Below are 144,179 nucleotides of genomic sequence, written 5' to 3' on the forward strand. Positions count from 1 at the left end.
TATCCTCGATATCTGTTTATTCACTATCATTCACGAGAAAGGGGTGGGTAATTGGAATGCCCAGTTCCATGCTCAAATTGAAAAGATAATTGCAAACAAAACTCCCCCTGGATTGTTGTTGGTATGGACGGCATCCGAATATTCGGCTAGTTGTGGAGTGTGATTGATTGGTGGTGGGGGAGTCAAAACTTTACTTTTTTGTTTGGGAACCGGCTATAGAATGTGTAGCGTGGAAGATGGTGAAAACTCTTGGTCATTGCGTTGACAATGAAAGCATGGCACCCAAAATTATTATCTCTCTTTTCAAAGCTTGAGCTCTGGCACCTCTGCAAATCAATGCTTCCCTCTGCGAAGGGCCAGTCTATTTATGTTCTTGTTGAGTCATCCTCTTCTTATAAAAAAGCACCAATTAGAGAGCACCTCTGTCATTTTTATGCTTTGATTTTGACTAATATTGAGTATGACTGTGACTGGATCTTCTTTGCCATTAACTACAATGTTTTGTCAGCCCTTGGTCTTTGAAGGTGCTCTGCATTTATGTTTTGCTGTCTCAGAAAGAGCTAGCGAGATACCATTTGTTCGTACTGCTTCATGATTGTTTTGATTGAAGTGTTGACGTTTGAAACTTATTATTATTGCTCACTAGTTGATTATGCCACTGATATGAGTTTAAAGTGAGACTTAAATGTCATTTGCTTATGTGGTTTGCTTGTGATCTTGCTGAAATTCTGGATATGAGTTAGACATAGTTGCAACAACAAGATCAAACATAGTTCGTAAAAGTTTTTCTTTTGTCTCTTTCAGTTTGTCAACTGAATTGCCTGAGGACAAGCAAGGTTTTAAGCTTGGGGGAGTTGATACGTCTCCATCGTATCTAGGTTTCAAAACTCTTTTGCCCTTGTTTTGGACTCTAATTTGGATGATTTGAATGGAACTAACATGGACAAACGTTGTTTTCAGCAGAATTGCCATGGTGTTGTTTTTGCCCAGAAGTAAAAGTTCTCGGAATGACCTGGAAATTTATGGGGATTTTTTGTGGAATATATAAAAACTACTGGCGCAAGAATCAACCGGAGGGGTGGAGCTGAGAGCCCACAAGCCCACCAGGCACGCCCCCCTTTGCCGCGCCTGGTAGGCTTGTGGGGCCCATGTTGCTCCACCGCCTCCAATCTCAACACTATTTAGTCCCTTTCTTCCAAAAAAATCAAGGAGAAGTATCGTCACCATCGTCATCACCAACCTTCCTTCATCGCCAATTCCTTGATGATCTTCACCGTTCGTGAGTAATCTCATCGTAGGCTTGCTGGACGGTGATGGGTTGGATGAGATCTATCATGTAATCGAGTTAGTTTTGACGGGGATTGATCCCTAGTATCCACTATGTTCCGAGATTGATGTTGTTACTACTTTGCCATGCTTAATTCTTGTCACTAGGTCCCGAGTGCCATGATTTCAGATCTGAACCTATTATGTTGTCGCCAATATATGTGTGTTCTTGATCCTATCTTGCAAGTTGTACTCACCTACTATGTGTTATGACCCGGCAACCCCGGAGTGAAAATAGCCGGAACCACTCCCGGAGATGACCATAGTATGAGGAGTTCATGTATTCACTAAATGTTAATGCGTTGGTCCAGTTCTTTATTAAAAGGAGAACCTTAATATCCCTTAGTGTCCATTAGGACCCCGCTGCCACGGGAGGGATGGACAATAGATGTCGTGCAAGTTCTTTTCCCTAAGCACGTATGACTGCATACGGAATACATGCCTAAATTACATTGACGAACTGGAGCTAGTTACATATCTCTCCGTGTTATAACTGTTGCATGATGAATAGCATCCGGCATAATCATCCGTCACCGATCCAATGCCTATGAGTCTTTTACAACTCGTCCTTGCTACGTTACTTTGCTGCTCCTGCTGTCACTATTGCTACTGGTTAGTGTTGCTACTGTTGCTATCACACTACCTTGCTACTTATACTTTTCTGCAGATACTAAGTCTTTCAGGTGTGGTTGAATTAACAACTCAACTGCTAATACTTGAGAATATTCTTTGGCTTCCCCTTGTGTCGAATCAATAAATTTGGGTTGAATACTCTACCCTCGAAAAATGTTGCAATCCCCTATACTTGTGGGTTATCATACGTGGATATAAGGACTGAATGTCAATACCATTTCTATTATATTTCTCGACATTCTATATGGTACTTATCTCCCCCTAATGCCGGAAATGTCCTTATTGCTGATGCAATCAATATACGGGCTATTAATAATTTTGATTGACACATAAATTGTTATTCCTCACGTAGATCCCTAATTTTGTGTGAGGGCCCATTAATGTATGCTGGAGTGGTGATATCGATATGTAATTGAATTATCGCAGATAGGAAATACTTCGTTGATTTCCACGTAATTACTACAAGGGGGAAAGTAGTATGCTATGCAATTGGTATGATTTATATCATACTTACGGTGTGCAATGCCGTATTTGTCTAGCAAGAGGCTTGTAAATTACAATTCTATAAGGTTTCTCATGTTATTTATTTTAGTATTTTTGATAAAACCATTCTAGGTATGTACATAAAGTAATATTTAATAATCAGAAATTGCTCGTGAAATAAGTTCAACGAAGTTATACATTCGAATGGATTTATCCCTTGTTTAGGATAACTTGCTCTAACTTTCATAAGTTGAGCGATTAATTTATTTATATCATTCATGGTTTTATCTGACAAGAGACACACTTGAAATCATCTTTTCTTAAATGTTTCTTTGAGTACCATGAAATATCTTTATAATACCACATAATGGCTAAGTAATCCACAAATATCTTCTGAATGTGTTCAAGGAAGAATGTTTGGCTCATTTAGAATTGTAAGGTGAGAGTGTTGTAAATTAATTTCCGCTATGACACATGTGGTGCACATAAAATCTAATGATTTGGGAAATTTCCCAACTTGTTAAGTTGTGACCAATAGAATTGTGAATAATTTTATAATCATCCCCAAACCAGGATGGCTAAGGCTATTAAGCCTAATATTTAATTTATTAATACTTAGAAAATCACTGTGTACGCAACAATATTGAGTATGAATTCAAACATACATTCAAATTTATCAAATATTCTATCCGAGGGATATGATATTGGACATCTTGCTACATGCATTAGTGCAAGTATAGGCTAATAATATGTTGGATAATTAGGGGATTACCTGAGGTCTACGATATTATTGAGTGCAAATGACTTCATCCTCCATTTACTGCACTAGATTTTGGTTCTCCTTCTCATGAAGATCATGAGAACAATCATCCACCATAATATTTTTAATTGTTATTTTTAAGTTCTCAAAATTTGCCCCATTTGAGTTATTTGCCCTTTTAATAAATTTGTGGTGTGGTTTGACCATAGGTTTGAGGTTTTCGTAATCATATGTACGATTTTTGTGTAACCACACATTTGAAAAACTTGAGAGTTCTCATTGTGACTGCTACTGCGACACCAGACTTTCCCTGTTACGCCGCCCGGAATCCTGCTGCTACAGCTACGCCTTTAGGGACTTCCTTGGCAAATATGCAAAGGATTTTCCCGTGGCCTTGGAGCCTTGCGTTGGTGCTCCCTTGAAGAAGAAAGGGTGATGTAGCACAGCGGCGGTAAGTATTTCCCTCGGTTTTGAGAACCAAGGTATCGAACCAGTGGAAGATCTCGTCAAGTCACAAGTACCTGCACAAACACAAAGAGCTTGCACCCAACGCTATGAAGGGGTTGTTAATCCCTTATAGATTGTTTGCAAAGTGAGAACTGAAAGCAAAAAGTAAACAGAGCAAAGTAAAAGTGAAAGTGGAAACAATAGTTGTGAATAGACCCGGGGGCCGTAGTGTTCACTAGTGACTTCTCTCATGAAAGCAAGTAGACGGTGGGTGAACGAATTACTGTCGAGAAATTGATATAACTGCACAAAGGCATGACGTTATCTAAGGCAATGATTATATCTATAGGCATCACGTCCAAAACAAGTAGACCGATACTTTCTGCATCTACTACTATTACTCCACACGTCGACCGCTATCCAGCATGCGTCTAGTGTATTACGTCCAAACGAACAGAGTAACGCCTTAAGCAAGATGACATGATGTAGATGGACAATCTCATATCTATGATAAAAGCCCATCTTGTTACCCTTGATGGCAACAACACGATGCGTGCCTTGCTGCCCCTTCTGTCACTTAGAAAGGTCACCACACGGTATGAACCCAAAACCAAGCACTTCTCCCATTGCAAGAATCATAGATCTAGTTGGCCAAACAAAACCCAAGACTCAGAGAGACTTACAAGGATATCAAATCATGCATATGAGAAATCAAGAAAGACTCAAATATAATTCTTAGATAATCTGATCACAAATCCACAATTCATCGGATCTCGACAAACACACCGCCAAAGAGGATTATATCGGATAGATCTCCATGAAGATCATGGAGAACCTTGTATTGAAGATCCAAGAGAGAGAAGAAGCCATCTAGCTACTAACTACGGACCCGTAGGTCTGAAGTGGACTACTCACGAGTCATTGGAGAGGCGATGATGTTGATGTAGAAGCCCCCAACTCCAAAGTCCCCTCTGGCAGGGCACCGGGAAGGGTCTCCAGATGAGATCTCGCGGAAACGGAAGCTTGCTGCGACGGAAAAGTGTTTTCGTGGATGCCCTGATTTTTCTAGATTTTAGGGAGTTTATAAGCCAAAGACCTAGGGCAGGGGAGCGCCAGGGGGGCCACAAGCTTGGTTGTCGCGGCCTCCCACCTGGCCATGGCAACAGGGCTTGTGGGCTCCCTGTGGGCCCACTGCCTTGGCCCTCAAGCCTACCGATCTTCTTCCGTTCTGGAAAAATTTATTCCGGGGATTTTATTCCGTTTGGACTCCGTTCCAAAATTAGATCTGAAAAGAGTCAAAAACACAGAAAAAACAGGAACTGGCACTTGGCACTAGATTAATAGGTTAGTCCCAAAAAAGATATAAAAGGTAAACAAAACATCCAAAGTTGACAAGATAACAACATGAAACCATCAAAAATTATAGATACGTTTGAGACTTATCAAGCATCCCCAAGCTTAACTCCTCCTCGTCCTCGAGTAGGGAAGTGATAAATAATGATTTTTTTATGCTTTCATGCTACCTAGCATAGATGTCCTTTGTAACTCCTCTTATGTGACATGAATGTTCAGATCCATTAGATTCAAAACAATAGTTTGCTATTGACGTGGAGACAATAATAATTCAAGCAAACTAGCGAGGTAATCATTAACTTTCAAAATAACAAGGCTAAAATAAAGTTATCCCTACAAAATCATATAGTATGGCTATGCTCTGTCATCATTGAACAACGAATTTAAATCGTGCACAACCCCGATATTGTACAAGTAATTGTTTTCACACCTTTACTTTCTCAAACTTTTTCGACTCTCACGCAATACATGAGTGTCAGCCATGGTTTTAGCACTATAAGTGGTGTGGAGTGTGGTGGAGGTTTTAAGGAAAACAAGGAGAAGATGGTCACATTGACTAGGCGTATCAATGAGCTATGGAGATGCTCATCAATAGATATCAACGTGAATGAGTAGGGATTGCCATACAAATGATGCACTAGAGCTAAGAGTATGTGAATGCTCTTAAAGAAAACTAGTGGGTGTGCATCCAACTTGCTTGTTCACGAAGACCTAAGGAAATTTTAAGGAAGCCTATCATTGGAATATATAAGCCAAGTTATATAATTATAATTTCCCACTAGCTATATGGTGGTGACAAAACAAGAGACCCTCAATCATGAAGATCATGGTGCTTAATATGCACAAGTGTGGAAAGGTGGTAGCATTGTTCCTTCTCTCTTTTTCTCTCATTTTTTTGGTGGGCTCTTTGGCCTCTTTTTTTTGGTGGGCATCTTTGGCCTCTTTTATTTCCTCACATGGGACAATGCTCCATCAATGATGATCATCACACTTACAACTCAAAACTTAGAGCAATGATGACTCTATATGGAATGCCTTCGGTAGTGTACTGTGACAATGATCTAGCATGGCATAGACATCAATGGAAACATCAGGCTAGCTATCTTATGATCATGCAATGGCAATGTAGAAGTGGTGGCACATGTCATCGTGGTAGACGTATGGCAATATATCTTGGAATAGCTTTGAAAAAGACATAGTAGGTAGGTATGGTGGCTGTTTTGAGGGAGGCTGTATGGGTGGTTTTGTGCACCGACGAAAGTTGCACGGCACTAAAGAAGATAGTGATGGTGGAAGGTGAAAAGTGCATCTAAACCATGGACTCAACATTAGTCATGAAGAACTCATATACTTGTTGCAAAAATTTTAGTAGTAATCGAAACAAAGCATTCAACGCATACTCCTAGGGGAAGGGTTGGTACGTATATACCATCGCGCGATTCCGACCGCCACCCAAAGGATGACAATCAATTGACTAATCATGCTCAGACTTCATCACATAGTGGTTCACCATACGTGCATGCTACAGGAATCACTAACTTCAACACAAGTATTTCTAGATCAACAACACCTTACTAATATAACTTCAATATTACCACAAGCACAACTCAGAACTAATTGAGATGGATCAAACTTCTCTAACTATTCAATCCACATGAAGGTGGAAGTTTTCATATCCCTTTAGATAACTACTCCTTTTGAGACTACTTTCAAAGCATAGATCAACTACCAAGCCACACACCGCCGTGCTCTAAAAGATATAAGTGAAGCAGATAGAGCAAAAGCAACTAGCTCAAAAGATATAAGTGAAGCACATTTGAGCTGAATTGTCTAACCAAAGGATATAAGTGAAGCTCGACAAAATCACGGGGAGTGCATGTCTCTCTCTCTAGGTGTGCAACAAGGATGATTATGATACAACAAAAATAAAAGATTCCTACGATACAAGACGCTCCAAGCAAAACACATAACATGTGGTGAATAAAAATATAGCCCCAAGTAACGTTACCGATGGATTGAAGACGAAAGAGGGGATGCCTTCCTGGGGCATCCCCAAGCTTTGGCTTTTACGGCATCCTTGAATCAACTTGGGGTGCCTTGGGCATCCCCAAGCTTGAGATATTGCCACTCTTTATCTTTTTGTCCATAAGAACTTCACCCAAAACTTGAAAACTTCACAACACGAAACATAAACAGAAACTCGTGATAACATTAGTATAAGAAAGCAAACCACCACTTCCTTAGGTACTGTAGGAAACTTAAATTCTACTTATGTTGATGTTGTGTTACTGTATTTTCAATCTTCCATGTCTAATACCCCCCAATACTATCCATAGTTTCATCAAAATAAGCAACCAACTCAACAAAAATATAATCTGTTAACAGCAGACCAGTCTGTAGCAATCTGTATACTTCGTATACTTCTGGTACTTCAAAAATTCTGAAAAATTACGACAGTCTGAAGAATTTGCGTAGGAATCAGCTGCAAAAATAATATACTCAAAAGCTCTTACAGAAAAAAAATGAAAATTCTTTTTGTGAGAAGAAAGTTTCTGTCTTTTCCAGCATGACCAAACAATCATCCCCAAGACTAATCATAACGGTTTTGCTTGGGACAAACGCAAAAAGAAACACAAAAAACACAATTATAACAGAATTATGAAAGTGTGGAAAACACAAAACAGAAAGAAAAAGATAGATTCGTTGGGTTGCCTCCCAACAAGCGCTATTGTTTAACGCCCTTAGCTAGGCAAAAGGTGATGGAATCACGTATAGTCATCTTTTGTGCTCAAGCCATCAGTAGCCCTCATCATAGATTCATAAGGCAATCTTATTTTCTTTCCAGGAAAATGCTCCATGCCCTTCTTTACGGGGAAATTGAAATCTAATATTCCCTTCCTTCATATCGATGATAGCACCAATAGTCCTTAGGAAAGGTATACCAAGAATATTGGGCACTACTGAAATTCAGAAATTTGCCATCTGCCATGGCAGACGGCAAAGGGGGGAACCACGGATAGCAAAAACTTTGTCGTCAGTCAGTAGACGGCAAAGTAGATGGTAAAGAAAAATTCGGTGAAGAGGTTCTTTGCCGTCTGCTTTTTCAAAACAGACGTCAAAGAATCTTTACCATGAGTGGGCAGACGGCAAACTAAATGGGACGGCACAGACTGCAACGGCCCCATTAAGTTTTAACGGCATGCCTCCTCTCTTTGTCGTCTGCCATCCCCCTTTGCCATGTGGGGCTGACGGCAAAGGGGGGAACCAGCCCCCCCTCTCTCCCCTCTTTGTCGTCTGCCATAACCCCTTTGCCATGTGGGGGCAGACGGCAAAGGGTGGCACCAGCCCCTTTTTAATTTATTTTTTATTATATCCAGCATTTTTAACAATAATAAGGATATATATATATATATATATATTTGACATAAATAAATTTCTTTCCATACTCATAACCATATTAAAATAACTCTCATCCATAGTGCATACATATTATGCAAGTTGCATCCGTACCAAACCATATATTACACCAGTTTCATCCAAATGCATACAAAGTTTCATATATATCCATATACTACAAGTTTCAATACAAGCCATGGTACAAGAAATCATCTTCAAGCATTCCATCAATATAATCCATGCTTCCCATGAAGTGAATGTAATCTGCAAAATGACAAATAAGAAAGTTAGAAGAATAATACTAGATGAAGAAGTGTATATAGGTTATTTCGGAGAGAAATTAGCTAAGTATAGGCAATTTAGAAGCTAACTAAGCTAATTATGTCATTTGGGTGGAACCCTAGCTAACTATAGGTCGTTTTGGAGCTAACTTGGGTAAAATAGGTCATTCCAGAGCAAACTATGCTTATTAAGCCATTTTGGATCTAGCTAGGCTAATTATAGGCCATTTAATACCAAAGTTAGGGGGAATAGGTCATCTCGCAGCTACGTAAGCCTTATTATGTCATTTAGGAGAGAACTTAGCTAACTATAGGTCATTTCTTATTAAATAGGTCATTTTGGAGCTAACTAACCTAATTATGTCATTTCGTAGGATAATTAGCCAATTTAGCCTTTCTTGGATGAGTCTAAGCTACGTAGAAGAAGAGAAAGAGAAGAAGAAGTAAAAGAAGGAGGATGAGGAGGAGGAGGACAAGGAGAAGGAAGAGGAGAAGAAGAAGAAAAGAAGGAGAAGGAGAAGGAGGAAGAAGAAGGAGAAGGAGGAGCTCCTTCTCCTTCTTCACCTCCTTCTTCTCCTTCTTCTTATCCTCCTCCTTCTCCTTCTTCTTCTTCTCTTCTTCTTCTTCTTCCTTCCTTTCATTTTTCCTCTTTCTTCTCCTCTTCTCCCCTTCTTCGGGCTAAATTGGCTAAGAATGCCTTTTTGGAGCTAATTATGTCATTTCGAGGATAATTAACTAAGTACAGGTCATGTTTTATTAAATAGACCATTTAGGAGCTAACTAAGCTAATTATGTCATTCGGGTGGAACCCTAGCTAACTATACGTCGTTCCGAGCTAACTTGGGTAAAATAGGTCATTCCGGAGCAAACTATGCTTATTAAGCCATTTCGGATCTAGCTAGGCTCATTATAGGCCATTTAATACCTTAGTTAGGGGGAATAGGTCATCTTGCAGGTACGTAAGCCTTATTATGTCATTTAGGAGAGAACTTAGCTAACTATAGGTCATTTTTTATTAAATAGGTCATTTTGGAGCTAACTAAGCTAATTATGTCATTTCGGAGGATAATTAGCCAATTTAGCCTTTCTTGGATGAGTCTAAGGTACGTAGAAGAAAGAAAGAGAAGAAGAAGTAAAAGAAGGAGGAGGAGGAGGAGGAGAAGGAGAAGGAAGAGGAGAAGAAGAAGAAAAGAAGAAGGAGAAGGAGAAGGAGGAAGAAGGAGGAAGAAGGCGGAGAAGGAGGAGCTCCTTCTCCTTCTTCTCCTCCTTCTTCTCCTTCTTCTTATCCTCCTCCTTCTCCTTCTTCTCTTCTTCTTCTTCCTTCCTTTGATTTTTCCTCTTTCTTCTCCTGTTGTCCCCTTCTTCGGGCTAAATTGGCTAAGAATGCCTTTTTGGAGCTAATTATGTCATTTCTAGGATAATTAGCTAAGTATAGGGCATGTTTTATTAAATAGACCATTTAGGAGCTAACTAAGCTAATTATGTCATTCGGGTTGAACCCTAGCTAACTATACGTCGTTTCAGAGCTAACTTGGGTAAAATAGGTCATTCCGGAGCAAACTATGCTTATTTAGCCATTTTGGATCTAACTAGGCTAATTATAGGCCATTTAATACCTTAGTTAGGGGGAATAGGTCATCTTGCAGCTATGTGAGCCTTATTATGTCATTTAGGAGAGAACTTAGCTAACTATAGGTCATTTTTTATTAAATAGGTCATTTTGGAGCTAACTAAGCTAATTATGTCATTTCGTAGGATAATTAGCCAATTTAGCCTTTCTTGGATGAGTCTAAGCTACGTAGAAGAAGAGAAAGAGAAGAAGAAGTAAAACAAGGAGGAGGAGGAGTAGGAGAAGGAAGAGGAGAAGAAGAAGAAAAGAAGAAGGAGAAGGAGAAGGAGGAAGAAGGAGGAAGAAGAAGGAGAAGGAGGAGCTCCTTCTCCTTCTTCTCCTCCTTCTTCTCCTTCTTCTTATCCTCCTCCTTCTTCTTCTTGTTCTTCTTCTCTTCTTCTTCTTCTTCCTTCCTTTCATTTTTCCTCTTTCTTCTCCTCTTGAACCCTTCTTCGGGCTAAATTTGCTAAGAACGCCTTTTTGGAGCTAATTATGTCATTTCGAGGATAATTAGCGAACTATAGGTCATGTGTTATTAAATAGACCATTTAGGAGCTAACTAAGCTAATTATGTCATTTGGGTGGAACCCTAGCTAACTATACGTCGTTTCAGAGCTCACTTGGGTAAAATAGGTCATTGCGTAGCAAACTATGCTTATTAAGCCATTTTGGATCTAGCTAGGCTCATTATAGGCCATTTAATACCTTAGTTAGGGGGAATAGGTCATCTTGCAGCTACGTAAGCCTTATTATGTCATTTAGGAGAGAACTTAGCTAACTATAGGTCATTTTCTATTAAATAGGTCATTTTGGAGATAACTAAGTTAATTATGTCATTTGGGTGGAACCCTAGCTAACTATACGTCGTTTCGGAGCTAACTTGGGTAAAATAGGTCATTCCGGAGCAAACTATGCTTATTATGCCATTTTGGATCTAGTAGGATAATTATAGGCCATTTAATGCCTTAGTTAGGGGGAATAAGTCATCTTGCAGCTACGTAAGCCTTATTATGTCATTTAGGAGAGAACTTAGCTAACTATAGGTCATTTTTTATTAAATAGGTCATTTTGAAGCTAACTAAGTTAATTATGTCATTTCGTAGGATAATTAGCAAATTTAACCTTTCTTGGATGAGTCTAAGCTACGTAGAAGAAGAGAAAGATAAGAAGAAGTAAAAGAAGGAGGAGGAGGAGGAGGAGAAGGAGAAGGAAGAGGAGAAGAAGAAGAAAAGAAGAAGGAGAAGGAGAAGGAGGAAGAAGGAGGAAGAAGAAGGAGAAGGAGGAGCTCCTTCTCCTTCTTCTCCTCCTTCTTCTCCTTCTTCTTATCCTCCTCCTTCTCCTTCTTATTCTTCTCTTCTTCTTCTTCTTCCTTCCTTTCATTTTTCCTCTTTCTTCTCCTGTTGTCCCCTTCTTCGGGCTAAATTGGCTAAGAATGCCTTTTTGGAGCTAATTATGTCATTTCGAGGATAATTATCTAAGTATAGGTCATGTTTTATTAAATAGACCATTTAGGAGCTAACTAAGCTAATTATGTCATTTGGGTGGAACCCTAGCTAACTATACGTCGTTTCGGAGCTAACTTGGGTAAAATAGGTCATTCCGGAGCAAACTATGCTTATTAAGCCATTTTGGATCTTGCTAGGCTAATTATAGGACATTTAATACCTTAGTTAGGGGGAATAGGTCATATTGCCGCTACGTAAGGCTTATTATGTCATTTAGGAGAGAACTTAGCTAACTATAGGTCATTATTTATTAAATAGGTCATTTTGGAGCTAACTAAGGTAATTATGTCATTTCGTAGGATAATTAGCTAATTTAGACTTTCTTGGATGAGTCTAAGCTACGTAGAAGAAGAGAAAGAGAATAAGAAGTAAAATAAGGAGGAGGAGGAGGAGGAGAAGGACAAGGAAGAGGATAAGAAGAAGAAAAGAAGAAGGAGAAGGACAAGGAGGAAGAAGGAGGAAGAAGAAGGAGAAGGAGGAGCTCCTTCTCCTTCTTCTCCTCCTTCTTCTCCTTCTTATTATCCTCCTCCTTCTCCTTCTTCTTCTTCTCTTCTTCTTCTTCTTCTTCTTCTTCTTCTTCCTTCCTTTCATTTTTCCTCTTTCTTCTCCTCTTGTCCCCTTCTTCGGGCTAAATTGGCTAAGAATGCCTTTTTAGAGCTAATTATGTCATTTCTAGGATAATTAGCTAAGTGTAGGTCATGTTTTATTAAATAGACCATTTAGGAGCTAATTAAGCTAATTATGTCATTTGGGTGGAACCCTAGCTAACTATGCATCGTTTCGGAGCTAACTTGGGTAAAATAGGTCATTCCGGAGCAAACTATGCTTATTAAGCCATTTTGGATCTAGCTAGGCTAATTATAGGCCATTTAATACCTTAGTTAGGGGGAATAGGTCATCTTGCAGCTACGTAAGACTTATTATGTAATTTAGGAGAGAACTTCGCTAACTATAGGTCATTTTTTATTAAATAGGTCATTTTGGAGCTAACTAAGCTAATTATGTCATTTCGTAGGACAATTAGCCAATTTAGCCTTTCTTGGATGAGTCTAAGCTACGTAGAAGAAGAGAAAGAGAAAAAGAAGTAAAAGAAGGAGGAGGAGGAGGAGAAGGAGAAGGAAGAGGAGAAGAAGAAGAAAATCTTAAGGAGAAGGAGAAGGAGTAGCTCCTTCTCCTTTTCTCCTCCTTCTTCTCCTTCTTCTTATCATCCTCTTTCTCCTTCTTCTTCTTCTCTTCTTCGTCTTCTTACTTCCTTTCATTTTTCCTCTTTCTTCTCTTCTTGTCCCCTTCTTTGGGCTAAATTGGCTAAGAATGCCTTTTTGGAGCTAACTATGTCATTTCGAGGATAATTAGCTAAGTAGAGGTTATGTTTTATTATATAGACCATTTAGGAGCTAACTAAGCTAATTCTGTCATTTGGGTGGAACCCTAGCTAACTATACGTCATTTCGGAGCTAACTTGGGTAAAATAGGTCATTCCGGAGCAAACTATGCTTATTAAGCCATTTTGGATCTAGCTAGGCTAATTATAGGCCATTTAATGCCTTAGTCAGGGGGAATAGGTCATCTTGGAGCTACGTAAGCCTTATTATGTCATTTAGGAGAGAAGTTAGCTAAGTATAGGTCATTGTTTATTAAATAGGTCATTTTGGAGCTAACTAAGCTAATTATGTCATTTCGTAGGATAATTAGCCAATTTAGCCTTTCTTGGAGCTAACTAAGCTAACTATGTCATTTAGATGGAAGTCTAGCTATTTTTTAGTAAAACACTAGAAATAACATACCATTATCGTCATCACAGCGGTGAAGCACGATGGCTCTGGCTTGTTTCACCTGGAGAAGGCTCGACTGTAGAAGGGTCGTGCGATGTGTTTCGGGAGATATTCTGCACCGAACATGTGTTGCGGAGGAGAAGTCATTTGTGCTCACCAACAAACGCAAGGACGGAGCTCGTCCAACGCACGTGGAGGTCGTCGAACAACTGCACATTGAAATTCACACGATCAACACAAATATGATGTTTTTATAATTAACATAATCGGAAAATATGTGACCTAACTCATAATTTACAAAACTATGACCCCGTGGGACTCTAGAAGGCCGAAAAGCACCTTCTCGTTCAACAGAAGGCAGAAGAGGTGTCGGGGTCGGGGCTTAGTGGCGTCGCGAGTCAGTGCCGTCGAGGGTCGGTGGTGTCGGTTGTCGGTGGTCGGGAGTCGGGTTAAATGCGTCGATGGTCGGGGGTCAGTGTCATCGGGGGTCGAGGGTCACTAGCGTCGGGGGTTGGGGTCTTTTCGATCTACAAGAGGCCAAAGAGGTGTCGGGGGCGTCGGGGGTCGGGGTAGGGGGTCGGTTGTCGGGGGTCGAGGGTCAGTGGCGTCGGGGGTCGGGGGTCGGGGGTCAGTGGTGTCGTGCGTCGGCGGTCGGGAGTCGGGGGTCGGGGGTCGGGGTCAGTGGTGTCGGGCGTCGGGAGTTGGGGGTCGGGGGTCAGTGGTATCGGGCGTCGGGGGTCGGGGGCCGGGAGTCGGGTGTTAGTGGCGTCGGGGGTCGGGGGTCGAGGGTCAGGGGTTGGTGGCGTCGGGCGTCGAGGGTTGGTGGCGTCGGGCGTCGGGGGTCGGGAGTCGGGTGTCGGGGGTCAGTGGTCTCGGGTGTCGGGGGTCGGGAGTCGGGTGTGAGTGGCGTCGGGGGTCGGCGGTCGAGGGTCGCGGGTTGGTGGCGTCGGGCCTCGGGGGTTGGTGGCATCGGGCGTCGGGGGTCGTGGGCGGGGGGTCGGGGTCCTTTTCTTTCTTCTTCTCCTCTCTCCTCTTTTTCTTCATCTTCTTCTTCTTCTTCTTCTTCTTCTTCTTCTTTCTCCTCCTCCTCCTCCTCTTCTTCTTCTCCTTCTTCTTCTTCTTTTCTCTCCTCTTCCTCTTCCTCTTCCTCTTCCTGTTCTTCTTCTTCTTCTTCTTCTTCTTCTTCTTCTTCTTCTTTCTCCTCCTGCTCCTCCTCCTCTTCTAAGAGTAACCTAATTAACAGCAAACTAATAGTAACCTAATTAACCTAAACTAACAATAACCTAATTAACCTAAACTAACATTAACCTAATTAACACTTAGAGTAACCTAAACTAAGAGATGCACAGAAATGAGAAAAAAGAAAAAAGAAAGAAAGAAAATGAACTCACTAGGGAAGTTGTCGTGGGAGGGGTGTCGCCGCGGGGAGGGGGTGGCCGCAGGGAGGGGTGTGGCCGCCGGGAGGGTTGTGGCCGCGGGGAGGGGGTGGCCGCAGGGAGGGGTCGCCGGGAGGGGTGTGGCCGCGGGGGAGGGGTGGCCGCGGGGAGGGGTGTGGCCGCGGGGAGGGGGTGGCCGCGGGGAGGGGTCGGGGTGGCCGCGGGGAGGGGAGCGCCGTGGGGAGGGGGTCGCCGGTGGGAGCGAGGCGGGGCGGCGGCGGCGGCGAGTGACAGTGAGCGCGAGGGGGAGAGAGAGACAGTACTGTGAGGGGAGAGAGAGACAGTGAGCGCGAGGGGGAGAAGACGGCCGTTACATGGTCGACCCCTTTGCCGTCCGCCCCCGACGGCAAAGGGCCCCACGGCAGACGGCAAAGGCCGACCCATGGCAAAGTTAGCCTTCTGTCGGACAGGGCAGGCATGGGACCCACCCGTGCTCTTTGTCGTCTGTCCTTGGTCCCTTTGCCGTCCGCTGGCAGACAGCAAAGGCCCGACACATGGAAAATAGTATTTTTTTTCCATCAGCCAGCCCTTTGCCGTCCGCCTTGTGTCAACTGATGGCAAAGAGCTTCTTTGCCATCAGCCAGCAGACGGCAAAGACACGGCTGATGGCCAAGAACTGGATTCCAGTAGTGGGGACATGAAGGATTGGAATCTATGTCAAGTACATAGTTCTTATTTGCAACAATAAGAACATCATCGATCCTTCCCATGGGTTTCTTGACAGTAGAATCCGCAAGATGCAAATTAAGTGAACACTCTTCAATCTCATGAAAACCAAGAATATCACATAAAGACTTTGGAATCACGGAAACACTAGCACCCAAATCACACAAAGCATTGCATTCATAGTTTTTGATCTTGATTTTGATAGTAGGTTCCCACTCATCATGATGTTTTCTAGGTATAGAGACTTCTAATTCGAGCTTCTCTTCAAGAGATTTCATCATAGCATCTATGATATGAGCGGTAAAGGCTTTGCTTTGGCTATAAGCATGTGGAGAGTTTGCAATGGATTGCATCAAGGAAATGCATTCAAACAAGGAGCAACTATCATAATTAAATTCCTTGAAATCCAAAGTGGGAGTTTCATTACTACCCAAAATTTTGATTTCTTCTACTCCACTCTCCACACCTTTATCATCAAGATGGGTGGACTACGAATCATTGGGGCGTTTTTCAACCAAAGTGGATTCATATCCAGCCCCTTCATCTATAGGTTTGACACGCGAAAACAAATATTCAAGAGGAGTCACACCAAGCACTTTAAGATCTTCGTGATTTTCATCACAAATTTCAGGTTTAGCTGCCATCTTATTGACTAAGCTAGCCTGCTTGTCAGAAATTTGGCCCACCAATTTTTCAAGGTGAGCAAGCTGAGAATTTAGTGCAAGGAATTCTTTGGCCATATCATCAACTTATTTATTCAAACAGGCCATAAAATAATTTTACTCTTTTAATTCCCTACTGAAGTAACTATTTTGGTCAAACTGAGAAGACATGAAACCTTTGACACTAGTTTCAATCTCTTCCAACCTTCTGAAATAGTTTGGTTTGGCCATGAGGAAAGGTCTGTCACGAACAAGCCCAAGAGCAAGCGAGGAAAACGGGCAAAAAAGGCAAAAGGAAACGGCAAAGGGAAAAGGCAAATGAAAACGGCAAATGTGAAGTGGGGGAGAGGAAAACGAGAGGCGACTAGCAAAAAAGTTAAATGCAAGAGATGAGTTTGTGACACATACTTGGACAGATCTCCTCCCCACGCCAGAAATCAGCACGTTGACGAGAGACTATTATTGACTTGATCCTCCCCGTCAACGTTGCCAGAAATCCTTCTGCTACTGCGACAACAGACCTTCCCTGGTACGGCGCCAGGAATCCTGCTGCTACGACTACGCCTTTAGGGACTTCCTTGGCAAATATGCAAAGGATTTCCCCGCGGCCTTGGAGCCTTGCGTTGGTTTTCCCTATAAGAGGAAAGGGTGATGTAGCACAGCGGCGGTAAGTATTTCCCTTAGTTTTGAGAACCAAGGTATCGAACCAGTGGAAAATGTCGTTGACGGGGATATAGCCCTAGGGTAGGGTCATAGGTCTGACCAATACGTACTACCCAAGGGCACCTCATTATAAGTTTAAGGACTACAAGCGAAATTGCTACTGGATCATGACAACATCTAATCCACTCGGATGACAGTCAACCACTCGGCCGTATGACTCACTCGTTCATGCAAATACCAACAGTCGGCAAGACATCTGTAGTGGGCTGACATTATGGCATGACTGCCCCATCTTCTAACATAAGAGGTGAGGAGGTGGCGCAATCTATATAAGCCACTCCCCTCCACATAGCTAGGGAACAGCTTCTTCTCCCCCTGCGGGCTCATTCCTTCCCTGGAGCTCTGGCTCTCTCTATACCATGTAACTCATGTCCATAAAAGATAAAACAAAGCCTCTCCGGAGCACGAGACGTAGGGTTGTTATCTCCACTGTGAGGCCTGAACTCGCTAAAATCACCATGTCACCCATGTGCATCTTGATAGATCATGCTCCGTTATCCTACCCTCTTTCTATTGTCGGAATCATTACACGGAAGCAAGCAAGACACAACATTGGAGAATCCGTTCGGATGCATTGTTCTCTCGGACATATTCAGGCACTCGGTGGCCCGTCCACCCGGTGCCGACTGGCCGACGCGTCACGAATACCGACGGCTCGATGGTGGCTCTTACAGGACAAGACCTCCTTCCGCCATCCACTGCACAAGCACCTTCCTCCTGTATGCCCCGCATGTCGCCACTCGGCGAGTCACATCTTCATCATTTGGCAACTCCACCACGACGGAGGTCGCGACATGCAAGGAAAGAATGTAGCAACACGTGCAGCTTGAACGCCTGGTTACTCCAATGGTTGGCTGCATCATACGGCCACCAGGCCACGGACATAGCCCGCGCCATCGTCGGCTCGTCGCCTTCGACCTCGCCTGCGAGGTAGACGAGTGCAACTCCACACATGGACGCTGGCACCTTCCGCTCATCGTCGTCTCCGACCTCGTCTACGACGCAACCGACTGCACCTTCACGCTCGGCACCAAGTCAACCTTCTGCACCGACGCACGTTCTAGCCAGATCCACTCGGACATTTTGCATACCTCGAGTGCCGATGGATCGTTCAGCAAGCACAAAAATCACTCAGGCAAACCTTCGTTTTGTCCGCTGGCTGTCTCGAGCAGGAAACCCGATCCCCAGCGCTCATGCCGGCCTCGTCCTTGGCTGCGCCGGCCCGCAACTCCCGCGCTCGGACTGCAGCGAGCTGTTCATCGACCTCATCGCCACCTCTCAGCTGCCATCGAACACTGACCAGACCGGCAGTTTGTGATTTTGAACATGGGGAAACTCCTCCGATGCATTGCGAGCTGTTGTACTTGTACACTTCCATATCCACTCGGCAGCTCTGCCCATCACCACTCGGCGAGAAACGTCATCGTCACCCAGCCGCCCCGCGCGCCATCATTTTACTGGACGCTCCTTCGTCACTCGGTCGCTCCGGGCACCGTCACTCGACCGGATGCTTCATCGTCACCCGGCCGCCCCGCGCGCCATCATTTTACTGGACGCTCCTTCATCACTCGGTCGCTCCGGGCACCGTCACTCGACCGGATGCTTCATCGTCACCCAGCCGCCCCGCGCGCCATCATTTTACTGGACGCTCCTTCATCACTCGGTCGCTCCGGGCACCGTCACTCGGCGAAAACATCATCGTCACCCGGCCGCCCCGCGCGCCATCATTTTACCGGACGCTCCTTCGTCACTCGGTCGCTCCGAGCACCGTCACTCGACCGGATGCTTCATCATCACCCGGCCGCCCCGCGAGCCATCATTTTACTGGACACTTCTTCGTCACTCGGTCGCTCCGGGCATCGTCACTCGACCGGATGCTTCTTTGTCACTCGATCGCTCCGCGCGTCCTCACTCAGTGGGACTCGTCTACCTCACTCGGATGCCCTACGCATCGCCACTCCGTGTGGCACGTCTTGATCACTCGGACGCCCCGCGCGCCACCGCTCAGCTTAGTTGTGATTCAGTATCGCCTAAGTTAAAACTACTAGGAGTACGGACACGCTTCACACTAGGGAACTTAGCTGCAACTCCGTATCGCCTAAGTTAAAAACTATTCCGAGTACGGACAGGCTCCACACTCGGGAACTTAGCTGCGACTCTGTATCGCCTAAGTTTAAAACTATTCCGAGTATGGACAGGCTCGACACTCGGGGTCTTAGTTGCGACTTCGTATCGCCTAAGTTAAACCTATTCCGAGTACGGACAGGCTCCACACTCGGGAACTTAGCTGCGACTCCGTATCGCCTAAGTTAAAACAACTCCGAGTACGGACACGCTCCACACTCGGGGGCTTAGCTGCGACTCCGTATCGCCTAAGTTAAAAACTACTTCGAGTGCGGACATGCTCCACACTCGGGGGCTTAGCTGCGACTCCGTATCGCCTAAGTTAAAAACTACTCCGAGTGCGGACATGCTCCAAACTCGGAGGCTTAGCTGCGAGTCCGTATCGCCTAAGTTAAAAACAACTCTGAGTGCGGACATGCTCCGCACTCGGGGGCTTCACTGCGACTCTGTATCGCCTAAGTAAAAACTACTCCGAGTGCGGACATGCTCCACACTCGGGAACTTAGCTGCGACTCTGTATCGCCTAAGTTAAAACAACTCCGAGTACGGACACGCTCCACACTCGGGGGCTTAGCTGCGACTCCGTATCGCCTAAGTTAAAAACTACTCCGAGTGCGGACATGCTCTGCACTCAGGGGCTTAGCTGCGACTCCGTATTGCCTAACTTAAAAACTACTCCGAGTGCGGAGATGCTCCACACTCAGGGGCTTAGCTGCGACTCTGTATCGCCTAAGTTAAAAAATACACTCACAGACTTGACTTTGATCCAGAAATCATATAATGCAGATACAACAAACATTCAACATGACGAGCTTTGGATGACTTAAACCCAGTGGGTGCACTTAGCGTGCCCCCACTAGAAGAGAAATACAAAAAAAACATTCTGCTTGGTCAGGTCCAGCAACAACATTCAAGTTCAACAGATTCAACAGACTCCAACAGACTACCAAAAATCAGTTAGAGTCTCAAGATCATGTTGGTCACTCGATCTACTTCAATTCTCAAGTTCACTAGGACATACTACTCAGCATAATCAATCAGGGCGAATGATGGATACTTCAATCGACGCACAGTTCTGTAAGGCCCTGAAGCACGTTCACGTTCGGTCTGCGGCTACAAGATTTACATCGACACCTTCGCCACTCGGACCCTGATCCATTCGGGGGCTAATGACGGGGATATAGCCCTAGGGTAGGGTCATAGGTCTGACCAATACGTACTACCCAAGGGCAACTCATTATTAGTTTAAGGACTACAAGGGAAATTCCTACTGGATCGTGACAACATCTAATCCACTCGGATGACAATCAACCACTCGGCCGTATGACTCACTCGGTCATGCAAATACCAATAGTCGGCAAGACATATGTAGTGGGCTGACATTATGGCATCAATGCCCCATCTTGTAACATAAGAGGTGAGGAGGTGGTGCACTCTATATAAGCCACTCCCCTCCACATAGCTAGGGACCAGCTTCTTCTCCCCCTGCGGGCTCATTCCTTCCCTGGAGCTCTGGCTCTCTCTATACCATGTAACTCATGTCCCTGACAGATAAAACAAAGCCTCTCCGGAGCACGAGACGTAGGGTTGTTATCTCCACTGTGAGAGGCCTGAACCCGCTAAAATCACCATGTCACCCATGTGCATCTTGATAGATCATGCTCCGTTATCCTACCCTCTTTCTATTGTCCGAATTATTACCACGACACTCGTCAAGTCACAAGTACATGCACAAACACAAAGAGCTTGCACCCAACGCTATGAAGGGGTTGTCAATCCCTTATAGATTGTTTGCAAAGTGAGAACTGAAAGCAAAAAGTAAACAGAGCAAAGTAAAAGTGAAAGTGGAAACGATAGTTATGAATAGACTCGGGGGCCGTAGAGTTCACTAGTGGCTTCTCTCATGAAAGCAAGTAGACGGTGGGTGAACGAATTACTGTCGAGCAATTGATAGAACCTCGCAAAGTCACGACGTTATCTAAGGCAATGATTATATCTATAGGCATCACGTCCAAAACAAGTAGACCGATACTTTCTGCATCTACTACTATTACTCCACACGTCGACCGCTATCCAGCATGCATCTAGTGTATTAAGTCCAAAAGAACAGAGTAACGCCTTAAGAAAGATGACATGATGTAGATGGACAATCTCATATCTACGATAAAAGCCCATCTTGTTACCCTTGATGGAAACAACACGATGTGTGCCTTGCTACCCCTTCTGTCACTGGGAAAGGTCACCACACGGTATGAACCCAAAACCAAGCACTTCTCTCATTGCAAGAATCATAGATCTAGTTGGCCAAACGAAACCCAAGACTCGGAGAGACTTACAAGGATATCAAATCATGCATATAAGAAATCAGCAAAGACTCAAATATAATTCATAGATAATCTGATCACAAATCCACAATTCATAGGATCTCGACAAACACACCGCCAAAGAGGATTACATCGGATAGATCTCCATGAAGATCATGAACAACTTTGTATTGAAGATCCGAGAGAGAGAAGAAGCCATCTAGCTACTAACTACGGACCCGTAGGTCTGAAGTGGACTACTCACGAGTCATTGGAGAGGCGATGATGTTGATGTAGAACCCCTCCAACTCGAAAGTCCCCTCCGGCAGGGCACCGGGAAGGGTCACCGGATGAGATCTCGCGGAAACGGAAGCTTGCGGCGGTGGAAAAGTGTTTTCGTGGATGCCCTCATTTTTTCTGGATTTTTAGGGAGTTTATAGGCCAAAGACCTAGGGCAGGAGAGCGCCAGGGGGGCCAGAAGCTTGGTTGCCGCGGCCTCCCCCCTTGGCCGCGTCAACAAGGCATGTGGGCTCCCTGCGGGCCCACTGCCTTGGCCCTCAAGCCTCCCGATCTTCTTCCGTTCTGGAAAAATTTATTTCGGCGATTTTATTCCATTTGGACTCCGTTCCAAAATCAGATCTGAAAAGAGTCAAAAATACAGAAAAAATAGGAACTGGCACTTGGCACTGAATTTATAAGTTAGTCCCAAAAAAGATATAAAAGGTAAACAAAACATCCAAAGTTGACAAGATAACAACATGAAACCATAAAAAATTATAGATAAGTTTGAGACGTATCAGTGACCGTTTGAAAACGATCTATTCCTTATTAAGAGGTAATTCTGTCTTTGGTTCTCTTTTAGCCACCACTTTATTTTGAAGTCCTCGTGGCTATATTTCGTCGCCACTGACTTGGTATTCAGTACCAAAAATATTTTCAAATGATGGTCTAGCACCTGTGGGGTGAGACTGATGATTTTAGGAAATTCCGTGTTCCTTCATCATGGAAAATGGTAGTACCATCATAAGAGGATGTAAAGTGTATTAAGGAATTTTCAACCGGATGTCATATGAAAATTTTGATCATGTGATCTCAACTTGAAGTTGATTAAGGTGACAGAATTTTGAGCCGCGATAAGACTTGAGACCTTGAAAACTAAATGGTGATCATCCGTGATGTGTTCATGCGAGGATAATACTCTTACGACGAATATTCCAGGAAAATTAATATTCATCAATTATATACTTAGTTTGAGAACCAAGTGAAGTTGTTGACATATAAAATGCATATGTGCATCAATAGAATAGCCATGTGTTACATGAAATGATCATGCATTATTGAATTTACTTCTTGGAGTAAAATAAAATATATGGATGAAATGATCTTGTTGAGAAAAATCCGAAAAGGTGATGCTTGGTGAACATGGGGTGTAAACCTTCAATATAATGCATGCGATGAAATTGTTGCTAGTGTTTTGGGCTTCATTCATGAGAAAAAGTGTGAATTTAGAGTCACAGCCAAAGCATAGACTTTGGAAATTTTAACATTGCTTAGTCACTATGAAAATAATAACCACAATGTGATGTGGATCTTGCAATAGTGTTTGAGACACTCGTTACAAATTTTGGTGTCCATCTTGGTGGAGGGATGGCACCATAATTAGAAATAGTGATGTAGGCTTCATTGTCATGCATTTTACGAAGGTAATAGAAGGTAAGAACAGGTATATGCAAATATGTTTGTAGTTTCCTATGACATATTCAAGCAAAAAGAGGCTTCAACAGTTGATATTAGCACAAAAATACCAATTCGGAGTATAGTGAGTGTGCAAGAATAGTTTTTACTATGAGAGTGAACTATTTTAGTGAACAACAACAATAAATGCTTCGAAGGAGCAAGTTTTTGTTTGGCTGATGCCTTATATGTGTAGATCTCAATTGATACAGAATAACACTTTGAAGATAATCACCAATATGGCATAGATCTTGAAGTAATAGATAACATAGTCTGACTTTTGCGAGTAGATGTTCATATCTCTATTACCTTATGTTATACTATATTTAAGAAATTCACTTTGAAGGTAGTCATAGGTCAGGATGACATGATGTAGACCTCACAGTAGTGATGGATAATCTACAAATGATGAAGTAATGCCACCAATACCTTGTGATTTACAAATAAATTTTGGGTTAGCCTTATTTAATACGACACTTTATAATTTTCATTTTGAACTTCCATCAAGATTTGATGTATACTTGTTGTTCCAAATTGCTAGTATTATATAAAGAATGTTGAGGCAAACATATACAATATGAAGTAATGCCATCACTAGTGTATAATGTTCTACACTTGATGATATTATAATGTATGAACACTTGCACGGTAATACCATGTGTATTTTATGCAAAATTCTTGTCTTAAAACTTTATGCATAGTATAAGCCACCAAACACTTGCCATAGGCATGGGCGTGAACACTAGTAGTAGTATTAAGTCTCATGGCCTTATTTGGCACTAAGGGAAGTTGGAGGGGAAGCCCCGTGTGGGCCTTGGCTGTGTTCTGTCAGAGGGTGGAGAGATGCATGGGCTACCACTTCTTGGAAGAAGCCGCGCCGTGCGCCGGTGGAGGTGCAAAGGTTGTCATGGATGTGGGAAATCCATGTGTTAAACATTGATCCGTCTTGTTTGTAGAAGGTGTTGCGTCGACGAGACGTCGTGGTGCAGGCATCCGCAGTCGAGTGATGCGGCCGCTGGGCCGGCCATGGCTGACGCATAGCCGCTGCTCGTCCCAGGTGCTCCCCATCGCTAATGGAATCGCTATGGACGTGGAATGTCGCTGCATGATGGTGAAGAAATACATCGTTTACGGTTCGTACACAATGATCGATTATCCTTCTCACAACGCTCGCAGTATTTCAAATTCATAATAAAAAGCTACTATTAGATCCATGATTTATCATAAGAAAACACAATTAAATAGACGTTCGGTTTTCTCGTGTACGTATGGCAGATGCATGTCCGTCTTTGCATGGACTCCTGATAGATTTCCCTTTCATGGATGCATGTATGGTCGTCTTTGTGTGGATGCAATAGTGGAATCTTCCAGCAATGGAACAACGCTGTGGCCGGGAACGGGCGGCACTGAGCAGCCATGTCTTGCGCTAGCCGAGTTCCTCGCCGCTGATGTAAGGATGTTCCCGTTGACGGATGGAGCAATAAGACCGGCTAGAAGCCATGGATCGATCTGTATCCATCCACTGTGACTACGGTGCGCTCGATTCTGTAGCAAGAACTGCCAATGTTCTGTCGTCTTGATTGGTCTTTTCTCTCAAGGTAGAGCGTAGTGCTGATAACGTGTTTGAAGTAAAAAAGAAAAGAGCGTGAGAGATGAATGAAAGATGATTCGTCAGACTCTATTGATGATAGCAATGGGGTATTAATACCCGGGCAGAAGTACACATGTTGCTTGGGATTCAAGTAAATTGAAGTTACTTAAGGGCCAAGTTATTACAGAGTTTCCTTGAGAGTCAAGGAAGTGCATGGTTGCTTAAGGACTAAGTAACTTGTCTAAGAATTAACTTCATCCTAATCAGTTTAATTATTAAGCAACTAATCTAATCTTAACAGGGATTAGCTAGTGTGTACGAAGCATGGTGTGGGCTGTTGCTCCGCCACGTCATTGATCCAGCGGGTTGGTTGTTCCAGCCACTAGGAACACATCACAATTTTTGTGTTTGTTTAGCCTACTAATGTTCACCAAATAAACATGTTAAAATATGGTAAATATACTCAAAGATTTTCCAAGCCTTCTAGGACTTGTATAGCACTATCATACCAAATTTCACATTCTTTAGACTTTGTTTACATTTTCAAAACGAATAAAATTCAATACAATCACTTTGCCGTCTATAAAAATATGGCAAACGACAAAGGTTTTGACGTATGTTACCTTTTCCTTACACACGGCAAAGTTACTCATTGTTGTGTGTAAAAAAAATCACAGACGGCAAAGCATAGTTGCCGTCAACCAAGCTTCCCGCAATTAGTAGTACCACAGCAGGGGACGTATTAATCACATCTCCGCAGAAGAAGCACAGGAAGATCCGGACTGCATTCTGGGTACGTTCCTTGTCAACTCAACCCCAGCAACATTATTGTTTGATTGTGGTGCTTCGCATTCTTTTGTTACTTGGAAGTTTGCGGAAAAATTTGGTTTGAAGCCTACCGTACTTAATGGGCAAATGGAAATACATACCCCGGGAGCAGTGCTAAGGATCAACCTAGGATGTAGAGGAGTCGGGATCAATATTAATGGGATAAGATTATCAACAGATCTCATCGTCATTAAGTCGCAAGGGTTAGAAGTGATCCTTGGGATGGATTGGTTGGCCAAGCACCAGAGCATCTTAGACTGTGCCAACATGACTATTACCATGACGAGCGACCAAGGAGTCAAAGTCAAGTATGTCCCTGAGCCAACATCCACTCAAGTCCCGCAGGTAAATTGCCTATCGGGAGAAGAGCTGGATCAAGTACCGATAGTCTGTCAATACCCGGATGTCTTCTTGATGAGCTGCCAGGGATGCCTCCTGACCGAGACATCGAGTTCATCATTGAGCTCATGCCCGGGTCAAGGCCTATCTATAAGAAGCCTTATAGGATAGAGTCTGAAGAGCTAGCAGAGCTGAAAAAGCAGCTGCATGAGCAACTCAGGAAAGGGTTTATTCGTCCGAGGGAATCACCTTGGGGATCACCTGTTCTGTTCATGTCTAAGAAGGATGGGACTATCATACTCTACGTCGATTACCGTTCTCTCAATGAAGTCACGATCAAGAACAAGTACGCACTCCCCAAGATTGAAGACTTGTTTGATCAGTTAAATGGAGCAAAGGTATTTTCCAAGATCGATCTCTGATCTGGATATTACCAACTCAAGATCCGACCGGAAGACATACCAAAGACTGCATTCGTGACTTGGTACAGTCTATACGAGTGCACTGTCATGTCGTTTGGGTTGACAAATGTCCAGCATACTTCATGTACCTCATGAACAAGGTTTTAGTGGAATACCTGGATAAGATTGTCGTCGTTTTCATTGATGACATATTAATCTTCTCCAAGTCCAAAGAAGAGCATGAGAAACACTTGAGGTTAGTGTTGGAGAAGTTTCGACAACACCAACTTTATGCCAAATTCAACAAATGCCAATTGTGGCTGCACGAAGTTCGATTCTTGGGTCATACCATGATGGCAAACGGATTGGCGGTCGATCCTTCGAAGATTACCACGGTAACCAATTGGGAGTCGCCAATCGATGTGAAGGAAGTTAGGAGTTTCCTCGGACTCGCGGGATATTTCCGCAAGTTCGTAGAAGGATTCACCCGCATCGCTCGACCAATGACTCACCACTTGAAGAAAGGAAAGAAGTTTGAATGGACGCTGAATTGTGAAGCAAGCTTCTAGGCGTTGAAGAAGAGATTGGCTACCGCCCCGGTATTGGCTACTCCAGATATCAGCAAGGAGTTTGTGATATATTGTGATGCCTCCAGAACCGGGCTCGGTGGAGTCCTAATGCAAGAGAGTCATGGCATATATGTCACGACAACTGTGCCCGCATGAGGAAAACTATGCCACCCATGATCTCGAGTTGGCAGCAGTAGTACATGCCCTGAAGACATGGTGACATTACCTTTTGGGGAATTGTCGACCACCTAGCCAAGGTGGCCAATTTCATTCCAGTCAACTCCACTTATGATGGTAGCCAGTTGGCTAGCGTGTATATCCATCATATAGTGAGTCTCCACAAAGTTCCCAATGAGATTGTATCTAACCGAGGCATGTAGTTCACCTTAAGATTCTGGAAGAAATTCCAAGAAGCTCTCAGAACCAAGCTCTGTTACAGCACCGCCTTCCACCCACTGATGGGCGGACAAACTGAAACAGTGAATCAGATACTCGAAGATATGCTCCGCGCATGTGTCTTGGCACATTGGACAAAATGGGAAGACTATCTGCCGTTCGCTGAGTTCTCATACGACAACCGCTATCAGTCCAGTCTCCAGATGGCCCCATTTGAAGTGCTATACAGACGTAAGTGCCGCACCCCGCTCAACTGGTACGAAACTTGAGAAGGATTGATTTTCGGGTCAAAAGTTCTGCAAGAGGCAGAAGACAAGGTACAATTTGTCTGGGAAAACATAAAGGCGGCCAAGTCGCGACAAAAGAGCTATGCGGACTCTCACCGTACAAAATTGGGGTTCCACCTCGAAGACCAGGTGTACCTCCGTGTCACACCTCTCAAGGGAACCAAGTGTTTCCACGCCAAGGGGAATCTTGCTCCAAGGTTCATTAAACCTATTAAGATCACAGCAAGGCGTGTAGAAGTTGCTTACCAACTGCAGATACTTCCAGAACTTTCGGGTGTGCACAACATCTTCCATGTGTCACAACTTTGTAAGTGTCTGCAAGCGACAGACCATCCAGATCTTTATAAGGACATTAACCATCAGGCCATCGACCTCCAGCCAGACCTCACTTATCGTGAGAGGCCGATCCACATTTTGGGTGAAGCAGAGCGATGCACCAGAAGACACACCATCAAGTACTTCAAGGTTCAGTGGAGCGACCAGACCGAAGCAAAAGCCACATGGGAGCTTGAAGACTATCTCCGATCTGAATTTGCGTTCCTTTTTAGCACCTAGCTTAGGAATCTCGGGGACTTGATTCTAGTAAGGGGGATAGGTCCGTTGCACCCTGTTTTCACCTCACTTTCACTGTAATTTGAAAATCTGAGATTATTAAAACTTTTCAAAAACCAATACTGTGAGAGCCATGATTGACATTGTATGCTTGTATGCTTGATTGAGTAGAATCAAAAACCATATTTTTCATAACATAAATATTCCCAAAATTCTTTTTCTTATTTTTTACTTTTTCAAAACCTTGCTTTGGGTTGCACTACAAGTCCTTGGCACCAAGGGAGTGCTTTGACCCAAAGATGGTGATCTGGTTCAATTTTTTTTAACTCTCCCAAACTATAAAATAATTATTTTATAAATTATTTTCCTATTTTACTTACATGTCCATTTCTAAGGCCAGGAATGATATTCCTATATGGAAAATTACTTTTCTACCTTAGTAAAATCTGAGAAAATTTGGAGATACTCACATGACATATATTTTCCATACATAAGAATTTCAACCCCTATTTATATTCCAAATATTTGAGAAAATCCGTGAAAACCTACTTTGTCTGTTTTGATCTTTTGGAATATTTCCAAAGGAAATATTTCCAATTAAATTCCATAAAATTCTAGCAACCTTCCCAAGCTATATTTAGTGACCACACCAAGTTTCACCTCATTCCATGGTGATTTGGTTCATTAAATAATCCAAAACCCCTCTTTGTCCAGGAACAAGTTGAAGCATCTCTACATTGCCAAGTTTATCCAAATGGGTTGAAACTTTGCAGGAGTGTTCAACACCCAAAATGGCGAGTCTCTGCCAAAACTGGGTTTTGCAGAACGTCATATACCCACATTCCCTTTGGAAGGGGCATATCTGCCATTTGGGGGTGATTTCAAGTTTGCATTGCCAAACTTATCCAATAAAGCTCAAATTTGGTGGAGTATCTTATTTCTTCATCAAACTTAATCCTGTTAACTCTCATCACCAGTGGTGAGGTGTTGCTATCCCAAACACCCGTGGAACACCTTCTGCCATATTAGCAAATCAGCCCCTACCCCACTCCACACGTAAGCTCTTCCCTCCAAACTCTTTGACCAAGCTGCCAGAACCATTCCCCAACTATAGGAGAGTGGCCCCTCTTTGAATCCAAGCAGAAGGCCCCAAAATCCCCATTCGAAGTTCTCAGCCAATGCTGGCATCTCTTCTTTCCTCTCATCTCATAGCCAGCAATGAGTCCCCCGGCTCCCAAATGGCTAGGGATATTCAGTCCAAGCCCAGGACACCCCACACAAGGCCAAAGCGCCCCAGAGCGCGCCAGCATGCTGTGGCATGCCAAAACTGCGCTCTGGGCACGCTCTTGGGCGCACCCGAAGAAAAGGTGGCCAGCCCTGTCCGGTTCTAGCCTCCCCCTGATGCCCATTCGAGTCCCCGACTATCTATCTATATCAGGACAGCCCCAGGGCCCCTCCTCCCTCGCTCTGTTGAACGGAGCGACGCGTGCCCACGCGCGCCAGATCCAACAAAAAGACGATGGCCACGCGTGCACACTCCTCCTCACTCTCTCTCCCTCTCCGTGGGTCTCGCAGGTGCTAAACCACGTCTGCATACCGTGGTTTCGACCCCGAGCATTCACTCCCCTCCTACGAGCAGCGGTGAAACCACCGGCGCCACCGGCTCGTTGCACCGTCAGGAGCCTATAAATAGGCCCCCTCGCTCCAGCACCCCCATCCCATCTCTCCAGTGCATAAATTCCACCCCTAGCCTCTCCATTTGAGCACAGCGAGCTCATGTGATCGAGATCAACCGAGGCCCCACCGCTTCGGAGCTCCGTCGATCTCGGGCTAGGCGCCAGCTCCGGTGCTCCTTTCAGCTACTGTGTGATCCTAGCCACCTAAGGGAGCTTCCCCATCACCTCCCCGAGGTAATCCACGCCCGTAGCACCTAGTTCACCAGCTTCCTAAAATAGCTCCATCATAGCCACCTCATTGCCGGTGAACCAGGGCCTCCCCGTCGACCCCTCGACCACTAGCGGTAGGCAATGGTGAGTTGGTTCCATTTCTGCCTTCCGTTGGGCTCGGGGACGTCGGTAGCTTTGCCGGCGTGCTTCCCCTCCTCTCCATCCCGAGGTGGAAGACGACCCCGACAGGTGGAGCTCACCTGTATGTGGCTCCTGTCTCTCCCCCTCTCTCCTCTCTGCCACTGACCGCAGGGGCCCGCGCGTCAGGTTTGAACCTGGCCGCGCGCGTGCCTGGGCTGGCTGGATGTGTGGCTAGCTTGGCCGGTCCAAGCCTCAGGCCGAGCCAGGCCTGAGCCCCGACCTCTTTTCTTTTTCTGTTTAATCTGGTTTTAAAGGATTTTTATAAAAATAGTTATTCAATATATTTTTACTATTTTTCCACCATAATTCTTCTAAGAATGAGTAGTATTTAACAGATCCTTCGTACTATTTTAGATAACCTTTTTGTTTTGTAATAATTAAAAAGGCTATTTGGAATAATTTTGCTTCTGTTAAAGTGATTTTAAAAATAATCCTTTCACTAAAACCAGAGACAAATATTTTTAAAATAACAATATGCATTTATCAGAATTAAACAACATTTTTAAAGTGAGTTTGTGATATGTTTTTGAGTGAGCTACTTATTGCTTTTTATTTGTTACTACGATAGAAACTACGTTTGACGAAGAAGTTGTACTTGAAGACCCGGAAGACACCGGATATTTAGCTGATCAAGGCAAGCAGCCCTTTGACCATTTTGATCATATATTATATTGCATGATAGTAAAGGAAATACTCCCGTTGCATATGATCATAAATATTCGGTAAATCGTTGAAGTGATGTTACCGATGGCTCCTCCCAAGCACTTGCATTTTAAGCTTGATCCAACCACCTATGAGGGTCACGCTGATATCATGTTGACAAGTAGATCTAAGCATAGTAGAGGCATGAGCATGACGATGGTAAATATCAAAGGTTTATGAAAACCCCATCGGGTGCCACTAATGCCCGAGGGTGAGGATGAGTTAGGTGGCCACTTTTTGTGAAGTCGTGCACCGGGTATTTTGGTGTGAGTGGTTTTGGAAATTGGAATAGATTTATGATGTATCGATCATCCCAACCTTATATGTGTGACCATGTTACCCCTTTATGGGATGGGGCTTTGTTGATTACTCTGTTAGATGCTAGCAAAGAGCCACATTACTAGTGGCGGGAGTGATGTGTGGTCATTATCGTGATGGGGTCATGCCACGTAGGACGACTATGCCATTTTTACGTGTTCCGCGCACACCGTTGGTCCCAGCATGGATGATACTATCCAGAATTGGTGATCGTAAGGCGTACATCATGTGGGTTGTGTACCAATTGAGTGGACCTCTTTCTCTAGTATCGTCAGGGGAAAGGCAATGATTGGGTACTTGCCTCGGGTATGTTATATACCGTGAGTCGTGGATGACACGGATGTTTCCCGGATCTTGTGGGTACTGCGTACAACCCCTACATAGTGTAAAACTATTCGAATAGCCGTGTCCACAGTCAAGGATAGTTGGTTGGTGCTGCTTAAACTACGTCTAGTCGTTTCCGCATAAACCAAGTGTGTGTGTGTGTGTGTATAATGGTGTTATCTGAGGACGAGTTGATATGGCTAAGTTTGGTGACTTGGTATATTGGGTGAACCCATAGTGCTCAACCCCTGACCGATATATTGATATTTGTAACCTGTTCTTCTAAATACCATCTAGCTTATGTTGCACATCAATCCATGATCATGTTTATTCACTATTAAGCCGCTATCCACCAATACTGCATAATACATGTTATACTACCAATTGCATTATTCATATCATGGGCTGTTTGTGAGTACATTAAAAGTACACATTGGCTTGCCACTGGTTATATTATTGACCAGACATGGAAGGACCGGAGTTTGGAGAAGAGTACATCATCGGAGACGGCCCTGCGAACTAGGACGCTTCCTAGTCAGAATGCCTGTTTGTGTAGGCTGATGGCATGGGCACCCGCTTAGCCCCGAGATTTCCGCTACTAGTTGTATCAGTGTGATTTATCCTTATAGGCCCTACCTTGTGAACCTGACCTTATTGGTCATGTTTTTTAATATTTCGGTATGTTGGATGTAAGACTTATTATTTAGCATATGTGTGTTCGGTGAGCACTGATCTCTGGGATCAATAAGCACGTTTATTCGGTGCTCTCGACTCGTCAGTCGGGGTCCCCACAGTGGGCGGCACTTTCACCATAAGTGCCACTCTCAACAGAAAATAGGAAAGCATGCTCGTCTCCTTATCGTTGGTGAATGTCGATGTGTTTGACTGGCAACCAACTGACATCCCCGACGTTCCTAGGGAGGCGATCGAGAACCACCTTGTCGTTTTGTCGCGGTGCAAGTCCCATCTAGCAGAAGGTCTAGAAACAAGCCCTGGAGAAGTAAGAGTTCAATGCCGAGGAAATCAAGAAGCTGGAGGCAACAGGTGTGATCAGAGGTCTGCTGCACCTGACGTGGCTAGTGAACCAGGTGGTGGTGCGGAAAGCAAACACGAAATGGAGACTTTGCATCGACTTCACTTATGTCAACAAGCCTTGTCCAAAATACCCTTTACCCCTGCCGCATATCGACCAAATAATAGATTCAACTGCTGGTTGCGAGCTGCCATCATTCATTGATGCCTACTCCAACCACCAGATTTTCATGGCCAAGGAAGATGAAGGGAAAAACACATTCATTACCCCATATGGCACATACTGCTTCAAGAGTATGCCTTCTGGGTTGACAAGTGTTGGTTCAACAATTGCAAGAGCCGTCCAAATTTGTTTTGGGCCGCACATGCATAGAAATGTGGAGGCATATATGGATGACATAGTAGTTAAAACCAAGGACAAGGCCGCACTGATTCTAGACTTGGAAGAAACCTTTGCCAACTTGTGCAAGATCAACTTGAAGCTCAACCCTGAGAAGTGCATGTTCAGAGTCCCATCCGTCAAGATCCTCAGGATTTTTGTGTCACAGCGCGGGATAGAAGCCAACCCTCCCAAGATTGATGCAATCGAGCAGTTGGGAGCATCGAAGCACGTCTTGGATGTATGCTGCTTGGCGGGCTGCATCACCTCCCTCATCAGGTTCATTTCCAAGTCTTCACAGTGATTTAAGATTTGAAGAAATAGCTTTCCTCAATGCCAATACTAGTTGCGCCCAAATCGCAAGAGCCGTTGTTGCTATATTTAACAGCAACAAACGAAGTGGTTAGGCCTCCACTAGTGGCAGAGAGAGAAGCTAAGTAAGAGGAAGCGACAACCCCCGAGTCGGTAACTGGCAAGCTAAATTCAACTCCAGGAAGCCAAAGTGCTGACAGCACATGTACAATGTAAGAGATAGAGCCACATGCCACGCTGAAGAAAAAGGTGGTGTAGCGTCCAGTCTATTTCATCAGCTCTCTCCTATCGAGAGCTAGGTCGACTCATTCGGGCATACAAATGCTGCATTTTGGTATCCTCATGCCCTCGAGAAAACTGTGCCACTACTTCTAAGCACATCATATCACTGTCATAACTCGATTTCCCCTCTGACAAATCTTGAGGAATCGGAAAAACAGACTAGATTTTTGAGTGGGCGTTGGAGTTGTCTAGCTTTCACCTAAGATTTGAGAGAACAGAGACTATATAGAGTAGGGCATTGGCGGAGGCCATTGAAGAATGGACACCAACACAAGACAAGGAAATTCTAGAAATAGCCTTCCACGGCAAGGAAGCACCTCGGGAATGTGTCATGTACTTTGATGGGGCCTTCTCACTGTAAGGCGCCAATGCTGGAGTGTTGCTTGTCACACCCACTAGAGAGCATATCATGTATGTGATACAGATGCACTTTCCTCGGGAGGGGTCGACGAACAACACAGTAGAATATGAGGAACTCCTTGACGGTCTTCGGATAGCAGTCCATCTAGGTATCAGGAAGTTGATAGTCCATGGAGACTCGTAGTTGGTTGTGCTTCAGGTAAACAAAGATTACCAGAGCCCTCTGATGGAAGCCTATGAAGATGAAGTGAGGAAGTTGGAAGAGCACTTTGACGATCTACAAATGGAACACATTCCGCGTGCAGAGAAAAACATTGGTGATGATCTGTCAAAACAAGTTTTTCAAAACATGTATGTGGAACTAGGTACTTTCGTGCTTCGACTGAATCTGCCATCTTCCACGCCATCAGGTTGGGAAGCCAAGAAGAGGAAGATCAGTTCTGGCGACTATCTCTCGACAGAGATACCAGCTGCCGCCAAGAAGACTGCCAAAAAGGAAGAAATGCTCGCCGGTGTGCGGCAAGCCTTCACATGCCATGTGGTCCTTCCCGTCGAATGTAGCGCTCCTAAAGCAAAACAGATGCATTTAGTCCATATCATCAATCCGCGATCTCCGGCATGGGTGCAACAAATTGTGAAGTACCTCCAAACAGATGAACTTCCTGAAGAGCAAGAAGATGCCGAAAGAGTAGCCCTACAGTCCAGCATGTACCAATTCGTGGACAACACTTTGTACAAGTGGAGACAAAATGGGGGTGAAATTGAAGTACCAGATATACATGAAGCAGCCTATGGCTCCCACCTTGGATCATACGCCCTTGTCTGGAAGGTATTACGACAAGGCTTCTATTGGTCGACGACCCATCAATATGCCATGGCGGTGGTGACTACATGTGAAGCATACTAATTCCATGCCAAGGAGATACATCATCAAGAACAAGGCCTCCAAACCATACCACTCTCCTAGCCATTTTCGGTTTGGGGACTCATTATTGCCAGACCCTTCACCCTCTCTACCGTGGGATTTGAGTTCTTGATCATCGCGATCAACAAGTTCACGAAGTGGACAGAAGTAGAGCGAGTGAGCAAGCTAAAAATGCAAGAAGCAGTCATTTTAAGAAGAATAGTGTGAGGTTTCGGTGTACCCAACAGGATTATCCCATATAATGGAACACAGTTCACCAGCAACATTTTCATGCAGTACTGCCGAGACATCGGGGCCAAGATCTGCTTCGTGTTGGTTGCACACCCAAGGAGAAATGGCCATGTAGAAAGGGAAAATGTTGAAGTGTTGCGTGGCCTCAAGAAAAGAACTTACGACAGACTACACAAGCACGGGAGGTGCTGGATTGATGAGATGTCGGCGGTTCTTTGGTCGATCAGGAAGGCATCCAAATTGAGCCACCAACAAGATACCATTCTCCCTGTTCTATGGTGCAGAGGCGATGCTCCCCACAGAGCTCACATTTGGGTCACCTCGAGTACAAGCTTTCAATGAAGATAAACAAGAGCAGTTGTCGTAAGATGATGCCACACTCCTCGAGGAAGATCATCTCCATGTTGCACTGCATGCCACCAGATAGCAGTAAGCTCTATGCTGCTATCGTAGCCATAGGGTATGCACCAGGGGCATGGAGGAAGGTTACAGACAGGGTTGTACATTAAGGGTAGTCCTACAGACCTACATCCCTAGGCCTCCCTAATATCCTACATGGACATCAACATCCCAAAATCCACTGATGCAGTCATGACTTCAATCGGACAAGCGTATCTTCACTAGGCCCACACAAGGTCACTCGGATCATCGTGTGTCAGTAGGATGTGCCCCAACACTCGGAATGCAGAAAGGCATGGGCAACGAAGGGACTGCAACGGCTACAAACTTCAACTATCACATGAAATGTTGTGAAGACGTGCGTTACCAGTAACGCTGGAGTTAGAGCTGCTGTCTAGTGACTCCCATAGTTATTAGCATTAATTCGCCCTTGTAATGAGGCCTGGAAGGTCATGGCGTACGCTATATAAGCCACCCCCGAGATCTTGACCACGGGTTCAGCATCCTGTACTATCACACGTCCCATAAGCAAACATCAACCTTAGGGCTCGAGAGGTAGGATTGTTACCACTCCTGACTGGGGCCCGAACTCGTACGTCTCATTGTACCCATTGCGCCCTAGCTAGGCAACGCCCCTCATTCGTACCCCTAGTATTATTGTCAGGATCATTCCCACGACAGTTGGCGCCCACCGTGAGGCCGAGGATTTAGCAAATCCGACGTAGTAGGAGTTTTACCTTTTTCGTCATCATGAGGGCACTCGGCGTAGAGATCCTCTTAGGCTCCCTCACCTTTGTCGTCGACGAATCAACGTGGTTGTAGGACGTGCTGCTTGACACCGACACCCTCCCCTCACGAGGTACGTCACACGGTCTTGATCTGGCACCCATCAGTGTTGTACTACTTTGTACCCCCATGTCCCGCTGCAATTCGTCGCAAGCGCTCTGGGCGCTCGCGACTACATCAATGGATCAAGCATGCGGTCGCCCACCAGGCCACTTTAGGACAGGAGGCTATGCTTAGTTTCGATGAGCTCACCGTCAACCTCTTCCTATCTTCGAGCGACAAGTCACTCGACAATTTTGACTGTGAAAGGAGTGGAGACACCGCGGAGGTCTTGATGGACGACACTACTAGGGGAGGTGGCCCTGGATTCGTAGCCGAGAACTCTCTCGGACACGATGAGCAAGAGCATTGTTACGGCGACAACAGTCATCATGTTCCAAAGCTGCTCATGGAGCAGCAGCGCGGGAACTTCGGTGGAGGAGCGAGCAAGCTCTTCATACCCCCATCAACGGAAATGCCCCAGAGGAGATAGCGTTGGAGAACGTGCATCACGCCACTCTAGCGAAGCGCGAGCTTCTTGAGAGGTTCTAGCAGTCACTCAATGCTCGGGCCACGAGGGATCATCCTAGCTTGAGTCGCAATCATGGTGAGTGGTCTCGGTACGACCACCCCCATCATATTGAGGCGATGCAAACACCTCTACTGAACTTAGCCGCCACCACTCGGATTGTTGATTCCATTCTACCGAGTGAGTCTGCGGCCGGAGAAGGCATTCGACAGGTCCAGGCTCCGCTGAAGACTGGCATGCAAAAAAACTCCTCAGGGTCGAAGTCGTGGCATTGTATCCATAGCAGATTCGTCCAGGCGGTCACAGTGCAGTCGTCTCATAGCCCGCATGCACTCGGAATATGTCAAAGATCTCCTCCTACTACTAGAGGCCCACACAAAGATCGACGACATGATCATTAGGTTCGTAGCAGAACACCCCCTCCGAGGAGTGGTTTACTCGGACACCGACCCCATGACCGCAGGCCAAGCCCCAATCAGCACAGGGGTTATGGGGACGACGGCTACCGGGGCCCTCAATTCAACACAAGGTCCATAATCACGTAGAACATGGTCGACCGACCGCGAGCACGCCGTGGAGTATTGGCCTCAAATGCTTCGGCCGGCACATCCATGAAGCAGAGATCCCCTCTAGTTACCGATTAGCCACTAGGGTCTGCAAGTTCAACGATGAGTCCAAGCCGGAGACCTGGCTCGAGGATTACCGAGTGGATGTCTAGATAGGCGGTGGTGATGACTTCGTGATGATGAAGCATCTTCCCCTCATGCTAGAGGGATCGACAAGGGCATGGCTCAACCATCTTCCCTTCAGCAGTATCAACAACTGTGGATATTTGGCCCGAGTGTTTATCAAACATTCGAGGGAACGTACAAGCACCCAGGGGGCTTAACTGAGCACCAATATTGTGTTCAGAAGAGCAACGAGACCCTCCGGGAGTGCATCCAGCGGTGGACCATGTTGCACAACAAGGTGGAAAAATTCACCGAGCATCAGACCGTCTGCACTTTCAAAGCGGGTCGTCGGTACTGGGAGCTCATCCTCAAGTTCGGCCGATCGAGGGATCTGTCCCTTGGTCAGGCGATGGAAATCGTCAATCTGTATGCAAATCGATAAGAAGAAGACCGCCTTCGCAAGGGCAAAGTTCAAGCCAGCCAACCACCTCAGTTGGGCAAGGCCGCGACAAAAATAGCGAGTGGGCGACACGTCGGGCAAAGTCGAAGTAGTCACAGTCCCGAGGGAAAGGCAAAGCAAGCCCAAGAAGAATAAGAAATATTGGGCACGCAAGAAGAAGGCTGAGTCCAAGAGCCACCTTATGGACCAACCGTGTCCATTCCATGCTAGGAAGGACGAGGAGGGGGAAATCATCCCTTGCCAAGCACACGGCTCGAGACTGTCGCCTGCTCCGGCGGGAGATGGGCAGAGAACACTATGAGGATAAAAGGGATGAGGATGATCATGAGGCTACACATGGGTATCCAAACATAGAGAAAGTCCTCATGATCTTTGCTAACGTCGAGAGCAAGAGCCGATTAAAATTCATCAATCGGGAGGTAAACATGGCGGCTTTGGCTATCATAAAGTAACTCAATTTGGCAAAGACGACGGTCACGTTTTGACCAGTCGAACCACCCGACCAACATCGCCACCCCCCTGGGAGGTATGCGTTGGTCGTCGATCCAGCTGTCAATGGGGTCCCACTAGGAAGGGTCCTCGTAGATGGCGGCAACGGCCTCAACATCATCTACGTCGACACGCTCAGAGCGATGGACATTCCGTTGTCCCAATTGAGCAAGAGTAACATGCGGTTCCATGGGGTCATTCCCGGGAAGAAGGCCGAATCACTCGGTCAGATCACCGTGAATGTTGTATTCGACGGTGAGAAGAATTACAAGAAGGAAAGACTGACCTTTGAGGTGGTCGACTTACGAAGTGCCTATCACGCCATCCTGGGTAGGCCTGCCTACACGAGTTTCACGGCCCGACCATGTTACGTGTATCTTAAAGTTAAGATGCTAGGCCCAAAAGGGGTGATTACACTGACCGACAATTGGAAGATCGCCGAACAATGCCTACAACAGGGCTCTCGGATCACCTACAAGCAAGTCCTGGCAGCCGATCTCGAAGGGTACAAGAAGGCAGTGGACACTGTTGACTTACTCACGTCCAAACGACCGGCTACTAAATCCGTCTTTCAGTTGGTCGGTGAGACCAACCAGGTTCATGTCCAGCCTACCTCCGGGATGAACATCTCCACTTCACTCGGCAAAAAACAGGAAGCCGGGCTCATCCAGTTCCTCCGTGAGAACTCAGACATCTTCGCATGGAAGCCTCTTGACATGCCGGGTGTTCCGAGGAACTGGTTGAGCACCGCCTCCGAGTGGACTCCAAAGTCAAGCCTGTCAAGGAGCAATTGCGCCGCTCCTCCGGGGGGGAGCGCAAGGTAATTGGCGAGGAGATTTCTCGGCTCCAAACTGCCGAGTTCATTGCAAGGTGTACCGCTCCGAGTGGTTGGTGAACGTGGTCATGGTGCCCAAGAAGAACAATTCACTCCAAATGTGTACTAACTTCAAGCACCTCAATCAGGCCCATCCCAAGGACCATTTCCCTTTACGTCGAATAGATCAAATCTTAGATTCAACTGTTGGATGTGAACGCATGTTGTTCCACGATGTGTATTACGGGTACCACCAGATCCAAATGTATGGACCTAATGAAGTAAAAACGGCCTTCATCACCCCATTTGGGTGTTTTCTCTACATCCCCATGCAATTGACCTCAAAATTTATGGGGATACTTTTCAGCGCATGATCCAAAAGTGTCTACAGGAACAGATTAGTCAGAACATCGAAGCGTACATGGATGAGATCATGGTCAAGTCCAAGAAATGTTCTGACCTCATGACCGACCTTGCTGAAACCTTCGCGAACCTGTGGCGCTTCGGGATCAAGCTTAATCGGCCAAGTGCACTTTCAGAGTGACGAACGAGAAGTTACTCGGTTTCCTTGTTGCCGAATGAGGCATTGATGCCAATCCTGATAAAATTGGTGCCATAGTCCAAATGAGACGCCACAGCGCATCCATGATGTGCAGAGGCTTACGTGTTGCCTCTCGGCTCTGAGCCGCTTCATCTCAAGACTTTGCGAGAAGGCACTACTGTCCACATAGCCGAGAAGACACCGATTGATGAAGAAATCTCACATATTCGAGTGGACCAATGAAGCGTAATTCGCTTTCGACCAATTCAAAGCTTTGCTATCCACCTAGCCGGTGTTAGCTACTCCGAGCAGCTAGGAGCCCTTGCTCCTCTACATTGCTGCCACTAGCTAAGTGGTTAGCACTGTTCTCACTGTGTAGCGCGAAGAAGAGAGCAAAGCTGGTTTACTACGAGGTACAAATGCCCATTTATTACATCTCACAGGTATTGACTCCCTCCAAGAAAAGGTATCCGCATTACCACAAGCTGGTTTACGTTATCTATCTCACCATGAAGAAGGTATTCCATTACTTCCAAGATCACTCGGTCACCGTCATCACCGACACTCCCTTGGTAGAAATCCTGCACAACATAGATGCCACTGGCCGAGTGGCTAGATGGGAGATTGAACTCCTTCCGCTGGGGATCAAGTTTGAAGCCAAAAAGGCGATCAAGTCCCAGGCCTTAGTTGACTTCCAAGCCGAATGGATAGAACAAGAGCAGCCAGCTCCTGGCATTCCCAAACATTGGACCATGTTCTTCGACCGGTCCAAGATGCTCCATGGTTCAGGGGCTAGAGTGGTTCTCGTTTCCCCCAGGGGAGACCCACTGAACTATGTGCTCCAAATCCACTTTGACTCATCCAACAACGAGGCCAAATAAGAAGCCCTCCTGTATGGACTCCTCATGGCCATCTCGCTCGACGTGTGATGTTTGATGGTCTATGGTCAATCAGGTGATGAAGCAATGGGACATTTGTAGACGAGGCATGACATTTTGTTGCAATGCAATTACAAAGAAAGAGAAAAACTGCGAAGGGTGGGAATTGCACCACGTGCCCCGAGGCAAGAATCAAGGGCTAATGACTTGGAAAAAAACGCTCCACTCGGAAAGTCATTTCGAAAGGCGTGTTCCTCGAACACCTGCGCCCCCGTTAGTCAAATATCCTTTTACGAAAGAGCCTCCACAAGTAACCGGTCCATCCAATTTGACTGAAATCGATGTCCCTGCCATGGTCGACCTCATCCATGAGATGATGGTGATCACGCCCGAATGGACTCAGCCTTATCTGGCTTACATGCTCTGGAAAGAACTCCCTAAATACAAAGAGGAAGCCCACAAAATCGTTCGGCAGTGTAAATCTTTCATAGTCCTCATAGAGAAACTATACGAGAAAAGTGTTGCACGAGTCAACCAAAAGTGCATTTCCCCAGAGGAAGGACTGCAGATCTTGCACAAGATTTACTCGGGAACCTATGTACATCACGCGTCCTCCAGGACACTGGTGGCCAAGGCATTCCGAGCAGATTTTTTTTGGCGACGAGCTGTGCGTTGGATGCCAGTTCTATGAAAATTAGTTGCATAAGCCTGCATCTGCATTGAATTTCCGCTCACCTGGACATTCGCCGTGTGGGGTATGGACATGGTTGGCCCTTTACAGACTGGGACGAGTGGACTCACCCACCTGCTAGTTGTGGTTTATAAGTTCACCAAGTGGGCCGAAGTGAAGCCCATAAAAATCCTGGATTCAGCGACTGCCATCAGCTTCATTCGACAGATTCTCTTCAGATTTGGAGTTCGTCACGACATCATCACCACCAATGGAACCAACTTCGACTCAGACGAGTTCCGCGATTTCTATCACTCCTAGGGCCCCCGGGTCAATTATGCCTCCATGGCTCACCCACAATCGAATGGACAGGTAGAACGACCGAATGGTGTGATATTGCAGGGATTGAAGCCCCGACAGTTGAGAGATCTCAAGTACGTCATGGGCGCATGGGTAGAATAATTTCCATCCATCTTGTGGGGTATGCTAACGACTCTGGATCGTTCAAGCAAGCGTACTCTTTTCTTCATGTTGTATGGGTCTAAAGTTGTTCTGCCAAGTAAATTTTGTGACAACTCCCCCCGAGTGGAGCAGTACAACGAAGCTGAAGCCGAAGCAGCATGAGAAGACAGTTAGGATCTCTTGGAAGAAGAGAGAGAGCTAGCCCTCATTCGGTCCACACTATACCCCTAAGATCTGAGGCGCGTGTTGGAGATATGCCCTAGAGGAAATCATGTATGATGCTATTTTATATGTGTTTATGAATAAAGATAGTCCTTGGACATTATCAATGATGTGTATTAACAAGTACGTGACTTGTTTGTGAGACTACGCATTGTATAATGACTATCGTAAATGGTCCCTAGGCGAAAGAGTTGTCTCGACGCGCAACCAGCTAGACTAGCATATGATACGGTGGATGGTCCGTTCTCACTGACCATGTAGCATTGGATGCTAGCCAGATAATATGGGTTCAGAAAGATCTGGTTGGATTCGACGTAGTGGGATCCGAGTTGAGATAAAGTCTATGATGGGGTTGTACATTACGGGTAGGCCTATGGACCTTCGTGCTTAGGCCTACCTATGACGCCTTACGGACAACAGTATCCTTTAAGTCACCGGTACAACCTCGACCTCACTCGGTTCAACAACCGTCACTCGGCCTGCTTGGAGTCACTCGAACCACCTTGTGTCAACTAGACACATCCTGGCACTCGGATCATAGCAAGGTGAAGGCACCCAAGAGGCTGCAATGGCTAAGGGCTTAATCCCTCACGTGTAGTGAAGTGAAGACTCACGTTACGAGTAACCCCGAGGGTTAAAGCTGCCATTTCTAGTAATGACCCTATTTATTAGCATTAATTGCCTTGTAATGAAGCTTGGTCGGTCGTGGCAACAACTATATAAGCCAGTCCCGAGATCCAGCTCAAGGGTTCAGCACTTTGTAATATTTTGCATCCCATAAGAAAACATCAGCCTTGCGGCTTGAGACATAGGGCTGTTACCACTTCCGAGTGGGGCATGAACTCGTAAATCCAAGTGCATCCGCTGCACCTAGTTAGACTTTGCCCCTTCATTCATACCCCGAGGTACTATTGTCAGGGTCATTCCCAAGACAGTTGGCGCCCACAATGAGGTTGCGTGTCTAGCAAATCAAGCGCAGTTGGAGATCTATCGCATTTTCGTCAACATGATGACACTCGATGGAAAGATCATCTTTCGTTCGCTCAGCTTCATCGTCGATGACTCGGCGTGGCTGCAGGATGCGCCCCTGGAAACTGACGCCCTCCCCGCACAAGGTACGTCGCATTTTAGCACAGTCGTGCACGGACTCCTGATCCGACACCCATCTGTGCCGTATCACACAGCATCCCCGCGTCCTGCTGCTGTTCACCGCAAGCGCTCTGGGTGATAGCGGATGTAGTGGTGGATCAAGCATGCCATGCAAACTAGGCCATTTCCGGATAGGTGGCCATGCTCTGCCCTAATGAACCCAACGTCAGCCTCTTCCCCTCATCGAGTGAACAGTCACTCAGGAATCCGACTATGATAGCAGAAGGGATGCAGCTAAGATCGTGATGGCCGACACCAACAGGGGAGGCAACACAGGTTACATCATGGAGAATTCTCTTGAGCGTGACGGTGGAGAGTGTTGCCACGGAGACGACAACCACCACATTCTGAAGTCGCTCACCGAGCAGCAGCGGGAGGAACTCCGGCGGAGGAACGATCAAGTCCACCACACCCCATCACCGGGAACACCCGAGAGGAGATCACGTTGGAGAACGCGCGACTGGCCAATCTAGCTGAGTGCGAGTGCCTCGAGCGACTCTAGCGTTTATTCGACACTCGGGCTGTTAGGGACCAACCAAGCTCAAGTCGCAGCCGAATGAAGTTGTTTGCGAAAGACCGCCTGCGACACATCGAGGTGATGCAGATTCCTCTGCTGAACCTGGCCGCTGCCACTCGGATCACTGATTCCATTCAGCCGAGTGACAGCGCGGTCGGGGAAGACATTCGGCAAATTCAGGCGGACACTATGCAGTCGGCTCATAGCCTGCACATGCACAGACGATGCCAAAGCTCTCCCCTCCTCCGAGAGGCCCATAGGGAGACTCGAGGCAGGGTTATCGAGGCTGAAGGAGGTCACCCCCTGAGGAGAGTGGCTCAGTCGGTCACCGTCCTCATGACCGTATGCCAAGCACCAATCGGCGTCGGGGTAATGAGGGCGGCGACTACTGGGCCACCGAGTTCAACGCTATGTCTATTATCACGCAACACATAATTGATCGATCGCGAGCTGGCCGGGGAGTACCCGGCCTCGAGTGCTTCAGACGACATATCCGAGAGGCCGAAATCTCCTCAAACTACCAGTTAGCAACGGGGATCGGTAAATTCAACAACGAGTCAAAGCGAGAGACCTGGGTGGAACACTACCGAGTGGCCGTCCAGATCGGCAGAGGCGACGACTACATCGCTATGAAAGATTTTCCCCTCATGTTGGAGGGGTCGGCGACGGCGTAACTCAACAAGCTTCCCTCCAGCGGCATCCACAACTGTGGCGACCTCGTTCGAGTGTTCATTAAGACCTTCAAGGGCATGTATAAGCGACCAGGCGGCTTGACGGAGCTGCAACATTGTGTCCACAAGAGCAACGAAACTCTCAGGAAGTACATCTAGCAGTGGACCATGCTCCACAACACCGTTGAGAATGTCACTGAGCACCAGGCCATGTGCGCTTTCAAAGCGGGCACTCGGTATCGAGATCTCACTCTCAAGTTTGGCCTATCAGGGTAGGGAAATGGAGATTGCCAATCGGTATGCGAATGGCGAGGAACAAGACCCCCTCCATAGCGGTAAAGGCCGAGCCAGCGAAACACCTCAGTCGGGCAACGCTGGGAAGAAGCGGAAGTGAAAAGGTGACCCATCAGGTATAGCCGAAGTAGTTGTAGTCCCAGGACAGGGCCAAAATAAATCCAAAAAGAAGAAGGACTGGGCTGGCAAAAAGAAAGCCGAGTCAAAGAGCAACCTATTCGACCAGCCGTGTTCCATTCATTCTTGGAAAGATGAGGGGGAGACTATTCCCACCAAGCACACAGCCCGCGATTGCCGTCTGGTCCGGACGGATATTGGCGGAGAGCCCCCCGGGGACAAGGAGGATGAGGACGATCCTACGGATGCCTTCGGGTATCCCGACATTCAGGCGACCTCATGATCTTCACGGACGTTGAGAGAAAACGACGATTGAAATTTATCAATCAGGAGGTGTACATGGCAGCCCCTACTGTCACAAAGTACCTCGATTGGGCAAAGACTCCCGTCACCTTCGACCAGTCGGACCGCCCCGCCAACATAGCCACACCCGGGAGGCAGGCGCTGGTGGTCGATCCCGCAGTCATCGGGTTTCGACTGCGGAAAGTCCTCATGGACGGAGGCAGCAGCCTCAGCATCATCTACGTGGACACTCTCAAAGCCATGGACACCCCGTTGCCCTAGATGAGCAAGAGTAACATGCAGTTCCATGGTGTCATCCCCGGGAAGAAAGTCGAGTCACTCGGCCAAATCACTCTCAGCGTCGTATTTGGCAGCGGTAATTTTTTTCTCAAGGAGAGGTTGACCTTCGAGGTGGTCGACTTTCGCAACGCCTATCACGCCATCCTGGGTAGGCCCACCTACGTATGTTTCATGGAATGTCCATGTTACGTGTATCTTAAAATGAAGATGCCAGGGCCGAAGGGCATGATCATGGTGACTCGCAATCAGAAGGTTGTTGAAGAGTGCCTCCAGCAAGGCTCTAGGATCGCCAACGAGCAGGTCCTCCCAGCCAAGCTTGATGGGTACAAGAAGGCGGTGGACGTCGCAGATCTTCTCAAGTCAAAGCGGACAGCAACTGAATCCACTCGATCATAAGGTAAGACGAAGCAGGTCCACGTCCAACCTATGATCCGAGTTCTGCTACAACCAACATCTCCACCTCACTCGGACAGAAATAGGAAACCAAGCTCATCCAGTTCCTCCATGAGAACTAGGATATCTTCGCATGGAAGCCTTCTGACATGCCAGGGGTTCCCAGGGGGCTGGCTGAGCATCACCTCCGACTGGATTCAAAGATCAAGCCCGTCAAGGAACACCTGCGCCGGTCCTTCATGGAAAAGCGTACGACAATCGGCGAGGATATCGCTCGGCTCCTAGCTGCCGAGTTCATCCGTGAGGTCGACTACTCCAAGTGGTTGGCGAACGTGGTCATGGTGCCAAAGAAGAACAATTCACTCCGAATGTGTATTGACTTCAAGCACCTCAATCGGGCCTACCCGAGGGACCACCTCCATTTGCCTCGCATAGATCAAATCATAGATTCCACTACCGTATGTGAATTCCTGTCATTCCTGGATGCGTACTTCAGGTACCACCAGATCCAAATGTATGGACCTAATGAAATAAAGACAGCCTTCATCACCCCATTCGGGTGTTTTTGTTACATCACGATGACAATTGGTCTAAAAACGCTGGAGCTACATTCTAGCGTATGATTCAAAAATGTTTGCAGGAACAGATAAGTCGGAATGTTTAAGTGTACATGGATGACATCGTGGTCAAGTCCATGAAAGGTTCCGACCTCCTCGCCGACCTTTTCGAAACCATTGCGAACCTTTCACGCTTCAGGATTAAGCTCAAGCAGGTCAAATGCACCTTCGGTGTACCGGGTGTTAAGCTTATCGGTTTCCTCGTTTCTGAACGAGTTATCGGTGCCAATACCGACAAGATCGGGGCCATCGTCCAATTGAGACGGCCGGAGCGCATCCAAGATGTGAATAGGCTTATGGGCTACCTTGCAGCCCTCGGTCGCTTCATCTCGAGACTCGGTGAGAAGGCCCTGCCTCTCTACCGATTGATGAAGAAATCCGACAGATTCGAGTGGACTGATGAAGTGCGGGTCGCATTCGACCAACTCAAAGCTCTACTTTCCACCCAGCAGATGTTGGCTTCTCTAAGCAGCCAGGAGCCCGTGCTCCTCTACATTGCTACATCTAGCCAAGTGGTGAGCACCATACTCACCGTGGAGCGGGAAAAAATGGGCGAAGCATACAAGGTACAAAGGCCAATCTACTACATTTCCGAAGTGTTTACCCCTTCAAAACACAGGTATCCGCACTATTAGAAGTTGTTCTATGGAATCTACCTGATCGTGAAGAAGGTGGTCCACTATTTTGAAGATCACCCGGTCACTATTATCAGTGACGCTCCCTAGCAGAAATCCTGCACAATCGGGAGGCAACTAGATGAGTGGCCAAATCGGCGATTGAGTTCCAACAACTGGAGATCAAATTTGAAGCCAAGAAAGCAATCATCTCTCAGGCCGTAGCAGATTTTCGTGTCAAATGGGTAGAGCAATAGTAGTCTCCTCCAGTCATACCCAAGCATTGGACCATGTTCTTCGACGGATCCAACATGCTCCATGCTTGGGACCTGGGTGGTTCTTGTTTCCGCCACGGGAGATAGATTAAGCTATGTGCTCCAAATTCACTTAGATTCCTCAAACAATGAGGTAGAGTACGAGGCCCTCCTATATAGGCTCCGCAGGGCCATCTCACTCGACATCTGCCGATTGATGGTTTATGGTAACTCGGTACTCGTTGTCAGCAAAGTCATGAAGGAACGGGACATCCGAAACCAAGCAATGACAGTCTACTGCAATGCGGTTAGGAAGCTGAAGGAAAACTTCAAAGGGTTGGAACTACTCCAAGTTCCTCGAGCCAAGAACCAAGCGACCGACGATTTGGCAAAGTTCAGGTCCACTCGGAAGATTGTTCGAAAGGTCGTGTTCCTCGAGCACCTACGCACCCCTTCGGTCAAGGAGGATCCTTTCACCAAGGAGCCCAGCAAGCAATCGGTCCGGCTGATCCGACTGATATCAACGTCCCGGCCGTGGTCGACCTCATCCATGAGATGTTGGTCATCACTTCCGAATGGACACAACCTTTTCTAGATTACTTGCTCCGACAAGAGCTTCACGAGGACGAATAGGAAGCCTGCCAGATCGTTCGAAGGTCTAAAGCTTTCAAGTACTTAGAGACAAACTGTACAAGAGGGTAGTTGCAGGAGTCAGCCAGAAGTGCATCTCTTTGGAGGAAGGACTTCAAATCCTGCACGAGATCCACTCAGGAACCTGTGTACACCATGACTCCTTTCGGACCTTCGTGGCAAAGGCCTTTCGAGCGGGTTTTAATTAGCCCCGATCCAATGAGGTAGCAAGGTACTTGGTGGACCTGTGTGTGGGATACCAGTTCTGCAGGAATCAGTCGCACAAGCCTCCATTCTTGCTGAAGACGATCCCGCTCACTTGGCCATTCGCCGTATGGGACCTCGACATAGTCAGCCCTTTGCGCACCGGGTCGAGCCGATTCACCCACCTGCTAGTCACAGTGGATAAGTTCACCAAGTGAGTTGAAGTCAAACCCAGCAAAAGGTTGGACGCATCGACTGCTGTCAGCTTCATTCGAGAGATCATCTTCAGATTGTGAGTCCCCCGTGACATAATATCCGAAAATGGAACCAACTTCGACTCAGACGAGTTCCGCGAGTTCGACCACTCCCCAGGCACTCAGGTTAACGATGCCTCTCTAGCACACCCGCAGTCAAATAGATAGGAGGAATGGGTAAATTGCATGATACTCCAAGGACTAAAGCCCGGTTGATGAGAGACCTCAAATATGTCGTTGTCGCTTGGGTCGAGTAATTACCATCAGTCATGTGGGGTATGCGAACGACTCTGAATCGTTCAACCAGGTGTGCTCCATTCTTCATCGTGTATGGCTTAGAAGCCGTCCTGGCGAGTGACTTACGTCGCAACTTCCCCCGAGTGGAGCGGTACAACGAAGCCAAATCTAAAGCACCACACCAAGACAACCTAGATCTTCTAGAGTAAGAGAGGAGCTAGCCCTGATTCGATCGACGACGTACCAGGAATACCTTCGACGCTGGCATGACAGACAAGTTTGGAGCCGAGCGTTTCAAGAGGGGGATCGAGTCCTCCGACTGGACCAACAGAAACCCTACAAGTTGGCATCCCCGTGGCAAGGTCCATTCGCCATCTCCAAAGTTTTGAGCACTGGATCTTATCCACTATACAACATCGATAGCGGCATAGAGGAACCCAGAACTTGGAACGCGGGCCTGCTCCACAAGTTCTACACGTAGAACTTTCCTTTTTTCATTCATGTAATGAATCTAAATGAATAGAAGAATAAAGTGCTTACTTTATTCAACTATCTTGGAACACTTCACTCCGCTGAAACACACCCCAAGTGGGTGGAAAATCCTTAACTGCGAACCTGTCTTTGCTTAAGGTAAAACCTGACTCGTGTGTGGACAATCTCCTCACTTGAGGGCTTAGCTGCAGACCAGTTTTCGCCCAAGTCAAAACGGTTCTGAATGAGGACACGATCATCATTCAGATACCTTGATGGAACTGACCATCAACGAGTCCGCAAGAACTATCATCTCGGTAGAGAACTTGTTTCGCCTAAGGTAGACCCTTCCCCGAGTGTCGTGGTTTTATCATGACATATGTACTCCTGCAAGGACTTAGGTTTACATGTAGAGTCTTACTTGGACCGGAACTAGGACTAGTCTCTCTTGAATCAAAATCCGGGTCTTGTTTCCTTCTTGGGAGTAGCGGCAGCCATGAACAAAGAGAACAACAATAGCAACTTGTGGTTAGTAGATCAATTTATAGGTCCTAGGTGTAAATATTTTCAGGACAGTAAAACGCCATGTATATGAGTACAAAAAGCTTCACAGACCTTCAAGAATAAGCGTCTACCCAATGCTCGGTGTTGCAATTCATCGAGTCACTGTCGGTCTTGACTGCAGTAGAAATCCAAAGGTCCTCGGATTGACGAATCAACACACACGCTTGCGGATGCGAATACAACAAAACCCTAACTTCACTTGAATTCAAACTCGTATATGCCTTTTCCAAAGATTAATCATGATATTGAGAAGAAAAATGTTTAATATGCCGGCTCCACCTGATGGTCGTCCCATGCCGGGTTACCTCGCAAGTTTGTTCCATGTTGAATCTTCTTCGTCCAACGAAATTTGAGTTCGTCGATTCCTGGAAGAGCTCTCTCCAGGAACACAACACCACCGTGCACTCGCCCTAAAGTGGGCACCAAATGTCATTGTTTTATCATCGTGCAAGGACTTAGGTGTGGAGCCATCGCAGCTATGTGGCGGCTTGAGAGTGGTTAGTCGGAATCGGGAGACGCGAGTTAACCCAGGTTCGGCCCTTCGATGGAGATAAAAGCCTACGTCCTGCTTGTGTTTCATTGATAACGATGATGATCTTGACTACAAGGGTGCAGAATCGCTACCTCTAATCTCGACTACAAGGGTGCGGAATTGCTACCTCTAATGACTTCAACTTTTCCCTCTTGGGGAACCTTACCCCTCCTTATATAGGTGGAAGGGGTAGGTTTACATGTAGAGTCCTATTGGGAGTAGGACTAGGACTAGTCTCTCTTGAATCCTAATCTGGGTCTTGATTCCTTCTCGGGGGAGTCTTTTCTCTTCTTGGGCCTTCTCTGTGAGATGGCCCTCCCATGAGCCGTCTTCTGGGCCGTTCGGTCTTGTAGTTTGTCTGACTCGCGTGCAGGGAAATGTACGAGCCGCCTGCCAGGTCACTAACAAGTCGCCAGACTCGGCCAGGTTCCAGTGAATTACCAAGTCCCAGTCAGATCATACTTCAAGTCGGGTTATAGCGCGGGGTATATCCCCGACATTGAGTGATCGTGGAAACCACCACACTCGGGGGCTTAGCTGCGAACCATCGTTCGCCTAAGTTAAAGTGGTTCCGAATGAAGGCAAGACCTGTGTTCTCGCGCCAAGATGAACAAAAGGAACATTTCTTGGTAGCGAACCCATTTCTCGTAAGGTATACCCTTCCCCAAGTGATCGTGGAAACCTCCACACTCGGTGGCTTAGCTGCGAACCATCTTTCGCCTAAGTTAAAGTGGTCCCGAATAAAAGCAAGACTTTTATTTAGATGCCAAGATGACCAGGACAATTATTCCTTAGCAACGAATCCGTTCTCGCCTAGGGTAAATCCTACCCCGAGTGGGGACAACGTCCATGCTCGGGAGCTTAGGTGCAGACCAATTTTAGCCTAAGTCAAAACGTTCCGAATAAGGACACGATCGTCATTCCGGTACCTTGATGGACAGGACCATCATCATGTCCGCAAGGTCTATCATCTCAGTAGCAAACCTGTTTCACCTAAGGTAGACCCTACCTTAGTTGATCGTGAAAACAACCACACTCAGGGGCTTAGTCGCGAACCAGCTTTCGTATAAGTTAAAGTGGTCCCGAATGAAAGGAAGACTTTCATTCAGACGCCAAGATGAACAGGACAATCATCCCAGACTGCGATTCCACTTTCGCCTAGGAAGAAACGATCCCGAGTGAGGACGACCTCCATACTCGGGGATTAGCCGCGAACTGGATTTCATCTAAGTCACAAACAATGCCGGGTAAGGACAACTTCCACACTCGGGGGCTCGGACGCGAATAGGCTTAGGGCCGAGTATAAACCACCCCAAATAAAGATGACCAAGCAATTAAGATCCAAAATCAACTGCGAATAAATGGGATCGAGTTCAGCTAATGGTATGCAAAAGAGAAGGCCCACGGCTCACTCTTAGTTTGAGGTTAAATAAAATCACTCGGAATACCGAGGAAAATTAAAGCTTAAGTATTTTGCCCTTCGAGCATCACTCGGAGGCCGAAGATTCCACTACTTCAACGAAAGTGTCAAGATCAATCCACTCTGTGATCCGTGTGGCCGCCGCTATGACCATCTCCATGAAGTCTTCAAATTTGGCGCTTTTGCGGTTGACGACCCGAAGTTTCTTGGTCCATCACTCAAACGGCCAACTAAAGCAGCTTGAAATAAGACCCTACATAATCGATGCGATGCTCAAGTCTGAGGATTGACAAGGCAACACCGTCCTTCAGGAGCCCTCTCTTGGGATCGAGTTCCTTCTCTATTTGCATCGTCTCTTCTTCAACGACAGCAACAAAGGCTAAACTCAACAGAAAACGGAGGATGAGAAACGTCAGTGAGAGATTTTAGAATGGACACGGAAAGTATTCGGACAGTCAACGTACATTTGAGCTTCTCGCAGAGCTCTACGGTGAAGTCTTCGATGAACTTCTCTACCACAATTTTCTTGGCAGTGGCCTTCTCGAGGTTGACTTTCCATTCTGCGTAATGTTTCTTCAACTCATCAAGCTCCATCGAGCTCTTCTCTGCGCCGGCTTTCAAAAGCCGATTCTCCTCCTCCAAAGTTCCAACCGACTTGAGTTTGGCTTTAGACGCCAAGGTTTTCTATTTGATATCCTTCCAAGCGGATGCGAGTTCATCATCCCTCTTCTCGAGGGCTTCCTTCATGGTCACTAGAGAAATGGAATTCTTCAGCCCCTCAGAAAGGCCATCTCACAAGACAGCCTTAGTTGGATAAGGAAAGACAACTTAACGGAGTATCAGTCGAATGGCAAGGACACACCTTGAGCCGTTCGCTTTTCGTGCTCCATTCGCCCGCTCTTTGCTTTCTCCGCCTCAAGGCTCAGTGCGAGTTCCTGCAACTCTTTTTCCATGGCCTCATCACAACCCACAGGCCCACAAGCAGTCTACAATCAACAAATATAAGAGAGGCATAACATTATGTCGTAGCTCTAAGACTACCATCGACTGCCATAGCCGACGGTAGCCTCGGGGGCTACACCGAGTGGGTGCACTCAGCGCGTCCTCAGTGGAATGATAGATAATATTGGATCAGTAGCCGACTGGCCTCTATCTGTTAAAACGAAGAAACTGAGACTATCGACTGTAGCCTTGGGGACAAGACCTAGTGGGTGCGCTCAGCGCACCCCCACTAGATGGATGGAAGAAAGGAAAGGGCTCCGTACCCTACTGGACTCTGTCGAACATACACAAGAAAAAAAGACTACCGTCAACTCACATAGTCAACGGTAGCCTCGGGCACTACACCCACTGGGTACACTCCCACTAACACCCAGTGGGTGTGCCCGTGGGCATGCCCACTCAGGATTCCTACCAAGGACCAATTAAAAAAAATAGCGTGAAGGACTTACCCGAATGTTCTCCGCCATGGCTTCACTCGCGTCGTACGCCTCCTTCTATCACCCAGCCATCACGTCAAGCTGAGCCAAGGCCTCCTTGCGTGCCTCCTCTTGGTCCTGCGGGGTAAGATGGAGCTGGAAGACGCCGTGATTGTTGGGGTCAACCGATGAAGTGGTCAACGGATACTATCCGAGTGATGATCCAGCCGAAGCAGCCTCCTTCACCATAGTGATGTTCACTCGGCTGGGAGTCAGAGACTCCTTCAACACTTTCCCAATTGCAGAAGATACATCCACATTGAAATCAATCACATCCGACGGCTCTGCACATACCCACAAGACAGTCCAAAGACCACTAGAATTTCCAAAGCCCGAACTTCGAATGGATTGCTGGAAAAGCACAAAGATCACCTTTTGACGAAGGGACGTCAACATCAGCTCTACCTTTGTCAGTAGTCTTGGTATCCAGTGAAGCAGTCAAAGTGTGAGGCCTACAACAGAAACAACAAAGCCTGATCATCACTGCAAATACATTATTCAGACCGAGACAACTCACTCGATGAAGGTACTTATGCTGAAGCCACAAGCACGTCGACCTTGATGCGCGGCAGGACAGTCTTGCGAGGCTTGAAGGTTAAAACCTTGGGTTACTTGGTGGCTTCATCCAGCAGCGCTTCGGGCTCACTCCGACCCTGTTTGGAGCTACGAGTCGGCATGGTTGAGACACTCGGCTTCATTGTCGACGGAGTCTGTGGGGCACCTGTGGGGACCCCAGGCTCCCGGCACGCCTTGGAACGGGTTTCAACCTGTTTCTCGACCTGGACTTCATCAAATGGAGGACATTCCGCATCTTCTTCGCGCTCCTCCTCGCTCTCTTTCATCTCCTCATAGTCTCCTTCATCGTCCTTGTCGTCCTCCGAGCCCTCCGGGAGCTCGCTGTGCTGGTTTTCCATGTAACTTTCCACATCAATGGGCGAGCGGACAATCGCCGGTATGGAGCTGACCAGCCCTGTGAAATCCTGATGATTGAAAGAAGAAAAACCACAAGTGGAAGATGATACAACAAATAAGTTCACTTGGTACGAGTCCTCGATGATTTACCTCATTCGGTTTATTGTCCGCCGCGAAGGGTTTCACCTATCTTCAGCCTCTGGTGTTGTCTCTCACCGGAGTAATGGCCATGAGCTTATTCTCCGCCTCCTCTTCTCTGAGCTCCTCAGGATAGACTCCGGTTTGATCATCCGGCCCTTCATACTGCCACATCGGGTGGGCTCTTGCCTGAAGAGGTTGCATCCTACGTTGGAAGAAGACCTCCAAGAGGTCCATCCCGATCACACCCTTTCGAATCAAGGAAACCACCACTATCATCAAGATCTTTGCGTTGGTCTTCTCTTTCGTGGTCAAGGTCAAGGTAGGAGCCAAGTGGATCCTATCAATAGTGAAGGGAGGGAGGCCCGACTGACCCTCACCGACTCGGACATCTCGACAATAAAACCTAGAGTCCTGCCAGTTCTTCACTAAGTCTAGGAACTGATCTGGGGAAAGCTACTTTTGCCCCTAAGCTGAACGTCTAAGCTACTGCAAAGTTGAACTATATTGGTTTTCCCTCCTAAGGAGGAAGAATTTTTCATCGTCACCACTCGACACGTGAACAAGCACTTGAACAAGCCCCAATGCAGGTGGAACCCGTGGAAGTGGTCATACAGAGACATGAATGTGGCCAGATATGAAATAGTGTTGGGGGCAGATGATGGAGCTGATCCCCGAAGAAAGAAAGATGCTCGGAAGAAGGGATGCAGAGGTAGAGAAAAACCTCGCTCGATGTGGGTGACCAAGAGCACTCGCCTGTCATTCTGGTGCGCCGGCTCAATCTCGCCGTCCCAACGCAGTGGCTAGCTCCCCTGGGAAATCAAGCCTTCGCCCTCCAACTCCAACAGCCGCCCCTCCGAGACACGGGACATTATCTAGTCGCCTTGGATCCACCCTCACGGGAGCACTCTGGTGCTCTAGAAGGATACACGTGACCCCCTCTTGGCCCGTTCGGCCTTCGACGTCGCTCCCTTCACCATGGTCGGCGGCGGCGAGGTAGGAGCAGGGGATCGATGGGACAACCGGCAGTTCTTGTCTTTGGTGGGAAGTGGCTGAATCGAGATGGGAAGAACCTGGTTCTAGGATGCGGTCCTCTCTCTCTCTTCTGTCCCAAGCCTTAAATACCCAACGACATGATTCCCCATCTAGCACATCGCCGGCCCGAGGAAGATCTGCAGTATCCAGAGGATCACGCGCACTATAGTATGACAACCACATTACATGCACGGAAATCGGGGCGTCACCCGACTATTTCCACTACCCGCGTCTCCGCCGAAACCGTAGCCCGCACACGCTCCCTCGATTCAAAAATTCGTGAAAAGTACATGCCACCAAATATCCCGAATGGATTTCGTATCCGCGACATCTGACAAGATGAGCCAAATGATCTTTTTGGTCGTCCCCCTAAAGAACCTCGATCATTTCGGAAATCAATGAAGACGACCCCGATCGTCCTTCCCCCAATGCAAGTGGGGATCTGTTCCTGCTCGCCGATTGAGCATGTGGAGTTCCGAGGTCTCGTATACCCAACTCATGGAAACTATCTTCCAGAAAGATAGTCCACCACCGCCGACTTCAGACGTACCCGCATGACTTGACAGTCGGAATTCGTCACTCAAGAATCTGTGGAGAGGTCGAAGGAAATAATTCCCTCGGCCTACAAAACCTCAACTAATTTGGGGCTATTGATGGGGTTTTACATTAGGGGTAGGCTTACGGACCTGTCTCCTTAGGCCTACCTAGGACCCCTTACAGACACCAGTGTCCTTAGTGTCACCGGTACAGCCTCGACCTGACTCGGTTCAGCAACCGTCACTCGGCCTGCCTGGATTCACTCGGACCACCTTGTGTTAGTTGGACACATCTTGGCACTCAGATCACATCAAGGTGAAGGCACCGAAGAGGCTGCAACAGCCAAGGACTTAATCCATCACGTGAAGTGGAGTGAACACTCGCGTTACCAATAACGCCTAAGGTTTAAGCTGCCGTTTCTAGTAACTTCCCTCTTTATTAGCATTGACCGCCTTGTAATGAAGCTCGGTCGGTCGTGGTAGAAACTATATATGACACTCCCGGGGTCCAGCTCAAGGGTTTAGCACTTTGTAATCTTTTGCACCCGTGTAGAATTTTTTGTAGATTAATATTTTCCAGCTCTCATGCATGTTTAAAACTATTAACCTTGATGTTTGCCTCGTTTTGCATGATGCCATGCTAAAACAGTTTAATTCATAGCTAGTTAACCGTAACTCCATTGGACATGAGCTATATATGTAAACCGACTAGAATGATGTATACTTTCACGTGCTCCACCTTATTTTGTCATTTGAGAAACATTAAAGGTCTTTAGGACATATCTGGTCAGATTTGAAGTTAACACGTGGGGTCGTTTAAGAAATGCTATATGTTGCTTCCGACCTAATTTAGTATGCCTAGATAGCTAGTTTATTTGTTGTTCACCTCGTGTCATGTTTAAAAAACATTCAATATTTTCGTGTACCTAAACGAGAGTGAACTAAATAATTCGTATGTGGAGTTTCGTCAATATGCAAATCATTGGATATTGAGCTTCACTTAATGTGTAGTGTTTGATTGTTGTGAATTGTCATGCCATGCCTTGCATAATTGAAATGGACATGCATCATATCGTGCATGTGCCGTAGTGAATATCATGTGTTGATTCTGGTTTTTAGTTTTCTTCTTCTCGATTGAGTTCCGCAAGCGTGTCGGAATTTGAGGATTCGTTCGATTACTTCGGTTTGTATGCTTCACGGATTCATTCTTCTTGCAAGTGGGATCGCAGGCAAGACGACCATTTTCCTAGATACCAATATTATTAATGCCATGCTAGTTGTCTTGTTTCTTCCGTTATGTCTCACTGCCTACCACCTATTAGTTGTCAACATCTCAACATTGCCATGAAAACCTTCAAACTTTGTACAACCTAGCAAACCACTGACTGGCTATGTTACCGCTTGCTTAACCATTGATAGCGTTGCTAGTGGCAGGTGCAGTTGTTTCCATGTGATAACATGGGTTCCTTATTATATCACCATATGAATGTTATTTAAATTAATGCACCTATATACTTGGTAGAAGGTGGAATGCTCGGCCTTTCTAGCCTGGTGTTTTGTTCGACCTTTGCCGCCTTTGTTTTGGCTACCGGTATTATATACCATAATTGAGCTCTGCTAACACGCTCGGGGTTGTTATGTGGAACCCTTGATAATTCGTCTTAGAATAAAACTGGTCTGGCAAGGCCGAAATTTGGTACTACATTTGCCTAATAACTAATAAAAAGCATAGGGACCCGTCGGCACAAGCGGATAATTAATCAATCCCTCTGACCAATGCTCCTCATGAGTGTTGGTTCAAAATAGAGCAATGTGCGGGGCCAACCTAGGGCAACCTGGGTGATTTCTATCAGGCCGCCGTACGCGTCGCTTATTCGTCGTGTCCTGAGAACGAGACACACGGCTCCTATCGGGTTCGTCGACACGTCGTATGGCCTCGCTGGATTAGTTTTACCTTTTACGAGCTATCTTGTGCATCGGGATTCCGGTGATGCTTTGGGCTATCTGAGAGTTGATGTTTTCCACTAAGGAATCTGAGGAGATCACGAGATTCGTGATCGAGGCTTTCTATGCGGATTGTGGTAATTCGTGATGGACTAGTTGGAGCACCCCTGCAAAGTTAAATCTTTCAGAAAGCCATGCCCGTGGTTATGTGGAAAACTTGGAAAATTTGTTTAACATCCGGTTCTAGATAACTTGAAGTAGATTTAATTAAAATATGCCAACTGTGTGTGTAACCGTGATTGTCTCTTCTCGGAGTTCTGCATTCAGAAGAGGACACGATGGTGTTATGTTTGACGTAAGTAGGTGCTCAGGGTCATTCATTCGATCATCAATAGTTCATGACCGCTATGCGTAGATCGCCTCCCTATTTTATTATTGTACTCGTAAGTTAACCAACTCAAATAAATGCTTAGTCGCTTGCTGCAGCCTCACCACTTAACTATACCTGCACCATTAAGCTTTGCTAGTCTTGATACTTTACAAATGAGATTGTTGAGTCCCTGTGGCTCACAGATTAATACAACAACAGTTGCAGGTACAGGTAAAGCGGTACTTTGATGTGAGTGCGATGATTTTCTTAGTTGGAGTTTCTTTTTCTTATTATTCATCGATCTAGGATGGGTTCCAGGGCGGTAGCCTGGGATAGCAAGGATGGCAGTCGTTATTTTGTCGTTTGTTTTCATCCGTAGACGGACCCTTCTCTCCTTCATAATGATTGATTATGTTGTTTTACTGATGTGAACTTGTTGTAGCTTGTGGCAAGTGTAAGACAATTCCATATACTCATCCCTTCAGTACATGTACTTGTAACGATATCCATTTTTGCAAAATGACAAGATGCGCTTTGATCCCTGTCAAGGTCCCCGCGCCAAAATAAGGATAGGATCGCAAATTTAGTGTTACACATGGTCCGATCGATGATGAGCAAATCGGATTTACCATTTTCATGTTGGGGATACGCTCTAGGAACTATAGCTTTCACACTTAACAAGGTACCACTAAAATCCGCAGACAAGACAACACATGAGATGTGGACTAGATGGGTCCTAGTTTGTCTTTTCTAAAGATTTTGGGTTGTGAAGCATTTGTCAAGCGATTCATGTCAGACAATCTGACACCCAAGACAGATAAATGCATATTCGTGTAATATCCGAGGGAAACCTTGGGATACAGCTTCTACAACCGAAAAGAGAACAAAGTGTTTGTTGCTTGGAATGGTGTTTTCCTAGAGAAAGAGTTTCTTAGTCGGGAGGTCAGTGAGAGAACCATGCGACTCGAACAAATTCGAGAGCCACTCGGGGTCAACTCGGCTGGTGATGTGATCATACTGGAGTCGGTCAGGGAACCCATAGTGAGTGGGCACTGGAGCCACGGAGGTCGGATAGATTGCGCGAAGTGCGCGATGAGCCGGCCACATATGCGGAAGCGATGGTAAGCCCAGATTCTAAGGCGTGGCTTGAGGCCTTGAAATTCGAGTTAAAGTCCATGGATGATAATCAAGTCTGAGACTTGGTTGATCCGCCACCTGGGGTAGTTGCCATTGGTTGCAAATGAGTCTTTAAGAAGAGAACCTATGTGGATGGAAATGTAGAGATCCTCAAAGCTTGCCTTGTAACTAAAGCTTATAGACAAGTTCAAGGAATTAACTACGAGACCTACTCGCCAATAGTGCTGCTGAAATCGATGAGGATCATACTAGCTATAGTTCCAATTTTCTATTATGAGATATAGCAAATGGATGTCAAAACGGCTTTCCTTCATGGAAATTTAAAGTAGGATGTATACATGATACAACCCAAAGGTTTTGGCAATCCAACTAATACTGGTAAAATATGGAAGCTCAAGAGATCAAGTTATAGATTGTGGGAAGCAGCTCGGAATTGGAATATTCGTTTTGATGAAGTCATCGTTGACCTTGGTTTCATCAAGACCGAAAAGGACTATTTTTTATGCAAGAAGCCTAGCGGGATCTCAATAGTATTTTTGATCTTGTATGTGGATGACACACTATTGATCGAAAATGATGTTTCTGTGCTAAAGTCAGTCAAGGAATCATTGAATGGCAGTTTTCAATGAAGGATCTTCGAGAGGTAGTGCACATTTTAGGCATCAAGATCTATAGAGATAGATCGAGGAGGATGCTTGGCTTAAGCCACGACACGTAAATAGACAAAGTGTTGAAGGGGTTCGACATGAGTCAGGTAAAGAAAGGGTTCTTGCCCGTCTCACATGGTATAGGGTAAGCAAGACCCAGTGTCCTAATACTTGTGATGAGAGAAACAAGATGTGTAGGATTTGGTATGCTTCGGCAATAGGATCCATCATGTATGCCATGCTATGTACACAACCTGATGTTGCTATGCAATACGCTTAACATGCAGATACTAGGCCGACCCAGATGAGAATCATTGGACAGTAGTGAAATCTATCTTGAAGTACCAAAAAAGGACTAACGATATCTTCCTAGTTGATGGAGGTGAGGTGGAGCTCAGTGTAAAGGGTTACGTTGATGCTAGTTTCGAAACTGACATGGATGATTTTCGATCCCAAACTGGATTCGTGTATGTCATGAATGGAGAAGCAGTGAGTTGGACGAGTTCCAAGCAAGACATGATGGTCGACTCCACAACAAAGGCCGAATACATTGCAACTTGTGAAGATGCAAATGAAGGTGTTTGGATTCGGAAGTTCTGGGAGGATCTTGGTGTTTTCCCGGGCTGGTCAAAACCGTTGGACCTTTATTGCGATAATTCAAGTGCCATGACCCAGGCCAAGGAGCCTAGACAACACCACATGACCAGGCACATCGACCGAAAGTATCACCTGGTAAGAAAGCTCGTACAGAATGGTGATACTAATTTATGCAAGATTCACACGGATGCAAATGTCGCTGATCCGTTGACTAAGCCACTTCCACAACCCAAGCATGAGTGGGACTTTAGAGCTATGGTCATTCGATGTCTATTTGATTGACTCTAGTGCAAGTGTGAAACAGTTGGAGATATTCCCTAGAGGCAATCATGTATGATGATACTTCCTATGTATTTATGAATAAAAGACTTATTTGTGAGACAATACATTGTATGATGACTGTCCTAAATGGTCCCTAGTCCAAAGAGTTGTGTGGACGCGCAACCAATTAGACTACCATGTGATACGATGGATGGTCCGGTCTCACTAACCATGTAGCATAGGATGCTAGCTGCATAATATGGACTCCGAAAGATTTGGTTGGATTCGATGTAGTCGGATCTGAGTCGAGATAAGGTATGAGTTGGACAGACCCAACTATGAGATGCAGCGATAGGTCATCTGTGATTCTCTAGTACAACATATGTTCTATGTCCTAAGACATGACCTGGCGCATGTACTCGGGATGGTGACAGACTTGCTTTGGAACCACCAAACGCTACCCCATGACTAGGTAGTTACGAACGTAAGTTTCGGGCTTGTCCAGACCCATGTTGTGAGACGTGGTCGAGCAAGATGGGATTTGCCCCTCCGATCTGGAAATATATACTCTCGGCCCCTCGGGTGATCTGGCCTGGATAAGCATGGCCATGCGATGAGGATTATGAGATAATCCAAAGGTTGGTCAGATTCACCGGAACGAGTCACATGTCGTGCGGCAACAACGATGACCATGTCGCCTTGAGCACGACAATGTATATCGGACACTTGGGGTCGGCACGCCTTGCTAGAGACCACTACCAACTAGCCGAGTCAGACGTGGTGTTAGTCGTGACCAAGTGAATGAGAACCTAAAGGATCGCGCGCTTAAGGGAAGGAACAAGTGGGCTTTAGGGTCTATGCGAGGCCTAAGAGTTGAGCTCGCACTGGACGCCTATATATAGTGGAGGCGCGACACACTTATTTGGTTGATCGCTTCAGTGCGTCATTAGGGCTTTACATGTGCTGCAACTAGCCATCTCCACTCCCATCCGACAACCATGTGATGTGGACCAAGCAGTCCGCTGCATGGTGTTCCACCTGCACGCGTGGATACCGTTAGAGTTGGTGCACCTGTGCCACTCCGGGAAACCTGTACGTGGGATCCAGCGGCCGACCGTTCGAGGTAGATCCAATCCTGGGCTGCTGCACTATGGTGTAATTCGGCTTGTTGTAGTTTTTTTTACGTCCTGCGATTTTTCTAATTTCTAGGAATTTTCTTAATTTCAGAAAAACCATTGTTTTTAAAATTCTTACATCTTTTAACCCGTGCGTCATATGCAAAAAATGTAGATATGTAAAGCGTTCAGAATTTTTTTAGATTAATATTTTCCAGCTCTCATGCATATTTAAAACTATTAACCTTGATGTTTGCCTCGTTTTGCATGATGCCATGCCAAAACGGTTTAATTCATAGCTAGTTAACCGTAACTCCATTGGAGATGAGCTATATATGTAAACCGACTAGAATGACGTATAGTTTCACGTGCTCCACCTTATTTTGTCATTTGAGAAACATTAAAGGTCTTTAGGACAAATCTGGTCAGATTTGAAGTTAACACGTGGGGTCGTTTAAGAAATGCTATATGTTGCTTCCAACCTAATTTAATATGCCTAGATAGGTAGTTTATTTGTTCTTCACCTCTTGTCATGTTTAAACAACATTCAATATTTTTGTGTACCTAAACGAGAGTGAACTAAATAATTCGTATGTGGAGTTTCGTCAATGTGCAAATCGTTGCATATTGAGCTTCACTTAATGTGTAGTGTTTGATTGTTGTGAATTGTCATGCCATGCCTTGCATAATTGAAATGGACAGGCATCATATTAGGTTTTGCATCATATCGTGCATGTGCCGTAGTGAATATCATGTGTTGATTCTGGTTTCTAGTTTGCTTCTTCTCGATAGAGTTCCGCAAGCGTGTCGGAATGTGAGGATTCGTTCGATTACTTCGGTTTGTATGCTTCACGGATTCATTCTTCTTGCAAGTGGGATCATAGGCAAGACGACCATTTTCCTAGATACCAATATTATTAGTGCCATGATAGTTGTCTTGTTTCTTTCGTTATGTCTCACTACCTACCACATATTAATTGTCAACATCTCAACATTGCCATGAAAACCTTCAAACTTTGTACAACCTAGCAAACCACTGACTGGCTATGTTACCGCTTGCTTAACCATTGATAGCGTTGCTAGTGGCAGGTGCAGTTGTTTCCATGTGATAACATGGGTTCCTTATTATATCACCATATGGATGTTATTTAAATTAATGCACCTATATACTTGGTAGAAGGTGGAATGCTCGGCCTTTCTAGCCTGGTGTTTTGTTCGACCTTTGCTGCCTTTGTTTCGGCTACCGGTATTATATACCATAATTGAGCTCTCCTAACACGCTCGGGGTTGTTATGTGGAACCCTTGATAATTCGTCTTAGAATAAAACTGGTCTGGCAAGGCCGAAATTTGGTACTACATTTGTCAAATAACTAATAAAAAGCATAGGGACCCGTCGGCACAAGCGGATAATTAATTAATCCCTCTGACCAGTGCTCCTCATGAGTGTTGGTTCAAAATAGAGCAATGTGCGGGGCCAACCTAGGGCAACCTGGGTGATTTCTATCAGGCCGCCGTACACGTCGCTTATTCGTCGTGTCTTGAGAACGAGACACACGGCTCCTATCGGGTCCGTCGACACGTCGTATGGCCTCGCTGGATTAGTTTTACCTTTTACGAGATATCTTGTGCATCGGGATTCCGGTGATGCTTTGGTCTATCTCAGAGTTGATGTTTTCCACTAAGGAATCGGAGGAGATCACGAGATTCCTGATCGAGGTTTTCTATGCGGATTGTGGTAATTCGTGATGGACTAGTTGGAGCACCCCTGCAAAGTTAAATCTTTCAGAAAGTCGTGCCCGTGGTTATGTGGAAAACTTGGAAAAATTTGTTTAACATCCGGTTCTAGATAACTTGAAGTAGACTTAATTAAAATATGCCAACTATGTGTGTAACTGTGAATGTCTCTTCTCGGAGTTCTGCATTAAGAAGAGGACACGATGGGGTTATGTCTGACGTAAGTAGGTGCTCAGGGTCATTCATTTGATCATCAATAGTTCACGACCGCTATGCGTAGATCACCTCCCTACTTTATTATTGTACTCGTAAGTTAACCAACTCAAATAAATGCTTAGTCGCTTGCTGCAGCCTCACCACTTAACTATACCTGCACTATTAAGCTTTGCTAGTCTTGATACCTTTACAAATGAGATTGTTGAGTCCCTGTGGCTCACAGATTACTACAACAACAGTTGCAGGTACAGGTAAAGCGGTACTTTGACGTGAGTGCGATGATTTTCTTATTTGGAGTTTCTTTTTCTTATTATTCATCGATCTAGGATGGGTTCCAGGGCGGTAGCCTGGGATAGCAAGGATGGGAGTCGTTATTTTGTCGTTTGTTTTCATCCGTAGACGGACCCTTCTCTTCTTCATAATGATTGATTATGTTGTTTTATTGATGTGAACTTGTTGTAGCTTGTGGCAAGTGTAAGACAATTCCATATACTCATCCCTTCAGTACATGTACTTGTAACGATATCCATTTTTGCGAAATGACAAGATGCCCTTCGATCCCTGTCAAGGTCCCCGTGCCAAAATAAGGATAGGATCGCAAATTGAGTGTTACACATGGTCCGATCGATGATGAGCAAATCGGATGTACCATTGTCATGTTGGGGATACGCTCTAGGAACTGTAGCTTTCACACTTAACAGGGTACCACTGAAATCCGCAGACAAGACACCACATGAGATGTGGACGGGATGAGTCCTAGTTTGTCTTTTCTAAAGATTTTGGGTTGTGAAGCATTTGTCAAGCGACTCATGTCAGACAATCTTACACCCAAGATGGATAAATGCATATTCGTGTAATATCCGAGGGAAACCTTGGGATATAGCTTCTACAACCGAAAAGAGAACAAAGTGTTTGTTGCTTGGAATAGTGTTTTCCTAGAGAAAGAGTTTCTTAGTCGGGAGGTCAGTGGGAGAACCATGCGACTCGAACAAATTTGAGAGCCACTCGGGGTCAACTCGGCTGGTGATGTGATCATACCGGAGTCGGTCAGGGAACCCATAGTGAGTGGGCACTGGAGCCACGGAGGTCGGATAGATTGCGCGAAGTGCGCGATGAGCCGGCACATATGCGGAAGCGATGGTAAGCCCAGATTCTAAGGCGTGGCTTGAGGCCTTGAAGTTCGAGTTAACGTCCATGGATGATAATCAAGTCTGAAACTTGGTTGATCCGCCACCTGGCGTAGTTGCCATTGGTTGCAAATGGGTCTTTAAGAAGAGAACCTATGTGGATGGAAATGTAGAGATCCTCAAAGCTTGGCTTGTAACTAAAGCTTATAGACAAGTTCAAGGAATTAACTATGAGACCTACTCGCCAATAGTGCTGCTGAAATCGATGAGGATCATACTAGCTATAGTTCCAAATTTCTATTATGAGGTATAGCAAATGGATGTCAAAACGGCTTTCCTTCATGGAAATTCAAAGTAGGATGTATACATGATACAACCCGAAGGTTTTGGCAATCCAACTAATACTGGTAAAATATGGAAGCTCAAGAGATCAAGTGATAGATTGAGGGAAGCAGCTCGGAATTGGCATATTCGTTTTGATGAAGTCATCGTTGACCTTGGTTTCATCAAGAACGAAAAGGACTATTTTTTATGCAAGAAGTCTAGCGGGATCTCGATGGTATTTTTGATCTTGTATGTGGATGACACAGTATTGATCGAAAATGATGTTTCGGTGCTAAAGTCAGTCAAGGAATCATTGAATGGCAAGTTTTCAATGAAGGATCTTCGAGAGGTAGTGCACATTTTAGGCATCAAGATCTATAGAGATAGATCAAGGAGGATGCTTGGCTTAAGCCACAACACGTAAATAGACAAAGTGTTGAAGGGGTTCGACATGAGTCAGGTAAAGAAAGGGTTCTTGCCCGTCTCACATGGTATAGGCTAAGCAAGACCCAGTGTCCTAATACTTGTGATGAGAGAAACAAGATGTGTAGGATTTTGTATGCTTCAGCAATAGGATCCATCATGTATACCATGCTATGTACACAACCTGATGTTGCCTATGCAATATGCTTAACATGCAGATACTAAGCCGACCCAGATGAGAATCATTGGACAGTAGTGAAATCTATCTTGAAGTACCAAAAAAGGACTAACGATATGTTCCTAGTTGATGGAGGTGAGGTGGAGCTCAGTGTAAAGGGTTACGTTGATGCTAGTTTCCAAACTGACATGGATGATTTTCGATCCCAAACTGGATTCGTGTATGTCATGAATGGAGGAGCAGTGAGTTGGACGAGTTCCAAGCAAGACATGGTGGTCGACTCCACAACAAATGCCGAATACATTGCAACTTGTGAAGATACAAATGAAGGTGTTTGGATTCGGAAGTTCCGGGAGGATCTTGGTGTTTTCCCGGGCTGGTCAAAACTGTTGGACCTTTATTGCGATAATTCAAGTGCCATCACCCAGGCCAAGGAGCCGAGACAACACCACATGACCAGGCACATAGACCAAAAGTATCACCTGGTATGAAAGCTTGTACAGAATGGTGATACTAATTTATGCAAGATTCACACGGATGCAAATATCGCTGATCCGTTGACTAAGCCACTTCCACAACCCAAGCATGAGTGGGACTTTAGAGCTATGGGCATTCGATGTCTATTTGATTGACTCTAGTGCAAGTGTGAAACAGTGGGAGATATTCCCTAGAGGCAATCATGTTTGATGATATTTCCTATGTGTTTATGAATAAAAGACTTATTCGTGAGACAATACATTGTATGATGACTGTCCTAAATGGTCCCTAGTCCAAAGAGTTCTGTGGACGCGCAACCAATTAGACTACCATGTGATACGATGGATGGTCCGGTCTCACTGACCACGTAGCATAGGATGCTAGCTGCATAATATGGACTCCGAAAGATCTGGTTGGATTCGATGTAGTCGGATCTGAGTCGAGATAAGGTATGAGTTGGACAGACCCAACTATGAGATGCAGCGATAGGTCATCTATGATTCTCTAGTACAACATATGTTCTTTGTCCTAAGACATGACCTGGCGCATGTACTCGGGATGGTGACAGACTTGCTTCGGACCCACCAAACGCTACCCCATGACTAGGTAGTTACGAACGTAGGTTTCGGGCTTGTCCAGACCCATGCTATGAGACGTGGTCGAGCAAGATGGGTTTGCCCCTCCGATCAGGAGATATATACTCTCGGCCCCTCCGGTGATCTGGCCTGGATAAGCATGGCCATGCGATGAGGATTATGAGATAATCCAAATGTTGGTCAGATTCACCGGAACGAGTCACATGTCGTGCGGCAACAAGGATGACCATGTCTCCTTGAGCACGACAATGTATATCGGACACTTGGGGTCGGCACGCCTTGCTAGAGACCACTACCAACTAGCCGAGTCAGACGTGGCGTTAGTCGTGACCAAGTGAATGAGAACCTAAAGGATCACGCGCTTAAGGGAAGGAACAAGTGGGCTTTAGGGTCTATGCGAGGCCTAAGAGTTGAGCCCGCACTGGACGCCTATATATAGTGGAGGCGCGACACACTTATTTGGTCGATCGCTTCAGTGCCGTCATTAGGGCTTTACATGTGTCGCAACTAGCCATCTCCACTCCCATCCGCCAACAATGTGATGTGGACCAAGCAGTCCGCTGCATGGTGTTCCACGTGCACGCGCGGATACCGTTAGAGGTGGTGCACCTGTGCCACTCCGAGAAACCTGTACATGGGATCCAGCGGCCGACCGTTCGAGGTAGATCAGACGAGGAGGAGATGGACCACACGGACACGCTGCCACATCTACTTGTACTGCATGGTATTGCGTTGTATGGTAACAATCTGTGATCCATCTCCGTAGCATGTTCTTGGTTGTTCTTCGCATAGGAAAATTTAATTTGCATGTGATGCGCTTACGGTAGAACCCAACAACGCTACCATGACAAGCAAGTAAGGGGCCGAGCGTTCCACGAAGGGGACTTGGTCTTCCAATTTTACCAACAAAACCCCCATAAGTTGGCACCTCTGTGGCAAGGTCCATACACCATCTCCAAAATCCTGCACAATGGAGCTTATCGATTATACAACCTTGAGAATGGAGTGGAAGAGCCCAGAACCTGGAATACGGACCTGCTCCGCAAATTCTATACTTAGAACGTGTCATTTCATTCATGTAATGAATTCAAATGGTTAGTGGAATAAAATACTTTCTTTCTTCAAATATGGAGAGGCTTCTCACTGCGGTGAAAACACACCCTGAGTGGGTAAAGATCCTTAGCTGCGAACTCGTTCTTGCCTAAGGTAAAACCTTCCCTGAGTGAGGACAACCTCCAAACATGGGGACTTAGCTGCGAATTAGGGTTCGCCCAAGTTAATACGGTTCTGAATGAGGTCACGTTCTTCATTTGGGCACGAAGATGGATAGGACCATAATCAAGTTCACAAGAACTACCTTCTTGTCTTGGTAGCTCCCAGTGAGGACAACCTCCATGCTCGGGGACTTAGCTGCGAACCAGACCTCACCTAAGTTAAAATGGTTCTGAAAGGAAGCAAGTTCTGCGTTCGTTCTCCAACATGAACAGAACAATCATTTCTTGGTAGCAAACCTGTTTTCGACGAGGGAACAGAATGGCCCCGAGTGAGGATAGCTTCCACGCTCGGGGACCTAGCCACGAACCAGCCTTCACCTATGTTAGAACGATTCCAAATGGAAGAAAGTTCCTCATTCGGTCGCCAAGATGAACAGCATAATCATATCCTGGTAGCGAACCTATTTTTGACTAAGGAAAAAACCCGGCCCTGAGTGAGGACAGCTCCCACGCTGAGGGACTTAGCTGCGAACCAGCCTTCTCCTAAGTTAAAATGGTTTTGACTAGAAGCAAGTTCTTCATTCGATCGCCAAGATGAAAAGAATAATCATTCCTTAGAAGTGAACCAGCTTTCTCCTAAGTTAAAAGCAATGCCAAGTGAGGACAACCTCCACATTCGGGGGCTTAGCCGCAAACCATCTTTCGCCTAAGTTAAAAATAATCCAGAGTGAGGACAACCTCCACACTCGGGGTCTTAGCCGCGAACCAAGTTTTGCCTAAGTTAAAAACAATCCCGAGTGCTGACAACTTCCATGCACGGGGGCATAGCCACAATCTAGATTTTGCCAAAGTTAAAAAGTGCCCCAAGTGTGGACAACCTCCACACCCGGGGACTCGGGTGCGAACCTGCTTTTGCCCGAGTGAAGAAGGATAATCAAGCAAATAAGATCCAAATTCAAATGCAGATGAAGAAAACCAAATTCCAACAAAAGGTGCGCATAAGAGGGAGCTCAAGTCTCACTCAAAGTTTGTGGGTTACATAAACCACTCGGCATCCCGAGGCAAATTGAAACTTCATTTTTTTTCTTCGAGCATCAGTCGGAAGCTGAGGACTCCACCGCTTCCACGAAGGTGTCGAGGTTAATCCATCTGCAATTTGTGTGGAACCGCCATGAACATTACCATGATCTCATCAAACTTGGCAGTCTTTTTGTTGACGACCCGGAGATTCTTCAGTTTCTCTTCATCCACTAATTTTCAATGCATGCATATGATTGAGAGGGCGATGTGGGCTTCGTCCCGCGCCCCTGATTTCTTCCAAGATTGGAGTTCTCTGGGGATGGCCTTCACTCAGACATGATGGTCTAGGCGTCCTTAGGAAGTTCATCGTCAGGGGTGGTTTCTTGATCTATCTCACCGATGGCCGATTGGAGCCACTTGAAGCAACCCATCACATAGTCGACGTGAGCTACCAGCCTTAGAAGAACTAAATCTGCACTGTCCTTAAAGAGCCCTGCCTTAGGGTCGAGTTCTTTCTTTATGCGCACCGTATCTTCCTCAACACTGATGGAGAAGGTTGGGTTTTGTCCGAAACAAAGGTATGACACAAAAGTCTTCAATGAACTGCTCCAGTTCGGCTTTTTTGGCGACGACCTCCGCAATTTAGTCTCCCACTTGGCGTAGTGCCTTTTCACCTCAACAAGCTCCTCAGGAGATTTCTATGCGCCAGCCTCAAAAGCTAGTTCTCTTCTTCAAGTGTCCTGACCGTCTTGAGCTTGGTTTCGTCCACCTGGGTTTTCTATTTGGCCTCTCCCCAGGCCGATGAAAGATCTTGATCCTGCTTTTCGAAGGCCTCCTTTATATTAACTAAACAAATGGAATTTTTCAACATCTCAGAAAGGCGATCTCACAAGATAGCCTCAGTCGGATAGGGAGGACAGTCGAATCAATATACAATTGGATAGCAAAAGCTTACCCTCAGTGACACATTTCTCGTGTTCCAGACGTTTTCTCCTAGCCTTTTCAGCATCAAGGCTCAGCCAAAGTGCTTGCAACTCCCTCTCCATGGCATCATCACGGCCCACGGCCGGGCCCGCACGCAGTCGGTCATCAACAATCACAAGTCAAGCAGAATACATAAATAATAACTCTAAGACTATCGTCGACTGATCCAGTAAACGGTAGATTTGGGGACTACACCCAGTGGGTGTGCTCAGTGCGCCCCCACTAGAAAGATGAGAGGAGGAACAAAGGGCCATGTACCCTATTTGACGGAGGGATAACCCCGGGGTAGGCTCATAGAGCCTACTCCTTCACATTTTGGCACAGTACGGGACAAATGCTTCCCCGTATGCCAGCTTCTCCTGGTCGGATGGGAGACCCACGCCGGCTAGGGACACGACGGCTCTCCATCCCTCTCGATGGCTAAACGCCAGCTGGATGGTGAGGACCTGTCGCATCAACGTGACTGATGCAACAAGTGCACATGACTAAAGGAAACATTGCGTGAGCTCAGGTTCTACAAAGCGGTGTACCTATGGCTATTGTGGAGGCGGCCGCGCCGCTGGCTGACGCCGGCGGCAACGCATCGGCTTCGCAAAGTGCCAGCACGCCTCCAACCACTCCATAACCTGCCCTAGTGTGGCTACAGTGGAGGCGAACGTACCGCTGACCACAGCCGGATTCCGCTATATGACGGCCACAATGCGGCCCGTGTCGTGCGTGAAGGGCACGCACCAATCCGAGCGGCCAGTCGGCGGGCCCCAGCATCCGATGGTACCCTGCAGCCGGCGGACCCCGCAAGCGACAAGAATTCTCAGCGTGAGGGCCTGCTGGCCAGCCAGAGAGACTGCCAGCCAGGACCTCCCTAAGTACCATATATCCATATTCTAAGCCGGGGGGTTTGCCCATAAAACCCCCTCGACATCCTAGGCGGCAAGCTACACATCTACGACACCCCCGCGGCAAACATGCGGGCCGCCCAAGTGGCCCACAAGGAGATGGCCACCATGGAGGGCAAGGAGCGCATGCAGCAGGAGAAACACGTTCAGGACCTCCTCGCCGCCGCCAATGAGCAACAATGTCGCCTCGACCCGGACCACGCCTTCTACGAATTCCCTCGATTCGACTGCGAGGATCCATGGGCAACCAGCAGCCGCTAGCCGCCTTAGTACAGTTCCTCCCCCGTGGCTCCAGTCGGAAGACTGGGGGGAGCCACGGCAGGCGCTCTCAACACCGAAACAAGCAACTGATATTCTCAAGCTAGCTCCACGAGAAGTCCGGGGGAGGCGACTGGCCCCCTCGCGCCCCTATTCTTTGTTGGGGAATGTTGCATGGGAAACAAAAAAACTCCTACGCACACGAAGACCTATCATGGCGATGTCCATCTACGAGAGGAGATTTGGATCTATGTACCCTTGTAGATCGCACAGCAGGAAGCATTAAGAAATGCGGTTGATGTAGTGGAACGTCTTCACGTCCCTCGATCAGCCCCGCGAACCGTCCCGCGATCCGTCCCACTATCCGTTCCGATCTAGTGTCGAACGGACGCTGCCTCCGCGTTCAGCACACGTACAACTCGACGATGATCTTGGCCTTCTTGATCTAGCAAGCAGGACGGACAAGTAGATGAGTTCTCCCGCAGCGTGACGGAGCTCCGGTGGTGGTGATGATCTAGTCCTGCACGGCTCCGCCCGAGCTCCGCAGAAATACGATCTAGCGGAAGAACTATGGTGTCTAGATCTGAGTTGCACGTGGCAAAAGTTGTCTCAAATCAGCCCTAGACCACCACTATATATAGGAGGGAGGGGGAGGAAGCTTGCCTTGAGGGCCAAGCCCTCAAGGGTGCACCGGCTAGGGAGAAGGAGGAGTCCTACTCCAATTAGGATTGGAAAGTGGAGTCCTTCTCTTCCTTCCCACCTCCCCCTTTTTTCCCTTTCATTGGTTTTCTTCTCTTGGCGCATAGGCCCTCTTGGGCTGTCCCACTAGCCCACTAAGGGCTGGTGCGCCACCCCTAAGGCCATTGGGCTTCCCCCGGGTGGGTTGCCCCCCTCCCGGTGAACTTCCAGAACCCATTCGTCACTCCCGGTACAAATCCGGTAATTCCCGAAAACCTTCCGGCAACCAAATGAAGTCATGCTATATATCAATCTTCATTTCGGGACCATTCCGGAAACCCTCGTGACTTCTGTGATCTCATCCGGGACTACAAACAACATTCGGTAACCACACATATAAGTCAATTATACTAAATATCACCGAACCTTAAGTGTGCAGACCCTGCGGGTTCGAGAACTATGTAGACATGCCCCGACGTACTCCTCGGTCAATATCCAATAGCAGGACCTGGATGCCCATATTGGATCCTACATATTCTCCGAAGACCTTAACGGTTGAACCTCAGTGTCAAGGATTCATATAATCCCGTATGTCATTCCCTTCGTCCTTCGGTATGTTACTTGCCCGAGATTTGATCGTCGGTATCCGCATACCTATTTCAATCTCGTTACCGACAAGTCTCTTTACTCGTTCCGTAATACAAGATCCCGTGACTTACACTTAGTCACATTGCTCGCAAGGCTTGTGTGTGATGTTGTATTACCGAGTGGGCCCCGAGATACCTCTCCGTCACACGGAGTGACAAATCCCAGTCTTGATTCATACTAACTCAAGGGACACCTTCGGAGATACCTGTAGAGTACCTTTATAGTCACCCATTTACGTTGTGACGTTTGCTACACACAAGGTATTCCTCGAGTGCCAGTGAGTTATATGATCTCATGGTTATAGGAATAAATACTTGACACACAGAATACAATAGCAACAAAATGACAGGATCAATATGCTACGTATATAATTTGGGTCTTGTCCATCACATGATGCTCCTAATGATGTGATCCCGTTATCAAGTGACAACACTTTCCTATGGCCAGGAAACCTTGACCAACTTTGAACAACGAACTAGTCAACTAGAGGCTCACTAGGGACAATGTGTTGTCTATGTATCCGCACATGTATTTGAGTTTCCAATTAATACAATTCTAGCATGGATAATAAACGATTGTTATGAACAAGGAAATATAATAATAACTAAATTATTATTGCCTCTAGGGCATATTTCAACAGTCTCCCACTTGCACTAGAGTCAATAATCTAGTTCACATCACCATGCGATTTTAACGAATCCAACACCCATATAGTTCTGGGGTCTGGTCATGTCTTGCTCGTGAGAGAGGTTTTAGTCAATGGTTCTGAATCTTTCAGATCTGTGTGTGCTTTACAAACCTTTATGTCATCTTATAGATGCTGTTACTACGTGCCATTCCGAAATACTCCAAATATCTACTCTACTATACAAATCCGTTTTACTACTCATAGTTATTAGGATTAGTGTCAAAGCTTGCATCAACGTAACCCTATACGATGAACTCTTTAACCACCTTCATAATCGAGAAAAATTCCTTAGTCCATTAGTTACTAAGGATAACTTTGACTGCTGTTGAGTGATTGAATCCTGGATCACTCTCTGTACCTCTTAATAGACTTGTGGCAAGGCACACATCAGGTGCAGTACACAACATGGCATACTGTAGTGTCTACGGCTAAGGCATGGGGGACGACCTTCGTTCTTTCTCTTTCTTCTGCCGTGTTCGGGCTTTTGAGTCTTACTCAAATTCACATCTTACAACATAGCCAAGAACTCCTTTGTTGCTGATCTATTTTGAACTCCTTAAAAAACTTGTCAAGGCATGCATTTCATTTGAAAGTTCTGTTTAGCATTTTGATCTATCTCCATAGATATTGATGCTCAATGTTTCAAGGATCTCTATGCAGGTCTTCCTTTGAAAAAACACTTTCAAACAACCTTTATGCTTTACAGAAATTCTACATTACTCCCGATCAACAATACGTCAACCACATATACTTATCATAAATTCTATAGTGCTCCCATTCACTTATCATATATTCCAACTCCGAGATGCTTGCACCGGTCCATGAAAGGATCACTGGAGCTTGCATACTTGTTAGTATCCTTAGGATCGACAAAGCCTTCTGGCTGTATCACATACAACCTTTCCTCAAGGAAACCGTCGAGGAAACAATGTTTTGACATCCTATGTGCAATATTTCATAAATAATGCAGCAACTACTAACTTAATTCCAACAGACTTTTAGCATCTCTACAAGTGAGAAAGTCTCATCATAGTCAACTCTTTGATCTTGTCGGAAACATCTTTGCGACAAGTCGAGCTTTTCTTAATGGTGAATAGTCACCATCATCGTCTGTCTTCCTTTTAAAGATCCATCTTTACTGAATAGTCTCACTACCATCAAGTGGTTCTTCCAAAGTCTACACTTTGTTTTTATACATAGATCCTCTCTCGGATTTCATGGCCTCCAGCCATTTGTCGGAATCCGGGCCCACCATCGCTTCTCCATAGCTCGTAGGTTCATTGTTGTTCAACAACATGACCTCCAAGACAGGTTACCGTACTACTCTGTAGTAGTATGCAACCTTGTCGACCTACGAGGTTTGTAGTAACTTGATCCGAAGCTCTAATGATCACCATCATTGGCTTCCTCTTCAATTGGTGTAGGCGCCACAGGAACATCTTCCTGCACCCTGCTACACACTGGTTGAAGTGACGGTTCAGTAACCTCATCAAGTTCCACCACCCTCCCACTCAATTCTTTCAAGAGAAACATTTCCATGATAAAGGACCCGTTTCTAGAAACAAACACTTTGCTTCCGGATCTGAGATAGGAGATGCATCCAACTATTTTGGATATCCTACGAAGATGCATTTATCCACTTTGGGTTCGAGCTTATTAGTCTGAAACTTTGTCACATAAGCGTCACCTCCACAAACTTTCAAGAAACGACAGCTTAGTTTCTCCAAACCATAGTCTATACTCTGTCATCTCAACAGAAATACTTGGTGCCCTATTTTAATTGAATGCGGTTGTCTCTAATGCATAACCCATAAACGATAGTGGTAATTCGATAAGAGACATCATAGCATGCACCATATCAAAATAGGGCGTGGCTATGACGTTCGGACACACCTTCGCACTATGGTGTTCTAGGTGGCATGAATTGCGAAACAATTTCCACATTGTCTCAAGTGTGTACCAAAACTCGCAACTCAGATATTCATGTCTATGACCATATCGTAGACAGTTTATCCTCTTGTCACGACGATCTTCACTCTGAAATAGTTTTGAACTTTTTCAATATCTCAGACTTGTGATTCATCAAGTAAATACTCCCGTATCTACTCAAATCGTCAGTGAAGTAAGAACATAACGATATCCACTCGTGCCTCAACACTCAATTGGACTGCACACATCAAAATTGTATTAATCCCAACAAGTTACTCTTTTGTTTCATGTGGCATGATTTGCATGTCTCAAGTGATTCAAAATCAAGTGAGTCCAAAGGATCCATTTCTACGGAGCTTCTTCATGCATTTATACCAACAAGTATGATTTGCATGTCTCAAAAGTTTCAAAAATGAGTGAGTACAAAGATTCACCAGCATGGAGCTTGTTCATGCATTTTATACCAACATGACTCAAGTGGCAGTGCCACAACTAAGTGGTACTATCATTATTACTTTGTATCTTTTGGCACCAATATTATGAACATGTGTAACACTATGATCGAGATTCAATAAACCATTGAGGGTAATTATTCAAGCAAATAGAATAACTATTATTCTCTTTAAATGAATAATCGTATTGCAATAAACACGATCGAATCATGTTGATGCTCAACGCAAAAACCAAATAACAATTATTTAGGTTTAACACCAATCCTGATGGTTGAGGGAGCGTGTGATGTTTGATCACATCAACCTTGGAAACAATTCCAACACCTATCGTCAGCTCGCCTTTAGCTAGTCTCCATTTATTCCGTAGCTTTTATTTCAAGTTACTAATCACTTAGCAATCGAACCGGTATCTAATACCCTCGTGCTACTAGGAGTACTTGTAAAGTACACATCAATATTATGTATATCAAATATTCTTGTATCGACTTTGCCAGCCTTCTTATCTACCAAGTATCTAGGGTAGCTCCGCCTCTGTGACCGTTCTCCTCATAACAGAAGGACTTAGTCTCGTGTTTGGGTACAATCTTGGGTTTCTTCATTGGAGCAGCAACTGGTTTGTCGTTTCATGAAGTATCCCTTCTAGCCCTTGCCCTTCTTGGAACTAGTGGTTTTCCTAACCATCAACAATTGATGCTCCTTCTTGATTTCTACTTTCGCAGTGTCAAACGTTGCGAATCCCTCAAGGATCATCATATCTACCCTTGATATGTTATAGTTTATCACGAAGCTCTAGCAGCTTGGTGGCAGTGACTTTGGAGAACCTTCACTATCTTATATGGAAGATTAACTCCCACTTGATTCAAGCGATTGTTGTACTCAGACAAACTGAGAACATGCTCAACTATTTGAGTTCTTCTCCTCTACTTTTTAGACAAAGAATATTGTCGAAGGTCTCACACATCTCAACAAGAGCACGAGTCTGAAATCTCAGTTTCATCTCTTAGAACATCTCTTATGTTCCCCGACGTTTAAAAACGTCTTCGGTGCCTTGCTTCTAAGTCATTAAGTATTACGCACTAAACTATCACGTAGTCATCAAAAACGTGTATGCCAGATGTTTGCAACATCCACAGACGACGCTCAAGGTGCAGCACACCGCGTGGTGCATTAAGGACATAAGCCTTCTGCGCAGCAATGAGGACAATCCTCAGTTTTATGGACTTAGTCCATAAACTTGCTACTATCAACTTTCAACTAAATTTTCTCTAGGAACGTATAATAACAGTAGAGCTATAGCGCAAGCTACATCATAATTCGCAAAGACCATTAGACTATGTTCATGATAACTAGTTGAATGAATCATATTACTGAAGAACTCCCACTCAAAATGTACATCTCTCTAGTCATTTGAGTGGTACATGATCGAAATCCACTAACTCAAGTCCGATCATCACGTGCGTTGTGAATAGTTTCAGTGGTAAGCATCTCTATGCAAATGATATCAACTATACGATTCATGCTCGAACTTTCGGTCTCATGTGTTCTGAGGCCATGTCTGCACATGCTAGGCTCGTCAATCTTAACCCGAGTGTTCTGCGTGTGCAACTGTTTTGCACCCGTTGTACGTGAATGTTGAATCTATCACATCCGATCAACACGTGGTGTCTTGAAACGACGAACTGTCGCAACGGTGCAAAGTTGGGGAGAACATAGTTTCGTCTTGAAATTTTAGCGAGAGATCACCTCATAATGCTACCATCGTTCTAAGCAAAATAAGGTGCATGAAAGGATTAACATCACATGCAATTAATAAGTGACATGATATGGCCATCATCTTCTGCTTCTTGATCTCCATCACTCAAGCACTGGCATGATCTTCTTGTTACCGGTGACACACCATGATCTCCATCATCATGATTTCCATCAACTTGTCGCCATTGGGGTTGTCGTGCTACTTATGCTATTACTACTAAAGCTACGTCCTAGCAATATAGTAAACGCATCGGCAAACACAAACATTAGTTTAAAGACAACTCTATGGCTCCTGCCGGTTGTCGTACCATCGATGTGCAAGTCGATATTAACTATTACAACATGATCATCTCATACATCCAATATATCACATCACGTCATTGGCATATCATATCACAAGTATACCCTGCAAAAACAAGTTAGACGTCCTCTAATTTGTTGTTGCATGTTTTATGTGGTTGTTATGGGTATCTGGTATGATCGCATCTTACTTACGCAAAAACCACAACAGAGATGTGCGAATTGCTATTTAACCTCTCCAAGGACCGCCTCGGTCAAAACCAATTCAACTAAAGTTGAAGAAACCAACACCTGCCAGTCATCTTTATGCAACGAGGTTGCATGTCAATCGATGAAACCAGTCTTTCGTAAGCATACGAATAATGTCGGTCCGGGGCGCTTCAATCCAACAATACCGCCGAATCGACAAAAGACTAAGGAGGGCAGAAAATCAAACATCACCGTCCACAAAACCCTTTGTGTTCTACTCGAGATAACATCTACGCCTGAACCTAGCTCTGATACCACTGTTGGGGAACGTTGCATGGAAAACAAATTTTTTCCTACGCACACGTAGACCTATCATGGTGATGTCCATCTACGAAAGGAGATTTGGATCTACGTACCCTTGTAGATCGCACAACAAGAAGCGTTAAGAAACGCGGTTGATGTAGTGGAACGTGTTCTACTCAAGATAACATCTACGCCTGAACCTAGCTCTGATACCCCGATCAGCCCCGCGAACTGTCCCATGAACTGTCCCGCGATCCGTCCCACGATCCGTTCCGATCTAGTGCCGAATGGACGGCACCTCCGCGTTCAGCACACGTACAGCTGGACGATGATCTCGGCCTTCTTGATCCAGCAAGCAAGACGGAGAAGTAGATGAGTTCTCTGGCAGCGTGATGGCGCTCCGGTGGTGGTGATGATCTACTCCTGCAGGGCTCCGCCCGAGCTCCGCAGAAGTACGATCTAGAGGAAGAACTATGGTGTCTAGATCTGAGTTGCACGTGCCAAAAGTTGTCTCAACTCAGCCCGAGAGCACCACTATATATAGGAGGGCGGGGGGAGGAGGCTTGCCTTGAGGGCCAAGCCCTCAAGGGTGTGTCGGCTAGGGAGAAGGAGGAGTCCTATTCCAATTAGGATTGGAACGTGGAGTCCTTCTCTTCCTTCCCACCTCCCCTTTTTTCCCTTTCTTTTGGTTTTCTTCTCTTGGCGCATAGGCCCTCTTGGGCTGTCCCACCAGCCCACTAAGGGCTGTTGCGCCACCCCTAAGGCCATTGCGCTTCCCCGGGTGGGCTGCTCCCCCTACCGGTGAACTTCCGGAACCCATTCGTCACTCCCGGTACAATCCCGGTAATGCCCGAAAACCTTCCGATAACCAAATGAAGTCATCCTATATATCAATCTTCGTTTCCAGACCATTTTGGAAACCCTCGTGACGTCCGTTATCTCATCCGGGACTCCTAACAACATTTGGTAACCACACATATAAATCAACTATACTAAAACATCATCGAACCTTAAGTGTGCAGACCCTACAGGTTCGAGAACTATGTAGACATGCCCCAAAGTACTCCTCGGTCAATATCCAATAGCGGGACCTGGATGCCCATATTGGATCCCACATATTCTTAGAAGATCTTATCGGTTGAACCTCAGTGTCAAGGATTCATATAATCCCGTATGTCATTCCCTTTGTCCTTCGGTATGTTACTTGGCCGAGATTTGGTCGTCGGTATCTGCATACCTATTTCAATCTCGTTACTGGCAAGTCTCTTTACTCGTTCCGTAATACAAGATCCCGTGACTTACACTTAGTCACATTGCTTGCAAGGCTTGTGTGTGATGTTGTATTACCGAGTGGGCCCCGAGATACCTCTCCGTCACACGGAGTGACAAATCCCAGTCTTGATCCATACTAACTCAACGGACACCTTCGGAGATACCTGTAGAGTACCTTTATAGTCACCCAGTTATGTTTGTGACGTTTTATACACACAAGGTATTCCTATGGTGCCAGCGAGTTATATCAACTCATGGTCATAGGAATAAATACTTGACACGCAGAAAACAATAGCAATAAAATGACACGATCAATATGCTACGTATATAATTTGGGTCTTGTCCATCACATGACTCTCCTAATGATGTGATCCCATTATCAAGTGACAACACTTGCCTATGGCCTGGAAACATTGACCATCTTTGATCAACGAACTAGTCAACTATAGGCTCACTTGGGACATTGTGTTGTCTATGTATCCACACATGTATTTTAGTTTCCAATCAATTCAATTCTAGCATGGATAATAAACGATTATTATGAATCAGGAAATATAATAATAACTAATTTATTATTTCCTCTAGGGAATATTTCCAACATTCTGCTCCCGCGGCAGGAGCGGGCACGCTTGCCCGCGCCTGCTGTTCCGACAGAACTCGCGGCTCGTCTCGGACCGTGCGTCCCCCGCAACGAGAACGACGCCCGCGCCCGCCTCGACCGGCTGGCGTAGTCGGCCCTCCTGTAGGAGGAGGGCCTAATCGGTCCGGCGTGCTTCGTCCCTTGGAGCCGCGAGGAGCCGTTCCCAACCGGTTTCACACTCCCCCACGATACTCGAAAGTATAGCGGCTCCGCCAAGCCGGAGGACTGGCTGATCGACTACGCCACCACAGTCGGCATCGACAAGGGAGCCCTCCGCGACTACGTCACATGCTACAACAAACTGCACAATTCCTGCAAAGGAGTCCACGAGGTGCAGGCCATCCAATACTTCATCGAGTACTGTTGAGACGGCACCCTCCTCATGCACAAGCTTATGTGCTCCGAGCCGACCACGCTGGCGGCACTCATGGCCAAGGCGGACAAATATGCCATAGCCGAATCTGCAATGCGTATCAAGGTCAACACGACTGTCAAGCCTGCCCAGCCGTTAGCCATGACTCGGACGGCTAGCGACAACCGTGGCCAGCCCAACAACAAGCCCAATTCTGACTAGTCGGATCCTCCGTACGGGAGAAAGCAGGTTGCAGCCGTCGAGGAAGAGCAGCCGTCTGCTTAGGCCGGCAGCCAGCACTAGCGAACCGACAAGGCCACTTGGCAGCCCAAACTCATCTTCGATCAAATGCTCGATGCGCCTTGCAAAATGCACACCGGGTCGAAGCCGGCTACCCACACGCTTCGGCATTGCAACTTCTCACAGCGACTGGCCCGGGGTGAGGGCCTGCCAGCTCCTGCGCCTCCGACGCCTCAAGCCCCGGCTCCCGTGCCAGCTCCGGCTCCAGCTCCCCACAACGATGGCCGCCTCCGCGACCAATTCCCCGAACAGGACGGGGCCTACATCGTTCTCACCAGCGAGGGTGACGACAAGCACAACCAACGCCAACACCTGCACAAGGTGAACTTGGAGCCGGGCAGACCATTGGGCGGTGATGTTGAACCCTGTCAGCTATGTGCTCGTCCTCGAGCGCACTATCGCCTCCAAGAGGCTCACCGGCCGGTTCTCGCGGGTGTTGGTCGACGGTGGTAGCAGCATCAAGGAGAATGACCTGTGACCGACTCGGACTATCTTCCACGTCATCATGTCGGGGCAATCCTGCTCCCCCATCGGCAAGATCCAACTGGACGTCCTCTACGGCGACAAGGCTCACTTCCGCCGTGAACCAATCTGGTTCCAGGGGGTCGACCTTGACAGCCCCTACCATGTGCTTTCGGGCAGGCCTGGGCTCACCAAGTTCATGGTGATCGCCCATTATGCCTACCTCAAGATGAAGATGCTTGGGCCCAAGGGCATTATCACCATTGATGGCGACTATCAGAAGTCGATCGAGTGCCCGTGCTACAGCAACTGGTTGGCCGAAGCGCTGGTGATCGTGGAGGAGAGAAGGCAGCTCGACCGACTCATGGGTCAGGCCACCGAGGAGCCGGCTGTGCCGACTCCCCCATGCCAGCCGGCCAGTGAAGCCACGTTTGAGCCTTCCGAGGACACCAAGCAGGTGCCAATTGACCCGACCAACCCCCAGTAGTGCGTCACCATCGACACCATGCTCAGCCCCAAATACGAAAGCGATCTCGTCGACTTCCTCCATGAGAATCGGGATATGTTTGCATGGTGCCCCAAAAACATGTCGGGTATCCCAAGGAAGTACACCGGGCACCTTCATGCGTGGCCTATTGCGAAGCCGGTCAAACAACCCATGTGCCGCTTCTTCGAGGAGAAGCGCCACACCATCAGAGAAGAGATCTCCCGGCTGCTCGCAGCTATCTTCGTCATGGAAATTTTCCGCCCGGACTGGTTGGGCAACCCTGTCGTGGTGCTGAAGAAGAACAAGACGGGGTGCATGTGCATTGACTACACGAGCCTGAACAAGGCATGTCCAAAGGACTCTTTCGCCCTCCCACGGATAGATCAACTGATCGATTCCACGGCCGACTGCGATTTGTTGTCCTTCTTGGATGCGTACTCCGGCTACCACCAAATCAAGCTGGATCCGGCCAACCGGCTCAAGACCTCCTTCATCACCCCCATTGAAGCCTACTTCTATACAACTATGACTTTTGGCCTGATGAATGCATGCACAACCTTCTAACGCTGTATGCATAATTGCCTCCTGCCACAGATTGGCAGGAAAGTACACGTCTACGTCGACGACATCGTCATCCAGACCAAGAAGCATTTTAGTCTCCTCGACAATCTACGGGAGACCTTCTCCAACCTGTGTGAGGAGAAGATCTGGCTCAATCTCGAAAAGTGCGTCTTCGGAGTTCCAACCGGTCGGCTCCTGGGCTACTTCATGTCAGCGCGTCGCATCAAAATCAACCCCGAGAAGAGCAAGGCCATCGAGCGCATGGCCATGCTGGCTTGACTCAACGACGTCCAGAAGTTTGCCCGCTGCCTGGCCTTCCTCGGCCGGTTCGTTAGCTGGCTAGGCGAGAATGCACTGCCCCTCTACCAACTGATGAAGAAGACCACCAAGTTCGAGTGGAACGACCAGGCGGAGGAGGCCTTCAGCGACCTGAAGTGTGCCCACTTCAATGCTCCCGTCTTGGCCGCACCGATGGAGAAAGATCATATGCTCACATACATCACAGCGACCACCCGCGTGGTCAGTGTCATCCTGGTACTGTAGCGGTTGGAGGAGGGCAGGGCGCTGCCGGTTCAGCGCCCTGTCTACTATCTAAGCGAAGTCCTTTCCGCTTCCAAGAAGAACTACCCCACTACCACAAGATGTGCTACGACATATACTTCACCGCCAAGAAGTTGAAGCAATACTTCCAGGAGCACACCATGACTGTGGTAAGCACACCTCCACATTCGGAAATCACGGGAAACCGAGAAACCACTGGCCGAATTGCCAAGTGGACCATCCTAATGTCGCTACGAGCCGCACACCGCCATCAAGTCCTAGGCGATGGATGATTTCCTCGACGACTGGGCTGAGACCCACTTCTTGCCGCCACCTCCCGACTCCAGCACTGGCGGATGCACTTTGATGGCTCCAAGATGCGGACCGGCTTTGGAGATGGCATCATCCCGTCATCCCCGAAAGGGGACAAGCTCAAGGACCCTCTCGAGATCCAATTCGCCGCCTCCAACAACGTAGCCAAATACGTTGTACTCACCCATGACCTCTAGCTCGCCAGAGAAATCAGCATCTCGCAAATCCTTTGCTTTGGCGACTCCTATCTTGTGATGCTGCAGGTCACCGGCGAATAGGACGCCAGGGACGCGAACATGGCCAGCTCCCGCTTCCGCGTGCAGCAACTCACCAGCTCCTTTGAGGGTTACGAATTCCACCATGTCCCCTGAGCGTACAACGAGGCGGCGGATGCGCTGGAAAAACCCGGCTCCCCCCGACAAGCAATCCCAGCCGGTGTCTCCCTCGAGCAGCTGCAGAAGCCGTCAATCAAGCCTTCCCCGGAGTCAACATCGATCTTCGTACCCACGGAGCCATCCCACCCGTCGACCTCTGGATCGAAGACCCCGACGGCTCCACCAGCTTCGTCGGATCCGCCTGCTTCACCGGCTCCACCTACTTCATCGTACCCATCAACATCGCCGGCTCCGCCAACATCGCCGGTTGCGATGAACCCCACGATCAGCCCACCCAGCCTGAACTGGCAACCATCATGGAGGGAGGCGGCGGGTTGACCGCGGCTTTAGTTCCGGTGACTGACGGCTCTGTCTCGGGGACTCCAATGACAAACCCGAGGGCCACGGCTACCCCCGATCCTCAGCTCGAGCCAGAGCCGACTCCCGTCTCGGCCCCAACATAGGCCGAGCCCATCCTTGCCTTCCTCCTTTGCGGAGAGATCCCACCCAACGAGGCCGAGGCACGGAAGATCTAGCGCAGGTATCCCGCCTACGCCATGATCAATCGCGAGCTGGTTCGGGGCAACACAACCAGTGTGTTCCAAGGCTGCGTCGAATCGGAGAGGGAGAAAGAGATCCTCAGAGACATCCACTAGGGCGAGTGTCGTCATCACTTCGCCTCAAGAACCCTGGTGGCCAAGGTTACGTCGAATCGGAGAGGGAGAAAGAGATCCTTAGAGACATCCACACGGATTCTACTAGCCCGCGAGCCTGGAGGAACCAATAGCCATGGTTGACAAGTGCGAAGGATGCCAATGCTTCAGCACGCAAAGCCACTTGCCAGCTACTTCCCTCAAGACCATCCCCCTCTCGTGCCCTTTCGCTCTGTGGGGGCTCGAAATGGTGGGAACAGTCAAAACGGCATGAGGCGGCATGACGCATCTTCTTGTGTCCGTCGACAAATTCACCAATTGGATCGACACCAGGACCATCAAGAAGCTGGATGCCCAATAGTCGTCTGGTTCATCAAAGCCATCATTGTCCTCTACGCCATCCCCCACGGCACCATCACCGATAAGGGCACCAATTTCGCCAAAGGCGCAATGGCGCTCTACTACGCCAAAGAGGGTATCCGGCTCGACCTCGCGTCGGTTGCCCACCCGCAATGAAACGGCAAGGCGGAAAGGGCAAACGGCTTGATCGTGGCAGGCATCAAACTAAGACTCATGGCTCCACTCGTCAGGTCACCGGCTGCTGGATCGAGGAGCTGCCGGCCGTACTGTAAACCCTCTGCACCACGCCCAATCGGTCAACCGGCTTCACCCCATTCTTCCTCGTGTACGGGTCCGAGGCTGTCATCCCCTCGGATGTCGAGTTCGACTCGTCTCGCGTCACCCTGTACACGGACACAGACGAAACAAAAGTAAGAGAAGACGACATCAACCTATTCGAAGAGGCGCATGAGCTAGCCCTAAGACGAACGGTTGTCTACCAGCAGAAGCTGAGACACTACATAAGCAAAAGGATTAGGCCCCTCTCTTTCCGTGAGGGGGACCTGGTACATAGAAGAATCCAACGAACAGTCGGCCAACACAAGTTATCCTCCCCATGGGAGGGACCCTTCATCATGAACAAGGCACTGCACAACAACGCGTACTATCTGATAGATGCCCAGAAGCCACACAAGCACAAAATAAATGCCTCCGGCAAGGAGACGGAGCGTCCATGGACCGCGACACAACTTCGCCCGTTCTACCGCTAAGAGAAAGAAAGAAAACAAGTATAAAAATGTATCCCTACCCTTTTGGGCTTAAATGAATGCAATGGGTGCCCCAAGTCGACGTTTGGGGCATACCTTTTGATTCCCCAAATATAATGCTTTTTGAGCAGGCTCCTTGGTGTGACTCCTTGGACACATGGGCGCGATCGATCGCTCGGGACCTTCCTCCTTTCTTAGCCTATTACACGGTGCCCGTCAAGCAAAAACCCTTACCACCCTGCCTAGCTACAGCCCGGCTCCTGGCTATCCAGCTAGCGGGTTTGTAGGACGGAAAGGTTACCACCCGCAAATTCCGACTATGAAGGAGCAACCGGCTTGGGATAGTCTAACCTTCTCCGGTTCCTTTTTTAGGCGTCCTCTGCCGACTCGTCCTAAGTCTAAGTGTTCGCGTGGCTTCCAGAAATCCAGGATCGACATCCCAAAGGTAGAGGTCCCGTCCTAGTCATAGACCGGCTCCCAGCTGTCGGAGTGGCGGGGAGGAAGCTGGAAAGGGCAAAGTTTTTGGTAACCGGAAGCCAAGGGAAACAAAGATGGAAAACGAGTCGGCAAGCACAATTTCTATCGAGCAAGCATTCGAAACATGCATATATTACACAAAAGTACCAAAGGCCCATTGCCAAGGATTATTACACCACACCTAGTGGGTGGAACTGCGAATTAACTACAAATGCAGGAAACAGTAAAAATACTAGCCGGTGGCGGCTCTACGCTTGGCACCAGTGTCACCCATGGCAGTCGAGGTGGACGCTCCGTCATCCGAACGGGCAATTCCCGCGTCAGCCTTCCCGGTCATGTCACCCTCTGCTGCAGAGTCAACATAGACTTCAAAGCTAGAGTCGGCGTCTTCAAGATCCGTCTCGCCGGCACTGCCGTCAGATTCGTCAAAACCCAACTAGTACTTGTCCTCCGGAAGCAGACTGCCATCAGCCTTCCACTCCAAGACGTATTTCTCCCACGGGCGAATGATGCAAGATCACTGGCCCGCACAAGAAGCTCATCCTCAACTGCGGCCATCTCCGCCTCCATCCCGGCACGCTATGCCACGAGCATGCCCAAGTAAAGGTCTGAGTACCACAACATGGCAACCGGAAGCGCCATGTGTGCTCCGGCCCGCGCCGCCGATGCACGCTAGGCGCTCACCCGAGCACTCCCCGCCTCGAGCCACGACGACAGCCGGCTCATGGAAGTCGACCCTACTGCATCTGGCCAAAGGGTGTGAACAACGACCAGTCTGGCTTCCTGGAGCTGGGTCATGGATCTTGCCAGCTCCTCCAGGCGATATTTGGCGGCGATCGCCACCTCGTCCACGGTCCAACCGGACCCGCTTCAACCTGGGCGCCCGTGGGTTGCAGCTCCTTGCGGTGGGCCTCCACGGCTGCATCCGCCGCCTCCCGCGTTCCTGGGAAGAGATCCGGGGAGCAAAGACGGTCACCAAACGTAAGAAAAAGTAAAAAGAGTTCGAATCGACACCAGAAAAGCAAAACAAGCCAAGGAGAACTCACTGTTGAGGATTATGTCGACTTCGCCATCCTACTCCTCCAGCTCGTGATCCCCGGTTGCAAACGCCTAGAGCCGGCTAGTAAGCTCAGCTCGCGAAACCCGTGCCGCCTCGACCACCTCTGCCTGATGGGCGTCCTTGTCCTTCATGGCCGCAGCATGGGACGCGTCCCGGTGTTTTGACTCCCCTTGATGGACCCCTTCCAGCCGGTCCAGCTCTGCAGGGTAGCCGGTTCCTTCTCCGGCAGGGCATCGCGATGAGCAGTGTCCCGCCACTTCAACTCCGCACGATGGGCGGCCTCGCGTTCCTTCTTCTCTGCCTGGAGAAGCTCTACCTACTGCCGCAGCCAGGTGCCCTCTTCTCGAGGGGCATCCCGATCGTGACTGGCTCGGGTCAGCCGGTCCCGAAGATTGACCAACCGGCCATGCGGTTGTGATACTCCTGCAGCGAAAGAAGAAAAGAGTTAGCCGTGAGTAAGTCTCGACCCGGCTAATTCCCAGCTGGCCCGACTCTCGGGAGCTACACCCAATGGGTGTGCTCGCGCGCCCCCACTAGAAGAAGAAGAAACTGCTAGCCACGAGTAAAACTCGACCTGGCTGATTCCCAGCTGGCCCGACTCTTGGGGGCTACACCGAGTGGGTGCGCTCGCGTGCCCCCACTAGAAGAAGAAGAAACAACTAGCCGCGAGTAAGACTCGATCCGGCTGATTCCTAGCCGACCCGACTGTTGGGGACTACAACAAGTGGGTCCGCTGGCGCGCTCCCACTTAAGCAAAAGCAAGAAGAAAAAATCCCAAAGAATATGCAAGGGGGCGGAAAACGTACCTCAACCGACTGCTCAAGGTGGAGGAGGTCGTCCCACGCCACCTGGGCTGCTTGCCCCACATGATTGCGACATTGGGCAAAACCTGCGATCAGCGCGGGGACCCCACTCACTAGGGCGCCGAGGGCTCCTCCCCCAGGGTTCGCACCGGCCACACCCCAGGTCTCCATCGGTAGGTTCCCAGGACTAGAGCCGGCTCCAGGTGCAGTCGGAACCCGCGTCGACATGACCACGGTTCTGGCCCTCGGAGGTGCGCTCCTTGCCGGCTACCTTGATGTGTCAGGCTAGCGAGGCTCCTGCGTGGTGGGACCTCAAAGCTTGGGGCACCGTCTCCCGCCTTTGACGTTGATCCGTCCGAGCAGTCCGCTCTACTGTGTGGTGTCTCTGTCCTTGGAGGCGGGCCCTCAGTCTCAGGTACGTCCTTTAGCACGTCCGGTGTAACGTCCGGCTGGGCCTCGGGCGCTTCGGGCACCACCTCGGGCCCTCTGGCGCATTGTCAAGCCTCCACTCTGGCTCCTTCACGGCATGCGCCGCACTCACGCCTACACCCGTCCGCTCATCGGCCTCCACGTCCGCTTCCCGCAGACGTGCGGGGTCACGTTTCTTCTTGGAATGCTTCTCTTTCGACAACGACTCTAGACTAGATCTCTCTGCGGGGACCAGGCTGGCCGCCGCCTTCCGGCCGCCTCCTCCCACGGACGGTGCTCCCGCTTGTGCAACGCCTTCTGTGTCCCTTCCACCTCAGCCCATGAGGCGCGCTCCTTCTCGGAGCCTAACTCGCCCTCCATCTTTTTCGGCTGAATGGGCTTCGCCAGGGCACTAGCCACCCTGATCGTCATCTCCCTATGTGTGAGGAACCTCGCAATGGAAAAAGACAAGCAAAGGAAACGGGATGCTCGGTCGACTCACCCGGTGCTGACATGAACTGGCTGCCTGGAGGGCCCCGTCGGGGCAAGCCGCTGCTACTTTGCGCCGCCTCCACGACCTCCAGCCGCGCGCTTGGGAGCCAGCTGCTTGCCCTTCTTCCTTGTTGCCTCGTCGTTTCCGACTTGGTCACGGACAGTTCAGGGCAGCCTTCTCCTCAGCACGCTGGAAGTGTCTTCCAGCTTCTCCGAATCCTCTACGGTGGCTACACCATGCAACTCGGGTGACTCCACATCATCATCGGTCGAACCAAGCAATCCGGAACTGAGAAACTCACCCGCCGACTTGGATACGTTCGACTCCGCGGCGTCATCGTCGGACTCCCGGTTCCTGGCGCGGGACGCCTCCGGCGACTCCACCTCATCGACGTCCTCGATATCCTCGGGGTCTGTGTCGGGGGTATAACCCCGGGGTAGTCTCATCTAGCCTACTACTTTGCCTTCAACCAAGAAGGAATAGCAAGAACCATTTTGCAAAGCCCAAGTCCCCATGGCTGGCTAGGAAGCACCTGCCGGCTGGGGACGAGATGACCAACTCTCTAGCCGGCCAAGAAGCACCTGCCGGCTAGAGGCGAGACGACTACCTCCCCCTGGCCGCCTAGGGGCGAGGCGGACGTGCCCAGGCCGGCTAGTCAAGCGACTAGCCGGCTAGGGAGCACAAGTCACATCAGGTCGTAGGTCTTGACGAGACCCTACGGTTAAAGGTGGCTACGCGTCAGCAAAGGTACTGGATCGGGGTGCACGGCAGGTACAACATCGGCGGCCACGCTGCTGACCTCCTCCGGCTTCGATCCATCCCCTACACAGTGTCGGTCCGTCAAACTCCTACTCCATTACTACACTCGGCGTGGGAATAGTGGAGATGGCCGTACTGCCTGCCCATGACGATTATCGCTGGATGACGTCGTACGTACCACATGTGTCCTGCGTCAACCTTACGCGAGGGCCTTATTGGCTAGCCGGCGGGTCCCACGGCCAAACGAGACCTTGCAGCCAGCGGGCCCCTCGAGCGACAAGACAAGACCCCGTGGGGCCCCTGGCCAGCCGACGAGGCTGCCTGCCGGGTCCCACTCTTGTACTTTTATCTATATTGTAGATCGGTGGGTTCGTCTATAAAACCCCCCGGCCCACCTCCATGCACAGGGTCGGTCAACTCAACACACACACACACCACATAGGAGAGGCAGACGCGAGCTGACAACTCCTTCCTCCTCCACAACACAGCTCGAGGCGCGCTTTGTAGTCCCATTCCTACATCATACACTCCGGCAGGATTAGGGGTGTTATCTCTATGGAGAGCCCTGAACCTGGGTACATCATGCGTTCCATGCGTGTACCATCCTCGTTCCCAGCGCCCTCCGGTGCCACTTTGGTTCCCACCATCTTTAGCCTACCCATGGCTTATGCTGTGAGTAAACACCGACATTTTGCGCCCACCGTGGTGCCGTGTGCGGCATCGGCTGGCTTCACGCGCTGGGCGGGGCCCTGCGCTTACACCGCCTGATGCATCGCGTCCGGACCGATCTGCATGCCCGTGGAGCCTGCTTTCGATGAGGCTTCACCGATGATGATCGACGTCCCAGTCCGTCATGCGGACTCTGATGGGGAGTCTGACGATGAGTTGCTCCCCAGCATCGTCATCGCTGCTATGGAGAACCTCATCGTTCTCTTTAGCGACTTGCGTCTTGGCGCTGGTCCTCGCTACCCTGGCGAGGACTTCAATGTCGAGGTGTTATGTGCCAGCTTCAGTAGGCTCTCTATCGCTGAGACGCCTACATTTGACGTGTACCCTAGCAACGTACTCGTCTTCGACAGTCCTCCGTCGTCCGCGGGGTTCCTTACCCCGTATCACGTCGCCACCGTCTCCAGCGTTGTGGAGGTGAATGTTATCGGTGCCAGCACCAGCAAGGCTCATGGCAAGGCGTCAGCAGACCCTGGTGAGCCTGCTACTGTCTCCGTCGACACGCTGCTATGTGGGAAGGGCAATGGCAGCCACGAAAGGCGCTCTCAGCGCCAGAGCGAGCCCACTTCGAGCCGGCGCCGCAGGGATGATGAGAGTGATTCGGTGTATGAGGTTCCTCGTCCGGGGAGGACCCATGCTTCCAGCTCACAAGGCACCCTTCTGATCACGGCTCGGATCGGTGCTCGCATCCCACATGGTGACACCGATGCCTGCATGCGTCTCGACGCCCTGGCATAGTCAGCTCTTTTGGAGGAAGACGACCCCATCGGTCTGGCGTTCTTCGGCCCCCGGATTCGAGGGGAGCCATTTCCTTGAGGCTTTACTCTTCCTCGGGACACCCCCAAGTACAACGGCACAACCAAGCTAGAAGACTGGCTGACTGACTACGCCATCGCCAGGGGCAGCAAGCACGTAGCCGCTCATGCTGGCCGGCTCGGCTCGAACATGGCTTAACAACCTTCCAGCCGGCACCGTCAACTCATGGGTTGACTTCGAGGAGGCATTCGTCCGCAATTTCACTGGCACCTACAAATGCCCTGGCCGGCCTCACGAGCTGGCCATGTGCGTTCAGAGGCCCGATGAACCGCTTCGCGACTACGTCACGCGTTCGACGGAGCTTCGCAACTCCTGCGAGGGAGTGCATGAGGTACAGGCCATCCAGTACTTCATCAACGGCTGCCGAGCTGGCACTCTCCTCAAGCAGAAGGTCATTTGCTCCGAGCCCACCTCTCTGGCGGTGCTCATGGCCAAGGCTGACAAGTATGCCACGGCCGACTCCGCGATGTGGGTCAAGGTGACTGCCTCGGACAAATTTGTCCCCACGCCGACTACTCCCAAGCCGGTTGGTGACAATCGAGGCGGCCAGAACAATAACAAGCGCAAGGCGGATGAACTTGATTCGCGCTCCAACAACAAGCTGGTAGCCAACGTGGAGGGAGAGGTGTCGGCTACTCAAGCCGGCTCTCAACGAAGGCGGACCAGCAAGAATGACTAGCAGCCCAAGCTCAGCTTTGAGCAGATGCTGGACGCACCCTGCAAGATGCACTCTGGGGCGAAGCCCTCTACCCATTCCCTTCGACAATGCAGCTTTGCACGACGACTATCGCAAAGGGAGGGCCTGCCGGCCGCCCCAGGCGCAGCTGCAGCGCCTCATGCTCTGGCTCCTGGTCCAGCTCCAGCTCCGCCGCCATCGCCTCACAGCGACGACCGTCTCCATGATGACTACCCCCATCAAGACGGAGCATTCGTGGTCTTCACTAGTGAAGGCGACGACAAGCACAGCCAGCGCCAATGTCGGTTTGAGGTGAATGCCATGGTCCCCCCGGTTCCCCAATACATGCATTGGTCTGAAAAGCCCATCACATGGAGCCGGGTTGACCATCCTGCCGGTGATGCCAAACCCTGGATCATACGCGCTTGTCCTCGACCCCACTTTCGCCTCACAGAGGCTCACCTGTCGGTTCTCCCGGGTTTTGGTCGACAGCGGCAGCAGCATCAACATCCTCTACCTCGATGCCCTCCTCAAGCTTGGGCTCAAGGAGAAGGACCTCCAGCCGACCAGTACTGTCTTCCATGGCATCGTGCCGGGACAGTTTTGCTCGCCGATCGGCAAAATCCAGCTGGATGTCCTTTTCGGAGACAAGGCTCACTTTTGACGTGAGTCCATATGGTTCGAGGTGGTGGATCTCAGTAGCCAGTATCATGCGCTGCTGGGCAGGCCGGCTCTGGCCAAATTCATGGCTATCCCCCACTACGCCTACCTCAAGATGAAGATGCCGGGTCCGAAGGACATCATCACCATCGCTGGCGACTACAAAACGTCGCTCGAGTGTGCACGGGACAGCAGCCTCCTGGCTGACGCCATGGTTATTGCTCAGGAGCAAAGCCAGATCGACCAGCTCGTGGCTCAGGCTACCGAGCAACCGGCGATCCCTACTCCTCCATCCCAGTCGGCCGGCGAAGGCTCCTTCCAGCCGGCCAAAGAAACCAAGCAGGTGCCACTCGACCATGCGAACCCCAAGCAGTGCGTCACCATCGGGGCTAACCTTAGCCCCAAATAGGAAGGTGAGCTCATCGACTTCCTCCGTGAGAATCGGGACATCTTTGCATGGTCTCCCAAAGTCATGCCTGGTGTCCCGAGGAAGTGCACCGAGCACAAACTGCATGTGCGACCGGATGCGAAGCCGGTGAAACAACCTTTGCGCCACTTCGCCGAGTGGAAGCGGTGCACAATTGGAGAAGAGATTGCCCGGCTCCTTGCTGTCGACTTCATGATGGAGGTTTTCCACCCGGACTGGTTAGCCAATCCAGTCCTGGTGCTAAAGAAGAACAACACGTGGCGAATGTGTATCGACTACACGATCCTGAATAAAGCATGCTCGAAAGACCCTTTCGCCTTGCCGAGGATAGATCAAGTGATCGACTCCACAGCCGGCTACGAACTGCTATCGTTTCTAGATGCTTATTTAGGCTACCATCAAATCAAGCTAGATCCAGCTGATCGCGTGAAGACCTCCTTCATCACGCCCTTCGGGGCCTACTGCTATACCACCATGATGTTTCGTCTGAAGAAAGCTGGTGCGACATTCCAACACTGCATGCAGCAGTGCTTACTGCCACACATTGGCAGAAACATCCACGTCTATGTGGATTACGTCGTCGTCAAGAGCAACCAACACTTCAGCCTCCTCAACGACTTGCTAGAGAAGTTCTCCAACTTGCAAGATCCGGCTCAACCTGGAGAAGTGCATCTTCGGGGTTTCAGTCGGCAAGCTCTTGGGGTTCTTCGTTTCTTCTCTTGGCATCGAAGCGAACCCTGAGAAAATTAGCACCATCGAGCGGATGGTGAAGCCGGCTCGAATCTTCGACGTCCAAAAGTTCGCTGGCGGCCTGGCGTTCCTTAGCCGGTTCGTCAGACAGCTCAGCGAGAAGGCGATTCCACTCTACCAGCTCATGAAGAAAACAACCAAGTTCGGGTGGAATGACCAGGCGGATGAAGCCTTCCGCAACCTCAAGCGGGTCATCTCAAGCCTGCCAATCTTGGCAGCACTCGCTGAAAGGGAACCTATCCTCATATACATTGCAGCGACCACTCGCGTGGTTAGTGTAGTGTTGGTAGTAGAGCGCAAGGAGGAGGGCAAGGTACTGTTAGTACAAAGGCCCTATCTACTACCTCGGTGAGGTCTTGTTTGCCTCCAAGCAAAACTACCCCCGGTACCAGAAAATGTGTTATGGTGTTTACCTTGCCGCAAAGAAGTTGAACCAATACTTCCAAGAGCATGCCATCACTATGGTGAGCACCGCTCCACTTTTAGAAATCATGGGCAACCATGATGCGACTGGCTGGAATGCCAATTGGTCCATCTTCATGGCCACCACGACATTCGCTACGAGCCTCACACTGCCATCAAGTCTTAGGTGGTGGCCGACTTCCTTGTCGACTGGGTTGAAACTCAGTTTGAGGCACCGCCTCCAGATTCCACTCATTGGCGGATGCACTTCGACGGCTCGAAGATGCGAACTGGTCTGGGAGCCGGCATTGTCTTGACGTCTCCGAAAGGAGACCAGCTCAAGTATGCTCTCTAGATTCACTTCACCGTCTCCAACAACGTCGCCGAGTACGAAGCTCGCTCATGGCCTCCGGCTTGCCAAGGAGATTGGCATCCGACGTCTCCTTTGCTTCGTGACTCGGACCTCGTGGTGCAGCAAGTCTCTAGGGAATGGCATGCCAGGAACACCAACATGGCGAGCTATCGCTTCCTCATCCAGCAGCTCCGCGGCCCTTTCGAGGGTTGCGAGTTTCACCACGTTCCCAGTGCGGACAACGGGGCGGCTGATACAATGGCCAAGATTGGCTCTACAAGACAAGCAATTCTAGCCGGCGTCTCCCTCAAACAGCTGCACAAGCCATCCATCATGCCGTCTCTGGAGTCGGCGTCAATTTTTGTGCCGACTGACCCCTCAGTACAAGCGCCGTCGGCTATGGCAGCTATGCCGGCTATAGCTCCTGTGTCGGCTACACTGGCTCTGCCGACTCCAATTGCTGCGCCGGCTACGAATACTTTGCCAACTACAACAACCAATCCGGCTACGCAAAGCCTCGAGTCCTATCGTCTCGAAACCCAGTGGGTGGACGTCATGGAGGTAGACTGCGAGCAGGCTGCCACGACGGCATTAGAGACGAAGAGTCTCGAGCCTGCGGCTGCTTCATCAAGAACAGGGGTTGTAGAAGCCCCTAACACTCAGGCCAAGATGGAGCCAGCCCTTGTGTCGGCTCCGTCATGAGATCCACCCATCTGGGCCTTCTTTCTTCGTGACGAGCTTCCTCAAGATGAGGCGGAGGCAAGGTAGATTTAGCGCAGATCAGCAGCCTACGCCATTATCAACCGCGAGCTGGTTCGGCGATGCGTGACTGGCTTGTTCCAGCGCTGCGTCGAATTAGAAAAGGGGTAGGAGATCCTCAGAGACATTCACCAGGGGGAGTGCGGGCATCATGCCGCCTCTAGAACCCTGGTGGCCAAGGCGTTCCGCCATGGATTCTACTAGCCCACGACCCTCGAGGAGGTTCTGGACATGGTCAACAAATGTGAGGGCTGCCAACGCTTTGGCGCGCTCTGCCACCTTTAGGCCTCAAAATCATCCCCTTGTCATGGCCATTCGTCTTCTGGGGGTTGGACATGGTGGGACCATTCAAGACCGCTCGAGGTGGGATGACTCATCTCTTGGTAGCCATCAATAAATTTACCAAGTGGATCAATGCTAGGCCCATCAAGAGGCTGATACAATGGCCAGGATAAGGTTCATCAAGGACATTGTTGTCCGATTCGGTGTCCCCCACAGCATCATCACCGACAACGGCACCAACTTCGCCAAGGGTGCTTTTGCAGTCTACTACTCCAAGGAAGGCATCCAGCTCGACTTGGCGTCGGTGGCACACTCCGAGTCTAATGGCCAGGGAGATAGGGCTAACAGCCTGATGCTGGCCGTCATCAAGCGAAGACTGGTGGCACCACTCGTCAGGTCAGCCGACTGCTGGATCGAAGAGCTGTCGGCCGTGTTATGGAGCCTCCACACCACACCCAACCGGTCAACCTGCTTCACCCCTTTCTTTCTGGTATATGGGTCCGAGGCTATCATCCCTACGGATGTCGAGTTCGAGTCGCCTCGGGTCACCTTATACACAGAAACGGAAGCGAAGGAGGCAAGATAAGACAACATCGATTTGCTCAAGGAGGCACGGGATCTAGCCTTAAGCCCAACGGCCATTTATCAACCGAAGTTGAGATACTACCACAACAAGAAGATCAAGCCCCTCTCTTTCAAAGAGGGGACTTGGTCCTTAGAAGAATCCAGCGAATACATGGCCAGCACAAGCTCTCATCCCCATGGGAGGGACCCTACATCATCAACAGGGCATTGCATAATAATGCATACTACCTGATTGATGCGCAGAAGCCAAGCAAGCGCAAGAGAGATGACTCCGGCCAGGAGACGGAGCGTCCATGGAACGCGGCGTTGCTTTGCCCGTTCTATTGCTAGAAGGCAAGTATGAAAAATGGAAAGAACATGCACATATGTATCTTTCTCCCTGTTTGGTATTTCCAATGAATGGAATGGGTGTTTCAAGCCGAGGCTTGGAGCATGCCTCTTTTGGATTCATAACCAGAGTCTTCACTCATTCTGTGAGTCCCTTGTTCCGGCTCTAACGGGCTCGGGGGCTCGCTAGCTGGCCTTAACGATTTCCTTAGTTGTAGAAGAACATATAGTGTATGCCGGGTCAAACCCTGGCCGTCTCGTAACAGCTACAGACCGGCTCCCAGTTGTCCGGCTAGCGAGGCAGCGCCAGGTAAGGCTGGCAGCATGAAAAGTTCAACTACAAAAAGGGTTGCCGGCTCGGGTTGGTTTGATCCTTTTTTAGGCGATCTTATTATTCTAGCCGGCGTCTGCTGGCTTGTGTTTGAGTCTTTAAGTCTTGATGGCTTCGAAAAATCTAAGTCCAATATTCTCAAAGGCAGAAGCCTCGACGCAGTCATAGACCGACTCCCGGCTGTCGGGCCGGCGGGGTAGATGCTAGAGGGAGTAATGGGGTTGGAGAAAAAGAAGTCAAGCAGGAACCAAAATATGAGAATACAAGGCAACACGCATGGTGTTACGAATTTAATGCAGAATATATACATTCAAAAGCATTTGGCCCACGGCCAAAGTTCATTACACACCCCAAGTGGGTGGAACTTTTGCACTCACAATACATTGCAGACAACAAAAAACAAAAACAGGACCAGCTAAGGCGCGGCGGCCTCGTCTGTTGCCCCGGCTGCAGCTCCTGAAGTGGTGGCTTCCCCATCGCCGGTTGCTCCCGAAGTAGTGGCGTCATCTCCTGTGTGAGGGCTTTCGGCTCTGTCCCTAGCGGAGTCGGCATAAGCTTCGCTGTTGGAGTCGGCGTCTTCCTTCTCAAGGGCCGCCTCGTTGGAGCTGCCATCGGCAACATATGGGTGAAGACAGTGCAAGTCCTCAGGTACCACGTCACCGTATTCATCCCGCTCCAGGTTGAGCTCGTCCCAGGCGGCATATGAGGCGATGCCGCTGGCCCTCATCCGCAGCTGGTCCTCCATAGCCTGCAGCTCCCCCTCCGAGCCGTCGCGCTGGGCGACGAGCTTGCCCAAGTCTAGGTTCCGATACCAGGACTTGGCCAAGCACAGCGCCATGTAGGCACCAGCACGCGTGGCTGAGGCGCGCCAGACGTCAAGACGATCGCCACCAGCTGCAAGCCAGCAGGAAAGCTGGCTCACCGACGCCGACTCCACAACTTCGGGCCACACAGGCTTTATCATCGACGTGCCAGCACTCTGGAGCTGCTCCATGGATTCAGCCAAGACAAGCAAGCGGGCTCTGAGGCCCACACCAATCTCCTCCATAGTCCAGCCGGCTTTGGCATCCATATCCTGACTAGCAGCGCGACGCTCCTTGCGGCTGGTCTCAACAGCCATTTCAGCCGCTTCCCGTGTCTCAGGGAAGGTTCCTGGGGCAGGGGAAGTGGTGCAAAGAAGAATAAGAGGGGAGAGCAACAAAAAAGAAAAATTCAAGACAAAATGAAAGAAGGGCTTACGGTTGAAATGGGCATCGGTCTTGTGGGCTTCCCCCAGGGCCTCGCGCCCCCGCACCATGCTCGCGTGGGCTGCGCGGGAGAGCTCTTCGTGGAGGGTCACGGCCGTCTCCATCGCCTTAGCCAGTTGCGTCTGCTTCTGGATCAGGGCCTGCTCCTTGTCCTCCAGGGCGACGTCCTTGAGCTTCATCTCCTCGAGATGAGCCGTCTTAAGACGCCCCGTGTCGGCATCATACACTACTAGAAAAAAGGTTGTTAGTGGCGCACCTATTTTGGCTATTAATGGCGCACTATAGGTGCGCCACTATTATCACGCCACTACTAATAAATAGTAATGGTGCATGCCTCGTATGCCACTGTTAATCTACATAACAGGGGCGCACCACCTGGTGCGCCATTACTATACCAAACACTAATGGCGCAGCTAAAGTGCGCCATTACTAGGCCCAGAAGTGCGCCACTGCTGTTACTCCAAGGGGCCATGTGTACCTTGTGCTCTGGGTTACTAATGGCGCACTTTTTGATAATCCGACACTGGGGTGTTTATTTATGTGCGCCACTAAAGTGCAATATGGTGCGCCACTACTATGAATATTAGGAATTATTATTTTTTGCTTTTCTGATATTTGCACAGGTTACAAAATACATTGCAACACATGATATAAATAGCACAACATATAAATAGCTGATTTATCGACTACAATAGAAGATTAAAAATACCGAATTAAAAATACCGGACAAAGTTAGAACATTACAAGTCTTGAGACCACGAGTAGAGAGTTTGTCTTCACATTACAAGTTGATATCTAAACTACCATCACATAGAAGAGGGTTGCGGTCACGATGAGCATCATCGCGATGAAACTGATCTTCATCCGGTTCCTCCTTCGCTCCCTCCTCTCTCCTGCTAGATAGCGCGCGTATCTAGCTTCCGCCTCCGTCCTAGTGGTGTAACCATTGTAACTGTTACCGCTGAAATGGTGAACCTGTCTCCGACACTCCTCGTAGTCGTCGTAGACTCCTGAAACCTCACCATTGTACATGACAGACGATGGCATCTCTATGTACTAGACAAACAAAATGTTAGTAGCAATTCACAGATAATATATAAGCAATATATAAGTAGGAAAAAAAGGATCGGAAGAGAAAAGCAACACATTAATAGCACGATTCATGGGCCTACTAATAAATAGCATCGATTACATATAAGTTGAACGACTGTCCAAACTAAAGAGACATACAAGTTCATTAAAGTTTAATTACAACATGAGTTAATCGATATGTCAGAACTACATAGCATCAATACTTTCGACTCGACTCAGGGACCGAAGCGTGGATGAAGCCTCCATCTTTCGTGATGGTAATGAATGTGAAGTCGTTGTTAGCCTCCATTTGTAGCATTGTTTCTATTTCACTATTGGACAGTTGATAGTTGAGGTAGAACTGTCCTGAGGTACGAAGGACATCTTGATAGATGATTTCGGCAAGCTCCGACGGGATGTGAAAGAATTCCTATCTAATGTCCTCGTCCTGGATTGCCGACAAGCGTGCGACCCATTCTTTGAGATTATTTGGTAGCATAAGGTGTTGATGGTTCCCTACGATCGCCCGCATGTGATGGAGGGCATAGTAGGCATCCTTCTGACTGCCAGGCGGCTGCTTGATGCAGGGGAACGTCGTTACGTGGGTGAACACATGCTTGCCGTACCTACAAATTGGCCTCATGAAGGTGCCTCCAAATTTGGCGTAGCCGGGGAGAGCATCATCAAGAACTTCCTTGATATTTGTGTAGTCTTTCTTCGACTGGCGGTCCGAGTCGAAATACGTGGCCATGGAATATTTTGGGCTTAAGAGGATGAGTGTGTAACGTGTGTCACTACACAAAACACGGAATGTTAGAAAAAACAGAACAATCGAAATCTAAGAAATCATATGTTACGGGGCGGTGAGGGGATGACTTACTCGGAAAAGTAAGGCATGAGGAAGTTATCCTTATCTGGCTTCGCCAGAATGACGCCTTCGAGGTATAAACTCGCGACTTGCCGGTCCCTAGCGTTGCCCAAGATCTTGGCACGCATGTAGAAGGGGTCGACTATCACGATTTTCGGCGTCTTGTCTCTAATGATCCGCATCTCCATACTGAGCGAAAATAGTCGAATGAAGGTGTAGTGCAACGGATAAAGGTTAAACATAGCAAATATGTCATCAAACCGCATGACGATCATACGCCCGATGGTGCTATAGACAAAGCCCTCGCCCTCTGGCACCTTGGCCACGAAAACCGGGTATGCCACATCATTCTCGGAGATACCTCGCTTCTCCATAGAAAGAACACCGTCATGCAGACTCCGCATAGCACCGATTGGAGCATTGAGCGGATTAATCGGTAGCATCGGCCTACCCGCCACATTTACCCTCCTCGAGATATCCTTAGATATTGGTGGCCCGTCGTGAGGATGGATCGTACATGGTGCTGGCTGGTTCGCACCATTGTTATTTTTTCTTTTTCGTCCCTTTTGCTTCTTCTTCTGTAATGGGATCGAGTTCACCTTCTTGACTGTGTTGGCGCGTATAATATTTCACACCTCGGCTATTTGAGTCTCGGTGAAGGCGATAGCTAGAGGTGTCTCCTGAGAACTGAAGAGACGAAGCCTATTGCAATTGGCTTTTCTCCATGCGTCATCGTCGTGAAGCCACCTTCGATGTCTCCTGAGAACTGAATAGACGAAGCCTATTGCAATTGGGATCTCTATCTAGCTGGCGATACCTTGTGTCATCCATGCACCCGACGCATGCACAAAATCCATGGACCACCTGCCCTGCGACATATCCGTCACTGAGATAGTCGTGCACCGTCGTGAGCAGTGCGGCTCTCATAGGGAAATATTGTTTCGCTCCAGCGTCCCGCGTATTGGCTCGCGTTTTCCACCGCTTGTCTAGCTCCTCTTTCAACAGCCCCAGATACAGATTGATGTCGTTCGTTGGTTGTTTAGGCCCTTCAATTAGGATAGTCATGTGAATGTACTTCCTCTTCATGCACTTCCAGGGGGAAGGTTGTACATCCACACTAACACAGGCCAGGTGTTATGTGTGCTTCTCTGGCTGCCAAATGGATTGACTCCATCGGTGCTCGCGCCCAGCATGATGTTCCTTGGATCATCCCCAAATTCTGGGTGTTCGAAGTTCAACGCTTGCCACTGGCTCGCATCCTTAGGGTGACTCAGCATTTTGTCTTTTTTATTTATGTCCGGATCATTTCCGTAATCTTCTCGCTTCTTCTCCTCCCTATCCGTGTGCCAACACAGGAGCTCTGCTTGCTTAGGGTCCGCGAAATACCGCTGTAGACGAGGAGTGACCGGAAAGTACCACACCACTTTTCGAGGAGCTTTCTTCCTCTTCATGTATTGAGTGACGCCGCACACCGGACATATGGTAGACTCCGCGTGCTCGTCCCGATAAATGATGCAATCGTTCATGCACACATGGTATTTCACGTGCGGTAATTCCAGAGGACACACGATTTTCTTCGCCTCCTCGAAACTGGTCGGGCACTTGTTCCCCTTGGGAAGACGCTCGTGCCAGAATGACATGTTCTCGTCGAAGCATGTGTCGATCATTTTGTGTTTTACCATCATCTTCGGAGCCATGAGCGTTACTTTCAGGCGGGTATCCTCTGTCCTGCATCCTTCATACAATGGAGTAACCGTGTCTATCTCTAGTTGAACCAGCTTGGCTTTCTCTCGGGCGGCAGCTCTTGCGTAACCCGTCTGCTTGAGAAGCAGCTCTTCATATGAGGGTCTTGCACCCAGCCCATCGATGGTCCGTCGTTGTCTGCTCCGGCATATTCATCTTCATGATCATGCCCTTCGTCTTGATCTTCCTCATCATCATGTCCAGCATCTTCTACATGATGACTGTGTCCTGCATCTACTACGTGATCATGTCTTGGGGATTCTTTATTTTCTCGCCCACCCTCGCCGCTATTGTCTTGCTGCCCTTCCTTATTTCTTGCCTGGCCCCCATGGACGACTTCATAATCATCTTCATCACCTTGCCACCGGCAACGATCCATGAAACCACGCACGAGCAGGTGGTCCTGCACGTGTTTGGAATCCGAGTCCATAAGGCTCTTCAGGTTGCATATTCGACACTGACATCTTATCTCCGTCTCGTTCTTTTTAAGCATCTCGACCTTCGCGGAGCTCAAAAACCTATTCATGATGCCTTCGGTCATCGTGCGGACCATGGTCGCCCGCGGGGTAGAGCAAAACGATATTTTAGAACCAAATTTTTTTTGGCATGACTTTGCCTAAAAATAGGATAAAAAAGAATGCATAGTGCCAAAGTCTCGCCAAAATGGAAATGAATCAACATTCCGGCAAAATATTGGCAACTATCGCATTTCAAATACTGGTACCTGCAAACACAAACATATGCAACACCAGGAACATACGTATATCTAGGCCATAAAAAGTGTGTACGTTGGAGTGAAAAAAGTAGATCTAGAACATAAAGAAAGCTTTCCCCTTACTTACCTATCAAAAAAGGAAACTTAACCACTTAATTTGGGTGAATGTATGGTGCAAATGAGGTGAGGGGGTGGAGGTAGCTGAGACCAAGCTTGGAAGAGGTGGAGAGAATGAAGTGGGGAAAGCGAGTGTTACTAATGGCGCACCTCGTGTGTGGTGTGCCATTACTAGTTTTGAAAAAAATATTAAAAAAATTGTTAGTAGTGGCGCACCATGGGTGTGGTGCGCCATTACGAGTTAAAACTAGTAATGGTGCACTTTCCCCTGGTGCGCCAGTTCTAAGTCTAGGAAGGGTGTGGGGCCAGGACAAAACTAGTAATGGCGCACCACACACCAGGTGCGCCATTAGTAATATGGCCATTAATGGCGCACCTATATCTCGTGCGCCGCTCCTATATAGCAGTGACGCACCACATACATGGTGCGCCATTAATGTCCATATTAGCTATAGCCATTTTTCTAGTAGTGATAGGAGGAGTCCTTATCCTCAAGGGTGGTGCGCAGCTGTCCCATTTCGGCCTGAAGGGCCGCCTCGCGATCCCTCTTCTCCGTGTGGAGAAGAGTCAGCTGCTGCTGGAGCCGCTGGCCCGCCTCGCGCAAGACGTCTCGCTCCGAGATGGCCCTGAAGATCAGCAACATTGCCATCAGCCGCCTGGGCCTGAGCCCGCAACGTGTTGTACGCCTGCACTTGGGTGTCATGAAGCTCCTACGAGCAAAGCAAAAGAAATCAAAGGAAGTAAGATTCGGCCCGGCTAATTCTTAGTCAGCCCGATTCTCGAGGGCTACACCCAGTGGGTGCGCTGGCATGCCCCCACTCATTCAAGAGAAGAAAAATCAAAACCAAGGCAATGAAGACACAAAGGATGAAGCACTGACCCTGGCGCATTCCTCCGCGCGCTCCAGATCGCTGTTGGCCAGCCTGGCTGCTTGCTTCACCTTGTCCCGGCTATTGGCAAACATCGCCACCAGTTCTAGGACACCGCTGAGCTCAACGCCTGGGGTCATCGTCAGGCGCTCGGCGTTGGACACGCGCGAAGACTTCATGAGCCAGCTCCCAGTGCTGGAGCTGTCTCCTCGAGCGGCTGAGTCACAGTTGGTCACAATGATCGCGCCGACTTCAGGAGGATGGTTGGTGGCCGACTCCATCGACGGCCCAACCGGCGTCGTCTCTACAGCTGGGGGATGATCGGCCGCATTCGGCGCATCCATGGTCACCTCCGGCTCCTCCAGGTTCAGCTCCGGCGCATTGCCCACCTCAGCCTCCGGCATCTTGGGGATCACCTCGACGTCCGCAGGCATGGAGACGGCTGACTCAGGGGGGCTTGGTGCGACAGCCCGATGCCGACGTTCCAGAAGATTCCCCTTTTCTTTCCGTTTTTGTTGTGTGTCTATTTTCTTTTGTCGCATCATCATCACATCATGTGCATCATCGGCATTGCATCGGCATCTCCGTTGCCGCCAGTTTTCAAACTTGCATCCGCTAGTAGTTGTCGGTTCTCGTAATTGTCCGTTCTGAGTCCGACCGCACTCGCACGCGCCCGCGGCATCGTCAAATCCCTGTTTTTAAAAGTGTGCGTAAAACTTTCTCTGATCGGGGTGAAACTTGGCATGCGGTCGTCATTAGTTCTAGCTAGGCCGCCTGTCGAATTTCGTCGCGATCGGAGTCCGTCTGGTACCCGAACGGTAGCCCGTAGCGGCACCGTATTGGGTCTGCCGTCGGACGTCTTTCGGTGTGTTATAAATCGATGCCGCGCCGCCCGTTCTCTCTCCCGTCCCCAGATATCCCATCTACACGGCCGCGTACCCATTCCCGCGTGCGGAATCGTTTGAATCCGACCCTGCGGTTGGATCCGGAACGCGATTTCGGGTAACCTAGCCCCCCCCCCCCCCCCGTTTTTCTATATAGAGACCCCTCCTCCTATTTTTTTAGGCAGCTACCCCTTTGCCTCGAAATCCGAGCCCCCATCAAACCCTAGCCGCAGCCTCCTCCCACCTCCTTCTCCAGCCGACGGGCCTGCGAAGCCCATCCGGGGCCCGCCCGAGCCCGATTCGCCCCCGAGCCGCCGCCGCCCGCTCGCCCGAGGCAGCAGCCTCACCCCGAGCTGCCCCGAGCCGTGCGAGCCCCTCGCGCCGCTGCCTTCCGCTAGCCGGAGCACCACCGCCGGTGTGCGCAGCCGCGCAGCTCCCCTGGCCGCAGCATCGTCGTGGCTAGCTCCCCAAGACCTTCCTCCGCCGGGAGCTCGTCGCCTGCCCTTGCCCGACCGCCCCTCCGGTCGCCGTCGCCTCCAACGGCCAGATTCGGCGCTGGCCAACCAGATCCGACCGGATCCCCTCTCCGTCGTGGCCCAACGCCGCGCGCCCCGGGAGAGCACTGGATCCCCTCCCCGTGGTGCGCCACCGCCATGGCCATGACCTCGTGCTCTTGGAGAGCACGGGAGGACGAGGCATTTGCCTCGCGTTGTCCCCCCCAGGCCTGCCCGTCGGCCCAGGCGCGCCTCTGCCTCGCCCGTCGGCCCAGCTGGGCCTCGCCCAGCGCCAGGCGCGCCCCGGCCTAGTCTGCCTCTGTGTGCAGCGCCCCGACCGGCCCAGCACCAGCTTGCCTCCTCTCCTGGCCCGATGGCCCAAGGTGAGTAGCCCGTGCCCTATCCAACGCCCTGGGCATCTTTTAGCTTTTTTGCGCCTGCGCTTTCAGCCCATTTAGGCTTAGGTATTTATTTATTTTTTCCTGCGATTTATCCTGTTTTCACAAAAATGTCATATATTCAAACGTTCATCTCTTTTTGACCGTAAGTCGGAACGAGGTGTATCTTATATGGTTTTGGGGTAGTTTTGTGAGTAGAACATGATTTCACTGCTTGCATGATTATTTGACGTAGTTTAACGTGTCAAATACATAGATTAGTGTGCTGTCCAAATAGGATATAGCTCGTATTATTCTTCCGCGCGCGTTCGGATAGCCCGAATGCCGTAGTATAGATGTCCACGTTTTAGGAATCATTTTTGCATGTATTTTAGAGTGGTCATTTGTATTTTTGCGTATAGGGAATTTCCTCTAGTTTATTTTACCGTATATTGGTTTTTATCTCGCATTTTATGTGTGGCTTTATTTTCGTTGCGCAACCCACATATTTTATATGTTTTCGGGGTATAAAATCCTTGGGATTTTTCTGTGCACTTAGTTTTAGCATTAGAGAAAATTAGTTTGCGAGATATTTTGCCATGTTGCCCTCTTGTCCTTTTTGTAGGATTTATTCCGTGCTTCGTTTGACGGAGTTGTCAACTAGAGAGTTGATCTTGGGTGTTTAGACTAGCCCCTGGTATTTTTGGTTGCAATAGAAATGCATGTTTAGGTGTGGTTTGATTGCTCTCAAGTTGCTAGAAATAGTGCTGATTTGGAGGAGCTAAAATATTTCTATGTCTGGAATCTGTTATATTTTGTTGCTGTCTTGTCTTGCTTGCATCTTGTGATCTGTAGCTCTTTTGAGGTTGGTCCAATGGAGTTAGTTGTAGCCGTTGTGTTTCTCGAGCGTGCTGTTATTTTTCATGCCATTTGGAGTCCTGTAGATATAGGTTTTGCTGCTGTCAATATTTCTTTAGATAGAAAACTGCACTTTCATGAAGTGCTATTTTCACTAAGTCTGAAATAGTGTGTGCAATGCCATGTTGTGTCTTCTTTTTCCTAGTGTTCCTTGCTGCCATGATAGTTGTTGTTAGTTGTTTGTAGTAGTGCTTATTGCCCTCTTCCGTGCCATGCCTTTCTTGAGCATATCGGAGTTGTGTAGCCGTAGTTGTGGGGCGTAGAAAATGCTATGTGGCTGTTTTTGGCAGATTGTAGTCATTACTTGTTTTGCTTGTAGTTTTTGAACCGTAGCTCCGATTTGATCGTGTCCTACATGACACTTTCTTAGAATCTCGCGTAGTTTCATGTTCTCTTGCTGTTTGCTTGTTTTGAAGTGCTCGTGACTGTCATTGTACACATATCGCATTCATGCCATCATAACTTGCGATGCTTGTAACTTTTGATCTGTAGCTCCGTTGGAGATGTTCTTTATGACTAGTTTGCTAGCCATGACGCGTAGAACCACGTGAACCTATTAGTTTTTCTGTTTAACAACCAATTAAAGGTATTAAATTAGATCTGGACAGAATTGAAAATTACCATGTGAGGTCGTTTCGGAGGTGCTATATGTCATTTTCCGGCCTCATTTAAAATGTCTAGATAGGTAGGTTAATTACGCTTCACCTCTTGCCATGTTTAATCACTAAATAAATAGACGTGGAGTATCGTCAATATGCAACTCTTTGCATATTGAACTTCAATTAATGTGTAGTGTTTGATTGCGTGAATTGTCATGCCGTGACTTGCATGTATTCAACTGCTCATGCATCATATGTGTTGTGCATCATGTGGTGAATTTGTGTGTTAATTTGTGTTTCTGGTTTGCTTCGCCTCGATAGAGTTCCGCAAGCGTGTCGGAAGTGAGGATCCGTTTGACCATGTCGGTTCGTCTGCTTCACGGAGTCATTCTTCTTCCAAGCGGGATCTCAGGCAAGATGATCATTTCCCCAGATACCATTACTATCATTGCCATGCTAGTTTTACCGTTGCTATCGTTTATGTCTCGTTTCCTACCACATGTTAAATATGCGCCTCTCAACAATGCCATGAAAACCATCAACCTGTTCAACCTAGCAAATCACTGATTGGCTATGTTACCGCTTGCTTAACCCTGTTGATAGCGTTGCTAGTTGCAGGTGCAGATGCTTCCATGTGAAAGCATGGGTTCCTTGTTATATCACCATATTAATGCTATTTAATTTAATGCACCTATATACTTGGTAAAAGGTGGAAGGCTCGGCCTTTCTAGCCTGGTGTTTTGTTCCACCTTTGCCCCCTTAGTTTCGGCTACCGGTGTTATGTTCCATAAATGAGCGCTCCTAACACGATCGGGGTTGTTATGGGGACCCCCTTGATAATTCGTTTTAGATTAAAGCTTGTCTGGCAAGGCCCAACTTTGGTACTACATTTGCCTAATAACCTAATAAAATTGCATAGGGACTTCCCGGGCCCCGAGGATAATTTAATCAACCCCCGGGCCAGTGCTCCTCATGAGTGTTGGTCCAAAACTAGAGCCGTTTGCGGGGCCAACCCGAGGCAACTCGGGAGATTTCTATCAGGCCACCGTACGCTGTGCTTATCCATCGTGTCCTGAGAACGAGGTATGCGACTCCTATCGGGATCGTCGACATGTCCGGCGGCCTTGCTGGGTTAGTTTTACCTTTGACGAGATATCTTGTGCATCGGGATTCCGGTGATGCTTTGGGTAATCTCAGAGTTGAGGTTTTCCACTAGGGAATCCGACGAGACCGCGAGCTTCGTGATTGAGGATTTCTATGCGGCTTGTGGTAATTTGTGATGGACTAGTTGGAGCACCCCTGCAGGGTTAAATCTTTTCGAAAAGCCGTGCCTGCGGTTATGTGGCAACGTGGAAGCTTTGTCTAACACTGGTTCTAGATAACTTGAAGTTAACTTAATTAAAATATGCCAACTGTGTGCGTAACCGTGACTGTCTCTTTCGTGAGTTCCTTCTCCGATCAAGGACACGGTGGGGTTATGTCTGACGTAGGTAGGTGTTCAGGATCATTCTTTTCATCATCAGTAGTTCACGTCCGTTAGGCGTAGATCTTCCCCCTCTTATTCTTGTACTCGTAAGTTTAGCCACCAAATATATGCTTAGCCGCTGCTGTAACCTCACCACTTAACCATACCTCACCCATTAAGCTTTGCTAGTCTTGATACCTTTGGAAATGAGATTGCTGAGTCCCTTGTGGCTCACAGATTACTACAACATCAGTTGCAGGTACAGCGAAAGGTTACGTGACGCGAGCGCGTTGATTGTTCATTTGGAGTTGCTTCTTCTTCTTCTTCTTCTTCTTCGATCTAGGATGGGTTCCAGGCCGGCAGCCTGGGATAGCAAGGATGGACGTCGTTCTTCTTTTCTCGTTTCTTTTCGTCCGTAGTCCGACCCTGCTCTTACTCTTGATGATTATGTAATGTACTGATGTGACTCTGATGTAGTTTGTGGCGAGTGTAAGCCAATTCTATAAATATATCTCTTCTTTTCAGTACATGTACTTGTAACGATATCCATTCTTGCGGCACGGCGAGATGCGCTTCTATCCCTGACGAGGCCTTCGTGCCAAATTGAGGATAGGGTCGCATCTTGGGCGTGACAAGTTGGTATCAGAGCAGTACCGACCTAGGAGCCCCCTTGATTGATCGAATTTGGCCGAGTCGAGTCTAGTAAAAAAAATCATTGACTCTAGTTATATATCGGAGAGTAGGATTCTTTTTTATCTTCTTCTATGCTCTGGTGAGGAATCTTGACGTAATAATTTACTCTACTCCTCTTCCCACTCAAATTTTTTTAGGATCACGCGGATATTTTGGAATCTATATGATGCCGATGTGACGGAGTTCTGTCTTGGTGCCTCCTATCTGCTCTATGTTTCAGGGGAGTTGAGCTCCAGGGGATTCTTGAGCACATCGTTATCATTCAGATTTCTTAGTATCTCAGAACGAAGGATGTTCGTAATTGCTTCAATACTAGTAGTGGCGAGATAACCCCGATGTCCCCAGTACTGGTGCAGATTGTTCGGGAGTACTGCCATACTTTGTATCATTGTGATCAGGAGGGTCTGTTGTTGATGAAGGTCCGAGATTCTGGTTGTGTGTTGACGGATGTGATACAGGTGACGGGTTAGTATAGGAGTTGTGTGATATTACTCCCTGTATCTGTGTACCAGATTGCATGACCAGAAATTTCGGGAATTCATAGGTGGGAATTCATTTAGTTGCTTATAGGTCAATCTTCCAAGAAATGCATGATGTTAGGTTGGGGTTCGACATCTAGTGGATTCGTTTGTTCACGGTCGACTTACAGCGGTACACGTTGTGTCTTAAAGAGTCCTTGTAGCTTGCTACGACTCGGGGATACTTCGTATATCGGGTGCACCGCCTTGCACTTGATGGCTATTGTAAGGATCGAGCCCGTGCGATCGTGTCCACGAAAATATCGGACGAAATCTTGCTCATGAGTTTGTTCTGGCTAATTGCAAGCCGCACCCTTTGTATTGTTGAATGTGGTAATTCGAGTTGCTTCGATGTCAAGTGGTGATTTCAGATCTTTCCAAGAGGTGTTCTCATAGTTTTTATGTGAGAATGCAAATTCTTTTGTTCGTTCAATTGTCATGTCAATTCTTTCCATCCGGAGTTCATCTCATCTTGCCCAAGTTGTCTTTGTTTTTCCCCGCCCTCCCGCCCTTTTTCTTCAGTGATTCAATTCTCATCCAAGTGCCTTTATTTTCAGTGAGGCTTCCGCTATCTCTTCTTCCTTTAGTAACCGGTGATTCATTGTGAAGATTTTCAAGAGCTTCGTGCTTATCTGTATTCAATCTTGTTATCTTTTCCGGTGAATTCAGTTCAAACTACCCGTGTTCATTATATCCTATTCATCATTGTAATTCTTTCTCATGTTGGGGATTTTTATCGACCTATCTTGTTTATTCAGTTATCTTTATTCTATCCGGAGCGTTGAAGTTATCTCAGAAATTCTTGTTTTCAATTCTTTCATTACTTTGGGGTGCTAACCTCATCTAGTTCTCTTCATACCGGTGCAATATCTATCATTTTAAGAAATCTTTTCATCGGTGGTTTCTTTGAGTGGGCCCATAACCCACAGGTTCTTTCCGAGGATCTTTCCTGGCTCTTTTAATCTTTTTCCGGAGATCATTAATTCTTTTCATCTTTGACGTAAGTATGGATTTCATCAGTCATAGCCATTCTCCAAGATCCATTTGAATTATTTCTCGTATTTGGCTCAACCTTCCGTTCTTCATTATTCTGGAGTGTCTCAGTAGTTCTTGGTGTTGTTTCTCGTCATCATTCTCAGCTTGCTATCCGAAGGAGTGTTTCTCTCAATCTTGGCTCATTCTCGTGCAGATTCATCATTTGAGCCTTGTGTTATCATCTTGATTTGTTGTCAATCACGAGTAAATCCTTTCTCCCTATCAGGTGCATTTCTGAGTTGTTTTCATTCTCGATCCTCCGAAGTACATCATTTCAGAAGATTCTTCGTTCTCATATTTCAACTTTCATCCTCAATTCTTCTCCATTGTTGTCTCTTCGTTCGTCTCTCGGTTATTCCGTTGCCTTGTTCTAGGTTTCTCTCAGGTGACTCGTGATCTCTTCGTTCTCATGTTTCTCCATTGATTCTTGGTTTCCATTCAACTGTGAATTTTTACCGATGCTTCCTTCAATTATGCCTCAAGTGGTGCTTATCTCTCTCTCTCTTCAAGATTCTTTCAAGAGGAATAAGTTGTATCATTAATCCGTTGATTGTTGTCAATTTAACTTGATGACGGATAAGAATAACATAATTCTTATTCTTGTTTCATTATGATTTCAATTCTTCTTCCGGAGTGGCTCATGATATCAATTCCTTTTTCTCAACTGTTATTACCTTTTATTTTTCGGAGTTCCAAGTTTATCAAGTATCTCTTTGTGAAGCTTCATCTAAATCTTGGCAAGGTCATAATCTGATTCTTTTCTACCTTGATATCTTTGCATCATTCATTCGTACACGGAGGTCCTTCTTGGTGGTTCATCAAGGTTTCAATTCGTTCTCAAGTGTTCTTCAAGATTCTTGTTGGAGAACCTCAAGCATTCTTTCCCTTGCATTTCAGTGCAATTGTTCTTCCTTTCTTCTTTAAGGTGGTATTATGGCATTTTCTTGTTAGTGTAGGAGCCTCGAAGAGTTTTCCTTTCAAGAGTGATACAATTAAATCCATTAATTCTTTGATCATGAGGTATTTTCAACCCATGAATTATTCATTGAGCTATCTTGGTTTAGACTTCACCTAAAGTTTTCCTATGGATGGTGCTATCATGGTGCTTGTCATTAATTCCAGTTTTCAATGCACCCTCTTGGTGTAAGATGTTTTGATATCCTTGCTTTCATCTATCCTTGGTTCTTGTAGTGGTTGGTTGTCATTCTTTTGTTCATTCTCTTCTTCCGTATGAGCTAGTTCCTATTCCATTGTTCTGGAGGCTTTGTGATATTGCTCTTTTGGGTCAATCTTGTTACTCTATCAAGATCATGGTGTTCCCTTGCTCTATTTAGTTGTTTGTTATGTATATTGTGCAATTATCTCTTCTTATCAAATTTTTTGTCCCATTTTCCTACCGAAGTGCTGCCAAAATTTTCCGTGAATTCTTGCTTCCTCTCATATCTTTCATCATCGCTTTGCTACCTTCAAGGATTGTTGGTTTCACTTCTTTGTCAAGAAGCGACTAAATTTTTACCTCTCGTTATTTCTCATCCTCTCCCCCTTTCATTCTTGGATCTCGGGGCGAGATCCTCTTGTAGTGTAGGAGAGTTGTGACAGCCCGATGCCGACGTTCCAGAAGATTCCCCTTTTCTTTCCGTTTTCGTTGTGTGTATATTTTCTTTTGTCGCATCATCCTCACATCATGCGCATCATATGCATTGCATCGGCATCTCCGTTGCCGCCAGTTTTCAAACTTGCATCCGCTAGTAGTTGCCGGTTCTCGTCGTTGTCCGTTCTGAGTCCGACCTCACTCGCACGCGCCCGCGGCATCGTCAAATCCCTGTTTTTAAAAGTGTGCGTAAACTTTCTCTGATCGGGGTGAAACTTGGCATGCGGTCGCCATTAGTTCTAGCTAGGCCGCCTGTCGAATTTCGTCGCGATCGGAGTCCGTCTGGTACCCGAACGGTCGCCCGTAGCGGCACCGTATTCGGTCTGCCGTCGGATGTCTTTCGGTGTGTTATAAATTGTTGCCGCGCCGCCCGTTCTCTCTCTCGTCCCCGGATATCCCCTCTATACGGCCGCGTACCCGTTCCCGCGTGCGGAATCGTTCGAATACGACCCTGCGGTTGGATCCGGAATGCGATTTCGGGTAACCTAACCCCCCCCCCCCCCGTTTTTCTATATATAGACCCCTCCTCCTATTTTTTTAGGCAGCTACCCCCTTTGCCTCCAAATCCGAGCCCCCATCAAACCCTAGCCGCAGCCTCCTCCCACCTCCTTCTCAAGCCGCCAGGCCCGCGAAGCCCATCTGGGGCCCGCCCGAGCCCGGTTCGCCCCCGAGCCGCCGCCGCCCGCTCGCCCGAGGTAGCAGCCTCACCCCGAGCTGCCCCGAGCCGTGCGAGCCCCTCGCGCTGCTGCCTTCCGCCGGCCGAAGCGCCACCGCCGGTGTGCGCAGCCGCGCAGCTCCCCTGGCCGCAGCACCACCGTGGCTAGCAAGCCCGCGCCGCCAGTTCCAACCATCGGCCGCCCAAGGACCTTCCTCCGCCGCGAGCTCGTCGCGTGCCCTTGCCCGACCGCCCCTCCGGTCGTCGTCGCCTCCAACGGCTAGATTCGGCGCTGGCCAACCAGATCCGACCGGATCCCCTCCCCGTTGTGGCCCTGCGCCGCGCTCCCGCTGGCCGGAGGTGCGCTGCCGCCATGGCCATGATCTCGTGCTCTTGGAGAGCACAGGAGGACGAGGCATTCGCCTCGCGTTGTCCGCCCCAGGCCTACCCGTCGGCCCAGCACCGGCTTGCCTCCTCTCCTGGCCCGTTGGCCCAAGGTGAGTAACCCGTGCCCTATCCAACGCCCTGGGCATATTTTAGCTTTCCTGCGCCTGCGCTTTCGGCCCATTTAGGCTTAGGTATTTATTTATTTTTTCCTGTGATTTATTCTGTTTTAAAAAAAATGTCATATTTTCAAACGTTCGTATCTTTTTAACCGTAAGTCGGAACGAGGCGTATCTTATATGGTTTTGGGGTAGTTTTGCGAGTAGAACACGATTTCACTGCTTGCATGATTATTTCACGTAGTTTAATGTGTCAAATACATAGATTAGTGTGCTGTCCAAATAGGATATAGCCCGTATTATTCTTCCGCGCGCGGTCGGATAGCCCGAATGCCGTAGTATAGATGTTCACGTTTTAGGAATCATTTTTGCATGTATTTTAGAGCGGTCATTTGTATTTTTGCGTATAGGGAATTGCCTCTAGTTTATTTTACCGTATATAGGTTTTTATCTCGCATTTTATGTGTGGCTTTATTTTCGTTGCGCAACCCCACATATTATATATGTTTTTGGGGTAGAAAAATCCTTGGGATTTTCTGTGCAATTAGTTTTAGCATTAGAGGAAATTAGTTTGCACGATATTTTGCCATGTTGCCCTCTTGTCTTTTTCATAGGATTTATTCCGTGCTTCGTTTGACGGAGTTGTCAACTAGAGAGTTGATCTTGGGTGTTTAGACTAGCCCCTGGTATTTTTGGTTGCAATAGAAATGCATGTTTAGGTGTGGTTTGATTGCTCTCAAGTTGATAGAACTAGTGCTGATTTGGAGGAGCTGCAATATTTCTAAGTCTAGAATCTGTTATATTTTGTTGCTGTCTTGTCTTGCTTGCATCTTGTGATCTGTAGCTCTTTTGAGGTTGGACCAATGGAGTTGGTTGTATCCCTTGTGTTTCTCTAGCATGCTGTGATTTTTTATGCCATTTGGAGTCCTGTAGATATAGGTTTTTCTGCTGTCAATATTGCTTCAGATCGAAAACTGCACTTGCATGAAGTATTATTTTCACTAAGTCTGAAATAGTGTGTTCGATGCCATGTTGTGTCTTCTTTTTCCTAGTGTTCCTTGCTGCCATGATAGTTGTTGTTAGTTGTTTGTAGTAGTGCTTCTTGCCCTATTCCGTGCCATGCCTTGCTTGAGCATATCGGAGTTGTGTAGCCGTAGTTGTGGGGCGTAGAAAATGCTATGTGGCTGTTTTTGGCAGATTGTAGTCATTTCTTGTTTTGCTCGTAGTTTTTGAACCGTAGCTCCGATTTGATCGTGTCCTACATGAAACTTGCTTAGAATCTCGCGTAGTTTCATGTTCTCTTGCTGTTTGCTTGTTTTGAAGTGTTTGTGACTGTCGTTGCACACATATTGCATTCATGCCATCATAACTTGCGATGCTTGTAACTTTTGATCCGTAGCTCCGTTGGAGATTTTATTTATGACTAGTTTGCTTTCCATGACGCGTAGAACCATGTGAAACTATTAGTTTTTCTGTTTAAAAACCAAGTAAACGTGTTAAAATAGATCTGGACAGAATTGAAAATTACCATGTGAGTTCGTTTCGGAGGTGCTATATGTCATTTTCTGACCTCATTTAAAATGTCTAGATAGGTAGGTTAATTACGCTTCACCTCTTGCCATGTTTAATCACATTTAATATTACCGTGTACCTAATCGGGATAGAACTAAATAAATAGACGTGGAGTATCGTCAATATGCAACTCTTTGCATATTGAACTTCACTTAATGTGTAGTGTTTGATTGCGTGAATTGTCATGCCGTGACTTGCATGTATTCAACTGCTCATGCATAATATGTGTTGTGCATCATGTGGTGAATTCGTGTGTTGATTTGTATTTCCGGTTTGCTTCGCCTCGATAGAGTTTCGCAAGCGTGTCGGAAGTAAGGATCCGTTCGACCATGTCGGTTCGTCTGCTTCACGGAGTCATTCTTCTTCCAAGAGGGATCTCAGGCAAGATGATCATTTCCCGAGATACCATTACTATCATTGACATGCTAGTTTTACCGTTGCTATCGTTTATGTCTCGTTGCCTAGCACATGTTAAATATGAGCCTCTCAACAATGCCATGAAAACCATCAACCTGTTCAACCTAGGAAACCACTGATTGCCTATGTTACCGCTTGCTTAACCCTGTTGATAGCGTTGCTAGTTGCAGGTGCAGATACTTCCTTGTGAAAGCATGGGTTCCTTGTTATATCACCATATTAATGCTATTTAATTTAATGCACCTATATACTTGGTAAAAGGTGGAAGGCTCGGCCTTTCTAGCCTGGTGTTTTGTTCCACCTTTGCCCCCTTAGTTTCGGCTACCGGTGTTATGTTCCATAAATGAGCGCTCCTAACACGATCGGGGTTGTTATGGGGACCCCCTTGATAATTCGTTTTAGATTAAAGCTGGTCTGGCAAGGCCCAACTTTGGTACTACATTTGCCTAATAACCTAATAAAATTGCATAGGGACTTTCCGGACCCCGAGGATAATTTAATCAACCCCCTGGCCAGTGCTCCTCATGAGTGTTAGTCCAAAACTAGAGCCGTTTGCGGGGCCAACCCGGGGCAACTCGGGAGATTTCTATGAGGCCACCGTACGCTGTGCTTATCCGTCGTGTCCTGAGAACGAGGTACGAGACTCCTATCGGGATCGTCGACACGTCGGGCGGCCTTGCTGGGTTAGTTTTACCTTTGACGAGATATCTTGTGCATCGGGATTCCGGTGATGCTTTGGGTAATCTCAGAGTTGAGGTTTTCCCCTAGGGAATCCGACGAGATCGCGAGCTTCGTGATTGAGGATTTCTATGCGGCTTGTGGTAATTTGTGATGGACTAGTTGGAGCACCCCTGCAGGATTAAATCTTTTCGGAAAGCCATGCCCGCGGTTATGTGGCAACGTGGAAGCTTTGTTTAACACTGGTTCTAGATAACTTGAAGTTAACTTAATTAAAATATGCCAACTGTGTGCGTAACCGTGACTGTCTCTTTCGTGAGTTCCTTCTCCGATCGAGGACACGGTGGGGTTATGTCTGACGTAGGTAGGTCTTCAGGATCATCCTTTTGATCATCCGTAGTTGACGTCCATTAGGTGTAGATCTTCCCCCTCTTATCCTTGTACTCGTATGTTTAGCCACCAAATATATGCTTAGCCGCTGCTGCAACCTCACTACTTAACCATACCTCACCCATTAAGCTTTGCTAGTCTTGATACCTTTGGAAATGAGATTGCTGAGTCCCCTGTGGCTCACAGATTACTACAACACCAGTTGCAGGTACAGGTAAAGGTTACGTGACGTGAGCGCGTTGATTGTTCATTTGGAGTTGTTTCTTCTTCTTCTTCTTCTTCTTCATCGATCTAGGATGGGTTCCAGGCCGGCAGCCTATGATAGCAAGGATGGACGTCGTTCTTCTTTTCTCCTTTGTTTTCGTCCGTAGTCGGACCCTGCTCTTACTCTTGATGATTATGTAATGTACTGATGTGACTCTGATGTAGCTTGTGGCGAGTGTAAGCCAATTCTATAAATATATCTCTTCTTTTCAGTACATGTACTTGTAACGATATCCATTCTTGCGACACGGCGAGATGCGCTTCTATCCCTGACGAGGCCTTCGTGCCAAATTGAGGATAGGGTCGCATCTTGGGTGTGACACTTGGCCGCCTTGGTTCTCTGGGTGCGCCTCGGAGCCGCCTCGCTAGCTGGCTCCTCCTTGGGTCATGTCTAGCCTTCGTGCGCTTCTCCTTGGGTTTCTCATCCTGGCGGGGTTGAGATTTGCCCGAGGCCATCTTCTTCGCCGCCACTTCCCAGCGAAGGGCGGATTTATCATCCACAACCTTCTGGGCAGCTTCAGCTGTGTCCCAGCCAGCTCGTTTGGCGGCGGAGGCGATCTCTTCCTCCACGTCTTCTAACTCCCTGCCAGGCATGATTTGAGGAACCCATCCTCACTCGACAAAACAAAAAGAGAACAACCAAGGATTCTTAGCCCGCAACGACGGGCACCTGCTTCCTGCTGGCGCCAGCTTGGAGCTTCTTGGCGCCGCATACTCGCACACCGGCTGGAGGTCCAGCCGCGACGCGTTTGGAGGCTGTCTTGGAGGTTGTGGCACCCTTGCCCTTGTTCTAGGCCGCCTCGCCAGGCACGACCGTCTCGGCAGCATGGTGGCAGCCTCGGGTCATAGGAGGGTTGGTGACTTCCTCCACCTCTTCACCGTCCTCCCCGAAGGCTACATCATACGAAGATGGTGGCGTCTCGTCACCATCCGTCCAATCAACAAGGGGAGGCCTCAGATGCTCACCGGATGGCTCAGAGCCTTACGACTCTAGCGCCTCCTCTGAGACGGCGTCCCGCGGCTCGATCATCCCCTCGTCCTCAATTTCTGAGGGTTCCGACATCTCCACGTCGGGAGTCGGCTGGGTGAGCCCTTGCAGCTTCTTGAACGGCTGATGTAACAGAGTTGGCAGCTCAGTTAGCGAGAAGAAACAACAGTTTCAAAACACAAATAAATACCAGATCAATGAAGACACTCACCATTGGGGGAGGATGGTTCCTGTCGTAAGGGACCAGCCCCCATTCCCCGTCTCCTCCTTCATCCATGTTGGCGGAGGAGATCTGGTTCACGTTCTTCCCATCGCACCAGGGTGGAAATTTTAGGTGGAGAGCCGGCAAGGATCGTTCCAGCTGCTCATCTGGCATATCAGATGAGGCCGCCTCTGCACAGGCAAGATCCGTCGGGTCATCATGGTGGTATGTAGGTCACGGCCTACGACGCCGCGAGCCTTCAGGCTGTCGACGTAGACACCTATTTGCGCTACCTCGGGAACCGGCTTGGTGTACTTGGCTTGCCAGTTCTTCTTCGCCGTCGGAGGCTCGATGGCGAAGGGGGCCATGTTGATGGCGTCGCGGGTGGGGCTGGCATTCTTCACATAAAAGAAGCCCCTCTGACACTGCTTGATGGAATCTTGAAGCGGCATCTGGGGGAAGCCGCTCTTCGTCCGGTGATGCACCAGTGCCGCGCCGTACGGGGTCATCGGGCGCGGGCCATCGAGCTTCTCCACCTCATCCTTGACCATCTTGATGGACTGTTGCTTGGAGAAGAACAGGCTCTGCCAGAGGTCGAGGTGGGGTCGATCCCCAGAAACCCCTCGCACAGGACGACGAACGAAGCGAGATGAAGGATGGTGTTCGGCGCGAGATGGTGCGGCTGTAACCCGAAGAAGGTGAGGAAGTTGCTGAAAAATGTGCTCGCCGGGAGCCCGAAGCCTCGGTAGAAGTGTTCGTCGAACACGACTACCTCTCCCCCCTGCGGCGTTGGGGCATTCTCGGCTCCGGGGATCCGCACGGTTAGAAGGGAGGCTAGAGGCAGCATCCGGCGATGGCGGAGCGCGTCGATGTGCTCGGCACAGATGTCGCTGATGTCGTGGTTTTGTCACGGCAGATGTCCTCGTGAAAGGACTTAAAGATGGAGCCATCGCACCTTGGTGGCGACTCAAAGGGAGTGAGCGAAAGCAAGACTCATATTTACCTAGGTTCGGCCCCTCGTGAGGAGGTAAAAGCCTACGTCGTGCTTTGTGTAGATTAATGGTGGTTTCGATTACAAGGAGGGCGTAACTCACCTGACCTAGCTCTGGATTCTTTCTAACTCGCCGGACCTTTCCCTAGGACTCGCCTTTATATATAGGTCGAGGCCCTAGGGTTTACAAAGTCCTGCTACCCTACTCTTTGTAGTTTTCGTGATCTCTAAGTTGCCGTGCTCCCCATGACCAGGAGCTTCCTTGAGGTTCCATCATCCGCACGGTCTTCTTGAACCGCCTCACAACTCCTGGGCCACTGGACGCATGGCCAAATATGAGTCGCAACTTTGGTGACCGGGCCATGTTACCCACAGGTAACATCCCCAACATTAGGCCCCAGATTGTCATGAATTCATTCGTGTCAATAAACGCTCTTCAATCTTGGGGCAACTCTCCTTATTTCCAGCCTTCGGCGAACGCTGATCCGCCATTCGTGGCGCTCTAACCTGAGTCGCCATATAGTATTAAAGGGTGTCGCTTCATCTCCTCGGTTCCAGTCCCCAAACACTATAACTGTCAGCGAATCTTTCGCCCATAATTGCTTATCCCGAAAATCTAGGCGCCATCATTGCGGTTATTGACTTGTCGCCTCGATTCCCGCATTGACACCCTCATTTCCTATTCCTGCTCCTTAAATAGCAAGACAAATGGGGGGGAGAGAAACCTCTTCAGTAACCCCCATCCCACCTTCGTCTTCGCCTTCATCTCCATGCACCGGCTTCCCGACACCGTCTCCGAGCTCCAACGCCCCGGCGTCGTCCTCGGCTCCAGCGCCCGGCGTTATCCCCGTCTCCCGGAGTCTTTCTCCATCGACCGCGGCTTTCCGGGCGGCAAGGAACACGAAGCTCTGAGCCTTTGTTTCCAGCGGCGATCCCCTGTTTTCAGGCACACTCCTTCCCTCTCTTGGGTGTAGACGAAGAAATCCATGGCCGTAGGTCTCTTGCCAGCAAGCTCCATAGCAGGACGAACACCTCGAACTATGTTAGATCTATTCCCCGTTGAAGCGATTAGCTTTTGATTGCAACAGGCATCAACCATTTTAATCACGGCTTCCTGCTAATTCAAACTGATGTTCTATTGACCAACACTTTAGTTGTACTATATGCGCAGTTCATCGCCATCACTTCAGACGATATTTTCTTATTTCTATCTGTCCGCAGATCCATAGCTTACCACCTGTCCATAGAAACATGTTTTTTCACCCATTGAGAATATCTCTAAGGATAAGAACGTTTCCGAGAGTCGCCTTTTAATGTTAGCCTTCATAGCGACTCAGTTTAATTACTGTAGTCAGGACGCCCTTTCTTTCAGTCAAGAGGGCAAGTTAGAACAACCCCCGAAGGTACATTCGTAGATCGTCCAGATAACGGGCTATGATGCACGTTAACTATTGGGCTAGTTATCAAACCCTTTTGTGAACACCATAGACCCGTACCAGCGGGTTAGGATACTTTCTAATCTTTGCTAAGTCGCCTCGCACTCTGTTTTTTTGTAGTCATGACCATCACGAAGTGTGATTGGTTGACAACCAAAGTCGACGATGCCACACTCGAGAAATACGTCGAGGCGGGTCTCCTGGACAGTAAGGATACTATTGGTTGGAGAACCGCCCCCGGCGAGTTGATTCCCAACCCTGCTCCAGGAGAAGTGGTGATCTTCACCGACTACCTCGAGCGTGGATTCAAGCCGCGTGGGTCAAACTTTTTCTGAGACGTCCTGCACTCCCTCACCCTCCATCCTCAAGACCTAGGGCCCAATTCCATCACCAATCTATGCCACTTCTAGGTCTTCTGTGAAGTGTATTGATAGAAAGAACCCTCGATCCCTTTGTTCTCGAACTTCGTCCACTTAAACCGCCAGACCGAGTTCTCTAACTGTCCCAATCATGAGCTTGGAGGAGTCAACGTTCAGAGACGCCGCGAGCGTGGATTCCTGACAGTTCTTTTGCCCAGCCACCCCAAAGGATGGGCCGAGTCATAGTTCTACTGTCAAAACACTTCTCCACCACGCGAGAACCCTCTTCCGGCTTTCAGAGCAGACTCCTTGGCTATGGATTTCAAATTCCCTGACAAGGTTACTGAAGAAGAAGAGTCGGAGTTCATCCCGCTCTTTTTAGATCTGAAATTCCTGAACAACAATGGGCTCATCAGGATCGACCTGTTCCGCTGCTGGATAGAATGGAATATCCTTCCCCTAAGTCGCCGCGACGGGTTGATGTACGAGTATGATGGTACTTTAGACCATCCACAGCGCGTCAGTCGCCGCCAACTCTCAGAGAGCGAGATCGTCGGAGTCATTAAGAAGCTGACCGGTGAGTCTCTAGAAGAATGCGCCAAGATCGGCCTTAAAGGCTTCTACCGTGCCAACCCGGTGCCACTAGTAAGAATCTAAGGCGCCATTTGTCTTGTTTATACTTAGCAATCCTTCATGGTTAAAGTCCTGCCTCTGTTTATCAGAAAAACGATGTGTTTTGGCGGAGGGGTCCCAAAACCGCCGCCCAAAGTCCACCAAGGTGCCAACCAAGAGGAAGAAGACGGTGAGCAGGAAGAAAACCGCCACAAAAGATTCATCTTTTGTTGGCGACTCTCACGCAGACGAGGCAAATTCTGAGGTAAGGCTTTTTCCTCGTCCCTTCTCTATATGTTCTGACTTAAGCTTATACATATTATCTTTACATGTAGGGTGATGACGATGAAAGCAAGAATGATTCAGTCGAGGTAATTTCCATTTCTTCCAACTCACCTTCTTCTTCCCCTAGACCAGCCACGCAGATCTGCGAAAAAGTGCCCATATCTCATCCTTATGCTTATTTGGACCCTGACTTCCTTTTGAAGAAAGCAAAGTTCACCCCCTCTCGCAAGACCCGCAGTTGCTCTGGCGGCTTGGTCACCGGACTGCCCGAGAAGATGACCGGTCGGAAACGGACCAGTGAGGTACCCTTCTGTCTTGCTTTTTGCTTGCCTTGTGAAATATAACCCGCAATTTTCGTGACCTTCGAGTCTTTGTCTTGTCAGACTTCTCCTCCCACATCTGGCGACTCGGCCATCTTTGCTCTCCCGCCGATGGTTCTGGTGCAAGGGTAAGTCTTCACTGTTAACCCAAGCTTCCTAAACAATAACATGTGCTTTTAACCTTGGCGCTTTGTCGCAGGGCACAAGCAAAGAAGAGGAAAACCGGAGACTCTCCTTCTACACAGCAAACATCTGATGCCTTAGGCACGGGCACATCTGTTCCTAAGGCTGAAGGGGAGCAAAAGGCGGCTTGCGACATTCCTGCAGGCGATATTCCCAACGCCTAGGATGACTCACCCATCATTCTGAAAGAAACTAATGGATAGAGTAACCCGCCAAGCCCTCTCAAGGCGGCCGACGACCCAGACGTCGTGGTTACCGGCTTTGGCTACTCTACTCCCCCAACTGTCGTGCTCTCCAAACATACTTCCAAGGCAAGTCGCCTTTCCCCTGATGGCGACTGAGAGCCCCTCAAACATCCTCAATACGAGAAGCTGGAATTCGACCAGCTATGCTCCGGCTTCACAACTCACCTGGAGAAGTATTTTGAGCTGAACAAAAGCCTGCTCCACCTTATGAAGACCAAACACAAGGTATGCGGATATATGTTCCTATATTCATTAGCCTTCCAAGGACCGGGTCATCTTTTTTGAAGATGAGCCGGGTCTTTGCATCATAAAACTTCAACCTGTAGCACCAAGGGCCGGGTCATATTCTTTGAAGATGAGCCGGGTCTTGTAATAGAAAACTTCAACCTCTAGCCCCCAAGGGCTGGGTCATCTTTTTTGAAGATGAGCCGGATCTTGTAATAGAAAACTTCAACCTGTAGCCCCCAAGGGTCGGGTCATCTTTTTTGAAGATGAGTCGGGTCTTGTATGTGGTATGACTTTTTGATAAAAAATCAGACATTAGCCGCCAAGTGTAAGGAGTATTGCTTGAAAAAATTGTGAAACTTGTCTCCCCAAATATTATGTGCAGGAGTCTATGGCCCGGAGTGAAGCGGCGGTAGCCGACATAAAGAAGAACTTGACTGGTCAACAAGATGCTTACTCCGGGCTGGAGGCTAAATTCCACTTGCTGCAGGCCGACTTAGAAAAAATGAAGGCTGACCAGGAGAAATTTGAGAAGAAAGCCAACGCCGACCAAGCCGCCATCTTGAAGCGTGCTGAACAAGCAGAAGAGAAACTGAAAGCCGCCCAACAGGAGCTGACTGGCTTGAAAAAGCATGTATCCAATATGACAGTCGCCATGTTTGGTAAGTTTCACCGCTAAACTTCTTTTGGCTTACCAGGTTGGGATCAAAAATCTCGAAATACTTACGTCCCTGTTGCAGGTGCCCGAGCTGTCAAGCTACCAGACAACTGTATGACTAAATTGAGAACCATATACACTTTTGCTGAGTAGCTGTACACGGGAGGCGTGTTATCAATCAAGGCAGTGATGGGCAGTAAGGAACCAACAATGACCATCAAGCAAATGCTTGGCTTCTTGTCCATGCTGCCTCCTCAAGTAGAAGAATTAAAGAGATCGGCCGCCCGAACAGGTGTGTTGAACACTCTAAGTTGGTGCCTTGCATACGCCCCGGAGCTTAGAATCGAGGAAATAGTCGCCGGCTACCCTAAGCTGAAGGTTGATGGGTCAGAATTCTCCGAAGTGGATTATAAGCAGACCATCGTAGAATCTCGCTATGCGGCGACTCAATTAGCGGCGAGTTTGGACCTGAAAAAGTATCAAGCCGCCTATGATGAAGACAAAAATAAGGTGACGCCTCCTTGTTATCAAATTGCTAGCCTAGTTCCCAGCCACCCCAGGAATCCTTTTAATCTTGACTTGGACCTGTCTCACTTGCTGGCTGAGGAAGATGAGTTCATCGCCTTGTCCAAGTGTAACTGGAAACTGGGCGATTTACGAATTGAAGGCGGAGAAAGCTCAAGGCAAGGCGACTCGGCGGCGGCTTGACTCGCCCATGGATCTTCCTTTGCTGGGGAATGATACCCGTTTTGGCCATGAGAGCCATGTAATTATCTTGCTAGTGTGTGTGAAACACCAAACATGCCATATTGTCTTTTGGATGGAACCATTTGTAGTCCCTGAACCTTTTCATGACTCGCCTGCAACTTCTTTATAAACCAAGAAATGGCTCCAAAATTTTCTTGGTCTATTTAGGAAAACAGTAACTTATTTCAGCCAGTGTATGTCCATGAATAAACCAGCCCCCTGAATCAAGGCGAGAGATAAATCGGCCCTCGGGTTAGGGAAAAGCCTTAACCAGGGCGAGTTATAAGCAAGACCAGTTCAAAGGAAAATTTTATCGACTCAATGAGTTTCGATAGGATAAGACGAGTCCGCATAAATCTAGTTTTACCCTTAGGAAGATTTTCAAAAAGCCTTGTTATTTTTAGACCGGCTGATCAGGCGCGAGTCAAGCTTCTGTGAAGCAGGTTCAATGAACCAATGGTTTCTCTATTTTCCATGTGTGACTCTGGCCGGTACCTTTTATGTTTAACCAAGGCGAGTTCAGGGTCCAAATAACGGATTGACTCGCCTCGAGTACATAGGTCCGTGTGGCAACTTGTTCAACACATAGTCCAGTATAACCATTTCTAATGCCGTAATTTTTCGCTAGCCAAGAGGGTATTCAGGCTGAACTCAATGAGTGGAAGCCCCCAAGTGACCTATGGTTTAGGAAGAAACCAGGCATAGGATTACAGAAGCGTATGCGCTCTTACTGCAAAACGACTTGGGGACTAGTAGCCCCCAAGTAAGCCGGTTTACTTCTCAAAAACCGTATAAGGCGCCTATGTTTGAACCGTGCGACGTGGCGACTTTGGTCCTCTTTGTTTTACCAGTATCCAGTTTTGAAATAAGTGCAGCATGGCGACTTATGCTCTTCGATACTGATAGCGTCCATATTTGGGCGAGTAATAGAACAACTAAGACTCATGCTTTCAGAAGCTGAAACGACAAAGGACCCCGAATTTCGCGGGTGCCGGCTTTATTGCTTTCATAATTTATGGATTACAAAAACTTGACAAAATGAAGAAAGGGAGCTCATGGCTCTATGTATAGTAAGGCCGCAGATGGGCTATGTTCCAGGGGCGAGTTGTCCCAACCTCCGTAGTTGGCCGATCTGGACGAAGATCCAGCAAATAGTATGAGTCATTCCGAAGATTCTTGCTGACGGCAAACGGTCCCTCCCATGGTGGAGATAGCTTGTGCATACCGGTATGGTCTTGAATCAAACGGAGCACTAAGTCGCCTTCTTGGAAAGCTCGGATCTTCACCTGGCGGCTATGATAACGGTGTAAATCCTATTGGTAAATCGCCGACCGTGACGCGGCCAAGGCGTCCAGCGAATCTTGCCGTGGTAACTCGTTGTCCTGCTCCACGTAAGCGGCGACTCACGGAGATTCATGCTTGATGTCACTTGCAACACCGCCTCCGCCCCATAGACCAGAAAGAAGGGAGTAAAACCCGTTGAGCGGTTTGGAGTCGTCCTGATACTCCACAGAACGGATGGCAATTCCTCGACCCAACATCCTGGCATGCGTTCCAGGGGCACCATGAGTCGGGGCTTAATCCCTCGTAATATTTCTTGATTCGCCCTTTCTGCCTGTCCATTAGACTGGGGGTGCACCACCGCGGAAACATCAAGTCGGATATGCTCGCGTGAGCATAACTCTTGCATTGCACCTTTGGAAAGGTTAGTAGCGTTGTCTGTAATGATACTATGTGGATATCCGAACCATAAAATTAGCTTCTTCAAGAATTTGACAGCCGTCTCGGCGTCACAACTGCTAACAGGTTCTGCTTCCACCCATTTGGTAAATTTGTCAACCGCCACCAACACATGAGTCTTTTTATTAGACGACATTTTCAAAGGGCTGACCATATCGAGCCCCTAGACTGCAAATGGCCAAGTTATTGGTATCATCCGCAGTTCCTGAGCTGGCACATGCGTCTGACGTGAGCCGTCAACCAATAAAACCCATGCCTGAAAGCATCACATCGCGAACAATTTCCTCCATGTCTACGTGAGCCGTCAACCAATAAAACCCATGCCTGAAAGCTTTAGAGACCAAGGATCGGGATCCACCTTGATGACCACAGTCGCCCGCATGAATCTCATTGAGGATCATACATCCTTCCTCAGAAGAAACGCATCTTTGAAATACTCCTGAGGTGCTTCGCTTGTGTAATTCGCCGTTGTGTATGACCATAGATTTGCACTGGCGGACAATCTGGCGAGCTAACAGCTCGTCGGCAGGTAACTCGCCTCTGGTGAGATATGCCATGTAGGGGATTTCCCAGTCCGGAGTGGCGTGAAGACCCTCCACGAGTTGAGATCCGGGGTCTGGTACCGCCAGGTCTTCTTCCGAAGGCACTTTTACTAAAGGGTTATGCAATATTTCTAAAAAGACATTGGGAGGAACCGTCTTACGCTGTGAACCAAGGCGAGAAAGAGCGTCCGCTGCTTCGTTAAGCTGTCGATCGATGTGATCCAGTTGATAGCCACTGAAGTGACCCGCCACATCTGACACAGCCCGTCTGTAAGCTGCCATCAAAGGGTCTCGTGAATCCCAGGTGCCAAAAACCTGTTGTGCCACCAGATCGGAATCGCCCAAGCATTTCACTCTTGTGAGGTTAATCTCCTTGGCGAGTCGCAAACCATGAAGGAGAGCTTCGTATTCTGCTGCATTGTTAGTACATGGGAACATGAGCCGGAGGACATAGCAAAACTTGTCACCGTGCGGCGAAGTTATCACCACGCTAGCCCCTGAGCCTTCCAGTTGTCTGGACCCGTCAAAATGGATGGTCCAATATGTAAGATCTAGTCTTTCCTCGGGGATTTGTAACTCGGTCCAATCGTTGATGAAGTCCACGAGCGCTTGAGACTTGTAGCTGTCCGAGTCGTATATCGCACCTGATGGGGACCCAGCTCGATGGCCCATTTGGCAATCCGCCCGGTGGCATCTCGGTTATGTATGATGTCGCCAAGGGGAGCGGAGCTGACGACCGTGATCGGGTGTTCCTGAAAGTAATGCTTCAACTTTCGACTCGCCATCAATACCCCGAAAACCAGTTTTTGCCAATGCGGGTAAGGTTGCTTGGAGAGGGTAAGGACCTCGCTGATGAAATACACCAGTCTTTGGACGGGGTATTCCATCCCTTCCTCCTTTTGCTCGACAACTACTGCGACACTGACTACTTTGGAATTGGCCACAATGTACATTAGCATAGGTTCTTTGTCTGCCAGAGCCGCCAGCACCGGCGGGTTAGCCAATTGTTGCTCCAAGGCTTCAAAGGCGTCGTTGGCCTCATTTGTCCATACGAAACGATCGGTCTTCTTGAGCAGCTAATAGAGAGGGATAGCCTTCTCCCCAAGGCGACTTATGAAATGGCTCAAGGCCGCGATTCGACCCACCATGCGTTGTACTTGGTTAACGTTGGCTGGTTTCCCAAGCGAAGTAATCGCTTTAATCTTTTCCGGGTTGGCCTTGATTCCTCGTTCTTATACCAAGAAACCCAATAGCTTCCCTGCGGGGACACCAAATACGCACTTGGTGGGGTTAAGCCTCATCTGGTAAATACGCAGGTTGTCGAATCTTTTTTTGAGATCCTCCAAAACCGACTCCCTGCGTTGAGAACTGACCACAATGTCGTCCACGTAGGCGTGGACGTTACGGCCTATCTGGCTGTGCAAGCAGTTTGGAATGCAGCCCTCGTAAGTCGCCCCTATGCTCTTGAGCCCAAACGGCATGGTCACGTAACAGAAAGCTCCAAACGGGGTTATGAAGGACGTCTTCTCCTGATCCGCCACCGCCATTTTTATCTGGTGGTATCCTGAGTAAGCATCCAAAAAGCACAGACGCTCGCAACCTGCCGTGGAATCTATAATTTGATCAATGCGAGGAAGGGCGAAAGGATCCTTTAGGCAGGCTCTATTGAGATCCGTGTAGTCAATGCACATGCAGAAAGTGCCATTCTTCTTGAGTACCAAGTCCGGGTTAGCAAGCCATTCTGGGTGAAAAACCTCGATGATGAACCCGGCGGCAAGGAGCCGGGCCACTTCTTCTCCAATCGCCTTACGGCGCTCTTCGTTAAACCGGCGGAGGTACTGCCTTATCGGCTTAACCCTGGGGTCAGTATTGAGATGGTGCTCAGCGAATTCTCTCGGCACACCCGGCATGTTAGAAGGTTTCCATGCAAAGATGTCCCGATTCTCATGGACGAATTCGATGAACGCGCTTTCCTATTTGGGGTCAAGACCTGCCCCAATAGTGAACTGCTTGGTGGAGTCGCCCGGCGTAAATCGATGACTTTGGTGTCGTCCGCAGGTTTGAACTTGAGGGGCGGCTCAGAATCGATAGTTGGCCTTTTGAGCGGCGTGATGTCTGCCGGGTCAACTTGGGATTGATGAAATTTAAGCTCCTCGACCGCACAAGCTGACTCGGCATAGGCTGCATCTCCTTCTTCGCACTCCTGGGCTATTTTCCTGTCGCCGTGGACGGTGATCGGACCCTTGGGTCCAGGCATCTTGAGCTTGAGATAAACATAGCACAGGCGGTCCATGAACCTGGCGTAAGCTGGTCGTCCAAATAGCGCGTGATAGGGGCTCTTGATCTTGAAGACCTCGAACAAGAGAGACTCGCTCCTGTAATTCGATTCCATGCCAAAGGCCACATTAAGCTTGACCTGCCCAATGGGGTATGCTGACTTACCAGGCACAATACCGTGGAAAACAGTCGATGACGACATCAGGTCCTTCTCGAGGAGGTTCATCTGCCGGAAAGTGTCAAAGTACAGGATGTTGATGCTGCTGCCCCCATCCATAAGGACTTGGAGAGGGTGTATCCTCCGACCTGGGGAGCCACGACCAGGGCTAAGTCGCCATGGTTGTCGACTCGGGGTGGATGGTCTTCCCGGCTCCATTATATGGGTTGCTCTGACTAGGTAAGGTATTGAGGAAGCGCCAGCTCAGCTACGAAAGTTCTGTGCTTTACCTTGCGGTCCCGTTTACAGGTGTTAGTGGTGAAAACATGGTACTGCCCACTGTTCAACTGCTTGGGGTTGTTTTGGAACCCGCCCCGGTCCTCCTTTCGCTGGGGGTCTCCTTGCGGGGGAGGTTGTTGGAATATTCCCGACGGGTGATATTTCTGGTTATGAACTTGGTATTGACCGGCATTATGCTGCGACACGCCCTCTGGCCCTTGGTTGGGGAAGCCCCGGAATGTGACCTGTCGTGACCTGGACGGGCCGGGTTGCTCCTGCCGCTCGCCCTGCTCGCCGCCCTGACTCCTTTTGAGCGCCTCGGCCCGGAACACTTGCATCACATAGCAATTCCCCCATGAGTGAGTCGCCGGTCCATCAGCCGTGGCGTGCTGCGGGCACGGGCCCTTAAGCATTTCATGGTAGCTGCGCGGTTTCGTCCCACTGAAGCCCCGTTTCTTCTGGCGTGGGTTCGCGTTGCCAGTATTAGTATTAGCTACAAATTCCATAGGACCCTCCTGCTACCGCTTCTTGCCATGCCCGTGGTTATTTCCCCGGTTCTGGAACTGGGATTGGCCCTTTTGTAACTCGCCCTTGCGGGTAGCTCCAGTTTTATCGTCGCCCTCCCCGGTATACTTAGTGTCATCCGACTCAGCGTATCTGGTAAGGGCGTCCATCAGCTCACCCATGTCCTGCACCTTTCATTTAAGTCTCCCTAGTTTCAGTACCAGAGGCTCGTAGTGGCAATTCTTCTCCAGGATCAACACCGCCTGAGCCGCCGAAATACCTTCCGACGAAAGAATGACTTCCGCAACTCGCCGGGTCCAGTGATGGGCCGACTCGTGTGGTCGCTGAATGCAGTGCAGTAAGTCGACGATGCTCATCGGGCGCTTGCAGGTCCCTCTGAAGTTCTAGATGAAGCGCTCCTTCAGTTCCGCCCAAGTGTTGATAGAGTTGGGCGGCAGGTTTTTCAACCAAGTGCGTGTCGTCCCTTCGAGCATCATGGTGAAGTATTTTGCGCAAACCGCCTTGCTAACGTCCAGCATATCCATCGCGAGTTCATAGCTCTCGATCCATGACCCGGGCTCAAGATCTGGCGAGTAGTTGGGAACCTTCCTGGGTCCTTTGAAGTCCTTCGGCATGCGCTCATTGTGCAAAGCCGACGCGAGACATAATGTGTTTGCCCCCACCATCTAGGGGTGCAGGTGACGTTGGTATGTAGGCTGGATAGGCTTGACCCGCCATGGCCGTTGGCTCCATTTGTCGTGCAGCCCGCGCCGCGTCCACAATATCCTGGGCTCGCGTGTCAGGCATCCCAAGCAGATCGTGTTGGGGGAGCCGCCACGGATCGCTGGTTATTACGGGGAAATCCTCGTGGCGACTTCTGGTGTGACTCGCCTGAGGCGTAGAGTGGAGCCGATCAAGGCTATGGGAGTACTGCGCGTGCTGAACCACGGCCGTCTTCAGCATTTCAATGGCGTTTCTAGCTTCTATCTCGGCCAGGGTGTTTCCGTAAATCAGAAGAGACTCCAAGTGGCAGGTTGCGGCCAGCACGTTGTCGACGGGGTTCGAGAAGTGACCCCGCGGTGTCTGGAATCGAGTCGCATGAGCGTCCATGGGCTGACCCGGCGGCGGATTAGGTGGTGGAACCGTCCCTCCCCTCAGGGCGGCTTGCATAGGCCGATCGGGACCCGCCCCGGGGTTGCGCAGGGTGTCAAAGAGGCGGGTTGGGTGTAAGTTAACCGGGATGCAACCGTTGTGTCTCCTTTGATGGACGGCATCAGACGTGCCTTGCTGTATCCCGAGCCGCCAGCCTTCGGTGTTCAGCCGATTGGTCTCACCGGAGACCGCAGCTCGCTGTGTCTCGATCCTGGCGGGTTATGCCTCCATGTCGCTTTGTGCTTTGGCCATTGCCTCCCGTAGTTTTGTTAGCCCGGCATTGACCGACTCCTGATTTTCAGATGTAATCGGAGTTGCCATAAGGCTGGCTATCTCCACTGCTAGTTCCGTCATGATTTGCGCTGGAGGCTTGGATGTTTCTTCGGTCTCGTTGTTGCCAGCCGGGTTCAGAGGAGGCTGGGCTGACCCTGCGTAGATGCCGATTTGCCGGCGAGATCTCTCGAGGACTTCGGGATCGATCGCTAGCGATAGCCCCCCGAGTTGCCCTTCCTCAAGGGGGTGGATCGACGCCGTCTCGCCCATGGAAGACTTGCCATCGGAATTTGCGGGGGTGATCTCCTGGCCCGCCTCTCCGTCTTGCGCATCGCCTCCCTGCGTAAAGCTGATGAAAACCTGGCGGCTCTTGCTCTGCCGTGTTACGGGGAGGACGTACCTGGCCGGCTCGACGATGTCGGTGGAGATGTCCGGCTCAGGAACAGGCGTCCCGATCATGCCGATGAAGATGTTGATCTTGCCGAAGGGGACTCGGTAGCCAGATTCGACGGAATCGGTCTCCGACTCCATTGGTGTGTTGTCGATGTAGTACTTCCCGCGGGGTCTCTTGGTCATGATGCCGACCGCATAGCTTTCTAACCCTGATAGGGCTCCCTTCGAGAACTCAAGTCCACCGTGCGCTAGCCCCACGGTGGGCGCTAACTGTCATGGTTTTGTCATGGCAGATGTCCTCGTGAAAGGACTTAAAGATGGAGACATCGCACCTTGGTGGCGACACAAAGGGCGTGAGCGAAAGCGAGACTCAGATTTACCCAGGTTCGGCCCCTCGTGAGGAGGTAAAAGCCTATGTCCTACTTTGTGTAGATTAATGGTGGTTTAGATTACAAGGAGGGCGTAACTCGCTTGACCTAGCTCTCGATTCTTTCTAACTCGCCTAACCTTTCCCTGAGACTCGCCTTTATATACAGGTCGAGGCCCTAGGGTTTACAAAGTCCTGCTACCCTACTCTTGGTAGTTTTCCTTATCTCTAAGTCGTCGTGCTCCCCACGCCCAGGAGCTTCCTTGACGTTCCATCATCCGGACGGTCTTCTTGAACCGCCTCACAACTCCTGGGCCACTAGGCGCATGGCCAAATATGATTCTCCCCTTTGGGGACCTCGCCCATTAAGGGCGGGTTACCCACAGGTAACATCCCCAACAGCTGTCGAGCCAGGCACCGTTGTGCTGACCCTTCTTGGAAGAGCTGCTCGACACGGTGGCGAGCGGCGAGAGCTTGAAGGGGCGGTGACGGTCTGCGCGATGGTGAAGACGAAGAAGAAGACGAGACTCTCTCTTTCTGTGGGCTCAGGGAAGGAGGGAGCGCAAGTGCGGGGCGAGAAGGGGGCGAATAGCCTGCTCGGTACCCCGCACTCCATTTAAACCCCATGAAGGATCGTGGGGAGGGGATCCGGTGCACACCGGTCACATTATCTCCGATTATTATGGAGGCTTTTACGACTCTCGAAACCCAACCATCGCGGAGTAAATCCGCAGAGGATCCTCCGCGCGAGGGCCGAGGGGGCGTCATGGCAGGACCCAGGGCTCAGGCCCAGTCCCGTCATCTGAGTAGTCCATCATCACGTCAGGCCGGGACTGGCACGTGGCGCGATTTGCGTGACCTCCGACGAAGCCGAGGCGTCTCTTGGAAGCCAGCCGGCTTCCGAGCCGGCATCCCCTGCCGCATGTGGCGGCAAGAATCCAACAAAAAACAACTTAAGATGGTGAGGCCGCCGCTCCAAGGCGGTTGGCCTCCCCAGCTTCGGGGACTACTGTCAGGGTGATAACCCTCGGGTAGGCTCATCTAGCCTACTCCTTTGCCTTCAACCAAGAAGGAATAGAAAGAACCATTCTCCAAAGCCCAAGTCCCCCCTGGCTGGCTAGCAAGCACCTACAGGCTGGGGGCTAGAGGTCCAACTCTCTGGACGGCCAGGAAGCACCTGCCGGCTAGAGGCGAGATGGCTACCTCCCCCTGGTCGCCTAGACCAAGCCAGTCGGCTAGGGGCGAGGCGGCCGTGCCCTGGCCGGCTAGTGAAGCGACTAGCCGGGTACGGAGCACAAGTCACATCAGGCCATAGGTCATGACAAGAGTCTATGGTTAAAGGTGGCTACGCATCAATAATGGTACTTGATCGGGGTGCATGGCAGGTACAGCGTCGGCAGCCACCCCGCTGACCTCCTCCGGCTCTGATCCATCACCCTGCACAGTGTTGGCCCATCAAACTCCCACTCCCTTACTGCACTCGGCGTGGGAATAGTGGAGACGACCGTACTGCCTGCCCATGACGATTCTCGTTGGACGACGTCGGATGTACCACACGTGTCCTGCATCAACCTTGTGCGAGAGCCTTATTGTCTAGCCGGCGGGTCCCATGGAATGACGGGACCTCGCAGCCGACGGGCCCTTCCAGCGACATGACAAGACCCCGGGGCCCCCTCACCAGCCGGGTCCCACTCTTATACTTTCATCCTTATTGAAGGTCGGTGGGTTCGTCTATAAAACCCCCCGGCCCCCCTCCATGCAGAGGGTCGATCAACTTAACACACACACACGCCACAAAGGAGAGGCAGGCGCGAGCCGGCAGCTCCTTCTTCCTCCTCCGCAATACAGCTCGAGGAGCACTTTGTAGTCCCGTTCATACATCATACACTCCGACAGGATTAGGGGTGTTATCTCTATGGAGAGCCCTGAACCTGGGTACATCATGCGTTCCATGCTTGTACCATCCACGTTCCCAGCGCCCTCCGGTGCCACTTCGGTTCTCACCATCTTTAGCCTACCCATGGCTTATGTTGTGAGTAAACAGCGACAGTCTGACTCGGCCACGTCCTGTGTTCACCGGCCATAAACTTGTTGGTCGGGCAAACAACTATAAGCCCAATCGACAAGCAAAACTAAGGCTGGTGCATGGCTTACCGTCACAGCCGGATGCACCCTCTCGTAAGGGGCCTTGCCGAAAATCCATCTGCCCTCGTCCATCGAGGCGGAGGATATTGGGTTCACCCACGTCGCCACGCTGGATGCATGCAGCTCCATCGTTGAGAGCCAGCACGACTGCCCATTTGTCAGATATGATGCGGTCGACATTGCAGCGGCAGGACCCATTGCGCCACCATGGTGACCAGGAGATCCACGACGGTAAGTCCCCCCGCCTTGAAGAGTTCCGATCGAGCGCAGATCAACTCCACCTCTGCAGCCAGATGTCGCAAGTCAGTCTTCCAGTTTTGCTTCTCGATCGGCGGCGCGTTGACGGAAGGAGGCAGGTTGTTATGGTCGTCCGCGGGATTGACGTTCATGACATAGGAAACCCCCCTCTGCGAGTTCTTCACCGAGTCCTGGAGGGCAAGTCTCGAAAAGCCGGATCCGGACAAATAATAGACGAGCGTCGTGCCGCAGACGGTCATCCGTTTGTTGCCAGTGGGCATGTCCTTCAGCGAGTGCTGCTTGAAGTAGAGGAGACGGCGCTAGTGGCCCAGGGGCGGCTCGATCCCTAGGAAGCCCTCGTAGAGGGTGACGTAGGTGGCCATCTGCAGCATGGCGTTAGCGGTAAGGTGGTGCGGCTGCAAGCCAGAATGCGTTATGAAGCGGAAGAAGAAGTTGCTCGCTGGCAACCCAAACCCATAATCAAGATGCTAGGGGAACACCACAACCTCGCCGGCTCGCATGGACGGAGAGTTCTCCACCCCAGGGATGCGCAAGGCGACGAGTTTTGCTAACGGCAGCTTGTAGCAATGGTGGAGGAACTCGATGTGTTCCTTAGCGACATCGCTACCATCGCAAGCGCCCCGGGTCGCGACATGCCCGCGGTGGCTCGGGGCACAGTGCTGAAGGCGAGGAAGGGCGACGACGGCAAGCTGTGGCGACGAGCGCGCTGTTGGCGTCTCTCTCCGACTTTGTGAAGGGAGGGGCGTCGGAATAGCAAGGGATGGTGGCGAGGAGCGAATGGCTTCCTTGGCCTCACTTCCTGCCCATTTAAACCCCACGCGGTGTAGTGGGGGAGGGGTTCCGTTATGCATGAACTCCACCCCGTCTGCCCTATGCGATGGTGTTATTCCGTCTCAGGGGCGTCAACCGTCGCCATCAAATCCGCAGAAGATCTATGCGCGGGGGTCAATCCCGCGGTCTCGCGGGCCCCATCATGCGGCCCGGTCTTGTCACTCGCGTGGCCTGTCAAGGCACAGACCACGACACGCTACACAAGGCGCACCATGACACGGAGAAGCCGAGGCGTCCCATGGGTCTTGGATGGCGGCAGGCCCGACCGTCTCCGACAAACGAGCAAGACGGCGTGGGCTCAAACGCTTGCGGGCGCCACTTCCAAGCCGGCAAGGTCATCCACGTTGAGCCGGCGGGCCTCCCCTGCGTCGAGGACTATTGACGGGGGGATAACCCCAGGGTAGGCTCATCGAGCCTACTCCTTCACATTTTGGCACAGTACGGGACAGTTGCTTCGTCGTATGCTGGCTCCTCCTTGCCGGATGCGAGACCTGCGCCGGCTAGGGACATGACGGCTCACCATCTGGCTCGATGGCTAACCGCCAGATCATGGTGTGCACCTGCCGCATCAACGCAACTGATGCGACACGTGCACACGACTAAAGGCAAGATTGGGTCAGCTCACGTACTACAGAGTGGTGTACCCATGGGTACTGTGGAGGCAGCCGTGCCGCTGACCGACGGCGGCTTTGACCCGTCGGCTTCGCACAGTGCCAGCACGCCTCCACCCATCCCATTACCTGCCCACGCATGGCTACAATGGAGGCGGCCGTACCGCTGACCACTGTCTGATTCCACAAGACGATGACCAAAGTGCGGCCCGTGCCGTGTGTGAAGGGCACGCACAAATCCCAGTGGCCAGCCAGCAGGCCCTAGCATCCGATGGGACCTAGTAACCGGCGGGCCCCGCAGGCGACAAGACTTCTCAGCCGGTGGGCCCGTTGGCTAGCCAGAGAGGCTGCGAGCCGGGTCCTCCTTAAGTACCATATATCCATATTGTAAGCCGAGGGGTTCGCCTATAAAACCCCATGGCCCTCCTTCATGCAGAGGGCCAGACATTCCCACACACGAACACACATACATGAGAGGTAGAACATGACCCATTTGGCTCCTTCTTCCTCCCCGTCGAACAACTCAAGTAGTGCTCTGTAATCACCTTGGTTGATCAACCATTCCGGCAGGACTAGGGGTGTTGGCTCCCACGGAGGGCCCCAAAACTGGTTACATCGTGTGTCTCGCACCGCTAGTTACCAATCCCGTTCCCGGAGCCCGTCGGTGTCCCTTTGGCCCCAACCACTCTCGATAAGCCACCCCATGGCATCTGTCCCGAGAAAACGACGACACTATCTACATTTCCCGAATCAACACAGGACCTAAGACTACCGAACAAATCCACAAACATTCAAAAAGGCCATTTCATGGCAAAATATCAAGTCTTGAACGGCGCATAAATAACCCCAAGGGATACCTTTTGAAGAAGCAACGTTGGCATCTACCAGCCCTTTGTAAGAGATCTTCGGCTCCATTGAAGGGGTCGACGTATCACGCCTGAAACAAAGACAACAAGAAAACCTGCCATCACTCGGAATACCTTGATAAATAAAGAAAGAATCACACGACAAAGTTACTTACGCCGAAGCCACTCACACGTCGACCTTGATGCGCGGCAGAATGGCCTTTCGGGATTTGGAGGTCGTGGTCTTGGGTTGCTTGTCAACTTCCTCCGGTGACACCTCTGACTCACTCCGGCCTTGTATGGAACCGCGGGTCGGCATAGTCGACACAGTTGACTTCACAACCTTTGGAGTTCTAGCGCCCCCGGTATACACTTTGGTATCCCTTTATCTATAAAAGGAAGTCCATGGCCACCTTTACAAGGGTCAACACTTTGTCATTTGCACGCGTAGCCTCACTCCCTAAGCATTCTTGCCAGGCTATAGCGCTGATGTACTTTGTACCCATATAATCCACAACACACATGACATAGTGTTTTATGCTCCCGAGCGGCCTGAATTTTTCTGAACCCTAGGTGTGCATGAATTGGTGATGCTCTTTGTGCCCGTGAGTCCACACAGTTGAACTGCAAAGGGGCCTCACAGGCCCCATTGATTGTTGTACCCCAACAGACAATCAACATCAACATGAACCACTTCCTCTTGAATTTCCATGGCTCTATCATTCATTTCTACTTTGTTTGGTGGTTGACTCGAAGAATTGGGGACATACACCTCCACCCTTCCATCATGTATTGGGGACGTGGCATGTCGGTTCAAGTCAATTTGTATCACAAGAAGCTAGCTCAACCTTCGTGGCAAATATTTCAAGTGACTTGTCTTGTGATTCATCTACTCCATCCGTGTACAATTTCCAATGCAATTCCGAGGCATACTCTTTAACCGAGGCTTCACCCCCACTCCAACATCATACCTTCCAGTAGGTTGAATTTCATCATTTGGGTCAATCCAATTTAATACACTTCTAATTTTTAAAATCACCACCTCATAAGTTGGCCTTGAGTCAAAAACCATGGATTTTTCCCTTCATCGGCTTTGCCTTTCTTAAATGTATCCTTGTCCAAGTAATGTACATTAATGAGTCTATCCAGCTAAATACATTGTGAAAAAGGTCAATGATAGGTGGACAACATAATATGGACAAAATAACTACTACGCATTCATAGACGAAGAAAGATCTATGCATTAAATTCAAACAACAACACAAATAACAAAATATCATTGCTTAACCCTAACTACTTTCTAATGACATTATCTAACCCTGACCCTCAACCTACTAAAATTCCTAACTATAACTATAGATTGGTGTTACAAACATGATGAGTACGCATACTACACATATTGAAGCATAGTAACAACCCTATCATCCCCCAAATCCATTGATTTCACACAAAAATGACCAAAACTAGTGTTTGCATACAAGTAAAGAATGCTGCCAGATGAGATGATTCCAACTAAGTAAAAGGAAGTGAGTGAGTGAGGTACCTTGAGTGATGAAGTTGTGATCGTTCCACCGGAGAAAACTCAAGCAATGGAGATGGATTTCGTGGAGGCATGAACGGAGAGAGAGAGGGGAAAGGAGCTTAGCTCGGGGAAGAGGGTGATTTGTGGGTGAATGAGTGGTTGGTGGGGCCCACCCAAGCCCCACTCACTCATTTATCTATGTGAGTACCCTACTGCCACCCGCTATGGCAGTAGGCTACCTCACCCTACCGCCACTCCTTGTGGCGGTAGGCACTCCTCCATGTGAGCAGGGCAGATGGCGTAGTCTATGTTGGTCGGGACCCTACTACCAGACAGAGTGGTGGTAGCATGTGCTAGCCTACCGCCACAATGGGTGGAGGTATGAAAAGGGCCATATTCGAATATTTTCCCTGTTTGGTTCAGATCTGGCTGAACTTCTCCAAAAGTGTCAAAACAGTGAATTTTGCTACCTTCGGTATCTGCTTTGTTTATTCTTATTGGAAAAGGATACAATTGGGCCAACCGATTTCGCCCTCGGTCGGTTGCACACACACGTGCCACGTTGCTGCAGGCAACTTTTTTGAGTACACTCGCTGCACAATTTGTGCCACCGCTTAATCTCTCTTTTCTTCATCGAAATAGATCATTCATCTGTTCACCTTACGTGCACCTACATTTTTGTCGCACATATGTCACACCTTGTGTTTTGACTCTCGTGACTAAGTTAACATAGCTCAACAATTAGAACCAATTAAAATTTTCTGTGTGATGTGATGCTTGAACTAATTGTTATTTGCCTTCTTGTTTTCTTGTGTTTTAAGTCACAAAACTTCCTCCTACTCTTTTGACTCACCTTCTTGCTCCAAGTATTTTCCCGATTACCATAGCATGTGTGGGACATAAAACTATTTTTACCAAATATTATTTTGACCAAAAAGATTTTAATTAATTAAAGCTTTCAAAAACTCGTAAGTTGGGATTTGTACTAGAGGCCATCAAATTAGGGCAGTTGTTTTGCCCAAATATTTTATTTAAATCCCATTTTGAAAAAACTTACCTGTGGGGACCCCGACTTGTAAGTGGAGATCACCGAATGCACGTGTATAGTTATTCCAGAGATCAATGCTCACCGAACACACAAATACTAAATAGCAAGAGTCTTACGTAAATACATAACGTCTGATACAAATAGGGCCATTAGGGCGAGTCATTACATTAATACGGCCTCGAAGGCCGACACACCAACACACTACTAGAAGCGGATAACTTGGTTATAACATGAACCCATGTCATCTGCCTTAACCTACAAGCATTCTGACTAGGATGTGTCCTAGATCGCATGTTCGTCCCCGATGAACTCTTCTCCCAACTCTGGTTCTTCCATGCGGGTCCAATAAAATAACCAGTGGCAAGCCAATGAGTACTTTGAATGTACTCAAAAGCAACCCATGACATGGAACAAGGAAATAACGAAGTATGACTTAATACTAGTATGCTAATTTTATGAAAAGCAAGTGTTTCCTAGTGCGACAACATAATCAAATTCTTGGGCAACATGCACCACAAGGCATAGCGGTAACCCGATGAACAGATTATAGATCTCAATATCAACTGAGGGTCGGACATCCCATGTGCGCCCATCACGTCAAGTCACCTGATTTAGCTCGGTTATCATCTTTTCCCATGTCACCATATTTTTTTATATTAACCCACACACACACACTTGGTTTATACGGAAACGACTTGACGTAATTTAAGCAAGATTACCCAACTAACCTTGATCGTGGACATGACTATTAAAATAGTTTTACACACTATAGAGGTTGCACGGTGTACCCACAAGACTAGGGAGACTTCAGTGTCATCCACAACTCGCGCTATATAACATACCCGAGGTAAGAATCTGAACAATGCCTTTCCCTTGGCGAGACTAAACAAAGAGTCGACTCGTTTGGTACATAGCCCATACGATGTACATCATACGAGCCTAACTCTAGATCATATCATCCATGCAGGGACCAACGGTGTGCTTGGAACCTGTAAAAACAGCATGGTCGCCCTACTTGGCACGACCCCATCATGAGAGTGACCACGTCACTCCCGCCACTAGTAATGTGGGCTCTCTACCAGTATCGACCAGGGTAATCAACAAAGCCCCATCCCATAAGGGGTATCGTGGTCGCTCATGTAAGGTTGGGACGGTCGACAAATCATAAATATAATCCCATTTCTTAAACTACACAAAAAAACCTTTCTTGGTACACCAATTATTTCTCAAGTGGTCATCCATGTCAACACCATCACCCTCGGGCATTAGTGGCAGCCGATGGGTTTTTTGAAAAAGCCATTGTAGCACACCCTTAATCGTCATCATGCATATTCCAACCCCTCCTTGCGTAGCACTACTAGCAACTAACTACATCGCACATGCACAAGCCTCATAGGTGCTAGGTTCATGCCCAAATGCAGGTTTCAACGAGGTGTTTTTCGTGGACAACAAACCAAGGTGTCTCCAACCCAACAGGAATATATGCATAAATAAGGTACCATATGACATGAATGTAAAAGTTTCTTAGGCATGGTCGAAGGGCTGCTTGCCTTGGTCAGCAAAGTCTCCGGGATCTTCGAAGTCTTCGGGTCCAACTCCTTCATCAACCACGTGATCTATCGTTGCGATTTCAATAGCAATAATAAGAATCACAATGAAAACAGAACACAAAACTCACTCCTAAAATGCTACCCTATATTGTAAAATACTAACTTCACATCTAAATATATTTGCTTCAAGTTTTTGGGTGAAAAAGGTTTTAAAATCTATTTTAATAGAGGCTAAAAATACTTAAAACTAGTTTTTAAAATAAAACTGCGTATAAAAGTTTTTGTAAAAAATACAGAAGTTATATTATTAAATTATAGTTATTTTTACAAGATTTAAGGTGGAAAAATAATTAGATTTGGAGGAATATTTCTCCATGTGGAATTTTTGGCAAAAGCCAAAAAATAGAAAAAAGAAAAGGCCATAGAACCCTCGACGAGCCGCTCGGCTGGCCCAGCCCGCCAACCAGCCACCCAGCCCAGGCGCGCATGCGTCGTCAGGTTTGAACCTAATGCGCGGTGTCCTGTGGCGACTAACTGAGAGAGGGAGAGAGGGAGAGAGATTGAGGCGACAAGTGGGCTCACCCTGTGAGGGTCGTCTTCAACATCGCGATGGGAAGGGGGAGGATCTCACTAGCGTCAGCTCCATCGATGGCGATGGGAGATGAGCACATGAATGAACTCATGCACTCCTGGCGTTTGAACGAGGGTCGAGGGAGTGGATGAGGTGGCCGGTGTCACAGGTGATGAGGAGGCCGTGATGGAGGGTGTCGGAAGGTGGTTGGTGCCGACACTCAGATAAGGAAAGGAGTGGGAAAGAGGTGTAGGCGAAGCTAGGGTCTGCTGTGGTAATGCTGGATGTCGAATGGAGGCTGGAGCGGGCACGTGTCCCGAGATCGACAAAGCCCCGACGCAGCGGCGCCTCGGTTGTTCTAGAGCACTGGTGCACAGAGCGCTCGAGTGGGGTGATTGGGTCGTCAATTGAAGGTGAGAGAGGGGTTATAGAGGGGGAGAGAGAGGTCGGGGTGGCCTTTATATAGGCAAGGCACCGTACACTAAAAGGTGGTGCGCCGGCAAGGCCATGGCAACGGCTAGAGGAGGAGAGGAGGCTCGGGAATTAGCCCATGGTCTTCGTGGGTGAGTTTTATGCCTGAATGAAGGACTGAGGAGGAGCGGGGCTGGCTATGCGGTGCCTCGCACTGGAAAGCGCCACCTGACCATTTCGAGCGTGCGCCGGCACGAGTCGCCAAGGGTAGGAGAAAGGGGGAGAGGAGGGACCTGACGCGGTGCTGGCACCGGTCGTCGAGACGGTCAAATCTAGAGAGCTTGTGGCGTTCGCGAGACGGTCAAAGCTAGAGAGCTTGTGGGGCGAGGCATGGCCGGGATTAGCCTCCTTTTGCTCGAGCATGCACTATGGCGCGTCCAAAGCATAGTTTTGGCATGCCATGGCATGCTGGCGCACTGTGGCCAACCCCACCGTTTCTTGTACTGCCAAGGGGCTTCGGATAGGCCTGTGGGGTACTTTGGAACCAAGGAGAGACGTGGAGGTCAAAGAAAAAGTGAGAGGTACTCTCCGCCAGTGATGAACCAGAAAAGGAATTGGGGATTTTGTATTTCTCTTAATGAATTAGATATGGCGCTCTCGGCTGCACATGTGGGTCTAACCCACAAACCTCTGATTAAAGTTTGGAGTGAACGAAGAAAGTGGAAAGGATGAAAATAGTTGTTTTACTAAATCACTAGAAGGTGTTTCATGCTGTTTTGAGAAAGTTAAACTTCACCAAATGTAGTGAGAATTCACAGGATTAAATGATGGATACAAATAGTAGGATTCACCAAGTTTGAGCTCATTTGAGCAAGGTGGACAACGTTAATATGGAAAACCCTAGAAATGGGCAGAATCAAATTTCTATGGACCAAGGTGAGTAAACCAGATCCCACAAATGCACAACTTGGTGTGGCATCCTTATTTCGGGGTTGGATCCCTCCTCCAAAGTTTGAGAGAAATTGACCAAACTTGGCCTTGTAGAGTTATTCCAACTTGATTCTTGATAGGAAGGGGTTTGGGTTTATTCGGTGAACCAAATCAACTTGGATGAGGCTGAAACTTTGGAGGGTCACCTATATAACATCTCGGAAATGCTAGAATTTTCATGGAATTTATTGAGATTATTTCCTTTGGAGATATTTCAAAAGCTTAGAATAAGCACAAAGGGTTTTGAGGGGTTTTATCCATTATTTTGAACATGACCCTGTGTGGAAACTCACATATATGGAAAATATATGAAACCATTTCTACCATTTCTAGGGTTTATAAAGTTTACATTGTCAAGTTTCACCATATAATCTAAAAATTGGTAATTAGGACCAAACGGTGTTACCATTTACCCCTCGTAAGTACCAGGGCCATTGGATAACGCTACATGCCCTAGGACAACATCAAACACCTTCGTCCACAAGCTAGAGGACAAGCAATGTTGACCCAAAAATGTTCCCCTTACCTCCAATTTTGTACCAAAGTATTTTCTGACTATCTTCTACCCCGAGTAACTATACCTAGGCTAAGGAACAATAATTGGTGGGTAAAACCCCCATATGGCTGTTTGGACACCATTGACATGCCCTTCTCCCACCTTCCCTTCCCTTGTGTACTGATGATTGCCCCAAGACTCTCCCACAACCTCTCTTGCATGTTAATGCATCAACCGAAACCCAAATATGGCATGCCTATGTGAAAAGTTTGAGCAAACCATATAAAACTAGATCCTGTCAGCTAATGCGGTTTTGTACTACAAGTCCCGTGTAGATTTATCTCCCTGAGGTGCTAATTAATGGGCATGTCGTCCTTCCCTACCTAAAACTACTAGACAAGTTAATCCCCCAAATGCCTTCTAGTAAAGTGCATTTTTCTGAGCCCCAAGTTTGCTGCTGGAAATTTGCTTCGAGTAAAAACCAATTACACCCAGCTCCATATGGATCCAAACTCCACCGTCACCCTCTTTCATGCATGCCTTGCACCATAGACATTCTTGGCCGACCAAAATAATGTCCTGGACATGTATTGGCATGGTGACCACACTGTCAGCATGCAAAAAACAACACTCTACCACCTGTTCTCATCATATTGCTTATGTTCAGCAGCGGCAATGCGTCCACGCGCGCTAGGGAATCCTTAATTGCTTCCCACACCCCGCACGACACGAGAAAGTCTCCAAGTTGCCTGTGGCACATGTGATCGACGTGCAAGAGTGCATTTGAGGCAAGCCGAGCTCCCCTTGGTCGCCTTACCTCGCCCCCTCATCAACCACTTCTCCTCTCTCACTCCCTCCTCCCTCTGTGAACCTCCACGGCCACCCCATTTGAGCTCCGGCCCGCATCTCCTCCTGGCGGCCGCCATGGCTCCCCTTCGGCCTTGCCTAAATTCACGGTGCCCGCCTCTTCCTACCACCGTGAGCTGCACCAGAGTACCCCTCTCTGCCACACCACTCCCACCGAGCCCACATCCTCTACTCGTGCCCACAGGGATGCGCCCAGCAACGCCAACGATGTCCTCCGCCATGGCCGAAACTGGGGTTGACTACGACCTCCCCCGATGACAAGGGCCACCCAGTTGGGTGCGGCAGGCCCTCCGGAGTGCACGGATTGTCAGAGCACCACCGAAGGTGGAAAGATCCGCCGGTTCGAGCGTCAGCGTCGCTCAGCTCCGCCCTCCCCGCTCTCTTTGTGCTCAAGCACGACGTAAGGGGCAAACTTACCAGCGGGCCCCACCTCTCAGCCGTTCAGCGAGGCCCACGGGTGGGCCTTCCAATTTAAGTGGACGCGGGAGCTTGGATGAACCGCCTTCAACACTAGAAGGTGTATTCATGTGAATACATTTTTGATGTGGCCAGGGCATCGCACGATTGTGCCGCTAGGCCAGCCAAACTCCTATTCCATGGGCGGTGCACTATTTTGACCTTTGGGTGAGAGTTCTTTCCTTTTTCTTTTTCAGAGGATGGAATAAATTCATAATTAATTCGTAGGACATCCAGATTTGATGTTTGAAATTTTAGGAGCTCCTAAAATCATGTTCTATCCAAATATGTGCATTGCACATTCTTCCTGAGACATTTACTATTGTGTTAATATTCATATTCAAATTTGAATATGTCAAACTCCCACTTTCCGAATACCTACAACATCCAAATTAACTCCAAATGGAGCGATTCAAATATCAAGAGACTTCAAAAATCATGCCTTACTTTCCAAGCCAGGGTGAACATTTTTCTGTGGTATTGTTTCTCCTAGGTCAAATAAATAGCTCCTTTTTCATATTAAGTCATCTTAGTAAATTCAGAGGAAAATCATCCCAACTCCAAATCCAGTGAAATCACTTCC

The sequence above is a fragment of the Hordeum vulgare genome, chromosome 4H, assembly GCF_904849725.1.
Source record: "Hordeum vulgare subsp. vulgare chromosome 4H, MorexV3_pseudomolecules_assembly, whole genome shotgun sequence".
NCBI classification, from domain to species: Eukaryota; Viridiplantae; Streptophyta; class Magnoliopsida; order Poales; family Poaceae; genus Hordeum; species Hordeum vulgare.